General features: G+C 39.5%; 5 protein-coding genes and 2 long non-coding RNA genes across 14 annotated transcripts; 4 read left to right on the top strand and 3 right to left on the bottom strand.

Annotated features, from left to right (window-relative positions):
- The first annotated feature begins 2773 nt into the window (after nucleotides 1-2773).
- LOC105055525 (uncharacterized) lies at nucleotides 2774-3768 on the top strand. Its single transcript, XM_010937391.4, has 2 exons — nucleotides 2774-3017; nucleotides 3113-3768. The coding sequence occupies exons 1-2, from the start codon at nucleotides 2832-2834 to the stop codon at nucleotides 3554-3556; spliced, it is 630 nt and encodes a 209-aa protein (XP_010935693.3). The 5' UTR covers nucleotides 2774-2831; the 3' UTR covers nucleotides 3557-3768.
- Nucleotides 3769-7598: 3830 nt separating this feature from the next.
- LOC105055602 (uncharacterized) lies at nucleotides 7599-10610 on the top strand. 2 transcript variants are annotated; one of them, XM_073250947.1, is made up of 2 exons: nucleotides 7599-9475; nucleotides 9912-10610. In XM_073250947.1, the coding sequence occupies exons 1-2, from the start codon at nucleotides 9130-9132 to the stop codon at nucleotides 9968-9970; spliced, it is 405 nt and encodes a 134-aa protein (XP_073107048.1). In that variant the 5' UTR covers nucleotides 7599-9129; the 3' UTR covers nucleotides 9971-10610. The 2 variants fall into 2 exon arrangements, 1 of the variants encoding a protein (XP_073107048.1); XR_012138208.1 differs by having other exon boundaries at nucleotides 7631-9772.
- Nucleotides 10611-27741: 17131 nt separating this feature from the next.
- LOC140855180 (uncharacterized) lies at nucleotides 27742-92882 on the top strand. Of its 5 annotated transcripts, none has more exons than XR_012138206.1 (4): nucleotides 27742-28024; nucleotides 28113-28217; nucleotides 46920-47031; nucleotides 92686-92882. It is a non-coding gene; the product is annotated as an uncharacterized lncRNA (long non-coding RNA). The 5 variants fall into 5 exon arrangements; XR_012138205.1 differs by lacking the exon at nucleotides 92686-92882 and adding an exon at nucleotides 86385-86514; XR_012138203.1 differs by lacking the exon at nucleotides 92686-92882 and adding an exon at nucleotides 83768-84696.
- On the bottom strand, nucleotides 64102-65284 carry LOC140855181 (uncharacterized). The gene is made up of 3 exons (XR_012138207.1): nucleotides 65148-65284; nucleotides 64559-65057; nucleotides 64102-64453 (listed from the first exon to the last, which is right to left on the bottom strand). It is a non-coding gene; the product is annotated as an uncharacterized lncRNA (long non-coding RNA).
- A 4758-nt stretch (nucleotides 92883-97640) lies between the features above and the next one.
- On the top strand, nucleotides 97641-127412 carry LOC105055935 (polynucleotide 5'-hydroxyl-kinase NOL9). Of its 3 annotated transcripts, none has more exons than XM_010938149.4 (10): nucleotides 97641-98289; nucleotides 98457-98554; nucleotides 98671-98704; nucleotides 101168-101337; nucleotides 101527-101710; nucleotides 113268-113448; nucleotides 123905-124016; nucleotides 125926-126053; nucleotides 126850-126993; nucleotides 127084-127412. In XM_010938149.4, the coding sequence occupies exons 1-9, from the start codon at nucleotides 98093-98095 to the stop codon at nucleotides 126967-126969; spliced, it is 1224 nt and encodes a 407-aa protein (XP_010936451.1). In that variant the 5' UTR covers nucleotides 97641-98092; the 3' UTR covers nucleotides 126970-126993; nucleotides 127084-127412. The 3 variants fall into 3 exon arrangements, with proteins under 3 accessions (XP_010936451.1, XP_010936380.1, XP_010936308.1); XM_010938078.4 differs by having other exon boundaries at nucleotides 97642-98289; nucleotides 127095-127412; XM_010938006.4 differs by having other exon boundaries at nucleotides 97643-98289; nucleotides 126850-127412.
- A 945-nt stretch (nucleotides 127413-128357) lies between these two features.
- Nucleotides 128358-131762, bottom strand: LOC105055795 (uncharacterized). Its single transcript, XM_029263236.2, has 2 exons — nucleotides 131250-131762; nucleotides 128358-129237 (listed from the first exon to the last, which is right to left on the bottom strand). Exons 1-2 carry the CDS (start codon nucleotides 131425-131427, stop codon nucleotides 128516-128518), a joined length of 900 nt encoding a protein of 299 aa, XP_029119069.1. The 5' UTR covers nucleotides 131428-131762; the 3' UTR covers nucleotides 128358-128515.
- Nucleotides 131763-132722: 960 nt separating this feature from the next.
- LOC105056133 (serine/threonine-protein phosphatase PP2A-1 catalytic subunit) lies at nucleotides 132723-141467 on the bottom strand. Its single transcript, XM_010938252.4, has 6 exons — nucleotides 140963-141467; nucleotides 138065-138179; nucleotides 136321-136429; nucleotides 136149-136226; nucleotides 133598-133789; nucleotides 132723-133502 (listed from the first exon to the last, which is right to left on the bottom strand). Exons 1-6 carry the CDS (start codon nucleotides 141213-141215, stop codon nucleotides 133329-133331), a joined length of 921 nt encoding a protein of 306 aa, XP_010936554.1. The 5' UTR covers nucleotides 141216-141467; the 3' UTR covers nucleotides 132723-133328.
- Between the last annotated feature and the right edge of the window lie 2712 nt (nucleotides 141468-144179).

Here is a 144179-nt window from a genome sequence, read left to right as displayed (position 1 = left end):
AACCACTATAGAAATAAAAGTTCCATGCTTTTGGAATTTGATTGGGAAAAAAAAAAAAAATCCTTCCTCTTCTCCAATAGTTGGTTCTCGTTCCTGTTATTACTCTGAATAAGATTTCAGCATGTGCATATGCTTTTCACTTGTTGTGGTAGTAATTTGCTCCTTGTCTTCCCGAATGAAACTTATTTCTTGCGTCAGTTTGTTTGCACCCTTTGCAAAGATTTATAAAATTTACTGCACCTTCTTTTTACATAATTATGTGAATCAGAAATTTTCATTCTTGCAAATTCTAGTGTGATTTGTTGATCTTACAGCCAGAATTTTACACGTATGTAGACTTAACAGATATGACGCAACAATTTTTTACATAATTTTTTCTCTATTTATAAATTGATAAATTTTTTTTCTCTATTTATAAATTGAAAACTATATCAATTTTTATGATTGTTCCACCAATTTCTGGATTGGAGAGATGAACAATCTAAAATTCTAGTTTAGCTAAAAGCATTTGAACTCTAAATGGTACTTAGCTGTCCTACCAACGTGGATTCTTGCTTTCTCTGAAATGGCAACATTGGTCCCTTGGATGATGCCTTCGAAGCTGAATAGTGATAATGAATTTGACATCTTGCTGTTATTTATGTACGAAACTAACTCATATATATAATTACGTTAGCATACAATTTTTCAAAAAAAAAAAAAAAACATTAGCATCCAAAGAAAGGAGATATCACACATACATATATATAAATTAATATTCTGTGAAGGAGTATTGGAATATTGCTAACGCAGCTTTTCAAATAAATTTTATTGTACCATCTGAAAAGATATCTTTTCACATTAAATAATATTATTAATATTTGATATTATTATATTTTTATAATTAAAGCCTAACATCTCTTCACATTAAATTATATTGTTAATATATGATATTATTATATTTTTATAATTAAAAACTATTTATATAGATAGTTGAGAATATGAAGTGATCTTAAAAATTTGAATGAGTATTATTTTATTATTTATATTTAATTTTTTTTGCAATCTAATCAGATCTAAAAAAAAATTATTTTTATATATCTGATAATTTAATATATATTAGAGTATTTAATATCCACTTTCTTGGCACTCCAGGAGAATTGTTTTTCTATTTTTTTTATAATATATATTCAAACAAAAGCCCTCCAAGAGATCTTAAGAATTGATTGATGGCTTCATGAAATAGCTCAATATGATTAACAACAATCATATTACATTGGAATAACCTGTGGATGCCACAATCTGGTCACCTAAGTTGATTAAGTTACGGTGTTTGGTAACCCAAATAACTAAATGAAGTCATAGAAAAGACTTGACAAGAAAAATCATACCATCACATCTACTTTCTATGCATTTAGCATTTTAGATGTTTACGTCATTCCTATGCTTTCCCTTTTGGTCAAGAAGACATGTTTTAATGCTTCATCCATTTGATAAAAAGAAATGCCCTAATGTCCCTGATGAGAAATTCTTTATAAACCGCAGGGATGCAGAACTATACGCATCATCCATGGTGATTGATTCATATATAAAATTTATTATTTTTTTTTTATACATCATATTCTGATTTCATATGTGAGTCAATTATCATAGACGGTATGTGCGTTCTGTACTATCGATGGTTTACAAAAAATTTTTCTTTTCTAAAAATATTGTTCGGTGCTCAATCAAATTAAGACAAAGCGGATGTCATCACGATAACTTTCCTATAGCAACTCAGTAAGGATTGAAAGCAGGGAGGCTTTTACAGTGAGGAATATCTTCAAAGAGACCATAGCCCCAGCCCCCATCAGATTATAAAATATCATTTAACATAATTTGTACCATCGAAATGCAAATTCAAAAGCTTTTTGCTTTGTTTTCCAACTAAACTTGACCATCTGAACACTTTTTTTAAAAAATAATAAATTAGCTTAACTTATTTTTTTTCTACAGAAAGAGACACAAGAAAATGATTATCAATTTAACTTAAAAAGATATAAAAGTTTTAACTACATCTAGTATTAGAAATACCCTTTATAGAAATCCTTTGTGCACCGCCAGCAGTGTAGAAAATGTAACGTGGAACGCATCGCTTCGTTCTATTAGACTATGTAGCTACCATTTTTCAATACGTATTTAATGTCTGCAGTTTTATTTTTTTTTGTTTGAAATTTTGAATGATGAAAATATTTTTCTTAAAAATTATGGCACTCCTTGAAAATTATGACATCTTTTCATAAAAATTATGATACTCTTTCTCTTTCGAAAAAATTATGACATCCTATACTAATATTATGACATCTTATGTTGAAATTATGATTTTCTGTATAAAATATTATAATTTTTATGAAGAGTTATCATAAATTTACGAAGGAGTATTATAATTTTGTGAAAAGATATTATAATTTTTTTGAAAGAGAAAGAATGTCATAATTTTTTTAAAGAGATGTATGTCATAATTTTAAAAAATATATTTTTATTATTTAAAATTTAAAATAAAAAATAAAATTATAAATATTAAATATATATTAAAAAATAATAATTACGTGATCTATTAAGATAACATGATGCGCTTCGTATCGGATTTTCTGTACGGCGGGCCGTGCGCAAAGAATTTTTCGTAGCCTCCATCAAGCACGACCATATATAATCTCTATCTCACGTGCCGAGCACTCCTCCAAATAAAAGAAGAGAAATGTGGACCCCATAGGATAAGCCATTTCGACTTCCATTGGCTCAAACCAGATTTGCCGTTTGGCGGTGGAAAAAATGACGAAGGGAATTAGAGGAGGAAGACAAACCAGAGTCCCATGGCTGTGCACCAGTACCACGGACCCTATCTTAACCTCGCTGAAAGCCCTAAGAAGATGGCGGCGTCAACGATATCCTCCGCCACCGCCGCAGCCGCCACCTACTCATCGTCCCTCTCGCCCTCCTCTTCTCGCTCCTCCAAGAGCAAGCCCCTCAAGATCCTCGCCATGGCCCCCAGAAATAAGGTATCTTTCATCCCCACCCATCAAGCTCCTCCAACGGGCCAACTTTTGATCTTTATGCCGTATATTACGAAACATAATCCCATTTTGGATTCCAGGTGAATAGGTACGACGAGAATTGGAAGAAGCAGTGGTACGGCGCCGGGCTCTTCGTGGAGGGCAGCGAGGAGGTGAGCGTGGACGTGGTCAAGAAGCTTGAGAAGCGCAAAGTTCTGAGTGGCGTCGAGAAGGCCGGCCTCCTCTCCAAGGCCGAGCAACTCGGCTTCACCCTCTCCTCCATCGAGAAGCTTGGGTTCTTCTCTAAGGCAGAGGAGCTCGGCCTCCTCAGCCTCCTCGAGCGGACCGCCGGCGCCTCCCCCTCCGCCCTCGCATCGGTGTCGCTGCCGCTCTTGCTCGCTGCCATCGCCGCCGTTGTCCTCATCCCCGACGACTCCGCCGCTCTCGTGGTCGCGCAGGCCGCCGTAGCCGCCGCCCTCGGGATCGGCGCCGCCGGGCTCTTCCTGGGGTCGGTCGTGTTGGGCGGGCTGCAAGAGTCTGACTGAACGGCGACGAAGCCGGGTCTGAGTCTAGTGCTCCGCGGTGCACGTCCGGAGTGGTATTCTTCGATGGACTTCCTTAGTTTTTGGTCTGGTTATTTTTCCAATATATACATATATTATAGCTGTACTGTTACGAAATTATTTGTAAACTAGGTACTTTTATACTATCTTCTTTTATGCTCATAATACTTATGAATGATGCTAATTTCTCAGAATTCATCTCATTCTAGTCTCAATTAAATATTAATTGCCAATACATAGATTATAACACGACATTTGGAAATGAATCCTAAGGTTATATATCTTCATTTGGCGATTTTAACTTTTAAGCAAGACTGTTTAAGATCATCTAGTAGGCAACTTCTATTGCTGTTTTTCTTTTGAACATATCAGCCTCAATGAGCGAGTGATTACATTCAACTCTCTACATCAGCCTGATGATGCCCCTTAGGAATGTGAGCGTCCCCTCCCAAGAGACCATTCGTTGACATTCTTTATTACCTTCAGTCGGGCATTGGTGATTAGTAGCTGCTGTTATAGTACTGAAAGAATAGTCATAATAGAGTCGGAGCACCTCTCTCAGATCGTATTATATAAATGTGACAGCCATTATATGTATGTTAGAACCGTTGTAGCATCATTGAGTAATGTTAGTATGTCTGTTATCTGATGTTTTTTCACTGTTAAGGTGCCTCAACCAATGTAAGGACTGCTTGGGAGTGACAATCTATGCTTCAGCTTGCTGAAAAAAAGTGAAACCAAATATCAGGGTTGGGACAGGGCTGCATCGTTAGAGGTTATGCTACTTGAACCGGCTGAGAAAATGATCTCGAATAAGAAACGGTCGAAATGGATGTAAGCCCACATAACTGACCGATATGATGCCATGGCAACATTCAATAGGCTACTCATTCAACACTATGAGCAAGCCCACTAAAATAAGATCTGAGCAGGCAATGGTTTTCTCAGATTTGAGCAGAGGGGTGACAAATGGGAGGGGGACACTTTTAAGTAAGCGGGCATGCAAAATATGAGAATTGTAGGAAACCAAGTGAGAAGGTAGCCTATATTACAAACTGGGGCTAGAGCGTTCCTTAGGATTATGGTTATGTAGACATTCAAATCTTGGAAAACCTTGCACTCGATTACATATCTCCGGGACGATTCTGATGTGGGACTGTTCTTCAAAGTGGATGGTTGATCATGTACAAGTCATAACAATGCATGTTTAGAGATCAAAATGGAGTTGGCTTCAGATTTTCTACATAGACCATTTATTGGTGTGGAACAGAGTAGAAACAGAAAAAAGAGGGCAGGCAGGGTGACAATGAAAAATCTTAAGCAATGCTTTTGTTTCCTCTACAGGATGAGATCATAGAAAGCAACATGGTGATAATATTTATTGGTGGCCGAAGTATCCTATGAAGATCAAAACTGACTTATGAATGCTGTAGCAAACAGTAATCTCCTCCCTTTCATCCTAAATGTAGCCTCATTTTCAAGCTCGGTCCTTAACCCTTATTGTAAAATATTCAACTGATTAAAGAATTGCAACCTGCGTGGGCAACCACTAATATTACGGAGTTCTTTTTTCCCGACGGTTTTACACAAATCCACCACTAGCTTATATGACTTAACAAAAGTATCTTGGATGTCAGGAGGATAGTACATGTACATTATAAGATGTGCTTGATGGTCTGATACTGGATCTTCTGCTATTAGAAGGCTTCATGCACATGATCTCACCCAATATGAACATTAAACACTGAGACACAGATGCTGTAAGAATAACCAGATCAGAACAAAATCTGACCCTGAGTTAAGCTTTTTGTACCAAAAACTCTTCATGGATTCAACTGTTTGTGGCGACAGCTGTGTACCACAATGCCCAAGAGAAACTCCTAACGTGCAACCTATCCCCAGAAAATACCATGTAGGTATATACTCGGATCACCCAGCTCAAGACTTTTTCAGCTAGAACTTCGGAATATCCATGACCAGCTAGGGTGGGTCTTCACTTGGAAGCTCTCATTTAGCCTACCTTCTGCTGCCAAAAGTTATCACATCTGCACCAAGATAAGATGTCAGACTCTAGATATTTGACAATACAACAAAACCTTGCTCTGTTAACTCTCAAGAACCAAGATGAAGTTACAAGTGCTCAGATCTGCACCAACCAAAATAAGGTGTCATTTTCTAGATATTTGATGATAAAACGAAATCCTGCTCTCCTAACCATTTAACCCCACAAAATTCCCCTCCTTTTATGTGGTTAGGAGGCTTGTCAGCAAATTTGGAGGGCTATACAAAACCCCCACCCTGTTGAAGCATTGGCTATTTGGCTTTATCCTCCATTCCCCCATCTAATACAATCATCAACGGGTATAACCATCAAGGTAGCTGGCACCTTTTGTGTTGTTACTTTCACCCTTTTTCGGGTTGGATTTGGAGCTGTTTCTTGTTTTTAAACTTCTTCTTCTTCTTTTTGTTGGCATCAAACCTATATTAATTGATAGCACAGAATCTGCTTATCTTGTTGGCATTGGCAAATAACTCTTTCACAAGCTTTCACATTGATTTCTTTTGTGTTAATAAAGAAGTATACAACGTTTACATCCTTAATATACCTTTTAGAGTACCAGTTTTCTCTGTCGATGCCCCCACTTCCTTAACCCTCATCCTCCTCTTCTTCTTTTTATTCTTCAATTTTTCCCTCCCGTTTAAGGTAGAAAAGTATGTTTCTCTGTGATGGCCATGCCACTATTATCTACTTGTGATGAACTTCTCAACAGAACTATGCAAAAACTCTCTCAGACAGCTAACTGCAGAACAACATCACATCCATAAAACCAACACCAGAAACTAAATTAACACACGGTAAACAAACCCAATATGTGTGGCTAAAGTAGTGAATTCTGCACATGAACTATATTTTTTGACCTGGTTTATTAAAAGTGCTTTCAAATTGAGCCTGTAAGCAGAACATGGAAAAACCAGTGAAAACCTTCAAGGCAGTTGCTTGTGGTATCGTATGATTTCCATAGTTACAAATTCTTTTTGCAGATGTGGGTGCGAGAGCTTTAATTAAGAGAGGGAAGCATTAGATTAATTTCTGATATGCTTGGTTGCCATAGAGTGAACATGGTAAAGAGGAGATGCTTTGCAGACCAAAATCAGTGAAGATGAAAACGTTGGATGGATGGGTGGTGATGCATGGAGGGAGATGTTGTCTTCCTTCCAAATAGTTCTGGTCTGGATCTGGGTCGAAGGCCTGTTTTGTTTGCTGTAAGTTGGGTGAGCAACAGCCCTTTTCTAGAGTGACCCTGGCTATCCCTAGACTGGTCATTTCGGGTCATCGCTCACGTTCATAGGCCATTTTGTGGAACGACAGGACTCCATTTTGGGCCGACCCAAAGTAAGTTCCTGTTCAGAGGCTCGATTTTGGGCAACCAAACTGGCCCCAATGTTGATGTTAATTGTTCGGGCTGGCTTAGTCTAAATAAGTTTGGACTGGGCCCTCATCAAGCGGCTCCAATGCGTCAACTGTTTCGGACCAAGTCCCAGGCGAGCATATTCATCGCCCGAGAAATGTTTGACCGGGTCTCAAATATCGAAGTTAGATGGTACCGATGGAATAATGCAGTCTAAGCAAATTAATAATTGACTCTACTACCATTCCCCAAAATATTTCTTGGAAGGGCAGAAATTTTTTGTTACAACAGTTTTATCACATATACCTTACATCCTCCAATAACAAATCAACACACCATTTAAAACAGTAGACATTTATCCAGTTAAAATAGTAAAAATTGTTAGTTGGTCGATCATAAAATTTTTTTTTCATTCAAAATTTTCAATCAAATTTGAATAACAATGAATCTTTTTTTAATAATAGATGATGTGCTAGTTTGATATTGGATGGTGTCAGATATATATGGTAGAATCATTCTAATCAATAATTTCTTTTGAAAAATGTGTCAATCCGGATTTTTAGCACGATACATGGATCGGTGTTTTTTCCTTAAATTAGGTGGTGAGATCCTGATACAACCGTTCGATAAGAAGCTCAGATGACCAAAATTCCTGGTGCTCCAAATGAACATATGTATCATAGTGTGCTGGTCATCGTATATGTGAGAGACCTCGAACTCTGTGGGCCTAGTGGCCATATGATGAATAGCTCATATATTGAAGATGTCTTTGAAGACAGCCATGACACGGCGGCTGTCGAGTCCGCAACCATAAACGTTTTTAGCGTGTCGAAGATGGATCGATCGACTTCCCTGGTCATTCCCTTGCTCGAGTGGGAATTTCATGTTACCTGAGGACCAGAAGTCCCCGAGCCCGGCCCATTGTTATCTCAACATGTCAGCCACCGTGAGATTATCCCATCCCCGCCGCTGCCTCATTACTCCAGCACGCAACTGGTGGTGCCGCAGCCCCACCATGTTCAAGTGTGGAAGGAAAAAATAGAAAAGAAAAAACAAGAAAGGAGATGATGACCGAGCATGGAGAAATTTTTAATGGAACTATTCCCTTCCTCGCACTTACATGGACGTGGCCTCCAAGAAGCTGTTGGTTCCCTTGGCGGGTTCCCCCGCAGCTTCGGCGAACATCCCCGTCCACTGGGGAAATTGTCTATTTCCCCTTGCACCCTTCTTCCAGATAGTCCACTTCTTCGCGCCTGCCTGGAAAGTTCCTCGATGTTCCGCACTCACATCGGCAGACAGGGATGGTCGTTGGCCCAAAAGAAGGATTCTCCTTCGCGCGATTCCACCGTTAGATCCTGCAATGATCGCTTTGAAAGCTGTGCAGGCAAGAGAATAAAAGAGTTCGGTTTGTTTAGAGATCTGTGTGGGGAGCGATCCAACCGCCATGTCGCGAGAGAAGATCAATTATTCTTTCTCGCGAAGGATACAAGAAGGAGCCGCGTTGTATCTTCCACATGGAAGATGTAGAATAAACTCCCTGCAACCCCACAGAGTTCCCTCGCAGCTTCGGCGAACATCCCCGTCCACTGGGGAAATTGTCTATTTCCCCTTGCACCCTTCTTCCAGATAGTCCACTTCTTCGCGCCTGCCTGGAAAGTTCCTCGATGTTCCGCACTCACATCAGCAGACAGGGATGGTCGTTGGCCCGAAAGAAGGATTCTCCTTCGAGCGATTCCACCGTTGGATCCTGCAATGATCGCTTTGTAAGCTGTGCAGGCAAGTGAATAAAAGAGTTCGGTTTGTTTAGAGATGTGTGTGGGGAGCGATCCAACAACCATGTCGCGAGAGAAGATCAATTATTCTTTCTCGCGAAGGATACAAGAAGGAGCCTCTTTGTATCTTCCACATGGAAGATGTAGAATAAGCTCTCTCCAACCCCACAGAAAAAGGGACACAATTCACCGTCCTTTTGATTCGAAACTTCCTCAAAAGGCTTCGGGTCGCACCGTCGCAGCTTCCACCAAGTTCCAGTCTCCGAAATTCGAAATGCTTGTGTACGTATAAATATATGTGGAGTAGCCGTGGACGATCATCGGAGCAGGTTTTAGTGAACGGATCACACTGCAGTGACCTCCGTTGGCAAAGATGGTTCAAAACACCGACGAGCGTCAAGCCTCACCACCATCCACCACCGGATCCTCTTGCCTCTCTTTGCTCAGCTTCGGTTTCCTCACCGCCAACACCGTCTTCTCTGCCTATCGTGCCCGGCATGACCCATGGACCGTGGCATTTGTGCTCTTCGCCTACCTGGACCTCGTGGCCCTTTTCGGCTGCCTCCGGGCCATTGAGAAACAGAGGGCTGAGCACGGCACGGTCGAGATGAACGGAAGTTTGAAGGTGGCGGTTTGGGTGCTCGCCAACGCACTTAATGTGGCATTTGCTTACCGTGTCGCTCAGATGATGCCTCTGGCTTTGTACATCGTCGTCTGGGGTATGTCTGGGTTCACTATTGTAATTACCTTTTATGGTCTATTCGTGTATCGAGAACCAGAGAATCTGAAGAGCAATGATGCCAAGGGGGTTCCTTTCCCGGAGCTCTCCCCTGAGGAGAAGGTGTAGGCCTTGTACCATTGTTCTCCAGCTCTACCACTGTCGTTAATATCTGCCGCGGTGATTCTTCTTATTAGCAATTAAAGATGGGCATCAATTATAGCAGATATCTTCCATTTGTGTGCAACCTGGTTTGTAGCATGCTCATTGCTGTCTCGGGATGCAATGGGAACGCATGGTATATTAGGCTCGTGCGTGATATAAGATTTGTGCATCTGTACCTTGGTTGAAGGACGTTAAAAACTCCTTCTGCCTCTTCATTTAAAGTCATATATGTTCATTTCAAAGTTCTAACTTGTAATGATACTCGTTACCAGCTAAGCTCGAGGCCCCCCGGGAAAAAGAGGTAAAAGAAAACAGAGAACTGAAGAAGTAGAGCGGTGATAAAGACCACCTATATAACTTCTCTTGACAAGGCTATCGTACTTCGGCATCTCCACCGCCCGTGCTCGATCAGTCCGGACTTTCTTGTAGGTCTGGAAAAATTATTAGATGGAGTAGGTCCAATTGAACAATCTAAATCCGAGCATTTATACGGTGGATAACAGCCAAATGAACTGTTGGACTGGATCTTGAGGTGTAATGTGGCAAGTGGCAATTGGCTTGGTCCACTGGACCTGATACATCTAATAATGACGCCTCAAACAGCACCAAGAGACCCAACCAGGCGAAGAGCACAAATACATGGTCCATGCCAGGCTCGATTGGCGGAGGCGACGGTGTTGGTGGTGAGGAAACCGAAGCCGAGCAAACAGAGGCAAAAGGATCTGGAAGTGGATGATGGTGAGGCTTGATGCCTGTCGGTGTTTTGAACCATCTGAAAAAATGGTCTCTGTAGTATGATCTGCCCACTGGAACTTGCCCCGACAATGTCTATATATATATATATATATATATGCCAGCTCCAAGTAATGGACGCTGGAAGCTTGGTGAAACAGAAGCAAGGGTTATTATTTTCGAGGATGAGTCAAATTAAATAAAATTAGCAGTATCCATGGGGAGCCCCCTTCATACTAGTTATTTGTTGATGATATGCTGTGAGTTTATGATACGTAGAAAAAAAAAAAAAAAAAAAAGGAAAAATAAACTTAAACTTATGGATGGAAAGAGTATGGATATACAAATTGCTCAAATCCCTCTCTGCTTCTACCTCAACTAGGCTTATGACCGTAAGCTGGTGTGCCCCTCAGCATGTATCTCATTCATGAGCGTCTGATTCAAGGGCATCTCATGAACCTAACAAGAGCAAGGAGGAGGCATCACCAGTAAGTCCCCAGGTGCCAAAATTAAGATCAAGTGCCCTCAGGAGAAAGAACCACAAGTCCCACTCCCTTTACACCATCTTCCTGCTCATCTTTGTTGCCAGCAAGCGACCTTTCCCATACAAAGGTCAAAATAACAGCTATTTCATCTCTAAAAAACCAACCTCATTATTTATCCATGATAGAGGTGGAGAGGTACCATCCGCACAGAGCCACAGACCGTCGCTAATCATCCAAATAACAGGAGATAACCTGCAAATCTTACTGAGCAACGCACCTTCCTTGTTGAAGGATTGCAAAACAAAGGAAGGGGTGAGCGATATGGCCCGGATTTGATCCTTACCAAAATCACGGTTGCCAGCTTGACCAACCAAGCACTAAGTGACATGGGGTGCGCGATCAACACGCCTAAGCGAACCTCCAGACTAATAGTATGGGCGATTACAGTTTAGCGCCATCTCAGAACAATAGATAAAGAAGGATGTAACAACTCATCCAAAGACCACACACAGTGGATTTTAATGGACTCTCATCCTCCTCTGTATATAAATTAGGCCAAGAAACTCCTAATGAGAGGACTTTCACTTCACTTACAGCTCGTTTTCAAATATCTTCTGTTCCAGCAAAGCTTTGTCTGATTTAGGCATTAGAGAGCCCCGATAGATCAGATCCGACAACCTTCAATAATTTCTTTTGCTTGCAGGTCGAACTTCCTCCTCGAGCATAGCAACATACAGGTTGACCAATTTTCGTCACCAATGCCAATTCCATCAAGTTGGACTTTGGATGGCAATAGATTGGCTAGATCAATGCCTTGAAACTTACAAGAGATCTGAGTGCATGAGCTACGAATCTCAACCTACTCAAAGAGACTGGGGAGCAAGCCTGAATTAAGATGGCGGTCTACCAGCAATGAGTAGCTTGATACTATAACTCCAAAATAGCCACTGTTATCCTCATCCCCGATGACTTCACTGTGTTTGTGGGTATGCAGGCTACTATCACCGTTGCCCTCAAGATCAGCACCATCAGGTTCATGCGGTCAGCTGTGTTGGCAAAAGTCTACAAGAGTTTGACCGAACAGCGACCGAGTCGGGTCTGAGTCTAGTGCTCCACGATGCACATACAAAGTGGTATTCTTTGATAGACTTCCTTGGTTTTTGATCTGCTTGTTTTTTCAATATATACATATATTATAGTTGTACTGTTATATTTTGCAAATTAGGTACTTCTATACCACCTTCTTTTATGCTCATAATACTTATAAATGATGCTGATTTCTAAGAATTCATATCATTCTACTCTCAACTAAATATTAATTTCTAGTACGTAGATAATAACACAACATTTGGAATTGAATCCTAAGATTGCATATCTTTATTAGGCGATTTTAACTTTTAAGCAAGACTGTTTAAGATCATCTAGTAGGCAGTTTTTATTGCAGTTTTTCTTTTGAATATATCAGCCCATATGAGCAGTGATTACATTTATCACGATACCTAAGCCCGATAACGCCCTTTACAAATGTGAATGTCTCCTCCCAAGAGACTATTCCTTGACATTTTTTATTACCTTCAATCAGGCATTGGTGATTAGTATAGTTGCTGTTATAGTATTGAAACAGTCATAATAGAGTTGGGGCACCTCGCTCAGGTTATAATATATAACTTGAACAGCAATTATATGTACATTAGAACCGCTTTAACATTATTGATAATGGTAGTTTGTCTGTTATCTGATATTTTTTTAACTGTTAATGTGAGAACCGGTCGGGGCGTGACAGTTAAACTGCCTCAAACCAATGTAAGGAGTGCTTGGGAATAACAACCTTTCCTTCACCTTGCTGAAAAAAGTGAAGCCAAATAATCAGGTTTGGGAAGGGCTGGATCGTTATGGTTATGCTACTTGACATTATGGAGAAAATGACTAGCACCTCCAACAAGAAACAATGGAATGGAGCTAAGCCCACATAAACCGCCAATATGATGCCATGGCAACATTTAATGGGCAACTCGTTCACCACATTGGGAGCAAGCCCACTAAAATAAGATCTGAGCAAGGAGTAGTTTTCCAAGATTTGAGCAGAAGGTTGTCTAATGGGAAGGAAGATTTTTTTAGTTAGTGGGCATACAAACAGTGAAAGAATTCTAGAAAACCAAGTGACAAGGCAGCTTATATTACAACACTGAGTTAGAGAGCTCTTCCTTGGGATTATAATTATGTAAGCATTTAAATTTTTGAAATGTTACACTTAACTATTTCTATGACACGATTTCTTATATGGGACTGCTCTTCAAAATAGTTGGATGATCATGTATAAGTCATAGCAATGCATGTTTAGAAATCAAAATGGATGTTGCTTCCGATTTTCTGTATGAGCCATTCATTGATATAAAACATATTACAAACAGAAAAAAAGGGCAGGCAGGGGGGCAACGAAACATCTTAAGCAATGCTTTTTTTTCCCCTGTAGGATGAGATCATAAAATATTTATTGATGGCTGAAGTATCCTATGAAGGCCAAAATTCAACCATGAATGCTGTAATAAGCAGTAAGCTCCTCCCTTCAATTCTAATGGGAGCAGTTATGTGAAGGTGCCTCATTTCTGATCCCAATCCTTAACCCTCCTTATAAAATCTTCAACTGAATAATGAAGTGCGACCTGGGCAATCATTGATGGTTCAGAGTTTACTTTCCCCTGACACTTTTGCCCAAATACACCACTAGCTTATACTACTCCACAAAAGTATCTTTGAGGTCAGTAGTACATGTACATTATAAGAAGTGCTTGATGGTCTGATACATGATCTTCCGCTCTTAGGAGGCTTCAGGCGCATGATTTCACCCCATATGATCGTTGCACACTGAGACGCAGGTGCTGTAAGAATAACCAGATCAGGACAAAATCTGACCACGAGCTAAAGAATTTTTGTAGCAAAAACTCTTCATCGGTTCAACTTTTTTTAGCAACAGCTATGTACCACAATGCCCAAGAGAAACTCCTTACGCACAACCTGCCCCTGGAAAATATCTTGTAGTTCTATACTCAGATCACCCAGCTCAAGGCTTTGCCAGGTAGAACTTCTGATCTTGATCAGAATGTTTATGGCCAGCTAGGGCAGGTCTTCACTTGCAAGCTCTCATTTAGCTGACCTTCTGCTTCCAAAAGTACTCACATCTCAACCAAGATAAGGTGTCAGTCTTTAGATATTTGATGGTACAACAAAAGCTTGCTCTGTTAACTCAAGAACTAAGAAAAAGTCACAAGTGCTCAAATCTGCTGTTAGCATGATTTTAGGTGATCACATGATTGTAGATAATGTTAGGATTTGACGCCTCGAGATTCAGCCCACATTGAGCCCACAACGAGGTTCGCGGCGAAAAACGGAGTCCAACGAGACCAAGATCACCTGAATCGGAGCTCGGATGGAGGAGATACGAGCTTTCGAAGTCGGCACGAAAATCGAGGCGGCGGAGGATTGCCGGCGACCGGCGGCGCGCGGGACGCGCGACCCAGGCCCGCGCACGGGGGGGGCCTGCGGCCCAGGCGCGCGCAGGCCCGCGCGCAGGCGCGGCCCAGGCCCTCGCGTGCGGGCCGGCCCAGGCCAGCGGGCCTGCTGGCCCTTGCCCCGGTCCACCGTGGACCGGGTGGTCCACGGCCCGGTCTGTGGACCGCGTGGGCGCTTCCCACGCGTTTCTCGCGGTCCACGGCCCTATTTCGTGGACCGGAGCGCGATCTAAGGGTCGAGGACGCTCCCGGTCTTGATCCGACGGTCAGGAGGGTTTTTGGCTTTGTTTAGGATTCCTAATCCTTCTCTAATCAAGGTTTAAACAGTGTTTATGCCTTAAAAAGGCCTGTGAGACAGAGAGGGAGCTCTTTTCCCAAATAATGCAAAAAAAAAACTTTTTTACCAAAATATACTAAAACGAAACTTATTTACTAAACTAATGCAAAAGGGGAAAACGCCATTTTGAATGGCGTTTTTTCCCCTTCCACGTCAGCCCCCATTTTCACGGTGGCATCGTCCCAAAAAAAAAAAAAAAAAAAACATGAAGAAATGCGATTTTGAATGGCGTCTTTAAAAACGCCATTATGAATGGCGTTTTTAAAAACGCCATTCAAAATGGCGTTTCTCAATTTTCCCACCCAAAAAAAAAAGAAAAAAATCGTAGAAAAATGGAAAATTTTGTTTTTTAAAATTTGAAATTAGTTAATAAATTCAAATTTAAATTTGGATTGAAATTTAAAATATAAAGATTTTAATTTATAATTCATTAAAAAAATTAATTTAGATTTTTTATTTCAATTTTTTTTTAAAAGATGTCAAAAAAAATCTTAAGAAAAAAAAAGAAATTATCATAGGAAATAAAAAAAGGAGAAAGAATTATGAAAGAAATAAAAATTTAAAATTTAATTGAAAAACATCATTCGAAATATTTGTCTTAAAAATTTTTTTTAAAAAAAATTTGAAGTAATCAAAGAAAAAAAATTTTAATTGAAAATTCAAAAGAAATAAAATTTTAAAGATTAATTGAAATAAAAATATTATTTCAAATTACTTTCGAAAATTAAAAATAATTTATTTTAAAAAAATTAAAAAAAATTTTAAAAAAAGGGTTAAAAAATTTTATAAAAATATAAAGAATTAAAAAAAATAGAAATTATAATTGTAATTGAAGAACAAAGTTTATAATTTTTAAATTTAAGAAATAAAAATTATAATTATAAATGAAATTAAAAATTATATTTTAAATAACTAAATTAATTTAAATATAAAACGCCATTTTGAATGGAAAATTGGAAAATTTTGTTTTTTAAAATTTGAAATTAGTAAATAAATTAAAATTTTAATTTTGATTGAAATTTAAAATATAAAGATTTGAAAAAATATATCATAAAAGAATAAAATAAAATTAAATTAATTATAATTTTTTTGTTAGGGTATTTTATCAATGTGACTTCAAAAAATTAAATTTGAATTAAATTTTGATAAAAAAAGAAATACATTAAAAAGTTAAAGAAATGAGGAAAAGTTAGAAAGTGAAAATTTTTAAGAAGTCACCAAAAATAAGAATTATAAATTAAAATGTTTAAAAAAAATTATAAAGTTTAATTGAAATAAAAAAAAATTTTAAATATATTTTGTAAAATTAAAATTAAATTAATTGAAATATTTTTCAAATAAAATTTAAAAATAGCCTAAAAAAATTTCATAAAAAGATAAAGAATTGAAAAAAAAATAGAAATTGTAATTGTAATTGAAGAACAAAGTTTATAATTTTTAATTTTAAGAAATAAGAATTAAAATTGTAATTGAAATTAAAAATAATATTTTAAATAATTAAATTAAATTAAACATTATTATTTAAAAAAATAATTTAAATGAAGAAAAAAAAATGGGAGGAAAATTAAAATTTTAATTTGAATTAAATTTTGATAAAAAAATATAGTGTAAAGTTAAAAAATGAGAAAAAATATGAAAAAAAAAAATTATAAACTGAACTTTAGAAAAAATAATATTTTTTTAATTAAAAGAAAAGAATACGTAATAGAATGCTAAAGAATAAAATTAAATTAAATTAAATATAATTTTATTTTTAGGGTATTTTATAAATGTGACTTAAAAAAATTAAATTTGAATTAAATTTTGATAAAAAAAATACATTAATAAGTTAAGAAATGATGAAAAGTTAAAAAGTTAAGAAGTTAAAATTTGTAAAAAGTCAGAAAAAATAAGAATTATAAATTTAAAATTTTAAAAAAATAAAATTTTAAAGATTAAGTGAAATAGAAATATTTTTTAAAATTAATTTCTTAAATTAAAATTAATTTAATTAAAAAATTTTCTAAATAAAATATAAAAATCGCCTAAAAAAATTTCATAAAAAGATAAAGAATTGAAAAAAAATAGAAATTCTAATTGTAATTGAAGAACAAAGTTTGTAATTTTTAATTTTAAGAAATAAGAATTAAAATTATAATAGAAATTAAAAATAATATTTTAAATAACTAAATTAATTTAAACATTAATATTTAAAAAATATTTTAAATAAAGAAAAAAAATACGTAATAGAATGTCAAAAAAATAAAAGTGGAAGAAAAATAAAAATAAAAATAAAAATTATAAAAGTTATAAAAAAAAATATTTCATAAAAGAATAAAATGTAATAATTAAATTAATTACAATTTATTTTTTCGGATATTTTATAAATGTGACTTAAAAAATTTTAATTTGAATTAAATTTTGATCAAAAAATAAATACATTAAAAAGTTAAAAAATGAAGAAAAAAAATCATAATTTTATCAGATATGATTCTGAAGTCTCAAAAGCAAGAACAAAAGATGTGTAATCTATTAGAGGCAATTTCAATATTTTTGGAAGCGTATTTTCTAAGAAAAATAGATTTATATTTTTCTGTCGACCCCATGAATCGACTCATGGCTAAAAAAGTTTAACGGCACGCAAAATTTTTGGCTGCCACACTCTGTGAGTCGATCCGTTGACTTTTTTTTTGGTAATTTTTATTTTTAAAATTTTTTAAAAAGAGGGAGAGAGAGGAAGAGAGAGAGAGGAGGCAGCTCACCGCGGTGCTGTAGGAGAGACGCCGGAGAAGGGAGAAGAGGGAGAAAGGAGAAGAGGGAGAAGGAGAGAAGAAGGGAGGAAAGGAGAAAACGCCGTTCCCTTCGACGTTTTTTTATTCTTTTTCTTTTCTTAAAATTTTTTTAAATTTTTTTCATAATTTGTTTAATTATTTTTTTTTAAATTTATTAAATTTTTTAATGAGGATAGTAATTTGAATGATAATTCTTAATTTAAATTAAAGTTAATTTTTTATTTTAAATTATAATTTCTATTTTATTACCATTTTTTCTCTTTTATTTACTATTTTTATGATATATTTATGTTGCTCCTAGATTGATTTTGATGATTACAAAGCAGATTGAAGGGATACAAATATTTTTTATTTGAAAAAGTCTTTATGCTCTTCAGGAGCAAAAACGTAATTTTACCAAAACCCTGATTTGATAGTATCATTTGGTAGAACAAATGATTTGTGATCTATTGGTGAAAATTTCATTATTTTTGGACTTATATTTTTGAAGTTATGAATGTTTTAAGTGCATGAGTCGACTCATGAGTCAACTCATGGCACAATGAGCTGCTTGGCACGCTGAAATTCCTATTGGCACGCTGGTTTTCTGGCTTGGCACGACCTGTGAGTTGACTCATGAGTCGACCCACAAGGCATGAGTCGACTCATGAGTCGACCTCTGCTGGTTTGGGCCAAAAAATTCAGAAACCCACATTTCTGGCTGTTGCAACAGAGGTCGACTCATGAGTCGACTCCTGAAGCATGAGTCGACTCATGAGTCGACCCCTGCGACGGGAATTGTCCGCAACGGCTAGTTTTTAGCCCGTTTTAGTTGCTTTTAATACTCACTTTAAGTGCTCTAACGGCTCTTTTTCTGCCTAGAATGTTTTCCTTTGTTTCTTAAAGCTATAAAAGGTTTGAAAAGGTGAAAAACAAGGGAGAAATAAGTGGACTAGCTTGGGATAGCTAGTGTCGGAGTTTCCGACATTTGTATTCGGGTTGCATACAAGTATAGTGGTTTGGAATTCCCAAGTAGGAGCTTGGGGAGTGGATGTAGGTGCAAGGTTGGCACCGAACCACTATAAATCCTTGTGTTTGTGGTGTGCTTTATTGTTTCTCTTTAATTCTTCATTATATCCTTGCATTCTTGCTTTAGGTAATTAATCTTGAACTAAAGTCCTTCTCCTCATTCATCAAGCTTTTGACAAATACTTTTCATAAGTAATTAGTTAAGCTTAAAATTTTTAAAACACAATTCACCCCCCCCTCTTGGGTTGCATAGCTGGGCAACAATTTATTTAATTTAATTTATAATTTTTATAATTTAAAAATAAAATTTTAGTTTTCTTCTATTTTTATGATATATTATGTATTCTTTTTCTTTACTTAAATTTGTAAAGGAAGAAGGAGAAGATCGAGAAGGGAGAAGGGAGAAGGAGAAGGGAGAAGGAGGAAAAAAAGGGGTTTGGGGAGGGGAGAGAATGGCGTTTTCTCTTTTTATTTATTTTTTTTTTAAATTTCTTTACTTATCTATTTGTAATCTTTAATAAATAAATTTAATTAAATAATAATTTAAATGATAATTTTTAATTTAAATTAAAATTAAATTTTTTTAAAATTTATAATTATAATTCTTATTTTATTATTATTTTATTATTTTTTTATGATATTTTTTTTAAATTGATTTTAAAAATTTTATCATTTAAAAATATAATTTCAGTTTTCTTCCATTTTTATCTTTTTAGCATTCTATTACGTATTCCTTTCCTTTACTTAAAAAAATATTTATTTTTTCTAAAATTCAATTCAAAAAGCAACATTTGATATATTATTATTTACGTTATAATTTTTATAGTCCTTTCAGCATAATATTTTCTCTCCTAATGTTCTGAGACACGTTCGAATATGTGTATCCATATGCACCGATCATAATATCCAATCATTTAAAATTAAATAATATAAAATGAAATCAATATTTAATATTATTCAATAGAATAAAAATGTCAAACGTACAAAAAAAAATAGTACAACAAAAATGTAAAAATACTAAATACAAATACAACAAAGACTAAGTCCCACAAGGACGTCGCGGCACCCGTGGTCGCTTGGACCTTCTCAGGAAGGTCCTCGCCGGCTGCTCCTGCTGTGATGGCTCCTCTCCTATATCAGTGGAGGAGATCTGCTGATCATGCTGCTCAGGAATAACTGATGCTGTCGGATCATGCTGCTCAGGAATAACTCTCTCATGATACACGGATGGACCTGAAAAAAAAGTATCATACTCATGTGGCCAACTGGTACCCGGTGATGGCATCTGGGGGATGTAGGACGAAGAAGACGCTGCCATCTGTGGATGAAAAGACGGTGGCATCTGTGTAGCATCGAATGATGACATATACGGAATATGCGGTGATGGCATATGTGAAGCATATGGTGACGGCGTATGACTCATATCTGGCGCCCGAACTGCTCCATACCAAGGCGCACAGGTATGTGGATCAACACCAATCGCCCCCAATGTTCCGGAACCTGTTCTCTCTATCTCCCGCAGTATCTGAATCCGCTCGTCCTCATCAGTCGTAGATAAAGCACGACGAGCGTCCAATACGAGTTCCGACACAGAATCAGTCTATAAAATAAAAATAGAACAGTTAGTATAAAACAATCAGTATAGTGTACAATATAAAATAAAAATATAACACAAATAACATGAAGTAATTTTCGTAATCTTACCAAAAGACGTACAGTAGAACTCTCGCCCTCGTATCCAGAAACTGCATACTGAGACTGTCCAATGACTCACACCGTAATGCTAAAAAATCAAGCCATGTAGTCATCAGTATATGAACGGCCTCTCAAAATAGGATCACCATGAACAATGTGATCTCGACGTGCATCCCAAATATCGATGTACTGTGCATGTCTGATACGCCAGTCGATACGAGCTCTCCCTCGTCGATCAATACGATGAAGTCCCTGGCTGGTATCAAACTGCTCTGGGATGCTCTGAATCTGACCAAACTGACGCAGGACACGATCGAGAAGATGCCACTCTACCACATCAAAATAAATAAGCGGCACCCTAGCAGTCCATATGTCGTGTCCAACTGTACACATCTGCGGCAGTATAGCCAATATCCCATCTGTATATGGCTCCCACAAAAACTGATACAATATAGTTAAAATAAAAAAAAATTAGTAAAAAATTATAATAGATTATGAATACTGTAAATTGATATTTGTAAAAAATTTAAAATTTACCCGTCTAGATGTATCAAGTAATGTATCCAACTGGCACCTATAAACCCGTGCCACTCTTGTCGATACGTGATGAACGTTGAATGCAACGTTCCATCTGTTTCGCAATGTACTAATATTAAATAAATTTAAAATAAAAAAATTTAAATAAAAAAAATAATATTTCGATACCTGTATCCCAATGGTCCGTCTAGTCTGAATGGAACATCAGGATCCTGCTGCTCTGATGGCATCTCGAGCAACTGTCGTCGTAATGGACTGATAGTCGGCATACGCTCCCATACCCAAATCTGCAAATTTCAAAAATTAAATAAATAATATATTCAATATAAAATATAATTAAATATTAAAAATAAAAAATTTTAATTCACATACCTGTAATAATACAAGATAACCGCCAATCTCGCTCTGATCAGCATAGGAACCCCGACACATAGCTCGGTATAGACAAGCTAGTACTGCACTGCCCCAACTGAGTCGACGAGCGAAGTCTAAATCCTCTAATAATGGCAAAAATTTTTTGAATATTTTTAAAATAAATTAATTTTAATTTGACAAAGTAATTTGAATGCTTATTTTTATTTCAATTAATCTCTAAAATTTTATTTCTTTTAAATTTTAAATTATAATTTTTTTATTATTTAAATTTTTTTTTAAAAAAATTTTAGGACAAGCATTTCGAACGATGTTTTTCAATTAAATTTCAAATTTTTATTTCTTTCATATTTCTTTCTCTTTTTTTTATTTTCTATGATATTTTTTTTTTATTTCTTAAGATTTTTTTTGACATCTTTTAAAAAATATTTTAAATAAAAAATCTAAATTAATTTTTTTAATGAATTACAAATTCAAATCTTTATATTTTAAATTTCAATCAAAATTACAATTTTAACTTATTAATTAATTTTAAATTTTAAAAAACCAATTTTCTCATTTTTTCAGGATTTTTTTTCTTTTTTTTGAAAAAATATGAAAACGCCATTTTGAATGGCATTTTTAAAAACGCCATTCGAAATGGCGTTTTTAAAGTCGCCATTTGCAATGGCGTTTCTTCTCTTTTTTTTTTTTTTTTTTTGGGAGGATGCCACCGTGGAAATGGGGGGTGACGTGGAAGGGAAAAAAACGCCATTCAAAATGGCGTTTTTCCCTTTTGCATTAGTTTGGTAAATAAGTTTGGTTTTAATATATTTTGATAAATAAATTTTTTTTTTGCATTATTCTGGAAAAGGACTCCACAGAGAGGTGTGGTTTTTCGGTTTTCTCGCCGTACGAAGGCCGTACGGCCCCGAGAAGAGAGAGGGAAGCGGACGTGCTGTGAAAGAAGGAGCAGGAGGCTCCTGGACAGCGGTCGCCAGGCTCTTCAAGGGTTCAGGGGGGTCTCCAAGAGAGAGAGAGCTTTTGTGAGGGGAACTTCATGTGAGAGAGAATTGGGTGTACAAGGGTTGAGGGTGAGGTCTCCTCTTGTAAAATTTTCTTTTCATAGTGAAGTTTGCATGCCCCGTGGAGGCGAGCCCTTTTGTGGCTGATCCACGTATTTTGATTGTTTTTCTTTTTGTTTTGTTTCTTCTTTCTTCCTGCTGCATCGCGTGGTACTGAAAGGATCTTGGGAGGTGGTGTTTTGGTCAGACATCCACCCAACAAGTGGTATCAGAGCAAGGCGGTATAAGGATGCAGATTGCAGTGGTGGTGAGCAAGACTGAAGATGGAGAAAACAGGAACAATCAGGATAGAGATCAACAAGTTTGATGGTAAGAGCAATTTCTCCTTGTGGCAGGCAAGGGTGAAGGACGTGCTCATCCAACAGGGGTTGATCGATGCTCTCTTGTGCGATGAGAAACCGACCACCATGGAGGTGCAGGATTGAAAACGGCTACAGATGCAGGTGGTGAGTACCATCCGCATGTACCTGGCGGATGAGGTGGTGATCCATGTGCTGAGCGAGACTTCCCCGATGGTGTTGTGGTCGAAGCTCGAGGAGTTGTACATGGCGAAGTCTCTCACCAACACTCTTTTCCTCTGGAGGCAGTTTTACCAACTGCGGATGACTGAGGGACAGAGCGTGCAGGAGCATCTGAGCCACTTCCAGAAGATCCTCACCGACCTTCTCAGCGTTGGCGAGAACGTTGAGGAGAAGACCAGGGCGCTGGTTTTGCTGGCGTCGCTTCCTTCTTCGTACGAGTCCTTGGTGACTGCTCTTCTAGTGGGGAAGAGCACTATCAAGATGGACGAGGTCACCGCGGCGATACTCCAAAACGAGGTTCTCAGGAGGGAGAATCCAGCTTCGAGCTCAGGTGGCGATAGCTCAGCTTTGATGACTTCTGGAGGAGCAGGAGGCGGTAGACGGAGCGACAGGAGATCGCATCGAGGGCGGTCTAAGTCCAGGAGGGACTTGAGCAAAATCAGATGTTACCGGTGTGAAGAGTTGGGGCATCTAGCCAGAGATTGCCCTCAACTGAAAAATCGGATGGTGGCTGCTGTAGCGACGGCCGGCAGCGATTCAGATGGAGATGTCCTGGAGATATCTGACGAGGTATCTACTTCTTCCCAGCAGTGGATATTAGATTCTGCATGCCCCTATCATGTGTGTTGCAGAGAGGAGCAGTTTGACTCTCTGGAGAACAGTGAGAGCACTGTATATCTGCCGAATGGATCGAGCTGTGCGATCAGAGGCATTGGGACGGTCAGCTGGAGGACACATGACGGTGCAGTGAGGAGATTGGGGGAGGTCCGATACATACCTGATTTCAGGCAAAATCTTATCTCACTTAGCAGACTGGATTCGAGAGGCTACAGGACGGTAGCTGGTGGAGGAATCCTGAGGGTGCTACGCGGCGATAGGATTGTGCTGGAGGGGAAGAAGGGGAGCAGAGGACATTATTACCTGGCAGGGAGCCCAGTGCGAGGTGGAGCATCGGGAGCCAGGTGGAGCCCAGAGCGAGGTGGAGCTCCAGGAGGCGGATCGGGCACGAGACAGGAGACTCGGGAGGACGAGAGGCGATGTCGCAAGGTAAGATTCCTATTGCCGCAGGATGATGCCCCGAGCAGGTCTCAGGTCAGGAGGAGCACAGCATACGACGGAGATGGGATCGAGCAGCCTGGCTCGACTCCCATGTTTGCCCATCCATGATCAGCAGGCGATTGTCCCAGGGCATGGGGGCGAGAAGATCCAGAAGCTCTCGGAGTTTGGAGGAGGCCGAATATCGAGTCGAGGTGGAGATTATTAGGATTTGACGCCTCGAGATTCAGCCCACATTGAGCCCACAGCGAGGTTCGCGGCGAAAAACGGAGTCCAACGAGACCAAGATCACCTGAATCGGAGCTCGGATGGAGAAGATACGAGTTTTCGAAGTCGGCACGAAAATCAAGGCGACGGAGGATTGCCGGCGACCGGCGGCGGACGGCAGCGGCGCGGTCGCAGGCGGCGGCGCGCGGGACGCGCGACCCAGGCCCGCGCGCGGGGGGGGCTTGCGGCCCAGGCGGGCGCGCGGCCCAGGCGCACGCGGGCGCGCGGCCCAGGCGCGCGCAGGCCCGCGCGCAGGCGCGGCCCAGGCCCGCGCGCGCGGGCCGGCCCAGGCCAGCGGGCCTGCTGGCCCTTGCCCCGGTCCACCGTGGACCGGGTGGTCCACGGCCCGGTCTGTGGACCGCGTGGGCGCTTCCCACGCGTTTCTCGCGGTCTACGGCCCTATTTCGTGGACCGGAGCGCGATCTAAGAGTCGAGGACGCTCCCGGTCTTGATCCGACGGTCAGGAGGGTTTTTGGCTTTGTTTAGGATTCCTAATCCTTCTCTAATCAAGGTTTAAACAGTGTTTATGCCTTTAAAAGGCCTGTGAGGCACAGAGAGGTGTGGTTTTTCGGTTTTCTCGCCGTACGAAGGCCGTACGGCCCCGAGAAGAGAGAGGGAAGCGGACGTGCTGTGAGAGAAGGAGCAGGAGGCTCCTGGACAGCGGTCGCCAGGCTCTTCAGGGGTTCAGGGGGGTCTCCAAGAGAGAGAGAGCTTTTGTGAGGGGAACTTCATGTGAGAGAGAATTGGGTGTACAAGGGTTGAGGGTGAGGTCTCCTCTTGTAAAATAGTCTTTTCATAGTGAAGTTTGCATGCCCCGTGGAGGCGAGCCCTTTTGTGGCTGATCCACGTATTTTGATTGTTTTTCTTTTTATTTTGTTTCTTCTTTCTTCCTGCTGCATCGCGTGGTACTGAAAGGATCTTGGGAGGTGGTGTTTTGGCCAGACATCCACCCAACAGATAATCATATGATTTTAGTAATTGCAGAACAACCCATTATGTTTTCCTTTATTGATGTAATCCCATAATATTTTCATTTATTAGCCTGATTCTATATTATTTTTCTTTATTACTATGATCCTGTATGAGCTTATATTATTTTTTTTTTATGGAGTCTATATACTAGAATATACATTTGTTATTGAAACAAAGATAATAAAATCTCTTTCCTCTTTCTATCCTTCTCTCTTGTTTTTTCTGTTTCTTCTGAAAATATTTTAACATCTGGACCAGCCAAACTCAGGTGTCAGCTTCTAGATGTTTGATAATAAAATGAAATCTTGCTCTCTTAACCATTTATCCCCGCAAAAACTCGCCTTTTATGTGGTTAGGAGGCTCATAAGCAAGTTTGGAGGGCTATACAAAACTACAACCCTGATGAAGCATGTGCTATTTGGCTCTATTCTCCTTTCCTCCATCTAATACAATCGTCAGGGGACATAAGCATCGAGATAGCTAGCACCTTTGGTGTTGTTACTTTCACTCTTTTTTTTTGGTAGGATTTGGTGCTGTTTCTTATTTTTAATGTTCTTCTTTTGGTTCGCATCGAACCTATACAAATTGAGAGCACAGAATCTGCTCATCTTGTTTGCATTGGCAAATTACTCGTTCACAATATCTCACAAATGAACTTCTGTTCCATGATTGACATTGATTTATTTTGTATCCATAAAGAAGTATACTATGTTTACATCCCCGGTATACCTTTTAAAGAAGTACACAAGGTCCCGCCCTTGTTTTAAGGTAGAAAAATATGCTTCAGTGTGATGGCCATGACACAATTATCTGCTTGCAACCTAATGGACATTTCATTGATTTCAATAGAACTACTCCACAAAAACTCTCTCTCTCAGACAGCTAACTGCAGAACAACATCCATAAAACCAACACCAAAGACTAAATTAACATATAATAACCAAACCCGATACATGTGGCTTGAGTTGTGAATTCTGCGCATTAACTATATTTTTTGACCTGGTTTATTAGAATTTCTTTCCAACTAAGCTTGTAAGCAGAAGAAGAACAACTCAAAACCCGCAATATAGGCTACTTGTGGTGTTGCATGATTTCAATAGTTGCAAATTCTTCTTGCAGATGTGGATCACGGGAGCTTTAATGAAGAGAAGGAAGCATTAGATGAATTTCTGAGATACCTGGTTGTCATAGAGTGAACACAGTAAACAGGGAGATGCTGTGGAAACCAAAATCAGGGAAGATGAAAGTGTTCGGTGGATGGGTGCTTTTCCTTCAAAACTATTCCGGCCTCTGGGATGATATGATCCTAAGTCAAGCTTCAAGAATTACTTATTTTGCACTTCTGTATCAACTGGATCTATTTTCCCTGGCTGCCAGATTATTTTCCTTTATCTTAAGACATTGCATGGTGTGATGTCACTTCATAGCTTTCTGGGTTTCATATAATTTGATAGCACTGCAATACCTCACCAGCTTACTTCAATATTGTTTCCAGATTATACATGATATTGCACTTTCATATCACAATGCTCTGTATTATGCTCTGTGTTTCTGTGGTTTATTATGCCAATGTATTTTATTCGGCTTCTTGAAACTGTCACAAAGGTGTAGCTTCAATCCCCTGTGCTACATGGAATTCTTTGGCCAAGAATTGGTTTATCTTTATTTTTTCTGTCCTGTCAGCTATACTCTCTTAGAAGATCAAAGGAATGTAATAATTGGCTATCACAGCATTGGCTCCTTATGTTGATTGATTATATGTTACCAACAATACAATTTTTCTCTTCTTTTTGGAAGGTTATCTGCACTGATTATATTATTACAAAGTCTTTTTTGGGTTACCTTCGGCCCATACTTTTGGTCATGTAAGGATGTGAACAGGAGGTAGCAGATACTTTTGGTCATGTAATGGTCACTGTAAATATTGTCTTACAATACTCCAGCTGCTTTCATGTTATGTAATCTTTTGTATCTGTCTTCGGCCTATTTGGCCTTGGATCTGGGTCTGTTTGGTTTGCTGTAAGTGGGGTGAGAGACAGCCCTTCGCTGAAGTGATCTTGGTGACCCATGTACCGATCATTTTGGGCCAATTACTCTGGTTCATGGGCTATTTCAGGAGTATTTTGGGCCAAAGCAAATGCCCTAGGTATATTTCTGTGCGGATGCTCATTGCGCACCACTACGTATGCTGTTTAACTGCATAAATAATAAAAAAATGTTTGATTGAGAGATGACAAGCATCCATGCTACATCTAACACATATGGCACATAACCTTTACCAAAAAAAAAAAAAAAAACACATATGGCGCATTCGGAATTCTAGTATTAGAAAAATGAAGCAATCGTGCATCTTTCTATCAATAAAGAAATGCGTATGGACTATTTTATGTTGATACATAAAAAGAAAAATGCCACATCATATCTTGTACAAGTGGAATTGGATGAATATTTTCAGTCATTAGGTCAGCTTTGAGTCAGTTGTACCTAAACCAATCATGAGTACGTCACACTAGTTTTTTTTTTTTTTTTTGGGCGGGGGGGGGGGGGGGGGGTAAGTTACGCCATACTTGGGTTCAATTCTTAGAGTTTGCACGTCACGGTTGGGACAAATCTTTAAACGTGGTCCTGGACTTTTGGATACGATGATTATATAGGGGCAGGTCAAACGTGGAAAACGGCGGCCGGCCATTCGCACGTGTGCAGCAGCACTAATGAGTCCCTTGCTTCCGCATTCCCAGCAGCACTGACCTTTCAGACCCTTTTTCTTATGTCCTTTTCTTTCTGAAAAATAGCAAAGCCCAGCGTGGGACCTGGCAAAAGGATGTGCTGCAGCGAAACGGCTTCCACTTTGCCGCTTTCTTCTACTTCACGCAAATCCAATTTAGGGCTGTGGTTCTTCTCCGGTCCACGAGAATTCGACGGGCTGGGGGCGGCCAGCGGCGACCCATTAAAGATCTCGATCTCTATTCCGGCAACCACCTGTTCCCTCGACGCCAATCAGGATCCAGAGATGTGGATATATGTGAAATTCGTAGTGATTTGTAGCCTCCCTGAGATCGGTAATCTTGGCCATCTTCTTTAGGTTTTCTATCTTTTTTACCTTTTCCTTTCTAATTGAGTTCAAGCAATATACCAAATCCTTGGCAGGTATAAAATTCGTGTGATTTTGTTCCGGTGGTGCTCGGATGGATGATAGGGTGGCTCCGGAGAGGCGTTTTCAAGATCTTGAGGGCTTCGATGGCGTCGAAACAGGTAGGCAACAAGAACTCGTCCTCTAGGATGTTAATTTGCCCTAGGGTTTTGTTTCTTTCTTGATTGTTCTGTCAAATCACTAAAACTCAGATCGTCGATGTTTCAGTGTAGAGATTGTCTTGGGGTTTTCTTTTTTTTTTTTTTTTAATTATGTATATTGATTATTGATCACAATGCTACAAAAACCAAACAGAAAATTAAATTAAATTAAGCTAGTACATGGAAGGAACAAAGAAATGGTTTGGGAAGATTTTACATAACGTACGTTCACGGATGCTTAGAAATAAGGGCTGTTGGCAGTTGTAAATTTCATCCCCTCGAACGATGCACTCTGGTGAGGAAGTCGATCCAGACGGTGTCCATAGCAGTCGTTCCTAGAAACAGATTGTTTATAGTATTTAGAAAGGTAGAAAAGAACTTTCCCGTTGGAATCCTTTTTCCCCCTTCTGAAACTCTCCCCTTCCCACTCCTTAACGGCTCTGGGTATTATACTAACGTTAAAAATATCTAACGGAATGTATACATAAAGAATAAAAATTTAATACATTTTATTAAAACGGGTAAAGCTTGTTTTAAAGTAAGAAGGTTTTAACAATATCACGATCCTAGGATCAAGATTCTCTTTGTGCAGTGCGTAATTCTGAGTTTGTTGAAGAAGATTTGCCTTTAATTTGTTCTGAGATGGATCGGACATTTTATCAATTAAAGGAGTTGATATGTTTTCGCTTATATAACGTAATTTAATGTCAGCTCTCCTCCCTAGCCATTTAGATTTTACTATGCACTGAATCCTTTTCTTTCATGGATGTTCAAAAAATTGAAGGACATTGTTTGGTTAAAAAACACATGATGTTTTACTCGGTCCGTGTTCCTGTTGCATTGTCTTCAGTTAGAATAGTCACAGGAAAGGCAGCAAAAAAACTGTCCCCTGCTTTATCAATTAAAGCAAGATACAGACGAGATGTTTAGTTTCATCCCTGCTGTTGTTTTATTCTCTGTTACTTTTGTGTGTGGTCATCAACAAGTTTGATCTGCCACCTTTTTGATTTAAAATAGAGAGCAAAGTATTTATAGATTTTCTTTTATTTGTGATCAAAATGATTTTCCATTCAAAATTTCTGATCTATATTGAATGGAATGAGCAAACAATTCCATTGCTAATAAGATTGGTGCTCTTTATTATCATAATCCAGCAATACACTCGGGATGTGTAATTAGACAAGTCTCTTGTAAACCCCCTTTCAAGAGTAATCCAAGGAATTAGGCTCTGCTTCTGCCTTTCCTCCTGGTTAGTGGCAAGAGGATTATGCATATGGCATTTAGGCTCATTGTGCTGCATCTGCCTATGGAGAAGACTTTATCCACGAAAACCGGTCTTGAATTTTTAAAGAAAACATGCCATCAAGAATGAGTGACTAAGGGCATGTTCTAGTTAGGTATTTTGTCATAGAAGACCTTCTGATGTGTGGAAAAAGGTTGTTGATGAACAAATGGTCAAGGGATTTTGCTGGCATCATTGGTCATGTATAAAGAATCTCCTTCTGCATCAATTTTCATATGTCTACATATGCTTGTTGTGCCTTTTCTATGATGGCTGTGATCTTCAAGTATAGCAAGAAATCTGAGGCGGCTTACTGCTTTCTATTTGTTTGGGGAATGTTCTCCTTTTAAGTTAAACTTGAGATATCCTACTGGATTTATTTGGGTTTAGGTGGAGAAAGGTCAAAAGCCCCCCAAGTACCAAGCTTTCTTTCATATAGAACTATTATGAGTAATATTGGAGAATGAACAAAAGTCCTAGCATTATATTCATGCTTTTCCTGAAAGCAAGGTTGGTAGGTACTAAATGGGCCCATAAAAGTCCAACTGTTGATCATGTTGCAGATTTTGATATTCATATCTGTCTGTTTAAGAAACTAATGGTGTTGATTAGCTTACTGCTGTTAGCAAGCAATATGTGTTAAAGAAGACTTATTGAAACAAGCTCATCAATTAGTCCAGTCAACAAGCATGAGAAAGGCTTGGGGATTATTGGAATGCTTAACAGTTGCATGATTTTTAGAAATTTGGACTGCAGATAACACTGTCAATTTTGACCTGGAAGTTGAGGCTAATGCAGATATAAATACGTTGATACAGTCAATTTCTGATTTTGTGTATAATTGGATAGATTGAGAGAAGGGGGTTTGGGAAGTGGAGGGGGGGAAGTGGGGGGAGAGAGAGAGAGAGGGATTGTACATGATCGTATATTAATTTGACTGCAAAGTCTAAGCTGGAGAAACCAAATTGAGTTTGAAGGCGGTGTTGGCATAGGTCTTGTGGTTCATGTAGCATGAGGAATGACCTTTTAATTCATTCTGAGAATGTATCAGCTGAAAATATTTTCTTCTAGAACTCACGTATGAATTATGGGTTCTTGAGTTGATTAATTAGAACTTGCATTTGAGTCTTTTTTTTTTTTTTTTTAATGTGAAGTGTAATATGAAGGTTGAGTTGGATTGGTTTCTTGATTTCATACTCATGGTTTATGGGTTGCTATGTGGTCGGGGTTGGCTAGCACTGGTGTTGATCTTAGAGGATCACCAGCCCTATTGTAGACGACTCTAGCCATGCTAGGTAGGTCTAGACAGGATTTTCGAGTAAGATCAGTTGCATCCAGCACTAGATTGTAAAGCACAACTCACAGAGGCCATAACTTTCTATGCAATGTCTGTGTCAAGCACCAAACTGAGCTCTTGAGTAGTACCATGAGGGTGAGACCACCTCAACGGGCTTGTTGCATGCAATTGATGTAGATCTATGTCTCTGTAACAATGTTTGGGCCTCAAAACCGATCAATCATGGTAAAAATTTTCTTTTCAGGGAAGAGTTTGATCAGACACATGTTCAATCTAGGAGGAATGAGGCGATGGATCAGGTAGTGAAATTTTGAAGATGGCATTGACATTTACAATGGGATAGGATTAAGTTTTGGTTATTACTTATGGTAGTAGTGTTTAGAGTCTAACCCCCACCCCTTCTCTTGTTGAAGATGTTAATTTGAGATGCTTTAGGTCCAAGAGGCAATAATAGGTAATAATGTTGAATGATCAAATCAATATTTTTAGACGTGAAATTATGCTACTGCAATAAACCAATTGTTGGTATCCATTGGTCTAAACATTATTGGATATATGATTCTATGCTACATTACATTAAGATATGCTGGTTGGTACAGACTAACATGTAGGATTGCAATCGAGCTGGGCTAAGTCGAGTAGCTAAAGGCTAGTGTTCTACTCGATTCCAAATATTCAAGTTTAAAATTTGACTCGATTCAAAATACTCAAGCTCAAAACTCGATATGAGATCAATCGAGTCTTAGTATCTCAAACTCAATATCGACTCGATGAGAAAAAAGGTAATATTCGAGATCGACTCAACTCGATTCAAATGCCAATTGAGCCATACTAGTTCAAGCTCGAATCGAGCCTTAATCTGCTCATATAATATATATATAATAAAAATATTATTATTAAGTATGTGTGTGTATTCGAATTGACTCGAGCATTCGAGCCGATTATCTTGTTACTCAAGCTTAACTCGAAAAACTATTCGAACTAGTCGACTCATTTGCATTTTTACTCATGTGGAACAACATGGTCCTTTTCTTCAGTATGAGCCCTAGTATGTAACCAGCATGGCATGGTATCATATCATATTGTGCCAGCCATATTACAAAAGGATCCACCATGTTAATTGAATCCATTTATGAATCTAAGCTTTAATCTTGATGTACATAATCAGCAACAGTTATTTGGAAGTTAGTAGAGAGTCTGAAACAATATTTTGGAGATTGTTAGCAGGGAGTTGTGATGGTACTCAAAGCACTTAAAGGCCAATGATCAGACCTAGTAGTGTTGATGTGTGCCAGTTGTTGTTATTTTGGATGAAAAGAGTGCATTATGTGAACCATTATGTGCATGTTTGATGAGTCTTTTTTGGACATGTAACCTTGTCAACCATTTTCACTGACGACAAATTGCACTTCAAGCAATCAATTCAGTATGAGGAGATGGCCATGTTTGAATGAAGAGATTTATGGTCTTCATGAAGTTGGAAGAATTCATGTGGCCACTGGACCACTGTGTCCATGTCTCTTTCCACTGAAGAGCATTTTAAGACACATACTTAGGCTTGGACCTTCTTTGAAATCATGATCACTAGGTCTCGTTCTAGTAAACTTCTCTAGTTGTAGTGTTTGGGGATTTAATATATTTTCTGGAATACAAGTTTTCCTCGGAATCTCAGTTCTCATGCTCTACAGTTGACATAAACTTAAAAAAAAAAAGGGTAGCAGGTCCTCTAAATTCTTTTGAAATTGCAAATGGATAAATCAAGAATCAAAAGTTACCGGAATTACTTGATGTTGTATTGAGTGTTACACAAAATCATAAAAGAAACATCAAAACAATCATACAAAGGACTAAGTATAGGTCTTGATAGGTGTATGGAACTCTATGCTTTGCATTGAGGTTTCACAAAATAAGCAATACTCATTGGTGACCCAACTTGAATCATCACGGTGATCTAAATCTCGAGGTGATCTAATCTCTAGTGATCTAAGATCACTATGTTTGGTTTACCATAGTGCAGTGATTAAAGATCTCCGAATATGTACAAGCTACTTATTTGGTATGCTACAGGAATTCAAGATCACGGATCATATAATATCAAAAATATACCTAACAACTTATTTGGGAGTTGGGATTGAGGATTGGAGTAGAAAAAATTTTAGAACAAAACCAAATAAATTTTTCCTCTTTCTAATCCGCACAATGAGAGAAGGATTTCTTTCTCTTCTGTGGAGATAACATCCAAGTACCTGCTCGCATTTTTTCTCCTCGCCTGAACTACCCATCCCACGCATATGGAAAAAATATTGCAGCAAAAAAAAAAAATTGGTTTCCTCTTTCTGAAAGTCTGATTAATATATTTTAATATAAGATCACTATAATAAAGTAATGTTGGATATCCGTCCTCAAAAACGGTTTTCTATCACCGCATTGGACAGTGATTTGAGGAACACGTAAGATCACAATGGTGCAATCAAATACTGTGATCTCATCACTTTCACCCATATCATCCTTGATTCTCGGTGGATCACCCCATACCAAATACCTCCTAAGATACATTTTTCTTTTGGTTTAATTTATGGTTTTAGTATATCAAGTGATTGAATTACCTAATTCAGTTATCCATATGTAAGCAGTGCATATAATAAGAGATAATGTGATAAGAATCATAACTACATAACTCTGTGAGATGAGATATATAATGTCTCACCTCTTTTTACTTCATAAAAAGAAAAACATCATTAAAAGGAAAGAGTCAAGTGAACTCACTTATCTCAAGAGATGTAACCTTCCCTCTTCCACCCCATGGGCAAATAATGTTGTTATTTGTTAACCTATTGTTGGGATATACCGACCGACGACCCCGACGGACGACCCCGACCCCGACCGACTCCGACGGACGACCCCGACGGACTCCGACGGACGACCCTGACCGACTCCGACGGACGATCCCGACGGACGACCCCGACCGACTCCGACGGACGACCCCGACGGACGACCCCGACCCCGACCGACCCCGACGGACGACCCCGACCGACTCCGACGGACGACCCCGACGGACGACCCCGACCCCGACCGACCCCGACGGACGACCCCGACGGACGACCCCAACCGACTCCGACGGACGACTCCGACGGCCGACCGACCGGTCGACCGACCGATCGATCGACTGGCTGATCGACCGACCGACCGACCGACCGGCCGACCGACCGACCGGCCGACCGACCGACCGACCGACCGGCCGACTGGCCGACCGACCGACCGGCCGACCGACCGACCGACTGGCCGACCGACCGACCGAACGCCATCACCGACCGATTAACGGCCCTTTACCGACGGAGGATATGTCGGTCGGACAGACCTTTTTCACTCTCCCGACCGACTGAACCAGGAAGTCTGATGGCCGACTCTCGCAACATGCCCGGCTGACCATCGGAGGGGCCCGAATCTCCACCCGGCGCCACACAGCTGGCCACCGACCTAGGGTCGGTCGATTTCTCCGATCGCCGTACAGCCGTCAGAGCCTGTCAGTCCTGACAACGGCATGCGGCACTGCCGCCTAGGGGCATTGTCAACCCTAGCGATTGGACAGCCCCACGGCGATGTGATACTTTTACGGCGACTCTGACAGTCTACAGTGAGTTGACAATTCCTCAATTGTCCGCGCCATTAATGACGGCGCCATACCACGCTCCACTATAAATATCGGGGAAGGCAACAGTGCAGGGGGACCCCCGGGAAAACCACAGGCTTGCTCCCCCCTCTCTCTCTCTCTCGATTGAGCTCTCTGTCTTCATTTCACTGTTGCCCAGTCACCTCTCTGACTTGACCGTCGGAGGGTCCCCGCCGGAGCCGCCTCCAGTCAGTGTGGACTTCTCATTTTTTGCAGGTGCATGTTCCCCGGCGATCGGACGACGAGGCGATTGGCCGCAACAGATTGGCGCGCCAGGTAGGGGAAACGATGACGAAGACAAGAGCCCAACGATCAAGGATCACAGGGTCGGCGAGGCGCTCTTTCCGTCGGGAAGAGGCCTCCCCGTCACCACCGACGGTGGAGCCCAGCTCTCCACACCCCGCGGTGACCACGGAGGCGCAGATCGCGGCCATCGTACGGCAGATGACCGCGCTGACGGACGCAGTCAAGAGCCTCCAGCAACAACCGGCGGCCCGTCCGATGCCCTCAAGGAGCAGCCGCCGACGCCCGCACCGATCCCCGTCGCCTCCGCACGAGCGCCCGCAACAGCGGTCCCGTGGAGAGGAGGAGGGGCGGCCACGGCGCGATGCCCGACGGTCCCAGCAGCTCTCTCCTTCCCTGCTGGAGCGGGCGAGGAAGGAGAAGCGACCGCGAACGCCGTCCGCCTCCCTGTCGGAGTCTTCCGGAGACTCCACTCCTGGGGTCTCCCAGCACCGACGGACGAACGACTATGAGCGCAGGTTTGAGGAAATCGACCATCGGCTTGCGCAGTTGCAAGTAGACGGCCAGAAGTCTTCAAACGACGTGGACTTCCAGACCGCCCAACCTCTCTCCCGACTCATCCTCGACGAACCGATCCCCAGTCGGTTCAAGATGCCGCACGTGGAGCCATACGACGGCTCCACCGACCCAATCGACCACCTTGAGAGCTACAAAGCTCTCATGACGATTCAAGGGGCAACCGACGCTCTCCTTTACATCGGCTTCCCCACCACGCTCCGCAAAGCTGCCAGGGCCTGGTACTCCGGTCTTCGATCGAGAAGTGTCCACTCCTTCGGGCAGCTCGAGCATTCCTTCGTGGTCCATTTCAGCACCAGCCGGAAGCCGCCACGAACGTCGGACAGCCTTTACTCCCTCAAACAGGAGGAAAATGAGACGCTCCGACACTTCGTGACGCGATTCAACGTGGCCACGCTTGAGGTCCGGGACCTCAATGGAGACATGGCCATCTCGGCCATGAAACGAGGGCTAAGGACATCCCGGTTCACCTACTCCCTGGATAAAACCCTCCCCCGAACATATGCCGAACTGCTGGAGCGCGCGTACAAGTACATGCGCGCGGACGAAGAAGCTTCCGACCGGCGCCTGACTTAAGGCACGGGCCGAAAAGAAAAATGGAAGAAAGGTCGGGCCCATGCTAAACCCAGCAGGCCCTCCACCGATAGATGGGTCTTGCCCCGACAATGGAGTCCGAGACCGACGCATCGCAGGTATGACTCCTACACTCCTCTCCCCGCTCCTCGTGCGCAGATCCTGATAGAGATCGAAGGAGCGGAGAATCTACGACGGCCTCGACCTCTGAAGGCAAAAGGCCCCGACCAACACGGCCGATCGCCGAATCAACGGCTCGATCATCGATCGCCGAACCGACGGCCTCGGCCTCTGAAGGCAAAAGGCCCCGACCAACACGGCCGATCGTCGATCGCCGAAACATGACTCGATCATCGATCGTCGAACCGACGGCCTCGGCCTCTGAAGGCAAAAGGCCCCGACCAACATGACTCGATCATCGATCGTCGAACCGACGGCCTCGGCCTCTGAAGGCAAAAGGTCCCGACCAACATGGCTCGATTGTCGATCGCTGAATCAACGGCTCGATCATCGATCGTCGAATCAATGACTCGATCATCGATCGTCGAACCGACGGCCTCGGCCTTTGAAGGCAAAAGGCCCCGACCAACATGGCTCGAATCAATGGCTCGATCGTCGATCGTCGAATCAACGGCTCGATCGTCGATCGCCGAATCAACGGCTCGATCACCGATCGTCGAAATCGACGGCCTCAGCCTTTGAAGGCAAAAGGCCCCGACCAACATGGCTCGATTGTCAATCACCGAATCAACGGCTCGATCGTCGATCGCCGAATCAACGGCCCGATCATCGATCATCGAAATCGACGGCCTCAGCCTTTGAAGGCAAAAGGCCCCAACCAACATGGCTCGATTGTCGATCGTCGAATTAACGGCTCGATCACCGATCGCCGAATCAACGGCTCGATCATCGATCGCCGAAATCGACGGCCTCAGCCTTTGAAGGCAAAAGGCCCCGACCAACATGGCTCGATTGCCGATCGCTGAATCAACGGCTCGATCATCGATCGCCGAAATCGACGGCCTAACCTTTGAAGGCAAAAGGCCCCGACCAACATGGCTCGATTGTCGATCGTCGAATCTATGACTTCGTCATCGGCCTGATCGACGAATCGCCGAACCAATTGCTCAATCTACGTCTCGATCGTCGAGGACATATCGGATTCTACGACGGAGATCGAAGGAGCGGAATATCTACGACGGCCCCCACCTCTGAAGGCAAAGGGCTTCGACTAATGCGGCTGGCTAACTTGCCGACTTAGCTTCGACTAAGAAAGGCAAAACGTCAAGACGACCGCAGTCGTATTCGCGACATACCGATCTGGTCACGACCGATCGAAGGATATTCGGCTTGCCACCGTTTATCATACATCCCGACGCATACGTCCGACCAAGGGCCGGACAATGGATATTCGACTTGCCATCGTTATCCTATCCGAACACGTCGGATGCTACTCGACTATCAAATTCTGCGGAATGATCGTGTCGACGAGCAACGTTCGGAGGTTGGCCGACCTCCGACCCGACGTGCATGCTCGACCTACAGTCGGGACGACCGATATTGGATCGTTCGTTGATGTGATCGCCAGAGTCGGGGCAAGAAAAGATGGAAAACCACTCCTTTCGTCCGAAGCCGTCGCCCACGTGTTCACGCGAGCCAACACGACATCGGGCTCAGGAGTGGGGGGGGCAACTGTTGGGATATACCGACCGACGACCCCGACGGACGACCCCGACCGACTCCGACGGACGACCCCGACGGACGACCCCGACGAACGACCCCGACGGACTCCGACGGACTCCGACGGACGACCCCGACCGACTCCGACGGACGACCCCGACGGACGATCCCGACGGACGACCCCGACCGACTCCAACGGACGACCCCGACCCCGACCGACCCCGACGGACGACCCCAACCAACTCCGACGGACGACTCCGACGGCCGACCGACCGACCGACCGACCGATCGACTGGCCGACCGACCGACCGGCCGACCGACCGGCCGACTGACCGACCGACCGACTGGCCGACCGACCGACCGACTGGCCGACCGACCGATCGACCGAACGCCATCACCGACCGATTAACGGCCCTTTACCGACGGAGGATATGTCGGTCGGACAGACCTTTTCCACTCTCCCGACCGACTGAACCAGGAAGTCTGATGGCCGACTTTCGCAACATGCCCGGCTGACCATCGGAAGGGCCCGAATCTCCACCCGGCGCCACACAGCTGGCCACCGACCTAGGGTCGGTCGACTTCTCCGATCGTCGTACAGCCGTCAGAGCCTGTCAGTCCTGACAACGGCATGCGGCACTGCCGCCTAGGGGCATTGTCAACCCTAGCGATTGGACAGCCCCACGGCGATGTGATACTTTTACGGCGACTCTGACAGTCTACAGTGAGTTGACAATTCCTCAATTGTCCGCGCCATTAATGACGGCGCCATACCACGCTCCACTATAAATATCGGGGAAGGCAACAGTGCAGGGGGACCCTCGGAAAAACCACAGGCTTGCTCCCCCCCTCTCTCTCTCTCTCGATTGAGCTCTCTGTCTTCATTTCACTGTTGCCCAGTCACCTCTCTGACTTGACCGTCGGAGGGTCCCCGCCGGAGCCGCCTCCGGTCAGTGTGGACTTCTCGTTTTTTGCAGGCGCACGTTCTCCAGCGATCGGACGACGAGGCGATTGGCCGCAACACCTATACTAACCCTATCTGTTGCAAACCCGTGGCATAACTTTACAAGTCGAAGTACATGGTGCTTATGTTGTGTAAAGAATCAAGAACAAAGACAACATCAAGGCCAAACAGGATCCTAATAATAAATCTTTCAGATTCTGTATGAATGCAAGGGACCTTATCTGATGCAATCATCCACATTTTCCTATACCCATCACTCCACATGTGCTTTTGATTAACTTGGGAATAGGTGTGCACTTCGGCTGGGCTCAATCACAAGTCGCTTATTTGATTGGGCTTGGGCTCTATATGACATGTGAGACTTCAGCCCAGCAGATCATAGCATGCCGCGCTTACCGTAATGAGCCAGCTGAGCACACACTTCTCCTCCCTCTATAGACAACTTTCTTTTTTCTAAATACAAGATTTAATTTATTATTTTTCAAATTAGACGAATAAAGAAGTACTGAATTAATTTATCAAGTCATATAAATAATATTAATTGATAATCTTGCAGCCATTTAAGCTCTCTCTCTCTCTCTCTCTCTCTCTCTCTCTCTCATGTACACATAAAATAGGTTGAGAATTGCTTGTTTAACGAATATTCTGCATTGGATCATTGGATTCTTTTCAACCATATAGTTGGTGTTTCTCCATTCATTGGGCTTGACACATTGAGCACGTTGACCTTTAGCTGGGAAAACTGGACTTCCAGAGAAGGGTCTAAGCATAGAATAAGAGGAATTCTTTGTACGCCATTTCCAATGGAGAAAAATTCACCGTTTTATCGGATTGAATCATGTAGCACAATTAATGAGTGGTTAGACATTTAATGCAGTTCAATTTTTTTTTAATATTTTTAATTAAAATATTTTTTTCCTCTTTTTTATTATATTTTGCTTGGCAGGATGTCATAGATAATAATAGAACATCATAATAATGGTGTGACATCCTCTTGCATCCTATAACATCATATTGCATTCTATATACAATTATCGAAATGTCATAAAAACTAATACAACATCATAATAGTATTATGATATTCTGTTATAATTTTATGACATCCTATTGCATCTTATAAATCATTATCAGAGTATCATAAAAAATAATAGAATATTATAATAATATATTATAATATCCTATTGCAATGCTATAGATAATTATTAGAATGTCATAAAAACTAATTGGACGTTGTATTAATATTACGATATCTGGTTGCAATCCTTTGACATCCTATTGTATCCTATAAACAATTATCGAAATATTATAAAAAATTTATAGGATGTCATAATAATATTAGGATATCTTGTTGCAATCATATGACATCCTGTTGCATCCTATAAATAATTATCGGGATATCATAAAAACTAATAAGATATCATAATAATATTATAATATTCTATTACAATCCTATGGCATCATATTGCATCTTATAAACAATTATCGAGAGTCATAAAAATTAATAGGACATCATAGTAATATTATAACATCCTATTATATTTTATAAATAATTATCGGGATGTCATAAAAATTAATATGACGTCATAATAATATTATGACATCCTATTGCAATCCTATAATATCTTATTGCATCTTATAAATAATTATTGAAATATCATAAAAATTAATAGTTTGCATCCTACGACATTATGTTGCATCCTAGAAACAATTATCGAGTTATGACATCTTATTTGCATCCTATGATATCTTGTTGCATCTTATAAATAATTATCGAAATATCATAAAAATTAATAAAATATTATAATAATATTATGACATCTTGTTTACATCTATGGCATTCTGTTGCATCCTATTAACATGACGTTATAACATTAGAAAATAATATTTTGATCAAAAAAATTAAAAAAAATTAAATTATATTAAATATCTGTCTCTTAATTAATTGTGCTACATGGTATAATCCGATGAAGTGGTCCATTTAGTTTTTTCTACTGGATATGGTGGTCAGAGAAGTGCAGAATGATATCACATATCGCAGCATGTATTAGCAGGTGCCTCTCGGTGCTGATGAGATGTGTATTTTTTTTAAGCAATATGAGACCAGTTAGATCCACTTAGAATAATATATTTTAATAGCTTTTGCGAACCCTACTTGTCTCTCTGGTAACGTTGAAGTTTTGGAGTCCAGCAGCTGATACCGGCCTTTTTTAAATTTTACTTCAATAATTCTAACAAAAACCAGTAACATGGACGAGATTTTTTTTTAAAAAAAATACAAAACAACAATTTGCAAGATAAACATGACGAAAACATGGCATTTAGAGGTGGAACCGTTTGTAATATGAGAATTTAAACATCTATTTGATGTATGCTAGTATAATTAAAATTTCATTCAAAACAAATATGCACTGTATACCACAGATCTTAATTTAACTAGGTAAAGAAAAGAAGTTTACGTTTCAAAACGATAAGTATATCGTTTATGAATGATAAAAATAGTTTGATTGAGAGATCACAAGCATCCATACTACATCTAACACGTATGGCATATTCCGAAAATGAAGAAATAATGCATCCTTCTATGAAGAAAGAAATGTATATCAACTATTTTATGCCGATAAACAACAAGAAAAAGGCCACATCATCTCTTCTATGAATGGAGTTGGATGAAAATTTTTCATAATTAGGTCAGCTTTGAGTCAGTTGCAACCAATCCAATCATAGATACGCCATACTTGGGTTCAATTCATAGAGTTTATATATCACAGTAGGGATGAATCTTTAAAACCTAGTCCTAGACTGTCGGATATGGGGATTATAGGGTGATAGGTCGATCTTTTGTCAAGGTTGCTTCAGGTAAATAAGAAAGCCATGCAATTGATAGTTAGAAAAGAAAACCAAATATATCAAAGACAACCAGACTGCATAATATGCTCAAGATCGAGTTATTAAGGAAGGCTCATGTTTTTCCCCATTAATTTTAATGTCTTCTACTTTCTTCTTGGCATCCAATTCTAGCAGTTTATTTTTACCCATAGTTTCTTTTTATCTTTTAGAACATAGATGAATCTATAATTAAGTCTATTACTCCAAAAATACTATATTTAAGTTGGCAAATTGGATATTAATCCACATTATTTGGAAAATATGATAGTTGAAAACATTAATCTATATTTTTTTCTGAGACCGATTGCAAATGAGTGGGATATGAATTGAGACCTTTCGGCATGATGCCAATTTGAGACGGGCCCAAGTAAAGCCATTGCCTGTTTGACTCACCTTGTGACGAAATTTGACTTATCCGAAACAGGCAGTCCAACAAGCATGGACCAATAACGGCGGCCGGCCAGCTGCGCATGTGCTGCAGCACTAAGACCCTTGCTTCCCTTTCCCGGCAGAAGTGAACTATCACATTTCTTGTTCTTCATTTAAAGGTTTTTTTATTTTTTTTTTTGTTTGGCATACAAATCCTCCTAAAAATTAAAATTTATATGAATATCTTATATATATATATATATATATATAGAGAGAGAGAGAGAGAGAGAGAGACTGGGCTCCAGTTGACTATATATATATATATATATATATATATATATATATATATATAAAGAGAGAGAAAGAAACTAGGCTCCAGTTGATTAGATCCTAGTCTATATCCGATCAGCTTTCAATCTCTTAGATTGGTGCGAATCCTAATGCAATACTAAAAAAAAATGGATGGGGTTTGGGAGACATTAGGCTGAGCTGGAATTGTTCTAAAAAAAAAAAGAAAGAAAACACATTGAATGAGAGATGCGATTCACACGTCTTTTGTTTGGATGAAGTAGAGAGTTTGAAAAAAAAAAAAATAAAACAGTGCCTAGATAGGGATGGAACATAAAAGAGAAGCTCCTTGATTTAGCCTATATGAGATGGCATTCGAAAATAATAAAAATAAACTCTTCCTTCTCTCTTCTCAGCAAACAACATTTCATCCTATCTCTCTTCTTCTGTTTCTCTTTGGCAGATCACCTCTAAAAGCCTCTCTCTCTTTTTTCGATGCAAACATCTATCATATCTTTGCTCTCCATCTCTCTCTCTCTTCGATGCAACACCTCTCATTCCTACTTTTTCTTCTCTCTTATCGGTAAAATATATTTCTTCCTCCATCTCTCCTTTTGTTTTTTTTCGGAAGGAACTTCTTTTTTGTCTTTCTTTGACGTAAACACCTTCTGACTCTATGTTGCCGTCACAAACACGTCGCCAGCTCACTTTTTTTGTCGCAAACACATTGTCGGCTCTCTATCTCCTATACAAACACATCGACGGCTCTCTCTCTCCATCCAAAAAGATTTCATTCAAGGGCCTTTCTAGGATAAACAATAAGAGAGGAGGATAAACATTAAGTTCTGTAGAAATAAACATAAACTATTAGAGGATAAATACAAACTTCAAATAATAAACATAAACATATCCAGAATAAATACAAACTGAAGAGGTTGCTCTCTATCATTAGATCAAGATGGAATAAACACAAACTGCCATAAGATAAATACAAACTTCATATAATAAATAAAAATTTCAAATAATATACACAAATTCTGCGGCGATAAATACAAACGGTTCAAAATAAATACAAACTCGGGGCCTAAGGTACCCACGTTTGTGTTTATTTTGGGCCATTTGTATTTATTCTTGACTGTTTGTATTTATCATCTCAAATTTTATATTTATTATATTGAGTTTTTATTTATTATATGATATTTATGTTTATCCTATGACTATTTATGTTCATTCCACCCTGGTCCCATAGAAGACAGAGAGCAATCTCTTCAATTTGCGTTTATTCTGGATATGTTTATATTTATTATTTAGAGTTTGTGTTTATCATACCATATTTTGTGTTTACTCCTCACAAAGTTTGTGTTTGTCCTGGGCACATTTGTATTTATTATATAGAATTTGTGTTTATCTATGTGAAGATATGACACTATCATAGTTTATGCTGAAATAAAGTGAAACTACCAGAAAATAAATACAAACTCTAAATAATAAACACAAACATGTCTAGGATAAACACAAACTTCTTGAGTAAATACAAAATAGGTAGGATAAACAAAAACTCCAATAATAAACACAAACATATCCAGAATAAGTACAAACTAAAGAGGTTACTCTCTTCCTTCTATAGGACTAGGGTGGAATAAACATAAACTGTCGTAGGATAAATACAAACGTCTCAAAATAAACAAAAATTTGATATAATAAACACAAAATCTGAGGTAATAAACACAAACGGCATAAAATAAACACAAACTCGGGGTCCAACACTTAAGTCATCCTAGGGCCCTCCCAAGATAAACAGCAAGAGCTCAGGATAAACACAAATTTTTTGAAGAGTAAACACAAAATATGGTAGGATAAACATAAATTTCAAATAATAAATATAAATATATCCAAAATAAATACAAACTGAAGAGTTGCACCTTCTATAGGATCAAGATGGAATAAATACAAATTGTCGCAGGATAAACACAAACATCCCAAAACAAATAGAAATCCAATATAATAAACATAAAGTTTGAGACGATAAACACAAACGGTCCAAAATAAATATAAAGTCGGGGCTCAATATTTAGGTCACCCTAGGGCCCTCCTAAGATAGACAGCAAGAGTCTAGGATAAACACAAACTTTTTGAGGAATAAACATAAAATATGATAGGATAAACAAAAACTCCAAATAATAAACACACATATACTCAGAATAAACACAAACTGAAGAAATTGCTCTTTACCTTCTATGGGATCACGGTGGAATAAATACAATCAGTCCTAGGATAAACACAAACACCATATAATAAATAAAAACTCAATATAATAAATATAAAATTTGAGGCAATAAACACAAACGGCCAAGAATAAAAACAAACAACACAGAATAATCACAAATGCAGGTATCTTGAGCCTCGAGTTTGTGTTTATTCTGAGCCGTTTGTGTTTATCGTCATAGAATTTGTATTTATTATTTAGAGTTTCTGTTTATTATATGTAGTTTGTATTTATCCTCCGATAGTTTGTATTTATTCCGTTCTGATCTCATTGAAGGTAGAGAGTAACCTATTCAGTTTGTATTTATTCTGGATATGTTTGTGTTTATTATTTAAAGTTTATGTTTATTTTTTAATAATTTTTATTTATTTTCACAAGACTTGGTGTTTATCATTTTCTCTTATTGTTTATTCTGGAAGGACCCTTGGATGAAGCCCTTTTGGATGGAGAGGGAGAGCCGTCGACGTGTTTGCATAGAAAATAAAGAGTCGGCAATGTGTTTGCAACAGAAAAAGTGAGCCTGCGATGTGTTTGTGACAGCAACAGAGAGCTGAGAGGTATTTACATCGAAAAGAGATGGGGAAGAAATTTCTTTCGGAAAGAAACAAAGGGAGAGATGGAGGAAAAAATATATTTTGCCGGCGAGAAAGAGGAAAGAGTAGGAATAAGAGGTGTTTGCATCGAAGAGAGAGGAGATAGAGCGCGAGAATATGACAGATGTTTGCACTGAAGAAAGAGAGAGGGACTTTTAGAGGTGTTTTGCCAGCGAGAAACAGAGGAAGAGAGATAAGATGAAATGTTATTTGCCGGCAAGAGAGAGGAAAGAGCTTTTTTTATTATTTTCAAATACCATCTTACGTAAGCTAAACATGGGAGCTTTTCTTTTATGTCCCATCCTCATTAAGACACTATTTTTTTTTTCCAAGCTCCCCACTTTATCCAAGCAAAAGACGCATAAGTTCCATCTCCCAATCTTTGCATTTTTTTTTTTAATAATTCTAGCTCAGTCTAACATCTCCCAAACCCCATCCATTACTTTTTAGTATTGCATTGGGATTGCCGATCCAAGGGATTGGGAGCTAACCTGATATAGGCTGGGATCTGATCAATCGGAGCTCAGTCTATCTCTCTCTATATATATTCTTATAAAATATTTGTACTTATTTGTTTCTATTTATCTTTTATTGTATATGTATCCATATCATCTAATACTATTAAAAAATTAATAATTTAAATTAAAATAACTAAAATATTAAAATAAAAAAAATTATAGAGGTATATATGTAAATAGTAATTTTATAGGTATTCATGTAATTTCATATGTTGAGAAGAAAATACATGCAAAAAAAATCTTTAAATTTTTATTTGAGTATTCTGCTAAATATTGAATTTATCAAAATATCGTTCAAAAATTGATATTTGCATATATATATATATATATCTTCACCAAATATTATTTTTATGTAAATATCTTGCGCATAATAGTTCAGCTGATATTATTAGTTAAAATCATATTTATTTAAATTAAAAATTAATAAAAATTATGAAATTAATTTTTTTTTACTTCAAGAAAAGGTAATTGATCAACCTCTCACTAAGAACTTATTGGACCTTTTGAATTACCTAAAAAATGGGTAATGGGTTAAGTCTCATTGAAAACTTATCCGGTCAATTGACCCTTCTCTCTTCTCAATAATAATTTTTTTATTATTTAATCATCAAATTGATATTTTTTTTGCGCAATATTTTTCATGAAAATATTGTGAGGAAGCATTAAACTAATCTAAGTGTTAAATAAATTGTAATAGATAAAAATTAAATTAAATTATTATATATATATATTTTCTTAAATACGTTAGATTATATGAATATTCTCATAAAATTATTATTTTTATATATTTTTTTATATATATTTATTTATACATATCTAGTGATTAAAAATATTTTAGTCATGTTAATTTTAAACTGTTATATTTGATGGTATCTATATATAGATAGAGTCAAAAAAAAAAAAAATCATATATGTAAAATAAATATTTTATAATATATATATATTAACTTTGTAAAAAATATTTATATAAATTATAATATTTAAGAGGATGTACATTTAAAAAAATATATTTAAAAAATACCAATGGCGGTGAGAAATATTTTATATCTATTCTAGCTCTGTCAAACTTGATCGCCGTCGTTGAGTTTTTGCATCCTGTCTTGCGGGCCCCACTAACCGTTACCTAATGCGTCGCGCAAAAGAGAACAGCCTCACGTCTCTCTTAAACCCTCCTCCGACCTCGAAGCTTTCGAGCTCCCTTTCTCCTACTCCACCCGAAAATCCAATTCGTGGCTGCGGCTCTTCTCCGACGGGAGGCCGGTGGTGACCAATCAATGATCTCTATCTCTGTTCGCAACCACCTGTACCCCCGACGCCAGTCAGGATTCAGAGATCCGGATAGATATAAAATTCGTAGTGTTTTAAACCCTGCCCGAGGGTACTCTTCGTCACCTTTTACGATTTTTTTCTTTTCCTCCTTTGCAATTGAGTTCAACCAATATATGAAATCCTTGTCAGGTATAACATTCTCGTGATTTTGTTCTGGTGTTGCTCGGACGTATGATTGGATGGCTCCGCAAGGCGATTCCAAGATCTGCGATACTTGAGGGCTTCGATGGCTTGGAAACAGGTAGGTAACAAGAACTCGTCCTCTAAGATGTTAATTTGCCCTAGGGTTTTGTTTCTTTCTTGATGATTCTGTCAAATCAGCAATTTTCAGATCGTCGATTTTTCTGTATAGAGATTGTCTTGGGGTTTTCTTTTTTATATTTATCTATATTGATTATTGATCACGATGTTACAAAAACTAAACAGAAAATTAAATTTAATAAAGCTGGTAGATGGAAGGAACAAAGAAATGGTTTGGGAAACGTTCATAGATGCTTAGAAATAAGGGGCTGCTGGCAGTTGTAATATCACCCAGTTGAACGATGCACTCTGGTGAGGAAGGCAATCCAGACGGTGCACATAGCAGTCGTCCCAAGAAACAGATTGTTGATGGTATTTAGAAAGTAGAAAAGAACTTTCTAGTTGGGATTTTTTCCCCCTTCCGATGCTCTCCCCTTCCTGCTCCCTAGGGGATCAGGACATTATACTAAGGTTAAAAATATCTAACGGGATGTGAAAATAAAGGATAAAAATTTAATACATTTTTAGAACCGGTAAAACTTGTTTTCAAGCGGGTTTAAACAATACCACAATCCTGTGATCAAGATTCTCTTTGGGCGGTGAGTAATTCTTAGTTTCTTGTTGGTACAGTGAGTAATTTTTAGTTTGTTGAGGAAGATTTGCCTTTAATTTCTTCCAAGACAGATTGGACATGTTATCAATTAAAGGAGTTGATACGTTTTTGCTTATATAATGTTATTTAATGTCAGCTCTCCTCCCCAGCTATTTAGATTTTACCATGCACTGAATCCTTTTCTTTCATGGATGTGCAAAAATTGAATGACATTGCTTGGTTGCAAAACACATGATGTTTTACACGTCAGTGTTCCTGTTTCATTGTCTTCACTTAGCATAGTCGCAGGAAAGACAGCAAAGAAACTGTCCCCTGCTTTATCAATTAAAGCAAGATAGAGATGAGATTTTTAGTTTCATCCCTGTTCTTTTTTTATTCTCTGTTACTTTTGTTTGTTTGATTCAACAAGTTTGATCTACCACCTTTTTGGTTTAAAATAGAGAGCAATTTATTTATAGATTTTCTTTTATTTGTGATCAAAATGATTTCTGTTCAAAATTTTTGATCTATATTGAAGGGAATGAACAAACAATTCCATTGCTAATTAGGTTGTTTCTCTTTATCATCATAATCCAGGAATACACTCAGAATGTGTAATTAGACAAGTCTTTGTAAACTTTCTTTCAAGAATAATTAAAGGAATTAGTCTCTGCTTCTGCCTTTCCTCCTGATTAGAGGGAAGAAGATTATGCATATGGTATTTAGGCTCCTTGTGCTGCATCTGCTTATGGAGAAGACTTTATCCATGAAAACCGGTTGAATTTTTAAGGGAAACATGCCATAGAGAATGAGTGACTAAGGGCATGTTCTAGTTAGGTATTTTGCAATTGAAGACCTTCTGATGTGCGGACAAAGGTTGTTGATGAACAAATGTTCAAGGGATTTTGCTGGCATCATTGGTCATGTATAAAGAGTCTCCATCTGCATCAATTTTCACATGTCTACGTATGCTTGTTGTGCCTTTTTGACGATGGCTGTCACCTTTGAGTATAGAAGGAAATCTGAGGAGGCTCACTACTTTCTATTCTTTTGGGGATGTTCTCCTTTTAAGTTATGTTTGAGATATATCCTATTGGGTTTGTTTGGGTTTAGGTGGAGAAAGGTATGCATCATAGACTCAGTGTTTCTCCTCTTTGGAACTATTGGGAAGCTAGTTGATAAGGTTGAAACAACTCCCCCAAAGTACAAAGCTTTTTTTCCTATAGAACTATTGTGAGTAATAATGGAGAATAAACTAAAGTCCTAACATTAAATTCATGCTTTTCCTGAAAGCAAGGTTGGTAGCTACTAAATGGGTCTATAAAGGTCCAACTGTTGATAATGTTGCAGACTTTGATATTCATAGCTGTCCGTTTAAGAAATTAACGGTGTTGATAAGGTCACTGCCGGTAGCAAGTAATTTATGTTAAAGAAGACTTACTGAAACAAGCTCATCTATTTGTCTAGTCAACAAGCATGAGAAAGGCTTAGGGATTTACTGGAATGCTTAACAGTCAAGGAATCATTTCAAATTCATCCATGTGGACAGTTAATACATCTTGGTTTGGAATGACATTTCATGGTTTGATATCTTGGTGAACATAGAAATCTGGATATGGTATTTGTGATAATTAAATGCAAGAAGAGCATCGATATCTATGGTCAATTATTGGATGAAATTCAAACACCGTGGGTCAGATCACCATTATATCTGTGGATTTAATACTTCTCTAGGCTCCCATTGGGTATGAGTACAGATATCAAACTTTGACATCGTATCTCTGGAGCTCATCCTTAAGGAAGCTCCTAAGATAAGCAAATATTGATGCTAGATATTTCTTTAGAATTCATTTTGGTTTAAAAATTTCTGGAGGCTCCTGATTATTGAAGGACAAGATCGAGGCTCTATGGTCATATTTTTCTTGCAATCTATGATTGCTTTATATAGTAGAAACTACATATTATGGAGTCATGCCACCTCAGCCGATGTCCTTGTGACTCATCTACTGAAATGTCGGGTTGGCAGAAACACCGACATGCACTATCGAACCTATCATGGGGCATCGAGGTGAAGCAATCTCATTGGCTTCCATCCGACCCTCAAATTGGAGAATCGCTGACCTCCGGGTTGGCATCTCATTGACCTCTGGGTCGGAATTCCATCGACCACCAAGCATCAGGTCCCACGACCCACCCTGATACGGATCCACTCGAGACAGCACCTCGGCTTATGGGCCGACCACAGTCAACCGACTTGTTGAGCCACGTGGGCAATCAATTGGAATCTTCCAACAAACTCCTAAAACATGGCCACGTCATGTAACAAACACCTATGATTAACAACTTAGTGAGTGCGTGGACTCATATCCTGACAATCTACGTGTCTAGGCATAACAAACTCCGACACCTCTTCATGTATAAAAGTAACAAGGGGACTTTCAGAAGGTACGGACAAAAACATCTCAACTGATCTTGCATACTCTTCCTCACTGTGCTCAAGCTCCGACTGATTGAAGCATCGGAGGGTCTCCTACCGGAGCAATCCTCTCCGGTGCGAGCGGACTTCTTTTATGGGTCTCCCATTGTGTCCCGACGTCTCAGTCGACATGCTTCCACCACCATATTAGCTCGCTCTGGAGTCTTGACGCAACAGTTTGGTGCTAGAGGAAGGGTCCCAGCAACCCAATCTGAGAGAGAATGCCGCACTGTAAAAATTCCACAGCTTTCCACCAACAATTAACTCAGAGAAGCCAAGGCGGAGCCACCCAACCATCCGTCTCCCACGAGCCTATAGAGTCGGTGCAGCTGTCAGTGATAGTGGACCCCCAATAATTCGGCAGCCAGGTCTGCTAGGTCCAGACACTGACGAACGTCATCCAGCACCCACAGTAGGCCACGGAGCAGTAGCGGCCACCTCCGCTCCATAGGCAGTGTGATCTCGACACAATCGTCAGGTCCAATTTTCTCGAGGAACGCATCGATCAACCTCTATTGATAAACAACCACGATCCCATCGTGGGTCCACCCATGATAGACAACACTAACGATCCCTTGCTTCTTCTAGTGGAGACTTGACGGTCAGCTATTCGTCCCAGCTTGGACGATCTTGTCAAGGGGAGGGTCTCGAGCAGAAGATCCACAAGATTGCGTGCCGATTGACCGAGGTTCAGGTGGGCAGCAGAGGGAACAATGAGGCCTTTGGCTTCAGTTCTCGACCACCCTTCGTCCGTTCCATCCTTTAGGAATCGATTTCGACTTGGTTTAGGATGCTAGCAGTGGAGCCATACGATGGTTTCACCAATCCACTGGATCATTTGAAGGGTTACAAAGTCCTTATGATGCTCTAAGATACTTCAGATGTCTTCTTCTACCTCGCCTTTCCTGCAACTCTGAAGAAAGTGGCATGAACCTAGTACTCCGTGCTTCAACTGAAGTCCATCACCTCCTTCGAACAACTCAAACATCGGTTCATTACACACTTTGGGAACAGTCGAGTTCAACTGAGAACTTCAAACAATCTTTTCTCCCTCCACCATAAAGAGAGAGAATCTTTGTGCGATTACGTGGTGTGATTTAATGCAATCACGTTGGAAGTATGCAAACTGGAAGAAGCCGTCGTCATGTCGGCTTTGAAGTGAGACCTCCACAATGAGTACCTTATATACTCCCTCGATAAGATGTATCGGAGGGACTATACGGACCTCCTACCTCAGGTTCGCAAGTACATGCAAGCCGAAGAGGATCGGATCGCGTATTTGGATGATTGTGTTAGGAAATGTGTCCTAAAGCCAATCATATGGATGATTGTGCTCATTTTGTAATAAGTGTATGAATTATTAATCAATGAATAAAAGTTATTTTGACATCATTCATCGCAAAGTTACATCTTCCTTACTAGAATTCTTGTGTTGTGATGAAGTCCTTAGAACTATGAAGTAATCCATAAAGAAGGATGTATCATATAGTTCTTAAATATGTTCGCGACTAAATGATACATCATTAAAGGATGATGATATTTAGAGTGAAGGTCATTGTGTGCCATATAGGTTGGTTGTCCTCTTAATCAAGGAGTATGGAGACACTAGTATGGCATACAAGTGAGATGTAGGAGTACATCATCACTGAACAAGTGACTCACCTGCTGAGTGTTCTGCTGTCAGGAGAAGCTCGCGAAGTATATGGGCATAAGTTTCCTCAAACATGAGATCACCATAGTGACTTGCAAGTAATTCACCATGCTTTGATTCTGGAGTATCTGCATTTTTAATACAGTGACAGAAGGCTATTAGAGACAGTCAAGTACTTGCAAAGTCTGTGTAGATGAAGATGGAATTGATTCCTTCGGATTATAAGAGCTGATGCGTCACTATATTTCAATTTAGTAAAATCTTGATCAGGATAATCCATGTGATGGATTTGAAAGATTAGAATGCAATGTGGATGATCTTTCAAGATTGACAATTTAATCCTAAACCGTTCTAGAGCATTCAGGATCAAAGGGATGAATTATGCGGTAACCATATGCATAGGTTATTGAATATTGTTTTGCGATAATTCGATCTATCCGGACGTCGGAAACCATTGCTAGATAGTAACTTCGATTAGTACAGAAAACGATTTCTGTGCTACCGGCTTAGTGTTCGAACCTGAGTCACGCACAAAGTCAAGCGACGTAGAAAAAAATTGACCTAAGTCTATATGTTCCAGCATTTGCCATACCGTGTCGAACTGGTCGGTACATCCCGTATCGTATCGGATTGGTGGGGAACTGGCACGATTCGATCGATAAATTCGGTACACCGGCGGTACGGAAGGAAAAAAATAAAAAGTGAGAAAGAGATAGAGAGAGGAGGAAAGGGAGGGAGGTGGGAGTCGCCGGAGGCCGGCGGTGGCCGGCTGCGACCGCTGGAGGGCTTTCGAGCCCCGTATCGCTCGATAGGACTTTCAAGAGAGTAAGAAAGAGAGAGAGAGCACTCGGGGGAGAGGGACCTATCGGACGGATGGTGCCTCCGTCGCGAGGCCCTTGGTGGCCGGCGGGCCGATGACGACGGCCTGAGGGCGGTGGCACGGGCGGAGCTCCTCTGCGGCTCTGCCCCTTCTTCTTTTTTGAAACAGACGGTCTGTTTTGATTTTTTTTTTTGTTTTTAAACTCATGAAGTCGGCAACTGTGTTGCCGACTTAATAGATTTTTTTTTAAAAAAATAAAAATCATGAAGCCGGCAAACTATTTGCCGGCTTCACTTAAAATTAACTTTTTTAAAAAATCGTGAAACAGGGGTGATGCCCCTGTTTCACGCCCGCAGCGCCGCGCATGCGAACTGCGCCCTCCGACGGTCCCGCCAGCTCCTCCCTCTTTTTCTTTCTTCCTCCTCTCTCTATTTCTCTCTCTCTCTCTTTTTCTTCTTTCGGTTCAGGTCGCCTTCGTTGGTTTGATACGATACAAAACCGTACCAAACCATACCGTCGATCGATACGGCCGACGGTACCGGTTCAGCATATCTTGATACGTTCAATTTTGAAGTACATGACTTGATTGAACAAATATATTAACTTGATTGAGAATTAAATTATGGGTTATATGGAATGAAACAGTTGACTATATCTAGCTAGCACTAGATATGATGTTCAGGTTCAATTTCGGGGATGAACAAGATTTTGGTCTTTGATCCAAAATATCTATGAGAGATTAGATTTAAGTGCTAATTAATTTCATATTAGATCTGATTTACTTAGACTTAATTGGGTTCATAAATCCAAGTTAGACTTGGTCCTATGTTCTAAACAATTTGGGATTGACAATCTATTCGAGATATATTCGAATTAGGTTCGAATTGGATTCGAATTGATCTATATTTGGATTAGATCTTCACTTTTATTGAGACTCTCTCTCCTCATGGCCGATCAAGAGGTGGAGTGCTGGTTGTTGCTGCCCCATATGGGTGTAGGCGTGGGTGCATGTAGGCGCCTAGTTAGGCGCCAATCCTTTCTCCCTTAGGATTCTTTTGATAAGTTATAGATTAATTCAAAGCCTGTTTGAATTAGGAATTCTAATTTTATGGATCATGAAAAATTATCTATAAATAGGGAGGACCTCTAATTATCATGGCATAACAAGTAGATTGTGTGCTAAGGTAAGAAAGAGAGAGAAGAGGTGTGAGGAGTGGGCGTCCCCTTGGTGTCACCTTTGCTTGGGCGTCCCAACTTCTCCAAGGCGTGGAGGATTCTTGGGCATCCCCTCTTGCTGGTGTGAGGCATCACACCAGAGCCTCTTTCCCTTCTCTTGTTGCCTTGCGAAGATTTTTCAATCCGAGGCTTCATCCTGCTTTCCTACGAAATTTGACATGCGCGCGAAGTAGAGGGTTTGTGGATTCAAACCTATGTGAGGCTTTGGATTCAGAATCTTTGGGATTTGATTTCAATTCCGCTGTGTATCAGGTAAAGTTCTAATGTTTATTAAGTTGTTATAAAAAATTTTTAGATGCACCCTAACTATCCGCTTCATTCTTCCAAAGAAACAGGCTTTCCTTTTCCTTCAAATTGAGCCTGCAACAAGAAGCGTGTACGGGAGAATGCGTCCGAACCAAGCTAGGCCAGAATTCTCTTGATCGGCGAAAGCCCGATGCCCAAGGAGTCCACCTCGATGCTACAAAAGCTATGCCCTGTTGACTATCCCTTGAGCTCAGATCCTCATGGAGATCGAGATCAACAGATACCCAGGTTGGAAAACGCTCGCACCAATGCTCTCCCATCTTGCTATCTCGGGGTTGACAGACCATAATAAGCAAGTCTTTGTCGAGCTTTTGCAAACCAAGAGTATTGAGGTGCCCATGGTACTTCAAGTCGAACATGAACCGAGCTAGATAGATCCGATCATCAACTACTTGGATGAGGAAGAATTACCCTTCGATCCTATTCAAGCTCGCATAATCAAACAACAAGCACCGTGGTATGTAATTCTCGATGAAAGACTCTACAAAAAGTCATTCTTTCTACCTCTACTCCAATGTTTATGCCCCTCTGAGGCCGACGATGCCCTTCGAGAGTGCACGACGGCATCTATGGCAATCACTTGAGGGGCAGATCGCTCACCTGCAAGCTAATCCGACAAGGATACAACTGGCCAACCTTGCAGCAGGAGATGATCGAGTTCGTCAAACAATGTGAGCGGTGCCAAAAGTATGCCAATATCCAAAGAAAGCTAGCCACCGAACCACATCGATTGTCGCCCCCTACCCATTCGCTTTGTAGGGAATCGACATCCTTGGACTGTTCCCACAGACGACTAGACAGAGGAAGTTTCTGATTGCAGTAGTCAACTACTGCACCAAGTCAATTGAAGCGGAGCCCTTGGCACAGATTATTGAGGCAACAGCTCGGGACTTTGTGTGAAAATTGATCATTTGCTGATTCGGACTTCCTCGGATCATCATCACTGATAATGGGCATCAATTCGACAATTAGAGGTTCAAAGATTTCTGCTCGGAGCTCCACATCAACCACAGGCTCACTTCACTCGGGCATCCACAATTTAATGGAGAAGCCCAAGTGACCAATCACACTATCCTGTAGGGCTAAAGACCATGCTCAATCAGACGAAGGGACTTTGGGTAGATAAACTCTATAGTATCCCGTGGGCAAACTGAATTACACCTCGAACGGCAATTGGAGAAACTTCCTTCAACCTCATCTTTAGAGCTGAAGTAGTCATTCCTATTGAGATCGAGACACCATCGACTAGACTCGAGCACAATGACGAGCAGGAGAGTTCCAACCAACTTTGAACAAATTTGGACCTGCTTAAAGAAATAAGAGAAAGAGTTTGGGTTAGGATGGCATCTGTTGTGGATCTGTACTTCGACTTTGGCGATAACATCCTCGACTTCAACTGATCTATGGGAGATGGATGCCTGTCGGATTACGGGTATACGATAGACATGAAGGTTGCTGGATTACCCATTGAGTCAGCAGCAATTCTTGATTCTTCGGCCTATACTCAGTTTACCTTGGCTTTGGACAACCTATTTTAGCCCGTCGATCTATTCTAGATCATTTGAGATCAACATGCACTCCACGATCCAGGACCTCGGCCTTGGACGATCTATCTCAGCTCATCCACAGCCGAGCTATGCTTTCCACCGATAGATCCATCTCTCCCTCTCTTTTAAATTGGAAAAATCCAAATAGAGTAAAATTCCTTCACAATCGAGTCTCCCATAAAAAGAAAATATCTTATCCAAATCAATCTACGTGATAAATCCGAAAAGTTATCAAGACTTTGAGACGAATACGACTCCAACTCCTCTTTTATAAATAAAGGAGCTCCAGGATCCTCAAAGTAAGTTCTCGACTCCTTACTCTCTTCCTCTCATTGTTCTCCATCTCCTAGAGCATTGGAGGGTCTTCATCGAAGAACACCCTGATGAGGATTTTTTGCAGGCATTCGGGTGGAGCCTTGCAGTAGTCTCTTCCTCGGCCATCACCACCTCGGGTAGGGATATCAGGAGCAATATTTAGCGCTAGAGGAAGGGGCCTTGACTTATTTCGATTTTCTATTTTGAGATGAGAGATCTCACCACCAACCACCATGAAGACATGAAGGGGTGCATCTAACGCGTCGCAATGCTCCAATGGCAGGCAGACCAACAATGCCCCACCAACAAATGCACCACCGCCACCGATCCAGGAGAATTCTCCACCAGCAGCACTGGCGGTCTCTCAAGACCATAACACCGTAATCCAACAAGTGCAGGCTCTGTCAGCCACGATAAGGGGGATGCAGCAGAACATAAAGCCTTATCCTACCGTGGAGAATCCACAACTAGCTAGAGGAAGGTCGGCAGACTGATCTCCCCGCAGCCCAAAGGGCGGGAGCCAACATTTTAGCCGCCCTGACAGCCCATCTCGGCACAGGCAAAGGTGATCGCCTACTCCGATCTCGAGGAGGGACTTGACACCGAGCCATCTCTCCCCTCATCACCACCCAACCTGGGAAGATTTGAAAAGGAGGCTCCAAGAGATGCAACAACGGATCGACACGCTCCAAGCCCCATAGCGATCGGATGACGATCTGGGTTTCAACACCAATCCATCATTCACCCAGAGGATCATGAACGAGTCCCTGCCACCTCGATTCAAGATGCCCAAGATGGAGTCGTATGATGGGATCGCCGATCCAGTGGACCATTTAGAGAATTTCAGATCCCTTATGCTCTTACAAGAGGCCAATGACGTGACTCTCTGTCGAGCTTTCTCTTTTATCTTGAGAAAGGCTATTCGTCACTGGTATTCGAACTTGCAACCAAACATCGTGGACTCCTTCCATCAGTTAAGTTGGCTATTCGTAGTGCACTTCATCAGCAGCCACCGACAGCGCTACAACTCGAATTTCTTGGTTAGCATAAAATAGCAGGAGAACGAGCCACTTCGAGATTACATTAACCGTTTTAATGCTGCAACCCTGAAAGTTCGGAATCTAGATCAGTCTGTGGCGATGACTGCACTGAAGGCCAAACTTATTCAAAATGACCTTCTCTTCTTGCTTAACTTAAATTATCCAAAGGACTTCGCCGAAATATTGGAGCAGACAGAGAGGTATGCTCAAGCCGAGGAGGCTTTCAACAAAGAGAAAATCTTGGTGGCAGATCACAATCGAATGCATGGCAAGAGAAGAAGAAAGAGTGTCGGCGAGTGCAGCATCAACATGCGAAGCCAAGGCCTCGTCGCTCTCGAACCCCACCTTGAGAAAACTGACCTAGATCCCCAGCAGCATCACGTCGATCTAGAACTCCATGGAGATTCCTCTACTTTACTCCGTTGAACACCTTCCGAGCTCAATATTAATGGAGATAGAATGCCAAGAAGAGCTCCTTCGATCAAGGAGGATGGTCGCTCCGACGCGAGCGAGGAATTCGAGGAAGTATTGCAGGTACCATCGGGACCATAGACATGATATGGAGGAATGTTGGCAGCTCAGGGAGGAAATAAAAACGCTCATCCGATATGGACATGATCGGTGCTACGTTGATGAACGACGGATCTTGACAAATCTGCGTGGTGAGCCAACTCGACAAGAAGATCCCCATAGAGATTAGCCAATAGCAGAGGAGATCCGTATGATCTTTGAGGGGTAGGTCGACCACAGGACCTCTAAACCGAGCCGAGTTGAATAAAAGGAGCCGAAAAAGAGGAAAATCGGTGATGAAATCACCTTCTCTGAAGCTGATCTAAAAGGAATAAAGTGTCCACATGATAATCTCATAGTTGTATCTTTAAACATTTTCAATTACGATGTACACCGAGTCCTAATTGATAATAGAAGTTCAGTTGATATTTTATTTTACGATGCATTTGTTCGTATGAACTTAAATCCTGAGTTGTTGGTGAAGAGGAACACACTTCTAATTGGGTTTTCGGATAGCACGATCCCCGTAGAAGGAACTATCTCCCTCACTACGATAGCTAGACGAGCTCCAAGACAGGCTGTCATGGAAATAAAGTACTTCGTAGTAAAGAGCCTTTTGGTGTACAATGTCATTTTAGGTCGGTCAGGACTGAATATTTTTCGAGCTATAGTGTCGACCCACCATTTGACAGTGACATTCCCTACTCACGTGGTTGGCGAGCTTCAGAGAAATCAGCAACTTGCGAGGGAATGTTACATGGGGACCTTATGTGGGACGTCACTTGTGGAACAACTGACAGACGAGTTTGATGTGCGGGATGAGCTAACTGAACAAAGAGGCCATCAGATGGAAGATCTTATCCCGATGTCGGTTGATGAGGCCTCAAACAAAGTGGTTAAGATCGGCTCAAACCTGTGTGAAGAGGATCGTCGGCACCTTACCTCCTTTTTGCAGGCCAACACAAATGTATTTGCTTAGTCAGCTTCTGATATGTCCGATATCGATCCCGAGGTCATAGTTCATCAGCTCAATATGGATTCGAAGCACCGTCCGGTCAGACAAAAGAAGCGTAGCTTTGTTTTTTAGCGACAAAAAACCATACAAGAAGAGATCAACGAGCTTCTGAAGGCAAGGTTCATTCGAGAAGTCTACTATCCATAATGGTTAGCTAATGTTATTCTGATCAAGAAGGCTAACGAGAAATGGCGCGCATGCATCGACTATACCGATCTCAACAAAGCGTATCCCAAGGATAGCTATCCTCTATCTCGTATCGATCAGCTGGTGGACGTGACTTTGGGGCATCAACTATTATCATTCATGGATGCATTCTTCGGATACAACCAGATTCGGATGGCCCCCGAAGATGAGGAGAGGACCTCTTTTGTTACTGATCAGAATTTTTTCTGCTACAGGGTCATGCCGTTCGGTCTAAAGAATGCAGGTATGACCTACCAACAGCTCGTCAATAAGGTCTTCAAGGAGCAGATTAACAAGAACATGGAAGTCTACGTGGATGATATGCTTGTTAAAAGCAGACCTATCGAGCACCATATTACCGATCTTAGGGAGACGTTGATCCAAGGTATGCTGAATCAGTACCGTCGGTCGTATCGGTCGGTCGACGGTATGGTTCGGTACGATTTAGTACCGTACCGAACCGACGAAGGCAAGCGGACCCGAATCGGAAGAAGAAAAAGAGAGAAAGAGAGATAGAGAGGAGGAAGAAAAAATTAGAGGGAGGGAAAGGAGCCGGCGGGACCGTCGGACGGCCTCCGGCTGGCCGTCGTGGCCGTCGGAGGGTGCAGTCCGCGCGCGCGGCACTGCGAGCGTGAAACAAGGGCATCGTCCCTATTTTGCTAGTTTTTTTAAAAAAGATAGTTTTAAGTGAAGCCGGTAAATAGTTTACCGGCTTTTATGATTTTTATTTTTTTTAAAAAAAATTTCTAAGTCGGCAATCCAGTTGCCGACTTCATGAGTTTAAAACCAAAAAGAAATGAAACAGACGACCGTCTGTTTCGAAAAAGGTGGAGCCGCGGAGGGGCTCCGCTCGCTCGACCGCCCTCAGACCATCGACGTCGGCTCGCCAGCCATCGGGGGTCTCGCGACGGAGGCGCCGTCCGTCTGGTAGGTTTCTTTTCCCTCCGAGCGCTCTCTCTTTCTCACTCTTTTGAAAGCCTTATCGGGCGATACGGGGCTCAAAAGCCCTCCGGCAGTCGTAGCCGACCACCGTCGGCCTCCGACGGCTCCCACCTCCCTCCCTCTTCTCTCTCTCTCTTTCTTATTTTTTTTTCCCTTTCGTACCGTCGGTGTATCGAATTTATCGATCGAATCACGTCGGTTCCCCGCCAATCCGGTACGATACGGGATGTACCGATCGGTTCGATACGGTATGGCAAATGCTGCGTTTACCACACTACGGCACTTTCAAATGAAGCTCAATTCCAGCAAATATGCATTCGGCATTACCTCCGGTAAATTTTTAGATTTCATGGTGTCGCAATGAAGGATCGAAGTGATCCAAAAAAGATTCAAGCTCTCCAAAAAATGAAACCTTCGAGGACAATCAAAGAAGTACAATGTCTAATTGAAAGAATTGTAGCTCTGAACAGATTTCTCTCAAGATCGATCGAAAAGAGTCTCTCCTTCAAAGCTCTCAAATAGTCAAAGAACTTTCAATAGTCGGATGAGTGTCAGACCGCATTTGATGAGCTAAAAAAGTATCGTGGCTCACCTCTCCTCTTAAGCAAACCAGAGCCTGGAGAAGTGCTGTACTTATACCTGGCAGTTTCATCCTTGGCTGTCAGTTCGGTCCTCGTCCAGCAGGAGGCTAAGGCGCAGAAGCTGGTTTATTATGTCAGTCGAGTTCTCCATAATGCTGAGATCAAATATACAAAGCTCGAGAAGATGGTCTCCGCTCTCATGATATCATCCTAGAAGCTATGCCTGTATTTTCAAGCACATACAATTGCTGTCCTTACCGACCAACCCATCAGATCCATACTTTATCGATCTGATACTTTGGGGCAGCTAGCTAAGTGGGTCGTCGAGCTGGGAGAATTCGACATTAAATATCTATCGAAGCCCTCCATCAAAGCTCAAGGATTAGCCGATTTTGTCTTGGAATGCACTATCTCGAACGAAGAACAGAATGATGGGGAGGCAGCTCCGTTAACCGACGAATGTTAGGTTCTTCACATAGATGGTTCTTCGAATACCACATGCTCGAAAGTCGGACTGATTTTCATCAGTTCAGATGGAGTGGTCATGGAGTATACGCTGCGATTCAAATTCTCCGCCTCCAATAATGAAGCTGAATACGAGGTATTGGTGACCGGTCTGAGAATGATGAAAGAATTAGGAGTTCGACATCTCAGAGTTCACGATAATTCTTAGCTTATCATCGGTCAGGTCTAGGGAGAATATGAAGCACAGGAGCCGAACATGGTAAAATATTTATAAAAGGTCAAGGATCTTACCTCTAACTTCACCACCATGAACATCCAACAAATATCGAGATCGAAAAATATGCGGACTGACCTTTTATCAAAGCTAACGACGCTCGATATGGTTGACCTAAAAAGAAGTTCGTACCTTGAGATCCTTGAGAAGCCGAGCATTGAAGAATCCACTATGATACAGATAGATCCTGAGCCGAGCTGGATAGATCCGATCTTTCAATACTTACAAGATAGAATACTACCAACCGATCGAGAGGAAGCCAAAAGGCTCAGGCACCTTGCTCCTCAATACCTCATCTACGATGGAAGATTATATAAAAGGTCCTTTCCTTGCCTTTGCTCTGATGTCTCCGCTCCTTGGAAGCAGAATATGCTCTACGAGAAGTTTACGAGGAAATTTGTAGCAATCACTTGGGGGGCAAGGCGTTTGCCCACAAGGTGCTATGACAGGGATGCTTCTGGGCGACCATGTAAAAGGACGTTGTTGACTTAGTAAATGTGACCAATGCCAGAGGACCTCAAACATTCAACGCCGACCTTCCACCCCTCTAGCTTCGATCACCACATCGTTGCCCTTCATCCAATGGGAGATGGACATCCTAAGATTTTTCCCCATTGCGGTCGTACAAAAGAAGTTTCTGCTCGTCGCGATCGATTATTTTATTAAATGGGTAGAGGTGGAGGCACTGGCGACCATCACCGAGATCAAGATCCGTGATTTCGTGTGGAAGTCAATTATCTGTCGATTCGGCTTGTCTCGGATGATCATCACCGACAACAGACATCAATTTGATAATCCAAAGTTCATAAGGTTTTGTAATGAGCTTGGCATCTCCTATAGGTTGACTTCAGTGGCTCATCCTCAAAGCAATGGTGAAGCTGAGGTGATGAATAGGACCTTACTGCAAGGGCTAAAGGCTCGGTTGGGTCAGGCTAAAGGATTATGGGTGGAAGAACTGTACCATGTGCTTTGGGCGTATCGTACGACTCAGCGAATTTCAATCAAAGAGATCCCCTTCAAGCTAGCCTTCAAAACTGAGGCCGTCATATCCCTGGAGATTGGCTTGCCCACGCTGCGAGTAGAAGACTTCGACAAGGATAGCAACTCCATTGGGCTGAGGGCGAACCTCGACTTACTGGAGGAAACCCAGGAGCGAGCATGGATTCGGATGGCTAACTATCAGCAAAGAATAGCTCGGTACTATAATTCGTGAGTCAAAGAAAAGTCTTTTCTAGCTGGACAGCTGGCTCTTCGTCGAACTGAAGTTTTTTGTCTGACCGAACGATCGAAGCTAGCGTCGAACTGGGAGGGGGCCATACCGCATTAATGAAGTAGTTCAGCTGGAAATCTATCGTCTTCGTTGGTTGGATGGAACTCCAATACCCAGGACTTGAAACAACAATTTACGTATTTATCATCCTTGAATTATAATTTTTTTATTGAATTAAATTATAAAGAATAATTTTTGCTAATCTACACATCTCCATTCGATCTCCAACGTATGCTTCTCGACCACAGTCGAGGAGTGGTACGCATTTCTATATGGTTTTCCATCGTGCGCTCTCTGACCACGGTCGAGCAGAATGCACCTCTGTTTGGTCTCCATCGCGCGCTCTTTGGCCACGATCGAGGAGTGGAATGCGTCTCCATGCGATCTCCAATGCGTGTTTCTCGACCACGGTCAAGGAGCGGTATGCGTCTTCATGCGGCTCTCCATCGTACGCTTTTCGACCATGGTCGAGGAGCGGAACGCACCTTAGTTCGGTCTCCATCGCATGCTTCTGGACCGCTTCTCGACCGTGGTCGAGGAGCGGAACGTGTTTCCATTCGATCTCCAACGTGCGCTCCTCGATCATGACTTAGGAGTGGTATGCTTCTTCATATGGTTCTCCATCGCATGCTCTCCGACCACGATCGAGGAGCGGATCGCACCTCCGTTCGATCTCCATCGCACGCTCCTCGACCACTATCGAGGAGCAATACACATCTCCATGCGGGTCTTCATCGTGCGCTCCCCGACCATGGTCGAGCGGAATGTGCCTTCATTTGATCTCCAACGCGTGCTCCTCGACCACGGTCGAGGAGCAGTATGTATCTCCATGCGGTTCTCCATCGTGCGCTCTTCGATCACGATCGAAAAATGGAACACACCGTTCGGTCTCTCCATCGTGCGCTTGTCGACCACAGTCAAGGAGTGGTACATGTCTCCATGTAGGTCTCTAATGCGCACTCTTTGGATACGATCGAGGAACGGAATGCATCTCCATGCGGATCTCCAATGCGCTCTCCTCGGCCGCAGTCAAGGAGTGGAATGCATCTCCATGAGGGTCTCCAATGCGCACTCCTCAGCTACAGTCAAAGAGCGAAACGTGCCTCCATAAAGTCTCAAACGTGCGCTTCTCGACCACAATCGAGGAGTAGAGTGCTTCTCCCTAGTCTCCGAGCGCTCCTCAGTCACAGTCGAGCTAAGCGAAGCGTGTCTTTATAATCTCCTACAAGTTGTCTTCCTGTGAGCTAAACGACCCATCTAGAATGACCCGATCTTCTTTCATCTACCGCAGTGTAACAAAAGGATCCGTTCGAGATTGTCAGCCTCTACTCTTCGCAGCCCAGAAGGCGACCTAAAGGTCGGATACCGATCTAACAACAACCTATGGCTGGCTACATCTAGCTAAGGTCGGATACCGAACTCCATTGTGTTTCATTAGCCGACCTCTCCAACTTGACATCATTATTTAGGAGGAAAGAAACTTCATTAAAGAAAAATTTTTTACAAAATATTGGTTGGCCCAGTACAAAATACCCCGGCAAATATCGAGGTTAACAAAAACAACCAACCAATGATCAAGCCTGGACATGCCCAGGTTGAGGTACAACTTTTTTAAGCTCCCCTAGGAGCTCGAGACTCACCGGTGACGCCATGGTCGGAGAGTACGATGATCGTTGGAGGTTGAACCGATGCTCCATCCTCGGCCGCTTGATCTTCACAGATCAAGCTGAAGAGGTCCTCAGCTTGCACTTCGTCATTCTCGACCTCTTTGACTTCTTTCTCGCCGTCCAATTCTAGGGACCCAAGGTTGAGGTCAGAAAAATGATTCCTGACCTTCTCCTTGAAGTCCCCGATCCCCTACAGATACGAGGCCGATCCGAACTCCACCTGGATGTCCAGGAACTTGTTCGAGGAACAAAAAGCTTCGACCGTGGCAACTTCAGTGGCCTCCAACTTCTCCTTCCACATTATTTTCCACGGACAGACGAGCTTCTGTGTTAGCTTAGGCCCTGGCGAGCTCAGACTCAAGCCATTTCATCTCGACTTTTAGCGACTTATTCTCGTCCTCGGCCTTGAGCTTTGAAAGTTGGGCATCATCCGCCCTTCTAGTGGCCTGAGTTGTCTTCTCCTCGATTTCTTTTGAGATCCACCGAGCTTCCCGGATCGCCTCCACGAAGTGGTCTACGTAGTGGACGAGCTATAAAAAAAAAAGAGAAGAGAAAAGAAGGAAAGAAGAAAGGTCAATAAGTATTAAATGGTAAGATCGGAGAAAGCTGGGGAATGGCGGAAGGTCGTCACTTACCCGAAGAAGGGATTTGTATGAGTTATGGATTCGGAAGGCACCGCCTTTAGTGGTGAAGGCTTCGACGTCGGCCGGTAATAAAGTCGATTGGAGCAAAGACTAGGCAACCCGATAATCGCCGATGGCCTTCCTATTGTCCTTAGCCTTGGCATTCGATGAGGCTTCCATCGGAGGGGCTATCTCAGTCGGTAGGTCGGCTGGGCGCAACGACATTTGCATCGAAATCTGGGGAGTGCCCGAACTTCGTTTCGACGAGGAGGCTGAATGCCGGGGAGCAGGATCCCCCAAGGCTGCGGAACGAAGGGGCTGCACGGCTTTCGCCGGAGCTGAGGATTCCTTCCTCGAATGAGTGCCACTTGGCCCCGAGGAACCCCCAGCTGCGGGTTGGGCGAGGACGGCCTCAGTTCGGCCGCACTTAGGAGCTAGAGAGCTAGAGCCGCACTCGCTTTCTTCCTTTTCACAGTCCGGCGAAGAGCTTCAATTTCTTCGGGCCTCATTGCTGCACAAAAGACGAGGTTAGTCGAAATAAAAGAACGCCGAACTAAACAAGATGTAAAATACTTGCAGGGTCGGCCGGGCTCAACCCGACCTTGAACAAGTTCTCGGCAAGGAGCTTGGACAATGGAGGGGGAATGGTACCGAAGATAAGCACTAAAGTCTCCTCCTTGGCATCCGACAATATTGGAGTTCTGACTGCCGACCTATGAGGTCAACCCCACGACGTATTAAAGTTTCAGGATTGCCCGGCCGAGATGAAGAAAAATCGCTCTTTCCAATTGCTTGAGATATTGACACTGGAGTTGGTAAAGTTAAATCAGTTAGGTATCTCTGGGGCTTTTCTAGCTTCTGCTTGATTATCACCATCAAGACTTCCAAGCCCTTTCAGACTGAAATGGAGTGTGCAGCTGATTTAAGAAATTAGCCTTGGATTCAGTGGAAATGATTTAAGAAATTTGTTGTGAGCAATGTTGATTTGATGAAAATGGAATGGTTTTGTGGATGGTTAAAGTTTCTCGATGGATCAAAATATGTTGAGAAATTAGATATTCCTCGTGCAAGATGAAAGCTTAATGCAAGAATTCTTTGGAGACGGATGAGGATAAGTGGAGGTATTCCCTCACAAAATATGGGTGCCTCCTGCAACCCTCTTATGATGAAGATTGGAAAGAGTAGGGTTGCTGTTAACAAATTATGGAGCTCATTCATCACATTGCTGTTACCATGATTGGACTTGAGCAACTGGAATCCTCCTTCAAGTGATTCGATGTTGTCAAAATGCCAAACCTTTGTGGGATTATTAAAAAATGTTGATTGCGAAGGAGAGTTCCAGCAAATGATGGTGCAGTTAGTTAGAAAGGTGATAATTTTGTTCCACTTAAAAGGAGTCTTGGTTCAAGGCTTTGGCCATTTTGGGTTGGTGGAAAGGACCGCTATGGATGATACCTCTGCATTGACATATATGAAGAGGGTTGATTCACAAGGTCAAGGTTTCCCAAGGACTTAGAGGAGTGTATAACAGGCTTTCTGGAATTCAATTGGATGTACAGAGTCGAACTTTTGGGGATGAGCCAGATATGCGCAGACCCATTTTATGTGACTGGATCTGGAACACAATTTTTAACTAGGATAGACCTTTTATTCTCTATGTGAATCATCAATTATGATCTGTTTGGATAGGGTAGTAGAGATCTAATTCTTTCACAGGGCGGACATCCTCATACAATCACCAGCAGCTTATAAGCCTATCTGTTGAACCGATCTACCCCAACCAATTGTACAATATGCTGATTTGCTAGGTCAGTTGCTCATTGAATGAGCAGCAGGATATCATAGAGTTTGGAGTTGGTTTATCAATTGGACAGGTATTGGAGAACTATTTTCTTGAAGAGCGGCTCACTCATTTAGCCATCCAACAATTGTTTCTCTACATTCTGTCCCAGTCATCCACCAGCAGACAACATCTGTGGATAGTCATAAAGAGAAACGATCTTTGAACTCAGAATTGTCATTCTACAAACAAGTCATTCAATCTTAGCACCAGTTGGTAGAGGATACTATAGTAATTGCTCCTGTAGGGAAACCAAACTGAGTTTTAAACTGGGAACATAAAGAATTGTGATACATTCCATCAGGCAAAAGTTCAGAGAAGCTTGAAAGAGGGGCATGTCACTTCCAAGTCCATCAAGTGACCCGTTGGTGGTCGTGCTGGAAATTTGTTGTCCACGGGTTTAGGCTGCTTCTGCTAGGTGTTCCAGGCTGGGCCTTGTACCTAAGCTACTAAAAATTCAATATCTAATCCTCGCCGGCTGTTTTCAATTTCTTTCTTTCAGCCCATGAGACTTCAATTAGGTTTATCAAAAATATAATATTTGATAGGCCTAATTTACTATGCCTGGCCAGTTAGCAACAGTAAAAATATTGCATTCTTTGTTGGCCCGTTGTGGCTATCATGGAATATAGTTCAGTGCTTACGAGGCAGCTGGGTGTAAAGGACCGTACCGTACATGGATTTTCGGTGGGAGTTTAAAGTATCTCCAGGTTAAATTGTGCAAAGCTTTCCTGACATTTGTCCTCAACCATAGCCATGGGGGGAGAGGGCATATTTAATATTGGCCGTCTCAGCAAATTGAATTCATAGGGTGGGTTCCAAAGTTCATAAAATAAGCATCAATTTCTGTTCACTATCTTCTGTCTTCAGAAAATGGCTGGACGGCAGATGCATTTCTGATTGTAATCAACAAAGGGATGGTGACATCCACATGCAAAATAGTTGTTTCATGCTCACGATTGTCATTATGTATATCTACGTCACAAAAGCAAAGAAAAATCAGAGTTTGGCCATGTAATATATGTGTAGATGTAATACAGTTGCAAAGTTGCAAGATTTCTAATAAAACAATTGATGCTTGGGCAAATGCTGATCGATCTTATAAGAAGTATTTGAGGATCAGATGAAATAGATGAGATCATGTTTCGGTCCAAGAGGTAATAAGCTCCAATTGGTTCTGCCTTTGTCTCTTGTCGGACCTCATCAAAGGTCTTGCCATTATGCTCCGTAGATTGTGGATGTATATGTTCTGAGTATTCATTTGGTTCATGAAAAAAAATAAAAATAAATTTTTTTAAAAAATTATTTTTTAAAAAATTATTTTTTTAAATATAAAATTTTAACATATTTGATTAACTATAAAAAAATGAATTATTGCAGGATGATTTATATTTGATTAATATTTATTTTTTAAAAAAATTATATAAAATATCTGTTATATCCTTGATAGATATAAGATCATATCTTTTTGCTCTTCAATTTTATATAAATAATAATATTATATTTATGTTAACTATAAATATTTATATTATATTTATATTAATATTAATATAATATTAATATATTATAACATAATATTAGATCATAATAAATTATTTTATTAGTATAATATTAATATATTAATATTTTATTAATATTTTATTTAATATATTAATAAAATAGTATATTAGTATAATTATTTAAAAATATTATAATATTAATATTATATTTTATAAATATTAAGATAATATTAATATTATATTTAGTATTTTATCCTAACCATTCATTGATATTTTGCAAAATTTTAGCCATGAATCTTAAAAAGATATTTTGAAAAGAAAAAAGCATCATCAATTTTCATCTCATGAAAAATTTTATAATCCACATCTTGGGTTTCCACTTCCCATAAAATATCTTTCTATGAGAAGAAATTTTTTTTTCTTTCTTCTTTTAAAACTCCAACCACTTAATCTCTACATTTTAGGAATTGCTTTTAAAACTTCAACCCAGGTTCCCTCTCTACTTTCTAGAAATTGCTTCTACCCCACCATTTTCTGTGAACCAAACGAGTCCTTGTAGTTGTTGGCACGGGAGGGTACATACTTGTTGGGGCAGTTGGGAGTTGATGGGGCATTTACGAGGAGAAATTCACGTTGGTTGATGCAACGCATTAGATCATTGGTTTGTGCAAAGTCTCAACTAGAAGTTATTGAACTTTCTCAGCAGATTCTTGGAAACGTTCAGGTCAGTCCTTCCATTGGAAATATTTAGATGCTTTGAGATCATGTTGAGTGCCCCAGTAGCTGCTCTGTTTCAGTTGTTGAACGGCCCTTCGGACCCCGTCTCGTGCTGTAGCCGAGTTGTTTTCAAAACTGGGAATGAAGAATTTGTAGGTCTAGGATGTGGTCTTATATACTGCATGCATGTTCTTCAGTATGGGAATCAGAAGCTCGTTTGAAGGAGCAGGGGATTAATTTTGACGGAACCGTCTTTGCGGAAGCTGATGAATCAAGCAGCAAATGTGATTTATAGAAAATTAGAGGGCTGACCTCGTGAGGAAATGGAAATTGTTGATCAGCTTACCCTACCATATATTGATGCTTTAGCAGCATGAAAATACTTAAAGCATATCTATGATTTGAATTTGATTTTGAAAGGGGATTCTTGGCAACCGTCCATAAATTATGTTCTCGGGAACGAAATTATTCCTTAAAATTTATAACTGCTGCCTTCTAATACCCGAGTCATATCTACCAAAAAGGCTCAATCATTAGATGTTAGAAGGATCTCCAGATTTTTCATTTGATTTGCTTCATGTTAGTGATATGGCAACGCAATTCTTGGAACTGAGAAATACGTGAAAGAGTGCCAACAGCGGGTCAAAAGCCTGAAAATTATCACTTACCACAAAGAAAGCCTGGGAATTATCATTTTCTTTATAACGGAAAGCAAAGAAATTAAAATACACATATATATATATTTCAATGGAAGGGCAAAGGGTGATTCCACCAGGGAGTTTATTACTAGTGGGGTACCCGCGTGGTATCAACGGTGGTGCGGAAGGCTGCGCTCTCTCCTGCTCACACCTTCGAGGCGTTTGGTGCGGATGTAGCACTTTCCTTCTCTTTGTAAATGAAGAAGGCGTAGAAGCCACCAGCAATCGTGAGCCCGGCCATGGTCCACACGACCACCGCAACGGGCAGCGGCATGATGGATGCCACGCGGTACGAGAACATGACGGTAAGGAGAGTCGATAGCGACCAGACGGCCATTTTGAGAGTCCCTGTATTGGGGGAGCCCTCGGGTGTGCTCTCGAAACGACGGAGGCACCAGAAGAGCAATAGAAGGTCAACGTAGGAGGTGATGACGAAAGCCATCCCCCAGGGATCGCTTCTCGATCTGTACAAGGCCACGACCGAGTTGAAGGTGAGGAAGGCCAGCCCCAGCGGCTGCAGCCACGAGAACCCGTCCGAGTCCGGTTTACCATGGCATGCCGACGGAGGTGGGGTGGGTCTTTTTTTTGGATTATCAGGTGGGGTGGCTCTTTGCCCAGTGCTTTCTTGGCTGGGCTTCAAATCCATCGGCCTCTTGGTTGAATAACAAGATGAGGGGTGTGCTCTTCCTTCCATTGGTTACCCTTTTTATAGAGAGACGCCCACCGAAAAAAAATAGAGACGCCAAGGGAGCGGGCCCACAGTGTGGGCGTCCACCACGCGGAAACTCATCTGAAATCAAGGAAAATTTATTTGTTGGAACGGGTCTACCAGCTCATTGGTAGATTGATCCCGTCATGAGATACCATGTCACATTAAAAAAATAAAAAAAAAAAAGAAGGGAAAAGTGAGATGGGCGAATTTGAATCTTCGTTTGCCTCCATCCCGAGCAAAATTCTAAGGTAGCTAGCTACCTTTTTGTACCATCGATAATGTGGGTTTTGAGAGATCCTTCGATGGTGGCAGTGAAGAGGAGGGGAAGGGATCGAAGGATCTGAGGGTGAAAGAGGATGATGATGGGGTGCGGCGATGGAGGTTGGAGAGGGTTTGCTAGGAGGCGCGGTGGACATCATCAGCACTGAGGAGCCTGACCTCCCACTTGATAATTCTTACCTCGTCTTTGTTGCGTCTGCTCTTAGCAATGGCCGCAAGGTGGTCAAAGTATGTATCGACGGTGCATAGAGGCAGAAAACTTAAACATTCCGTTGGGAATGGAGGCAAAGGTAAGCGGGGGTTCAATGTGCCCATCTCACTTTGCCTTTCTTTTTCCTTTTTTTTTGTTAATGTGACATGTGGTGCTTCTTGATAGGATCAATGTACTGCGGAGCTCATAAGCCTGGTCCAACTAATAATTTCTCAAACTCAAAAGCTTTTGAATGCAAAACTGCAGGATGTAGAGTTTTTACTGGTGGGATTTTTATCATTTTATTAACAAAATATTATAATATAATAATGTGATATTATTAGCATAATACAGTATTATCATTGTACTATTTTAGTTATTATTCTCATATAATAATATTATATTATTGTAACATGATTATAAAAATATAATAATCATAACAATGTTATATATTATTATAATATATGTATTATAATTTTATTTTACTTAGTGTATATATTATATTGTATATTAAGGTGTTATTGTTTGAAAATATTTTTATATTTTAATTTAAATAATATAATTATTTTTATAGATGATTATTATGTAATAAATAACTAGCTTATAATTCTATGCGATGCATAGAATATAATTTTTTTAAAAAAATCAATGATCTTAATTTCACAAATTTTTTTTATAAATTTATTGTTTTTTTATTATTTTTATTTTTAATTATTTTAAAAAATTTTTATTTTTTTTCTCTTTTTTTTTTGATCATCTTCCTGCACATATCCATCTCTCCCAATGATAGAGCCGATAATATTATCGATATTTTTTGATCATCTCTTCACATACTTCATAAATCTTCTATCAGTAGAACGGATAATATTGTCCGTCGATCATCATTACCACCAATACAGTAGCATCTTCAAACTCGCGATGGAGCAAAAATATACGTGTGCCTTCAACCGATGGCTCATAAGAAATTTAAATTTTAAAAATTAAAAAAAATAAATTTAAAAATTTAAATTTAAAAAAAATAAATTGACAATCTAAACTTTAAATTTTTTTTCTTTTTTCTCTTTTTCTTTTTTTTTCTTTTTTTTTCTTTTTTAATCCGATTGCTCGCTCGCCTCCCATCCCTCCTGCATTGATCCGACCACCTCTATCTCCTTCGCCGCCGCCTCGCCGTCCACCCATTCTCCCCGATGTCGACCGTCTCGTCGGACAGGCCTATAAGCCCGGCCACCACCCGGGTCAGCTGGATTGGGACCGCTGTCCACCCGTTCTCCTCATCGTACGCTACCCCGCCGATGTCCGCCGCGTCGCCCTCGACGCCGCCACCGGCGTCTTCCCGGGGCTTGTCCCCGGGCTCCGTCCTTGTCGACATGCCCACCAACGACCCAGCCCTCACCTCTGATATCGCCTCCGCATTCGCCGTCGATGCCTTTGTCTTGGGCGGCGTCCGTGGGGCTCGGACGAGCACACTTTCGATCTTTGCGGGCGGGGAGGAGGCGGTCGTCCAAACTCCGGTCAGCTGGATCGGGACCGCCGTCCACCCATTCTCCTCATCGTTGGCTACCCCTCGTCCTCGTCATCGCCTTCAGAACCTCCACTGAGATCGTCTCCAGCATCCAAACCCCTCTGTTCTTCCTCCTCCTCGCTGGAGTCTCCACTCGAGGCGGCATCCTCTTGATCCTGGAGGGCTCCGCTGGCGCCCGGATTCCTTAGGCCCGCAGTCGGCTGTCAGTCGTCATCTTCGTTGGAGTTGCACTCCCTGCTCTCTTCTTGAATAGCATGATCATCTTTCTTGCTGGGGTTCTTGAACTTGGAGGCAGCGACGGTCATGGCTGGGGGTGCCTTCTTTAACTTTTTGTTTGGATTCTTTCTCTTCTTGTGCTTTAGCTTCCTGTTCTTGGCGGCCATGGCGATGGTCCCTTTGGAGGATTCTCGTTCGGGGCCTTACCCATGACGTCAGGGAGAGATGCAGAGGTAAAGGGTGAGTGGGTTAGGGGTGATCCAGAGCAAGAAGCACGGTTGAGCCGAGAAGATAAACGGGTCTCAAAGAGAACCGGACCCGCGCGCACCTGTGCGACCGGTTCTATAACTGGTCTCAAAGTTGTCCAACGCTGTACGTCCTGCTGAGCCGTATCAGAGGAACAAAAAAAAAAACATAGAGTAATTTTTTTTTTTTTTTGTACACAGCATGCGGTGCACCATTGGGTCGTATAATCATTATTTTTTAATATATATTTAATATTTTATTTTTTATTTAAAATTTTGAATGAAAAAAATATTTTTTTTTAAAAAAAATTATGACATCACGTGATCATATTATAACACTCTACGGTTAAATTATGACTTCCTATTCATAATTTGATTATAGGATGTCATAAAGGAGAGAGATATTTTCATCATTTAAAAATTTTATAAATTTTTAATAATAAAAATATTTTTTTATAATTTTTAAAAAAAATTAATAATTTTTATGTATGAAATTATAATTTGATCGCAGGATGTCATAATATGGTTACGGGATATCATAATTTTTTTAAAATAGTAGGAGCATTTTTATCATTCAAAATTTTAACTGAAAAAATAGAACTGCGATATTAAATGTGCTATTAAATATACGTTAGAAAGCGATAGCTTCGTGCTCTAAGATGGTTGGGTGGTGTGTTCCACATCATTTTTATTGCACCACACGCGGTGCACAAAAACTTTCTCAAAGTGATATGGGGTGGGCAATATAAAAGAATATATGGGGCGGGCTTCATAGTGTGCCATGTGTCCCTTGATACTAATCTTAAACTAATCTTAAAATATGAGTTTAAAAGTCAAATTCTTTTTCTACTGACAGAATTATTAATCTCATGATTAAAGCATTTTCTTTCTTTCTTATTTTCAACATATAACGATGCATACTATATGACTATATGATACATATTAAATATATAATTAGTGATACATATTGTAAGCTTTTTTAATACATATCCAGTAACGATCTAATATATACCTACAATTAAATTGATACATAATTTACCGAATTTAGTTTCACCAGTATAGAATATACAATTAATTGATACACATCTAGCAAAATATTTATTTAGCATCTCAATACATACCTCTAAATAAAGAGATACATAGTTTTCAAAATATAGCATTTATCAGTACACAGTATATGAGTAAATAATACACATTAAATAGTTTATTGATACATACTATAAATTTTTTTATACACACCTAGTAATGACCCAATACACACCTCGAGGCTTTTTCTCCTCTTCTAAATTTCTCTTCTTTTTTAAGATCTCTACATCTAAAAGTTTACAGAAATTGTATATCGTTTCATCTAGAGGTGTGTATTGGGATGTCGGATGAGATTTTGTTAGGTGTGTATCAATTGACTATATACTGTGTATTAGTAAATACTAAATTCGATAAACTATGTATCAATTTAATTGTAGATGTGTATTGGATCGTTGTTGGGTGTATATCAACAAAGCTTTCAGTATGTATCAATAAGCCATCTAATGTATATCATTTGCTGATATGCTGTATATTAATAAATGCTATGTTTTAAAAATTATATATCACTTTATTTAGAGGTATATATTGGAATGTTGGATGAATATTTTGTTAGGTATGTATCAATTAGTTGTATGCTCTGTATTGGTGAAACTAAATTCAGTAAATTATGTATCAATTTAACTATAGGTATGTATTAGATCATTGCTACGTGGGTATCAAAAAAATTCAAAGTATGTATCATCTGGTTATATATTTAATGTGTATCATATTGTCACATAGTATGTATTGCTATGTACTGAAAATGAAGAAGAAAGTGAATGCTTTAATTACGGGACTAATAACTCTATCATTTTTTACTTTTAGACTCATATTTTAAGAATAGTGTTAAGAAATATGTGGCACATTGCGAAGCCGGCTCCATGAGATCTTTTATGATGCTCGCCTCATATGATTTTTATTCCTATTGGAGCGTCCCATTGTGTACACGTGTCAAATGAGGGATTGGGAAAAACTATGTGGCGGATGGAAGCAAGCTTCTGTTTTAATATATATATATATATATATATATTATAAAATTAAATATCAAAATTTTTAATTATATGATTATGATAATAAAAATATTTTAAATTAATTTTTTAAAAAATTATTACAAGGGCCTGAATATGGGTCTCTCTAGTAAGCTTTTGTAGGATAGCTTCCAGAAACATCTTAAATAGAGCTTTTGTCCAAAATCGCCGTATTGGAGTTTTTTCCTGATGCATTTTTTTTCAAGTTTTGAAGAAATTAGAAAGCTATTTTAAATATTTTACCAAATACTCAACCATGTAGCCTCCCATGGTTGAGTAGGTGCATGGAAGGATATTTCTGATTGTTTGGAGAACGAGTTCGGTGGAACCAGAGCCTCATGGGTCACCAGGATGGTCTGTGCGTTTAATAGCAGGACTAGCATGTAACCTGGGCAGGATTCTTTTTATTTAAAAAATATATCATTTCTAATTTTTTCATTAATTATATATTTATTTTAAAAATAATATGTTTTATTAATATTTAATAAAATATAATTTTATTTATATAATTTATTTTATTAATAAATATTTTTTAAATATTTTTAATAAAATATAATTTTGCTAATATATATTATTAAAAATAATCAATCTTCTAAAAATATTATTAATAAAAAAAATAATATTATTACTAAAAACATTATTTTTATTAAAATATTATTATTATCATCAATATTTAGATATTATTAATTTTACTATTTTTACTAAAATTTTGTTACTTTCAATTAATATATTAGATTATAATTCTCAAGACCCGCCGTCCATATATCCTCCTTTGAAGCTATCCAGTCTCTTAATGTAAATTGTTAAATCTCAAAAAGAAAATTATATTTTCATCTGGCGCTACTTATGAAGGGATCAAATCAGTTGAATGTCACTCTCAACGACAGATCTACATCTCAATATGATAGATTGATGAGAGAATAGGTTATATATGATCGGTGCAATATCGGATGGATAAAAACATCTGTATCTTATTCCTCATAGCTCTTCTTAGCTTTTCAACGCAGTCTGGTCACCTTTCTTGCTATTTCTATAGAAAAGACCGAAGAAAAGCAGCGCATGAGGAGCAGAAGAGCAAAGAAATGGGAGTTTGTTTTAAAAGAAACCATTTTCCTCTTCTCTCTCTTTATTAGAACTAGGATCTAGTATAGAAACAAAGAGTGCAGATATTCCCAAAAGTGGTGCATACATATAAATTTTAAATTAATGGAAAATGGCAATATAGTTCACACTAAATCAGGTAAAAAAGTTTGATCCATGGCCAATGTGGCACATCATTATTTCAGCTCACCAGAAAAAAAAAAAAAAAAATCTAGATCACGATAAATGGATGGTCTTAAATTCAATTAGCTCCAAACGGTCATCTTCATAAGCCTTCTTCGTTTGATCAGGAACAAAAATCATATGGGGCTGGTACTATGAAAAGCAATGTGTTACGAACTTTTGATTTTATCATCTCTTCCTAAGTACCAATCTTATAGAAGAAACATAAAAGTGAAAGATACTTTTTACTAAGAGTTGTTAGTCTTATAATTAAAAAAAAAGTATGATATTTTTTTTTATTTTCAAAATATATTTTTTACTGATATATATTACATAGCTAGATAATATACATCGAAAAAATTAATTAGCTAAAAATTTAATATATATCTTTAAATAAATAGATATATAGTTTTCAAAATATAAGAATCATTAATAAATAGTACACGATCAAGTAATACATATCAAATAAAATAATCATCAAGCAAGTTAGTACACACATTTAAGTAAATCAATATATAGTTTTCAGAATATATAATTCATCAATAGATAGTATACGGCTAGATGATATATAATTTTCGAAATATCAATAGATAGTTCATCAATGTATATCTTCAAGCAAATTGATATATAATTTTTGAAACATCATATTCGCTAATATATATTATATAGCTATATGATAAATACTCATCAACTTTCTGATACATATTGTATATTTCTTTGAAACACACTCAATACTAATCCAATATACCTCCAAATAAAAAATGTATTCTAGAAATAATATATCAATTTATTAGAAAGTATGATTAGATTACTATTGGATGTATATCAAAAAATCTTACAGTATGTATTAGGAAGTCGATCGGTATGTATCACTAAACGATATAGTATATCTTAATAAACATAATGTTCTGAACACTGTGTATGAATTTACTTGAAGAGGTATATTGGATTGTTATTGTTAGATAACTAATTTGCTAAATGTGTATCATCTAGTCATTAGCTGTATATCGATGAACTTCATGTTTTGGAAACTATATATTGATTTATCTAAAGGTATATATTAATTTGTTAGATGGTTAATTTGTTTGGTGTATATTATTTGGCTATGTAATATGTATTGATAAAAAATATGTTCTAAAAGTAAGGAAAGAAAATATTATATTTTTTTAATTGTAAGACTAATGGCTCCATTAGTAAAGAAAATACCTTTAACTTTTATGTTCCTTCTTTAAGATAGGCACTTGGGAAGATATGACAAATCAGAAGCCTGTATCATATTTCTTTTTGTGGTGCCCACCTCATGTGATTTTTATTCTTTGATCAGTGTACGCTATCCCTTGTAGGGATGCAAATAGATTGGATTGGATTAGACCATGAGTGACCTTAATCTGATCCAGTTCTTTGATTGGATCCTGATATTGGATACAGATCTATAAAAGATTAGATCTGATTAGATCTGATCCACGATCAAAATTTTTGACTCAACGGATCATTTATGTCGGGTCGAATCCATGTATAATTCAGTCCTAATCTGAAGAATTTATATCTGGATTAGGTCTGGGTCAAATATAGCCGCCTGCATTTTAATTACCATATAAACCAACTACTATTAACCACACAAAATATATAATATATAATATTTCTTTCAAAATAAATTAAAATATAAAAATAATTACGAATCTATCTTTATGTTAAAGATAATATTCATACAAGTCTTAAATTATAACTTAGAAGCTCTAACAAGTTCAGGTCCTAACGGTATCCTGAATTTGGGTTGGGTCCAAAATCAGTAAATTCATGTCTGATTCAAAAATAAAATGAATCTAATTTTAAAATTTGATTTGATTTTATAAGTTTATTAAAATAAATCAGATTGGATCTAAACCAGTCATGGATCCGAACTATTTGCAGTGTTATTCGCTCGCAACTCCAGAGAGAGAGAGAGACAAAAAAAAAAAAGGGGTGGGGGGGCGAGGGGGGAGAAATTGTCCTCTTCACCGTTGCTTCCACGCTCTCTTCCTTGCCAAGCTCCTCCGCAGGCTCCCTCTCATTAAGGTGGAACTTTAGCTAAACCTACATTTCTCTCTTGGGCCCGGACCATCCTGTCATTGACCAACTTTTTATTATGCCATAAAATCTCTTGACCTCCATGACATTGTCTCTCTTGCCCTCCACTCCCGCCGCTAACTCAGCTGTGGATGAAAATAGCATGGATAATATCCATCCAATCTAATTATGGAGAGAAATTTAAGGATACAAAAATATTCATATATATATATATATCAAATTCGTAATCAAATATATAAATTTATCTATAATTTTATATAATATTTATTATTTTTTTAAAAAATATACAATCATATAAATATTTTATTAAATTAATTTAGCATCTATTTAGCAATATGTTTAATTCTATTATCATAAAATTTAATTATCCATTCTATATTCATAATTACATATATACTTATGATATCCAAATTATATCCGTATCTATTTAAAATAAATATAAATTTTTGCATTTGAATAATATCCGATCCATATTTGTATTCGTTAGGCAAAACAAATATGGATATGAATATACTGATATATGATTCGTATCTGATCCACTTTCAGCCCTAAACTCAATCATGCCTTCCTTGTTGCCTTTGTCGTCTTCTCTTTTCGTCTTCTCTTGCCAATGCATTATGATCTAGGTCTTATCCACTTGAGATAACTTATGTATAGAGATGTAAAAAGCTTGACTACAAGGTATTATTTTCTTTTTCAAAAAACAAAAGCAATGTAAAATTGAAGAAACAATTGGTGTTAAAACAGACTTTGTGATGGTAAAAGCATTTAGAATAATGTCAAAATAATGTTAAAATAGACTTTGTGATGTTGAAAACTTTTGTAATGGTGTTTAAAGTAGACTTTTGTGATGGTGCTAAGATAAACTTTGCGATGGTGTTAAAATAGAGTTTTGTGACGGTGAAAAGTTTCAGAATAATGTTAAAACAGACTTTGTGATCGTGTTAAAATAGACTTTGTGATGCTGAAAACTTTCAGAACAATATCAGACATGGTTAAAATAAATTTTGTGATGGTGAAAACTTTTGTGAGGTGTTAAAATAGACTTTTGTGCTGGTGTTAAAATAGACTTTGTGATAGTGAAAACTTTCAGAATAATATCAGTTATCGTTAAAATAAACTTTGTGATGGTGAAAATTTCATGATGATGTCAAAATACACTTTTGTGGTAGTGTTAAAATAGATTTTGTGACAATGAAAACTTTCAGAATAATGTTACAATAGACTTTATGATGGTGTTAAGATGGACTTTATGATGATGAAAACTTTCAAAATAATGTCAGATACCGTTTTTCTGGATAGCACTACCTCTGCTGCGGGGTCTTAACTTGTGGAGGGATAATTTCAACGTTAGGTGAGGACATTGACATTATCACACTATCATTATAAACAAATGTAATGGTTTGTAATTAACAAAGTCTTTCCAATATAGGTATAGTATCAAAATTGGGCGAGGACAGTTTGGCAATTTAATGTTGTTCATACTGAAATATATTAAATATTTAATCATAGTATTTCTACATCTATCCACGAGCCCATAAAAAATCAATCTATTTAAAGAAAAGATTTTATAATTCCTCCATTTCGTTGCTATATGCTATAAGGTTGCAAAAAATTATTGGCTTGTATCCTATTGGGGATATAAATTGAACTCTAGGGTTTTGAAAATTCATTTTTGCTCAGGGAGAGTTTGTATCCTAGATCTTTCATTTCACATACATATTTTTTTTAAGAAACTCCCATTACTCATAAATACTCTTCACTTTCTCCTTTCTTTTAAATTTGCTACCTCTAATAGAAGCATACTTGCCAAAAAATATAAGAAAAGGAACTTTAAAGAAAAAAAAAAAAAAAAAAAACTTCATCGATAATAAAACATAAGTTTGATCAAACAGGGTATCGGAGTTAACCATGCTTCTCTTTCACTGCATAGGCTAAATGCTACTTCATGATAATCATAAGGATCATATCAATCGTCTTGGAACAGTTCCTATAAGACTACATGTGTTTGTGTTGGGGAATGTGGATGATGAATCAGGGTGTGCCTATGTAACTGAATATAAAATTATAGGCTGTTTCTTGAAGTTATTAGGGTTCCTGAAATTGGAAATCACTGGCATTCTCGCATTGCTTACATTGTAGGCATATGCAGGCATCATGGCTGTCATATTATTGTTATACAGTAGTTGTAACAAAGTTTATTCAACAACAATGCCTTTACCCGAAGTAATAGCTTTCATCTATATCAGTTTTTTGAAAAAATAACGGATAATTATATGAGTACCGATATTTATGGTCTCATGATATAAGCTTGTAGAGTCATATACCATTATATGACGAGTAATTTTTGGTACACCGTGTGCGGTGTAATAGGAGTTATTTTGGCCGATTGATCTTCTAATATACTAGTTTCAACAATTCTCATTTCTTACATTTCTTCTTGGCTGTTTGGCCTGTAGTAAGTATCTGGTTCACTGCTTTAAGTATTAGTACTATGACTTTTAACCTAAATGATTTCAATTCAACCAATCTGTAGTTGACCGTCAGAGTTGTGTTATCAATACTTGGACTGATATCATCAATTGCGCTAATCTTGGTATGGAAGTAATGCATGAACGTAATGCTCACAACTTCTCTCTAGACCTAGCTGCTGTCGAAGTTTCATCTACAAATGGAGTGCACTATCCAATAATATTGGAGCACATAGCGTCTTAAATGGGATAAACATTTAATATCATTCAGTTTTTTTTTCTTCAATTTTTAGTGACAAAAATATCCTTTTCTCCATAGAGTAAAGAAAAAAAATAGTATTATTACTTCTTGATATCTTATATGACTTTTTATAAATATATATGACATCCTGAATAATATATATAATTTTTTATATCTTTATGACATCCTAAATAATATATATAACTTCCTCATGTCTTGTATGACTTTTTGTGAATATATATGATATCTTGAACAATATATATAACTTTCTGTGAATATATATGATATTCTGAATAATATATATGGCTTCTTAATATCTTACATAATTTTCTGTGAATATATATAACATCCTGAATAATATATATAACTTCCTGTAAATATATATGACATCCTGAACAATATGTATGGCTTTCTGTAAATATACATGACATCCTGAACAATATATATAGCTTCTTAATACATTATATAATTTTCTGTGAATATATATGATATCCTGAATAATATATATGACTTTCTAACACCTTATATGATTTCTTGTAAATATATATGACTTTTTGAATAATATATATAACTTTAAATCATATATATTATTCAAGATATCATATATGTATTTACAGAAAATTATATATATTATTTAGGATGTCATATATATTGATAAGAAGTCATATAAAATATTAAAAAATTATATATATTATTTAGGATATCATATATATTCACAGAAAGTCATATATATTATTCAGGATGTCATATATATTCACAAGAAGTCATATAAAGCATCAGGAAGCCATATATATTATTCAGGATATCAAAAATACATAGGAAGTCATATATATGATTCAGGACGTCATATATATTCATAAAAATTCATACAAGATATCAGGAAGTAATAATATTATTCTTTTTTTTATTCTATGGAGGAAATGATATTTTTATTATTGAAAATTAGAGAAAAAAATTGAGCAGCATTAAATGTCTGTTCCATCATTAAGTACATTATGTGCTCCAATATGATTGGACGGTACACTTCATGTTAATTTTATTTAACACATGCGGTGCACAAAGACTTTCTCTGACTCTTCACAACGACGATTTTCATTTTCATTTTTTGTTTTCAAATTTAAATGGCTTGTGGTTATACCACTCTCCAAATAAGACTAAAAGTAGATCAAATACGAACCAGATATCAGTATATCCATATCCATATTTATTTTATTTGATAAATATAAATACGGATATGGATATTATTCGAATACAAAAATTTATCCATATTTGTTTTAGATGGATATGGATATAATTTGGATACGAAAAATATGGATATAATTATAAATATAAGTTAGATAATTAAATTTTATTACAATATAATTAAAGATATTAGTATATAGATGATAAATCAAGTTAATAGCATGTTTATATAGTAGTCATGTTTTTTTTAAAAATTAGTAAGTATTATATAAAATTATATAAAATTACAGATAGATTTGGATATTTGGATGCGGATTGGATAGTTGTCTATTCATATTGATATTTATTTTTCTTTGATGGATATGGATACGGATATGAATATTAGTCGGATCCTCAAATTTTTATTCATATTTGAATTGACTAGAATATGAAAATGAATCCGGATGGATATTGTCCATGCCACTTCCACTCATTTCTTGGTGATCTTGGTACGGAGGTTCTGGGCAAGAATTTTGAGTTGCATCCTTAAGATATTATCATCCGAATAGTTTATCTTGACAAGATCTTCATCACCTTTTTCTCCTTTATAAATACTAATATTAGTCATCGAACTTTAGTTCAAATGATACGCCCCTTGCCATTTTGGAAAGGAGGGCTGGGGGTCGGATTCTGAAGGCCGGTGCCTCTCAATTTGGCTCCCATGACGCTGAGCTGATTCGTGAGCGCTAGGTTCAGACTGCCTGGTGGCTCGGGCTTCAATCCAGCTAGAGTGGGGTTGGGTGGAAGGTGGGTTCGTGAGAGAGCTGACGGTAGAGGAGATGCCATGAGGGAGCGGATGCTTTGAAGCTTTGTTTTTTTTTAAAAAAAAAAAAAATGGAAGAATCTCTACCAACCTATATTTGGTTAGGATTATGATATGAACGATGGATGGAGCTGGTAAGATGAATAGTTTCTATCTATAATTTAATTAAAAAAATTTTATGAATGATAAATAAAAAAGAAAAATTATTTATCCATCATAATCTATTAATTTATATTTTTTTTAAATATTAAAGATGGGTGGTGCATGTAAGTTGAATTTTTAAGTTGATAAAATTATTTTTTATTAATTTTTTTTATTTTTTATATTTATATTAAAAATAATTTAATAAAAATACCACACGAGGAATGAAATTGTTTCTGCCAATCCTTCCGTAGGACGTGGCTCGCATGTGGATGTGATTTAGGTCTGAAAAGACCTGCCCTCCGCTGTCGATCGCTCTCTCCACACCCGAGGAGACGAGCTCCGCTGCTTCGTGCTCCGCTATTCTCCGCTTGGATCAGTGGCAGGCCACCAACGCAGAAGCAGCTTTACATGTCAAAATATCCATTTTACTCCACTAATAATTGAAATGAGTGAGTTAAATTGAAATAGTGGAATGGAAAAGCTTTTTTTCATTTTTTTCCCTCCTCTAATATGCAGGTAAATGCAGCATAAAAGTTTTTATTATAAAATTTTAATAATTTATTTTTTTAAAAAATGAGTTTTTTTCCTTGTCTATGGCATTATCATTATTATTTTTTCCCTTATTCATCTCCCATACACGTCGCTGCTCCAGCTGCGGTTCTCGAATCCAGTTTATATAGTGAGTTTATATAGTGAGAGACCCAACTCGCAACATGTCTTTGCACAATCCTCGTCTAAAATCACGGAAAAAAACCATCGACAGGAAGTCTAGTATTCGATCGACAGTCCAACTTCTATCATGGTCATCCAGGGGAATCTACAATGCCTGGCTCAAACATTAAAACAGTTCTTTGTTTTCGGTTTCTGATCATATTCGCATATACTTGGGATTGTCTGTTAGTTTTGCCTCAAATCTTACCAAGCTACCTTCGTCATCTCCACTACTCTGAAGCTGGAGTCTTGTCTTCGTAGTCTGTTTTTGGCTGTTATTCTAGTAATTCCTTATTTAGCTGTCGTTTTTGTTGTGACTTGTGATCCAGAGTGCTGTGAAAACTTCGTGCGCAATATGCTGTGTCTTTCGTTATTCCCATAGTTCTTCTGCTCCCACTGTTTTACCAAAAAAGACAAAAGAAGAAAAAAAGCCAAAAAAAAAAAAAAAAAAAAAGGGAAAAGAAGAAGAAAGGGGCAGCGTTGACAGCGTGAAGGTAGAGGCAGAATTGTCCTGTGCTTGCGTCCCAAGAGGGACATTATTGCTTGGATCCTTATCGATGTCTCTGTCTGCGAAGAAATGAGCTGGCCTGACAATGACTAGGGAAGTTTCGCGGAAGTTCCCTGGATGATGCATTTTTCTTTTTTTTTACTTTTCTTTTAAAACCTCTGTTATTGCGACCGAGGCGCAGACCTTCACCTAGACTACCCTCTACTTGTCGGATATCAACGAAATCCAACCGCGGTCCCGGTGGCTTCTTTGTGGGGCACGTTTTTTAGGTCGCAATACCATTTTGGTCATTTTCGGAAGACGTAGTGGAAACACGTCGGTCTTCCTTTTTGTTTTTTTGGTAGAAGTCTGTCCGACTTGAATGTCACGGCAAGAATCACGATCCGGCAGCCTCGACAATGACGACGAAAAGGAGAAGATACCACGAAGAAAGCCTTGTTCGAAGTGGACGTTGGTGATCACTCCACGGGTGCTCACCTTCCAGGAGCTTTCGGTGACGCGCATGGAGGGGTACACGTGATGGCAGCTCATCGTCCGTTGAATTGTCGGCAATTTTGGTTGGTGAGATAAGACTAGTTGCTCAGAGGCCCAAGTCATTCGAGAAAATTATTAAATGGACCCGGTCCCAAGGACCTACTCAAAACGCGAGGCACATGTATTTTGATCTTGAATAGTTCAAACGCAATAGGATTAAACGTGGTGGATGATTGATTATTGGATGATCTATTTGATCTGATCAAACTAATAATTTTTTCCTGGCCATACCTTCTTCCCGGTCCCAGACTCATCTACTCGTTTTTGTCAACGAAAATTTCATCGCATTGGATGAGCGGGCCCAGCTTAGATTTTTTTTTAAGAAAAAAAAAACCGAAAATCAAGGCGATGAGAAAGCATAAAGCGACATCTTAACATAATAATTTTTTAAATATTTTATTATATAATTATTCATAACTTTTAATTTATAAATTATGATGACTATTCAAGATGTGCTAAAGCGCCAGTTGATTTTAAATATAATAATAATAATTTATCCAAAAGGAGCGGTTTGTTCCAGTGTGGTGATATTCTTATTGTTTATCATTAAATAATTTATGAAACACCGCTACCACGACCACGAGTTTTTTTTTTTTTTTTTTTGTTATTTTTTAAGTTTTAGGTGTTCGAAGTGTTTGAGCGGGTTCCCGTTACTTACCAGCCGAATTCGCATAAAGCCCCAACGGTTTCAAACAATTGGAAATTTCTATTATATATGTTTTCTCTTTTTTGGATCTAATGTCAAAACGAGTTAGTCAATCTTCATCCAACTATATTATCAAAAAAAAAAAAAAAATCTGCATCCAACTAGCTCAGACCTCTCAAAACCATTAATTATGTATCATTACTTATATAATCTTAATCTCTTAATATAAATTCCGTCTATCTACAACTCCCATCTTCCGTCACGGATCTCCATATTCCCTTCATATCCTTTTGAGTAACTTATTTGAAAATTGGTTCTGATTCTAGCACGGAAGAGCATAGGATTCTCTTGCTGACTTTTTTTTTTTTTTTTTTTAAATGGAAAACAGCATAGGATTCTGATTACCTTCCCACTTACCTTTTGCTCAAGAATTTCTTTGCCGCTGTGAAAAGACAAAAAAAAAGAAAGAACATCCCGTCTCGCATATTACTTTCGGTGGTTCAGTGTTTGAGCGCCCCAACCTAAAGGTAGCCAACGGACCGGGCCGGGCCGGGCATAGGAAGGCACAGAACTAAACAGGCCGGGTCTGGCCTAGCCCGTTTGTAAAACACCCTTCCAGGCCCGGCCCAAGGTTCAAATTTATACGGGCCGGGCCTAGCCCGATCCAGACCTATCTAGGCCCGTGCGGGCCTGGGCCACGCTGAATCCATCAAGGCCGTTTTTATTTTTATTTAATATTCAATTTTTTAAAAATAATTTTTTTTAACTTTTAAGGTTAATATTTAATTTTTTAGCTTTTGGATTTGAAAAAAAAATTAAAAAAAAGGTTTATTATTGAAATATACATATAGAAAAGATTGTGAAAAAATATCTCAAATTTTTTATATATAATTGAATTGTTTGTTGTTCAAATTACAGAGAATGCAAAGATTAAAAAATAAATAATTAAAAAAATATATCATAATTTTTATTCATATTGAAAAATAAAACTTGATATGTTTACAAATTACAATTGTTGAAATCCTATCTCAATAACAGAGGTTGTGGATTCGTTGATGGTGGTTGTGTTCGTATCGTCTTCGGAACTTGTTAAATGTTCGCTAATGTCTTGGAATCGGCTCTTTGCATCTAGCCAATTCTTGAAGCAAACACATATCTCTACAGATTTTTTATTCATTCTACTTCTCTTCTCATCCAAGACTCGTCTATCGATACTGAATGCAGACTCTTAAGTGACAGTAAATATTGTCATGATCAGGATGTCTCGTACCATAGTAGCAAGCACATGAAAGATATTTTGCTATGATTTTCATCATTGCAGTACATCAAAATTATCCAGCTGATTGGGATTGAGGGCAGCAGTGATGTCATTGGTAAGGTAGAAATTTAATTCCGACGACAAAGACGATAAAGACAAACTACTGTCCGATTACCGTTGCCGTTGGACGATCCACTGCAACATGTTGTGCTTTCCGCTGCTATTTGTACTTGCTTGTCTAGATGTGATTACACCAGCTCCACTGCCTTCAAACTTAACATCATACAAACTATACATGGCATACAAATAATGTTCAATTTTTTCTTTATCATCAATTGAATCGGTCAGCATATACTCATGATACTCATCAAGTAAATAAAGAACACTATTCAATTTAATTTTAGGATCAACAAAAATAGCAACAATAGAGTGTATAATACTTAACATAGGTCAACATTCTCTCCATTTGACCTCCATTGTATGAACTAGAGGGGCTAAAGTTTCATCATTTCTATATAAAAAAAAATTCAATAATTTGAATAATATATGTCAAAAATTCATAAGAAGTAGAATAATATACATCAGAGAAAAAATTTATTGCATCAAAAAATATTTAAAATTTTTTTAAAAAAAATTTGAAATGACGTCGGTCCTCAGAAGTCAAAGATTCCTCAAAAGATAATCGAAAATTTACAAAAATATTTATCAACTCAGAATATTCAAATACACTACTTAACATAAGATATGTGGAATTCCACCTATATACAACATCAAGTTTAAATTTTTTGTATGCCTTATCGTAGAAGTTATACAGTTGCTTGAAATCTTATTTTCTCGAAGAGAAATGCTCGATAAATCGGATGGCATTCTTAATTCGAGTGATCAAGTGATTTAAAATACTTAATCCATCTTGCACACACAAGTTAAGTATATCGTATACACATCTCATATGTAAACACTCACAATCCAAAATTGGATTTAATGATTGTTTCAGTAAACAAATAGCAGTAGTATTATTAGATGCATTATCAAAAGTCATAGATAATATTTTATTTTGAATGTCATAATATATTGTAGCTGCCATTATAGCATTTGAAATTACAGATGCAGTGTGTAAAAATTCAAGTAGTTTAAAACTCAGAATTTTTTTATTTATGTTCTATTCATTATCTATAAAATGAATAGTGCAATAAATATAACTAGTATATTTATAATTAGCGGTCCAAATATCACAAGTCATTGACACTCTACAATTTAAGGATTCTAATAATTTTTGAAGCACAATTCTCATTTCAATATATTGTTTTATTGCTTCTCTACGAATTATTTTCTTACTAATTCATCTATATTGGGATTATAGACTAGGACTGGCAAAATATGATCCGACCCATCAATCCGATCTGTATTCGATCCGTCATAAACATGTTTGGATTTAGGCTAAACGGATTTGGATCATAAATGGATCAACCCATTTAATCCGTTTAATAAGTGGGTCAGATTTTGGTTTTAGATATCTGACCCATTTAACCCATTTGATATTCAGATCGGATTGAGTCAAATAACCTATTTAACCTGTTTAATCTATTTCTAATCCATTTAACTCGATCTGCTTAATCTATTTAACCCATTTAAGAACCGTTTAATCTGTTTCAAATCTGTTTAACCTATTTCTGACCCGTTTAATTGGATCTGTTTAACCTGTTTAACATAATTTGACATATTTAATAAATGGGTTAAATGGGTTGGGTTGGGTTATCTGTTTAATAAACAGGTCGGATTCAAGTTTGAATTTTTAACCCATTTAATAAATAGGTTGGGTTTGGGTTGATGATTTTCTGATCTGATCCGCATTAACCTGACCCATTTATGATCCAACCCGATCCGATTGCCACCCCTATTGTAGATCCCGTTGGATCTATCGCTCTAATTTTTATGACTCATCTCTTATAAACGATTTTTTCTCATGAATTGTCCACCTAGCAAGCTCTCTACGTTGCATTTTTTGACTATATTGCCAAGAACTAAGACTACCCCCAATTAAATTCAATTGGGCTTAGATTTTTGCGTCATGTGTCTTATGTTGTTCTATGTGGCATTTCAAATAGCCAATGCCACTAGATGATTTAGGGATCAAAACGGCTTTGCATTTCTTGCAAACTGCCCTAGGTTCACCCTGGACATTTATAGATTCATCAAATCTCTCCATACCTCACTAGTTCTATTCCTAATCCTACATACTTGAGTGCTAGTGGTTTCTTCAAGAGTGTTCGTCTCCCCTATTATAATAAGAATCCATTTATGCTAATAAAAAAAATAAAAATAAAAAGATTCTGTTAAGAACAATGTACTCTTCACCGAAGATAGAGGATGAGAGAGCTTGGTAGTCAATGCTAGTAGCTTGATCCTTCAACTTCGAGAGAATTCAAGCACACTTGAGCAAAATTGATTGTAAGCAAGTAAATAAGAAAAGCTTGTAGAGAGAAAAAGATTGAGAGTAAAAAAGGATTGAGAGAATGAATTGGATTTAGTATGGTAAAAATGGTGAGAATGAACCTCTCTATTTATAGTTGTTAGAAATTTTCATGCTTCCCAAAATATCTTCACAAATTAGTCATTTATGACCGTTAATAGGGGGTATATTGGTCTTTTGAAAAAAAATTTTATCAAAAAGTTATGTAAATTGCCAAATAACCTTCCTATCCTCAAATATAGCCGTTATATGACTGATGGAGAGGGTAAAAATAATATTTTTCTAAAATTTTACTATTTAAAATCCTCAAAAAAAAAATTTGCTCGTTATGTTACTATTACGGGCTTGGATAACGGCCCTAATCGTGTCGAGCCTGGCCCGCCATGGGTGGCCCATCGTGCCAGGCTGGCCACGGGCTGTGGGCCGGGCCTGGCCTAGTCTTTATGGGGCTCGTGGCGTGCTCGACCTGGGCTCGTGAACCCCAAACCCAGCCCAGCCTGCTTTAGGTCGACGTCGAGCCGCCGACAGAAACAACTTTTCCAGAAAAATTATTCAAACCTGCAGCTTAAATATCCAGAGACAATAACTATAATGACTAAGAATCTTATCTAAAAAAATTAGCCAAAAAATATTATTAAATTTTTTAATCTTATATAAATATTTAAGATCTTCATAGCAAATAATTAATATAAAACTAAATTCACCGATCTTCACATATGCTTTTCATTTTAAACTCCGACATCCTCACCAGACTAAATATTCAAATCTAACGTCCATTCATAAATACCATAATTTATCTGTGGTCAGTCCTAATAAATTCATGCTGCAGTATCTTTTAGAACCATATAGGCAATGGGATATATCAACTCTGATATCATTCGTAGCGACTCAGGATCTCATCCAAAAAGATTAGTTGAAAAATGTTATTGGGTTTCTTGTCCCTATATAAGTATCCAAGATCTTTTCAATAAATAAATAATATGAGATTAAATACATGTCCGTATGAATTCTCATACTAATTTATAATTTATACTTAATTATTTTTTAAAAAAATTTATAAGTTTTGTTTTGCACTATTTCTTTGATATAAGTCACAAAAATACTGTAATTATCAGATCAGGAGCTTGGATTAGCACACCAAGTTGGCCAGGACCAAGAGCATTTTCTTCCCCTTCCAATAGCAAAGGAATGACATATTCTTGCACAAAGATAAATGGATCGATATTGCAAATTGCAAAACTAAACTATATTATTTGTTGAGTTCAGTTAGGGATGCACTTCGGGCCAAGCTAACTCATAGTTTATAGTTACCTCATCCCAACGTACAATTTAAGCATTGGGCCATAGGCTGGGCTTGGGCTCGTGGTTTATGAGCCTGAGCTGTCCTTTCTTTGATAGAGCATTTGAAGGTAGTCCGATAATTGTAACATTTGGAGAAAGTATAATAAGAAGGTGCATACATCCCTTTCCATATAGCATCATCATTATTTATTCTTACTCCTCTTTAATACGCAAACTAGTACCAGCAATACCATTGCCAGTTACTGAATCCACTTAATCGATTGAGCTGCCTCACCTCCGCTTGGAATCATATGACATCCACACGACAAGAAGAAGTTGACTGATTACCGTTGTTAGCGGTGCAACAACTTTGGATAATGCGAACACAGCAATGTCCTACTGGTTACAACCCTCCACCGTCTGAGAGGAAGCCTGTATTCAAATATCGGATGGTGCATCCCATCATGCTTTCGTGGTAGAAAGCATCAGATAATATCCGCGTGCACCATCCCACGTATCATAAGATAAAACCCCCCGGAATAGTGGCTTCCAAGGTAATATTGATATGTTTTATGTATCATATTCTTACATATAAATAATATTCTATTCAAGAAAGTCCAATAGTTAGTGGTTTGTTGGTCAAATTTAACAAAAATAAATAAACAAATTCATCGTTATCAAGGGTAACCTTATCAGGTTATTTGCAGGGCTACCGCATCTTTCTCGATCTTATATAACAAAAAATATAAACACATTTATATTTTATCAATTACAAGCAACAAAACAATCTTTCTGAATTGTAAATCTAAATACAAAAATTCGACTTGTATCTGTAAATTTATTGCAGGCAATTAGAATCGTAGGCAACCAAACACCCTGTTAGTTGTTCAATACCGCATGAGATATGGACTGCAACAAATCGTGCAAGCCCCTTGCTTGGGTTGCGGTATTGGCCGAATGGCCGGATCACCTTAGCTCGATCTCTGGCAGAGAGCAAGCTCAGGGTTATAGCGAGCACCTTCACCTCCTCTCGCGCACCATAAAGTTTTTCAGCACCAAGCTTTTCCATAGAACTAAAAGTCCTGGCACTCTCCGCTCGAGGGGGATGATCTAAAATCATTAGTGATTCAAATCCTAAGATGATCTAATCTTCAGTGATCTAAGATCATTATATTTGATTTACCATAATGCAGTGATTAAAGATCTCCAAATATGTACAAGCTATTTGTTTGGTATGCCATAAAAATTTATAATCATGGATCATATAATACCAAAAATATCTCTGACAATTTGTTTCGGAGTTGGGATTGAGGATTAGGGTAGAGAAAATTTTAGAAAAAAATCAAATAGATTTTTTCTTTTTCTAATCAACACGAAGAGAAAAGAATTTCTTTCTCTTCCGTAGATATGACGCCTCAAGTACTCGTACGTGTTTCTTTTCTTCCATGGAGAAGATGCCTCAACTATCCATCCCACACATGTGAAAAAAATATCACGGCAAAAAAAATGATTTTCTCTTCTCGAAAGTCTCTCAATCGTGAGGGTGTTTTGGTTAGAATGTATTTTCTATTATCATATTAGACGGTGATTTGAGAAATGGAATTGATTTGAAATCACCGCCACTTAGGATTACTAAGTACAATCAAATACGGCGATCTCATCACCTCTATCCACATCACCCTTGATCCTGGATGGATCACTCCATACCAAATGCCCCCTAAAATGTATCCATAGATTTGTGTTTCTGTCAACCAAGGGTAGAAAACTCAAGATCAAGTGTGGTCCTACTTAAACAATGCTTGAAGGTGAAAATCCAGAGCTTGACCTAAATAGATTTATTTTCTAAAGCTAGCCTAGGTTGTGTTCATTTTTCAGCAGGTTCATGTCAAGTTTGTGTTGTATCTTTCGTGCGAAAGAATGATTTACTTTCTGGCACAACGCCATCCATTGGATCGTGCAATGGCCATTTTAAGATCTATAAAGACAGATAAAATAAAAAAGTTAGAATGCTATGAGATCCATATAATATTAACCCAATGATTGTAAAAGAAGAACAATCATTCTTTCATACAAAAGGTGCAATCTGAACCTGTTCATGCCTGATACAGCTTGGGCTAGTTTGGGCTGCGGAGTGTCAATTTCTTGGTACAGCTCCTCTAAGCCACAGATGCTGGACCATCTCATTGACAACCATACTTGCAAGAATTTAATACAGGATCCATATAAGATCAAAATTTTTGTGGCTCATGATACCGTAACTATAGTCTATATAGCACCCATTGCTTATTTTTGTAACTTTGTTTCTGTTTTGATTTTTATTCTTTGATTTTTGTTTTTTTAGTGATACATAGCCCCAACTAAGCTTTAGTCTATGTAGCTCTAACTAAGCCCTAAAAAATACTGACAACTTGGGGCGCTTGAGTATTCAAATTAGAAGGAAAGTCATTGTACATTAACCAAAGAGAATCAAATTGTAGCAGCAGAAAAAACTAACTCATTGGCCACTCGATTGGATTCGAGAAAAATATATGATGTCAAAAAGCTTTGCAGGGAGGAGACCAAAGCCCAAATGTCAGCTGCGGAGAAGGAAAATGGTCGAGGTCGCTGTTTCCAGTTTATTACCATATTTAAGTCCCCCTCAAGCCAACCTGAACTAGCCCGCGGGCCACTCTTCCTGGTGTGACTTTTATGTTTCTCATAGGAGCACGTACTCGATTATCCTTTAAAAATTGCAATCGTTTCCAAAGAAAGATTACTATAGCTTACCCATTTCTCTTAAACCATGGATTATTAATTATCTATAGTATTCCTAAAAGTAAATAATTTTGGTTTTGGTTGCATCTAAATTTTGGTCCAGAGGAATACTTAATTTTACCTCTGATGAGTCCTTTTTTTTTTTTTTTTGATTGACCGGATGGTTCGTACTTGCCCAATGTGAATACATCTCACAAAATTAAAAAAAAAAATATTTTTAAACCGAACATGAATATAAATATTATATCGAGATATATACAAAACTTCATTGAAGTGCTCATAGATAAAAGCGATCATCCAATCTATTGTTCTATTCGCCTATTTATAGATGAGTCACCACAAATGGTATGTAATCCTTATCTAGCCTTCATATGTCGAAATGTTTGGTAGTAGTTCTAGGGTATTTCAAAATCCATCCAGCCAATGTGTTGAGTCACCTTCAAATAAAATGTGATTGGCCTTCAAGGAAAAAATAGCATACTGAATCACCTCCCATTAGAGCCGTCAAAACAGGCCGGTCCGGCCCGTGGAGGGCCGGCCCTTCACAAACCGGGCTCATTAGGGCGGACCAAAAAAGCCCTTTTAATAAACGGACCATCAAATAGGCGGCCCAGCCCTAGCCCTTATAAGTGAAGGGTCTAAACAGGCCGGCCCTTATAACTCATCAAAAAAATTAAAATAATTATAAAAATTATAAAAATTAAAAAATTATAATAAATTAAAAAATACTCAAACATAATACTTCATCAAATAAATAAATAAAATCAATCCCTACATTAAATTTTAAAACACCAAAAGTAAACATGAAAAAACTTCAAAATTTTTGTAATAATATCATAATCTCCATTCTCCATAAGAAAAAACACCACAGACTAATTAAACTCCACAAAATCAAACAAACCAAGAAGTAATAAATATTGTTCAAATAACATTGAGTCCAACTATTGAAATTCAGTCCATGTTCTTAAGATTTTTGCCAACATTTCATTAATCAATAATCATTCTCATCTTCGTCAATTATAACATTAGAAACTTGACAATCTTGTTTTGACAAATTTGCATCAACTTTTGTAGTTGAATCATCATCTTCATCTGCAATCTACAGGTAATAAATAATGAGGCATAGAAATGAGAAAAATGATATTTTAGAAATAATTGATTATTTACTGATTACTTTAAGTGGTTAAGTTATTTTAAAATAAATTTTTTTTAAAAAACGGACTGGCTCGCGGGCCAGACGGGACAGTCCTTCACGGGCCGGGCCATAAACGGGTCGGGTTAAAAAATCCTTTTGTTAAACGGACTGCTAAACTACTGGCCCGACCTTACTATTTTAAGGACCTAAACGGACCGGCCTACAGGCCAAGATCCGTTTTGACGGTTCTACCTCCCATGTAGCCTTCAACTTTGTCTTTGGAACGGATGAGCCAAAAACTCCCATCCGTCATTATAGACTGGGAATTCGAGCCTCTAATTACAAAATTCGCCCCTCTATCGGTTCTATTGTTATTGTTAGCACTATCATTAAAGTTAATCTTTATAAAGCTTGGGAGTGAGGTCTCCCAGCTCACAAACATCGTCTTAGCAAGGGATGAGATTGTGGAGTCCCTCGTGTCCTTAGCCGCCGTCAGCTTTTCACTCAGAATAATTTCTGAAGCTTGCATGATCACTTTCTCCGAGATAAATTTAGATGAAAAAGATATATTTTCAAAAATTCTTATATTCCTTGTATGCTAAATATGATAGGCAATACCCACAAAATAGATGCACTTTTTTTTTTTCTGCTTTTTAATTCGTGTCCGTATGATTCCAGATATTGTAGAGAAGCCTCAAGTGGGGATGGTGCCTCAAATAGAGTGGCCTGAGTATTGGATAATCGCCATACCCCAACACCTTAATTTAGACATTAAATAGAGCATGAATCACTCTATAGCACGGAAAGTGATCCCAACCCAACTTCTGAATAACGACATTCAAGGGTGCACCCCCAGCTTGCATACGCAAGCACCATCCTTCGAACCTTCTTAAACAATTTATAAGGCTCCACAGCCTTGACTTAGATGTGCAAGATGTCCTCCAAACCAATCATAAATATCACCATTAATTAGGCGCTGAAATGGGTAAAGTTCTATCCCTCAAACCATCCCAAACGTCTATCTAATGTGAACATCATTCCGACATTTCCTATCAGCACTGAGAAGATATCTGACCTTCGAATTCTTCGTAACTTCTTGATTAATCATGGTTAGCCAAATAGCGAGAGAGGTTAAGAAAATCCAAGCATCATGAATCATATCAATCAAACAGCCATCCTCAATCACCCACTAATTGTTAGATGATATCATTGAGGCATGATAGCACACCTCTTTCCAGGTAGAGAAACTACCGCATAGTGCGATGAGCTTGGCAAGCATGGTCCATGGCTCATATTTAGCTCTCTTATCAAACTGCTCCGCACATTATCAGGTTCAAGTACAATCTTCACCATATGTCTCACCATCAAAACATCCCACATGATGAACAAAGAGTGAATCCCCAAACCACCTTCCTATCTAGATATGCACACTTTTTCCCACACTATAAGATGAATTCTATGGGCTTCCAATATTTATTTTAATCATGCTAGATTTGGCAAAGTTGTAGCGGACATGAGGTAGATCGGCATAAAGGATGGCACAAATTTGATCAACATGATCAAACCCATCATTGAAAGGGACCTTCACCCCCACCTCTAAAGGTAACCAGCTCTCCTAAACATTTTCCCAATGATAACAATGCTAAGATAGTTCCATGAGCCAGTGTGTTTCGAAACTTCCAACTATTTTTATTACATTTTTCAGTTGGTGGTTGATCTTTGGACTAAACTGGACTATAGATTTGAGTAAATTCATCCTCCATCTCATTGCTGTAACAATAATTCTCTACAATACCCTTAAGTATCATTGCATTTGATACAAATACTCAAGTCAAGAGGAGATAATCGACGACAAAATATAGGTGAGAGATTGTTGGACTTGTTGGCATCGTTTGATAAACCACACCAACCAATGATTTCGGGAAGCTTGCTTGTGAGCTATAAAGTACAACACATCGCAAAAAAAAAAAAAAGAAAAAAATGCTGAGAGGGCAACCTTGTCAAAGGTTGATTAAGGATTGCAAAAAATTCATAGGTATGTCATTGATAAAAATAGCGAAGATAGATCTTTACATCCAACCAAGTAACTATCTAATCTAAATATCATAAAAGCCCAATTATGCTATGATACAAGTAAGGTACTGCCAACTCATGCAGTCATAAATTTTGTATATATCAAGCTTAATTTCATAAGGATCCATCTACAGAATACCCTAAGAAAATCATGCATGATTCTTGTGCCACAAGAATATTATCAAAAATATCCCATCATCCAACAAAAAAAAACCCCTAGTCCGAACTAATCAACTTAAGAATAGCAACTTCAACCAATTTATCCATATTTTAGCTATAATTTTATAGAAAATAGTGCAGAGACTGATAAACCTAAAGTGACTAAGTGCAAGAGCTTCCAGCTCCTTAAAAATCAACATAATGAAAGCCTCTTTCCACTCTTTAGACATATTTATAACGCTAAAAAATTGCCAATAGCAATGACCACGTACTGCCGAATAAACATCCAATATTTTTGAAAGAACGGAGGAGGAAAGCTATATGGTCCTAGGAATTTATTACCTAATTGAATTCTCTTATTAACTCATTTTCTTTACACTGATTAGCATGAATAATGAGTTCTTTTTATCATTATTTTCCACTATACTAAAACTGATCATTATGATTTTTCTTAGTTTCTATTCATCAAGTCAGTTGCATATTTCTTTAATACTTCCTCATAATTTAAAACTTTTATTTCATTGATACACTAATCTTATATTAAATTATTGATAAATATAATAATTACTCCATTAATTTTTGATTGTGTTTACTTATTTACAATAATAAAGTCGAAGGGATAAGTGATGACTTTTTTAATTAGCTGGGTTGTAGGGATTGGGTAAGAGGAACATGGAGGGCAGGAGAAGAGAAACTATATATATATATATTTGTGATTATTATTTTACATTAATTAATATAAAATTAATATTTTGGGTGAAATTTGAATTTTTGAATGACCTTTCACATGCCAAGCATGTGTTGAACACTAGTTTTCATAAATTTCAATAAACACATTACGATGATGGATGTGAATATATGTTTAGGTTTCAATAATCTTCTCTACACCGCTCTAAATATGTTGTTTATGGTGCCAAATACATAGGAAAGTTGTTTATTGGGGGCCAAAACGCCAATTTTTATCCCCGATGGTTTAAAAAAAAAAAAAATCACAAGTTGAATAAATATTGGAAAGATATTGAGAGAAAGAAAGCATTTTGTTATTACTTAATGACAATCAAAATATCCTACCATTGTTTAACTGGGCCTCGCTGGTCCAGCCCAGTTCATGCAGGACGAACTCGTTAGTCTTTGCGAGGGTCGAGTTGTATCTTTCACTCGAAAGAATGATTAATCTTCTTTCGATATATCAACCGTTGGATATCTCTCTTCGCACAAATCTCAAAGGATCCCAATCTTGCTTTGCAGATCTCGAAGCGGACATTGAGCGATCCAACGGCAAAGGTGAGAGAAGGAAGGATTATCGTTCGTTCGAACGAAAGACACAACTTCTGTCCAACTTTATGAAGTACCAAATAAACCCCCCAATAAAAACCCACAGGTATGCTCCCATCACCGTCTGATATCAGGGGACCTTCTCCTGCTGATGTTTCCTTTTCTTCTCTTTCGATGCGGCCCCCATGGATTCCCCGGTACAGTGCATCGCCGCCGCCGCCGCCGCCGCCGACGACGAATCCTCTTCCCCGGTGGAGATGGGTCCCCTCGCTCTTCCACCCAATTTTATTACATAAACCTCCCTAGGCGATGTACCTGAAATCGATGCGACAAGAGAGTAGGAGAGAGGAATCGAATCTTCTTCGTCGTCTTTCGCTTCCGCAAACGACCGAACGCCTAGAGAGCGTGATTACCTTCACAAGAAACACGCAATTGTCCTCCTGCAATTAATTCCTTCCACGCCACACACCCCCTCTTCCTTCCCCCAAGCCCCTTTTCACAAAGAAACCCTTTTAAGTAACAAAGCCAAAGCGTGCGGGAGAGAGAGAGAGAGACTGAAGCATGGCTGGAGTGGAGAAGAGAGCTGGCAAGGCTTCTTCGGATCCCGGATGGGTGATTCCTCAGTGGTGGGAGGAGACGGCGGAGGCCATAGCTTATGACTCCTGTACTTGGCCTCCTCCCATCACGTTGGTCTGCGGTCCTGGCAACAGCGGCAAATCCACCTTCTCTCGCCTTCTCCTCAATACCCTCTTGCCAAGGTCTGATCGTTTCTCCCCCCTTTCTTTTGCTCTCGCTCTTCTTGGTTTTGTCTGTATTATCTTTCCCTCTGGAGCGATATAGAGTGTGTGTTTCATTATCTCTTTTGGCTGCCCTGTTCTTGATCCGGGGTTTTCGTAAAAATTTATGTTGAAATGGATGCTTGCAGGTACAAGAGAGTAAGTTATTTGGATACGGATGTGGGCCAGCCGGAATTCACCACTCCTGGTTGCGTCTCCCTTCACATCATCGATAAGCAAACTCCAGGCATGTTCCGATCCATATATTCTCTGTTTTCTTTCTTTATCGCCCTATTTCGTTTAACCTGACGATTAGTGAAGTACGGGACCTAAACTTCTGCTTTGCTTTTCATCTGTTTGCAGATTTGACGATTCTGTATCTGAAGACACCAGAGAGGTAGAGAATCTCTACCTGATTTGCAACTTTTAATTTCTCAATTTTTATGCCCTCGGGTCCATCAATTGTGCTCAGCATTGTAAATTATCAATTATTTGGTAAAATATTTCTTCTTTTTTATCAAATAAATCATGCAACATGTTTGGTAAGCTGGAACTGAGAGGTTATGATGAAGGTATATGAATGACATTTAGATGCCCTTTTTGAACACCAGATGTTGTTGCACTTCTTGCACTAATGACATATTCATCAACTTTAATCCATATCTAGACAATAATCATAGGATATGCCAGGTCCTGAAGATTTTACATTGTAAAGGACCAATACTTATTGCAATATAGGTACGTAATGCTTGTCATGGAGATGTGCGTTTAGATACATTTACATATTATGTATACATGCATGTATGTATGTAAGTGCTTGTTGTGGAGATGCGTTTATATACATTTACATATTGTATATGTTATAATGTTGATGTTGATCTTACTAAACAACATAGTTGCCAGGAAACAGTCCGTCCACTCATATAGGAGCTTCTTGGTAGAAAGGTAGGAAGCAAAATGTAGGAATGTAGGAAGCTAGATAGGGTTCCCAAGTCCCAACAGATGAGCAGTCAGGAGAAGGGAAGAGAGAAGAAAGGGACTCCACTGTGTTGTTTTCCCACTATCTGCATTATGCTCCAGCAAGTGAAACCTATATAATCAAAAGGGGAAAGAGAATTCATTTAAAGATTCTCTTTACTTAGCCCTGCAAAACCACCCCGCCTTTGTAGGCAGATTGTCCCTTTTTTTTGCTTGTAGAAAGATGAGTAACACTTACAAAAAAGACTTTCCCACTTTATAAATCTCCATAATATAATTAATTCTTATTTACGAATTATCCCTAGAGAAACTGGTAACAGAAACCAGCAAAAAGTATGTTTTTCAGGTTCCACATAGATTTTCATGCAATTTTCACATTATTGTTCCAAACATTTTTGCTTGTTCTTTTTCACATTTCCCGTTTCTCAAATTAGTCTTTTGTTTACCATCATTTCCTGTTTCACACTCCTGTCGTGTTCTCAAAATTGGTTTCTCTTTGTGGTAACTATGCTAAAGAAGGCCACAATGAAAACATTATTTAATGTGGAAATTCTTCAATTAACCACTTTACATTGACCAAGATTAAAGCATAGTTTTCTGATAGCAAAAAATTCAGATTTGGCTTTGTATTATTCTTGGATTTTCAAAATTCTTTAAATACAAATTATTCTTCTCATCACTTTATGTGGAAGAATGTTTATTTTAGTTTATGTTTTTATGCAATACCTATTGTTGCCCTAAGTACTCTTAATAATTTTTTCTGTAATAGGTAAAGCAAATTTTTATAACTGTTTTTTACCAAGGTCCACAGTACCAAGACTGATACTTGTGCCGGCAAGCCAATGGTACAATACGGTGCGGTATGCCCTCGTGCCATGTTGCTCCAACATGAACCAACAAGGAAATCGGCAGGACAGGGGATGAGGAAAAAGGAGAGAGAGGAAGAGAGAGGGAGGGAGGGAGCAGGAGAGTGTGGCGAAGAGAAAGAGACAGGCAGAGGGAGGAGGAAAAGCGCTCTCTCCCCCCTCCCTCAGCCCTATTCCGGTGCCCACAGCTTATTGCCGCCCCCTCTCTCTCTCTCTCTCTCTCTCTCTCCATTCCTCTCTTTCTTTCTCCCTCTCCCCCTCCCTCGCCGGATGGTTTTGCCTTCATTGGTTTTACTCTAAATGGACTTAATAGCCCATGTTTCCGTTAAAGGCTTCTGAGATCTTGAATGCAGCAGCAACCCAAGATAGACACGCATGTGATATGTAATTAAGCTATAACTTTTATGTGGTAAAAGATAATAATTAAACAGCTTGAATGAATTCTGAAGATCCAAGTTTTTTTTCATCCCTAGGAAACATATCATTTAATGACTCTGAAGTTTGTGACATGACCTAAATTTGGTGTCATCTAGGACAGTGGGTGATGTTGTTAACTAACACTGAGTTCTAATGTCATTGCGGATGATATTAGGTGGTCTTAGTTTCTATTAACTGTTTAGTGAAATAATGTCTTTTCCTGTCATAAAATTATTCTTTTCATTTTCCTCCTCTTGTCTCCCTTTCTGTTTTGGAGACTGTAAGCATTAAAAATTCAAAATTTAATAGAAGGATGTTAGTGGACCTTAAAGGTGGAGATTTTATGATGCTATATCACTTGGTAGTTATTGAGAAAATGTGTTTGTTGAAAGTAGCGTTATATTGCTGGTAGTTATCTATGGTTGTGGAGCAAAGTATCATAAACCACCAATCGGCCAATGTTCATTGTATCGTATGTATAAAACGGTTCTATTACAATTTTTACTTGCATATGATACCATCATGTTCTAGTACATTAATTATAGAATGTTGTCTTGTGTTTGATCTCTGAGGAACTTACTACAGTCTGTCTCCTTCAGGTGCCTCTTTTTTGGTGATATTTGTGCAAAAAAGGATCCCAAAGTTTATTTAAATTGTATTTTCAGCCTCTATGATCACTTTCTTAGCGAGTGCTATCAATCTACTGAGCTTGATAACCCTGCGAAACCAATGTTGCCTCTTGTTATTAACACATCAGGATGGGTGAAAGGTATATTTTTAGTCCTTGCACTTTTAATTTTGCTTCTGCTGTAGCATTTGGCTTCGTTGGAGCAAAAGAGCGTTAAGTCAACTGCTTGAGATCTGACTGGGGCTTGTTGACCATGGAAGTTCATGGGGTTTTGTTAATTTGATATAAATTCAAATGCAGTAACAATTTGCTTAATTTTCTTTATCTTAGGAATTGGATATGATATGTTGGTGAAGATGCTGCGGTATATGTCACCCTCTCATGTGGTTCAGATACGCATCTCTGCAGAAAGTAAGAATCTGCCGACTGGAACGTTCTGGTTAAATGGAAGCCAGAAGCATTCAGCTAAATTGTTTGAAATTTGTGCAGCTCCCAAGGAATCTTTGAATCGACAGTAAGTTATTTATACATTTTTCTTTTATCATTACTAGCACCAGGCAAGGCAATGCATGCTTGAGAAATATAACATTTATATTTTATTATATATAAATCATTAATAGTGTTGTGGGATCTCTCTCATATGTGTATATTGTCAACATTAAAAAAAAGGATTGGAATCTAATTATTTATTTTTCCTTTCTTATGAGTTAGGGCATTGATTATTATTGTTTATTAAAACAAGTCGGACTTATTTGAATAGGAGCTATGATTGTAAATGGTGTGGAAGGATACTTTTGGAGGAAAAATATCAGATGGACTTGGAATGGAAAATTCCTCGAATTGAAAAATATTGTTATTGCATAGTGTAGAAAAATCTTTGGGTCTTAAATTAATGCTATGCAAGCCCTCTAGTTTTTTTCCCTCCATATGCATCCGAGGGAGGATTCTCTCTTTGTATTTACTTTAAAGTGGCAAAGTCTCCAATGTAAGTATGGCAATGGCCATTCTATCAAGGTTTTGTATCCTGTAAGCACAAGCATCCTGATTTCCCCATGAACATCATGTTCCCATGTCCCGTCCCATCTTGGTGGCCATCCTGGTCAAGCATCCCGGTACTTGCTTAGAATGTCTTTTTTTTTTTTGGTTTTTTTCTTAATTTATTTGTGAAGTTTTACTGTTTTATTTGTTTCATAAATATATTTGAACTTCCAAAGTAATTTATTTATAACAAATTGGCCCTATTTAGTGTACTTCAAGTTGAAGGTGAGAAGATATGCAAATGGAAATATAATTATGTGACTATTGCCTATTAGTGTTTTTGTGTTGATGAAACAATGCCAACTAATATTACTATGCCATATTAGGTCAATGCTGATTATGTTGTATTAAGAGCTCCTGCTGTTAGATTTCATGAGGATAAATGTTTGTGTAAGCTAAGGAGATTTGTTTATCTTGGTCTATTATGCATTGAAACCTTTTGGTGGGATGTTCTAACATTTTCTAGATTACACTATCTTGTTCATATTTCTTAGAATTGTTACTATATTTTTTTCTGGCCTTCTAGGTTATTGGAGATCTGTTCTTTATTACGAAGCAACAATCTTTTATAATTAATAGTGCATGAGCCCTTGACAAGACAAAAATGATGCAGTTTGATGAAAAAGGGCAATTTTTACTGCACAAAGTTTGGTTGCATAGCCAGCCACTTTTTAAACTTTTAGTACTTTAGCATTGAAGCTTACAGTATGATGCTTAGATGCCAAATAAGTGGCAGTGAAGCAAGCAAGATTGTCATATCATATAACAAAATAAGCACAACTAAAATTTATGAAATATATGTATGCAATTGTTTTCTTGCTGTTTAGTTTTCTTACATTATTGCTCGGGTAATTAATATAGTGTTCCATTCTTCTGAGTTTGAAAATATTTCTGTTAGAGAGGATTAGAATGAGCAATAAACATTGTTTTAATTTCATGTTTATTAGGAATAAAAGGTGGACCTGATACATGGAATGCCTTTTTTTAATTTTATATAATTTTATTTTTATGTATATAACATAATATATATTGCATTTTTGTATTTTTATATAATATTATTTTTTAAAGATATGTAATAATTTTTATTTTTTAATTTTTTAATTTTTTAAGTTTTATATAATGTTTTATGGAAAAGTTGACTAACATATTATTTAACAAAATGAGCATAATTAAAATTTATTAAATATACGTACACATTGTTTTCTCGTTGTTTAATTTTCTTAAATTGTTGATTAAGCAATTAACATCGTGATCCATTCTTCTGGGTTTGAAAATATTGCTATTAGAGAGGATTAACATCTTTTTTATATAATATTATTTTTTGTATAATATAGTATGTGTTGGGTATAAATTACCCGCAGCCGAAATCGACAGCAGAACGGCTCCGCCCGGACTCCTACGGGAGCCGGGCTCCTCCATCAACAGCAGAACGGCTCCGTCCGGACTCCTACGGGAGCCGGGCTCCTCCATCAACAGCAGAACGGCTCCGCCCGGACTCCTACGGGAGCCGGGCTCTGCCATCGACAGCAGAATGGCTCCGCCCGGACTCCTACGGGAGCCGGGCTCTGCCATCGACAGCAGGGTGGCTCCGTCCGGATCCCTACTCCACCCGCGACCTCGTCCGAAAGGGGGACTCCTCCCGGACTCCTACAAAGGCCGAACTCCGACTACTGCCGAGCCTTGATCAACAGATCCGTGTCCCTTGGCAGATAACAATAACTGCCATGATCCTGTTTCACTTCATGTAGCGGATTCCACGCGGCTCCACCTCCCCCTGCGACAGGTGCTGCACGATCCCACTACCCTCTGACAGGCTGTGTCAACAGCTATGATGTTGCTCCGCTCCCTGCGGCAGGTGCTGCACGATCCCACTACTCGCTGACAACCAGCAGTAACGGACGCCGCTCCACTACCTACAACAGGCCTTATGTGGCGGGCCATGATGATGGCCACGTGTCTGCTCCTTGATCTTTCGCAATCAATTCCCCTGATCATGGGCGGCCCACTACCAGGCGGTTACAAACGTCGCCATCAGTCCGGTGCCTCCCCCGCCTATAAAAGGGGGACTCAGATACGTTATTCTTTAAGCTCTTTTGCCTTATCTCAAAACTCTGCTAAATTCTCCGTTCGAGCACTCCATTCTTGTTGAGGCAGAGAACTGACTTGAGCGTCGGAGGGTCTTGCCGGAGCAACCCCACCTCCGGTTTAGACTTCCCTTGCAGGTCCCGGCGGCGACCACGGCTTCCTCAGCTCCAGCTTCTCCGGCGCAGGCGGATTTTTGCACCAACAGGATTGGCGCTAGAGGAAGGGCTGTGTCTTCGCAGCACCCTTGTTCTTGAAGGAGCGCTCAACGGACCCGCTTCCGACCATCTTTTCCGGCACCCAATCCTCTTTTTCCCATCCGATGCCCTCCCGCGAGGTTTCCGCACAACTACCTCCGGCTATGATTGATGATAAAGGGTGGCCGGATGACCAGCCTTCGCCGGATTCCGTCAACGTCATCTCGGGAGAATCCCGGCCGGAGGCAACCAGCACATCAGCTGCACCCCTCAAGCGGCAAAAAGTTGAAGAGCCCATAGCCTTCACTGAAGAGGATGCCCAGGGAGTCCAATTCCCTCATAACAACGCGGTCGTAGTTTCCTTGAATATAGCAGATTATGACGTCCGCCGCATTCTCGTCGACAACGGAAGTTCGGCCGACATCTTATTCTACAGTGCCTTTTCGAGAATGGCCGCTCTTGGCGGTCATCTAAGGCCGATGTGCTCCCCCTTGATAGGGTTTACTGGTGATGCCGTTCCAACGGAAGGAACGATAGCTCTAACTGTGACCGCGGGTCAGCATCCAAAGCAGTCCAGAGCCCTGGTGAATTTCCTGGTGGTAAAGGCGTCTTCTGCCTACAATGCAATTCTTGGCCGACCCGGCCTCAATGCCCTCAGAGCCGTTGTTTCAACCTATCATTTGAAGTTGAAGTTCCCCACTGACAAAGGGATTGGAGAAGTTCGGAGAGACCAGGCGCTCGCCAGGCACTGCTACAATATTGCCCTGCAAAGAAGCGATCAAGCGGACCTTTGTCCAGTCGACGGGTTGGATGCGCGCGACGACCTCACTGAAGAGAGGGGCGGCCCGATTGAGGACCTAATACCAATTCCTTTGAATGATGGGAATGCGGAGCATGTGGTGTTGATTGGCTCCAACCTGGAGGAGGAGGTGCGGACGCATCTCGTGGACTTTCTCCGAAGGAATGCGGACGTTTTCGCATGGGTCCCGACGGATATGCCGGGGATTGAGACAGAAGTCATGGAACATCATCTGGCGGTCGACCCTAAACATCGGCCAACAAAAGAAAAAATCCGGAGTCATGCCCCAGAGAGGCAGAAGGCGATAGCCGAGGAAGTGGATAAACTTCTCAATGCCGGATTCATCAAGGAGGTCAATTATCCAGAGTGGATCTCCAATGTTGTCTTGGTCAAGAAAGCAAACGGCAAGTGGAGGATGTGTATCGACTTCAAAAAGCTGAATAAAGCTTGCCCAAAGGACAGCTACCCCCTTTCCAGGATCGACCAACTGGTGGACGCTACCTCGGGCCACGAGCTTCTCACTTTCATGGACGCATTCTCCGGCTATAACCAGATTAGGATGGCATCGGAATATGAAGAAAAGACTGCTTTTATCACTAATCGCGGCCTTTACTGCTACAGGGTTATGCCATTCGGCCTCAAGAACGCGGATGCAACCTATCAACGACTGGTGAACAAAATCTTCAAGGAGCAGATCGGCCGAAATATGGAAGTTTATGTGGACGATATGCTCGTGAAAAGCAGGTCTTCCGGGAATCATGTCACCGACCTCGAAGAAACCTTTGGCGCTCTTCGAAAGTATAGAATGAAGCTGAACCCAACCAAATGCGCCTTTGGGGTAACCTCGGGGAAGTTCCTGGGCTTCATGGTATCAGGGCGCGGGATCGAGGCCAATCCGGAGAAAATCCGCGCCATCCAAGATATGATTGCCCCAAGGTCGATCAAAGAGGTTCAGTGCCTCACAGGAAGAATTGCGGCTCTCAATCGCTTTGTCGCAAGGTCGGCCGAGCGATGTCTGCCCTTCTTTCAAACTCTCAAGCAGCCGAAAAACTTCTGTTGGACCCCTGAATGCCAACAGGCGTTCGAAGAATTGAAAAGCTATCTTGGCTCACCCCCACTGCTGGCAAAGCCCGAGCCCAAAGAGGAATTATTTTTGTACCTGGCAGTCTCTCCCACAGCCCTTGCAGCCGTCCTTGTTAAGGAGGAAATGAAAGTCCAGCGACCGGTCTACTACATCAGTCGCGTGTTGAGGGACGTCGAGACCAGGTATACTAAATTAGAAAAACTGACCTACGCCTTGTTGATTGCAGCTCGGAGACTCCGACCTTACTTTCAAGGGCACACGGTGACGTTACTCACCGACCAACCGATCAAGGCGGTTTTACACCGAGCCGATACCTCCGGAAGAATGGCGAAATGGGCCATCGAGCTTACAGAATTCGACATCAACTACAAGCCTAGACCGGCGATAAAAGCCCAAGTGTTGGCGGATTTCATAGTGGAATGCACCATCCCCGAGGAGGCTGAACCTGAGCAAAACAAAATTGATGACCTGAGTACTCAGCCGAACTCCCCCGACGAAGAAGCCAGTTCGTCCGATAACTGTTGGACCCTCCATGTGGACGGATCGTCCAACATGGCAGGCGCGGGTGCTGGCCTGATCTTGACCAGCCCGGAGGGAGTCGTTGCGGAGTACGCTCTGCGTTTCGAATTCCCCGCAACGAACAATGGAGCGGAGTATGAAGCTCTGATCGCAGGATTGAGGATCGCTAAGGAGCTTGGAATAGGTCAACTCCGGGTACACAGCGACTCCCAGCGGGCAGGTCAGCGGGAGCTTTGAAGCACGGGAGGACAGTATGGCCAAATATCTCGAAAAGGTGAAGGAGTTCATCCCTGCCTTTAACAATTTCGACATCAGGCAAATTCCGAGGTCGGAGAACATTAGAGCCGATCTTCTCTCCAAACTGGCGACATCGGTTCCGGTCGAATTGCCAAAGGGCGTTCTCTTTGAAGTTTTAAAACAACCGAGTACGGAAGAACCGCGACTCGTAATGGAGATCGACCACGAGCCCAGCTGGGTCGACCCGCTAATAACCTATCTTAGAGATGGGATTCTCCCCCAGGATGCGAAAGAAGCCCGGAAACTCCGAAATCAAGCCTCCCGGTACATCCTTTATGAGGGCAAATTATATAAAAGATCGCACTCCCTGCCTCTCTTGAGATGCCTCCGATCCTCCGAAGCTGACTACGCTCTATGGGAAATGCACGAGGGAGCTTGCGGAAGCCATTTAGGCGCCAGGTCTCTATCCCACAAGCTACTCCGCCAAGGGTATTACTGGCCGACCATGCACCAAGATTCAATTGAATATGTCAAAAAGTGTGATCGATGCCAGAGGTACGCCAACGTCCAGAGACAGCCTGCTACTGAGCTTACACCCTTGAGCGCCCCATGGCCTTTTGCGCAATGGGGAATGGATATTCTTTGCCCCTTTCCCATGGCGTCTGGTCAAAGAAAATTCCTCCTTGTAGCGATCGACTACTTCACCAAATGGGTCGAGGCCGAGCCACTAGCCAAAATCACAAAAGCGAAAGTGCAGGATTTCGTCTGGAAATCGATCGTGTGCAGGTTCGGTTTGCCTAGAACCCTCATCACTGATAATGGGCGGCAATTCGCGGGAGCCAGATTTGCTGAATTCTGTGAAGACCTAAACATCTTCCACAAATTCACGTCAGTGGCCCATCCCCAGGCGAACGGCGAAGCCGAGGTAACAAACAGAACCCTTTTGCAGGGGATTAAGACCAGGCTCGAAAGAGCAAAAGGGACTTGGGCGGACGAACTTTATCATGTGCTATGGGCTTATCGGACCACCCAGAGGTTGCCTACAGGAGAGACTCCCTTTGCTCTAGTCTTTGGTACGGAAGCCGTCATCCCGATCGAGCTTAAACTCCCGTCGGCACGAGTCGTGACATTCGACGAACCTCAAAACGCGCAAAGTCTCAGAGCCAACCTCGACCTACTGGAAGAAAGGCGGGAGATTGCTCAGGTTCGAATGGCAGCCTACAGACAGAAAGTTGCCCGATATTACAACGTCCGAGTGAAGAACAAAGCATTCAAAGCAGGGGATCTAGTGCTCCGACGAGCTGCTGTCTCACAACCTCAGGGCCAGGGGAAGCTCGCCCCAAACTGGGAAGGACCTTATGAGGTCAAGGAAGTAGTCCGACCTGGAACTTATTATCTCAGGGAACTCGGGGGAGCTGACCTCTCGCGACCGTGGAGCTCAGAAAACTTACGGATGTACTACCAGTGATTTCGTCCTGACCAAAAAAAAAAAAAAAAATGCATGCCCATTTGTCTTAGGATAATTCAAGCAGACGGTATCAAAAACGAGAGGGCAACCTTATAAAAGTCGAAGGCCCGGTTCTTTTAGACCGGATGGGGGGAGAGGCCTTGCAACGCCCATATATACCCCCACAGCCCTGTTAGGGACAGGAGGAGAACCTCGCCCTAACTTGAGCAAAGTCGAAGGCCCGGTTCTTTTAGACCGGATGGGGGGAGAGGCCTTGCAACGCCCATATGTGCCCCCACAGCCCTGTTAGGGACAGGAGGAGAACCTCGCCCTAACTTGAGCAAAGTCGAAGGCCCGGTTCTTTTAGACCGGATGGGGGGAGAGGCCTTGCAACGCCCATATGTGCCCCCACAGCCCTGTTAGGGACAGGAGGAGAACCTCGCCCTAACTTGAGCAAAGTCGAAGGCCCGGTTCTTTTAGACCGGATGGGGGGAGAGGCCTTGCAACGCCCATATGTGCCCCCACAGCCCTGTTAGGGACAGGAGGAGAACCTCGCCCTAACTTGAGCAAAGTCGAAGGCCCGGTTCTTTTAGACCGGATGGGGGGAGAGGCCTTGCAACGCCCATATGTGCCCCCGCAGCCCTGTCAGGAACAGGAGGAGAACCTCGTCCTGACATGAGCAAAGTGAAAGACCCGGACTCCTACGGGAGCCGGGTCCCTACGCCAAGAAGACTTCACCCGGACTCCTACGGGAGCCGGGTTCCGCCGCAAAAAAAAAAAAAAAAAAGACTTCACCCGGACTCCTACGGGAGTCGGGTTCCGCCGCTAAGACGGCTTCGCCCGGATTCCTACGGGAGCCGGGCTCCACCGCCAACGACAGCTACAGGACAACTCCGTCCGGACTTCTACGGAAGCCGGACTTTACTTATAACTTTAATTGCAGAAAAACTTTGCCCTGGCTCTTACGAGAATCGAGTTACTCCAACTCCCGGAGGGCTTCTCCGTTCGGACTATCAAGGGAGCCGAACTTAGCCCCGACTTCAGCGGAGAAGAATCCGGGCGAACCCGACAAGTGGGTATCCCCGAACGGCACAAAAGCCGAAAAGGAGCTCGGCAAATGACGACCCCACGTGAACTGAAAAAGTCGTCGACGACCTTGGAACAACGTAACACAGACAAAGAGAACGAAAGGAAAACGAAGAAGTCCGGCAGACAACTATTTAACACAAGATGCAAACAAGGTACTGAAATTACTTTTTCATTTAACAGAAATACACATTACAGGACCCGGTGGGTCAGGAAAAAAGAAGATACACGTCATCGCACGTATCGCGGGCACGGTTCGGGCAGGACGAACCGGAGACCGCTCCGAGCTACGAACTCCGTCTCTATCCTTCTCAATCGCATTCTCCAGTGCGTGTAACAGCTCTCGCCCATCTCGCCTCATTCTGTTCCCGAGGTCCCAACCTTGGCAGAAAAGGGGTGGGGTAAATCCCCGGAGGCGGAGGGGGCAACGACGGCCGCCACCCGAGACACTCCGGCAAGGTCAGCATGCGTTACTTCCACCGCCCCCGCAACAAGTTCTACTGCCCCACTGTCAACGTCGACCGCCTCTGGTCTCTCGGCCCCGACGGCGTCAAGGATCCCGTCATGGCTTGTGACGTCTATTCTGCCCTCTTGACCGGTATCACCCCGCCTTGCTGCCCCGAGACTCGCGGGCAGAATAGCTTCCCCGACAGCCCCCGTTATTAAACCCCTGTTGTTGAAGGAATTCTTCCTTGGGCTCCCTTTAGAGCGATGGAGATTCTCACCGGCCGCCATTCTCCTTCTCTCTTTCCTCCAAACCCTAAGAATTCCCTCGAGGACAGCCTCCCAAGTAGATAACATGGTTTAAGGGAAGGAGACAGGGACTGGGGCGAGGGAAGCAGGGCTCTCAGATGAAAGAACAACGCCAGAATGAAGCTACGAAGGGGCCGAGGGGTTTAAATAGCCGATGGATCCTGGCGCAGTTATGGCGGCGGGTATTCCTCGGCCAACTAAGGTGTGCCGCGTGGCGCGCTTATCCCCTTCACCGCCATCGAGGGTTGACCGCTCACGAATTCCCGCAAAGCGACGCTTAGGATCGCGTTTCAGCGGGGGTTCCGAAAAGACTTTTCAAGTCACCTTCACCGAAAAGCGGACTCTGACGTGCGCGCATTTAATAGGGGCGGCAATGCGCAGGATTCGAAGGGACGATTCCGGCTGCGCACATCTCTCTCTGCATACTTCCTTCGCTTGAAATTCAAACTCGGAAGTAGGGGGACTGGTGTTGGGTATAAATTACCCGCAGCCGAAATCGACAGCAGAACGGCTCCGCCCGGACTCCTACGGGAGCCGGGCTCCTCCATCAACAGCAGAACGGCTCCGCCCGGACTCCTACGGGAGCCGGGCTCCTCCATCAACAGCAGAACGGCTCCGTCCGGACTCCTACGGGAGCCGGGCTCCTCCATCAACAGCAGAACGGCTCCGCCCGGACTCCTACGGGAGCCGGGCTCCTCCATCAACAGCAGAACGGCTCCGCCCGGACTCCTACGGGAGCCGGGCTCTGCCATCGACAGCAGGGTGGCTCCGTCCGGATCCCTACTCCACCCGCGACCTCGTCCGAAAGGGAGACTCCTCCCGGACTCCTACAAAGGCCGAACTCCGACTACTGCCGAGCCTTGATCAACAGATCCGTGTCCCTTGGCAGATAACAATAACTGCCATGATCCTGTTCCACTTCCTGTAGCGGATTCCACGCGGCTCCACCTCCCCCTGCGACAGGTGCTGCACGATCCCACTACCCTCTGACAGGCTGTGTCAACAGCTATGATGTTGCTCCGCTCCCTGCGGCAGGTGCTGCACGATCCCACTACTCGCTGACAACCAGCAGTAACGGACGCCGCTCCACTACCTACAACAGGCCTTATGTGGCGGGCCATGATGATGGCCACGTGTCTGCTCCTTGATCTTTCGCAATCAATTCCCCTGATCATGGGCGGCCCACTACCAGGCGGTTACAAACGTCGCCATCAGTCCGGTGCCTCCTCCGCCTATAAAAGGGGGACTCAGATACGTTATTCTTTAAGCTCTTTTGCCTTATCTCAAAACTTTGCTAAATTCTCCGTTCGAGCACTCCATTCTTGTTGAGGCAGAGAACTGACTTGAACGTCGGAGGGTCTTGCCGGAGCAACCCCACCTCCGGTTTAGACTTCCCTTGCAGGTCCCGGCGGCGACCGCGGCTTCCTCAGCTCCAGCTTCTCCGGCGCAGGCGGATTTTTGCACCAACAGTATGTATAGATAATATGATATTTATCCTAAAACATATAATATATATAATAGTATATTCTTTATATTTTTAATTTTTATTTTTATGTGTATTATATTTTAGGAAAAAATAATGCGGTGAGGTTTGGATTCATGTACTTTTGTGCACAAGGTTTTAAACTTCTCCATCTCGCCACTCAACCAATTGCTTGGTTTGTCAAAAAGTAATAACTAAACTTTACCAAAACTTTGAAAGGTAAGTATGACACAAAAAAAAAAAAAAAAGAAACTTGCTCAATTCCTCCCATCTCAAACCTTCTATTCTCTAGCTCTATATTTTCTAATTGCTTCTCTTCCTCCCACCCATCCCTTTCCCTCTTCCTCCCCCTCCCCCTTCTCCATCCAGTTGATTCTTTCCTCCCCTGTGATCGCTTTCTCCATTCTGCAGAGCAATGATTATGACTCAGGAGAGCTTGATAGGATGTGAATTCAGAGTCTTCGGCTTGGGATCTGTGGGGAGGGGTAGTGGAGGAGGTGTGGAAGATTGATAACTACTAGTGTTGCGGAGGCCTATAATTGCCACTGGTGTCATCGCTGACAAGACAAAAGTGGGACGATTGTATCGATGTGTGGCTCAGCTGAGATGAAGGCAAGATGGCCTACGGATGTGGATTTTGGTGTCCTGCATCGTCTCGGGTCCTATTATCTTACCGGAACAGGACAAGATGGCTAGGATGCCCTTTGTCCCACAGGGACTTCAAACCTTGATTTTTAACATGAGCACCAACAAGAGTTTACTTGCATCACTTGATGTTAAAATATTCTTGAAATTTTATTGATCTTTATGTGTTATCATTTGTTATTTGGAACCTTTGTCAGTTCACTATTTGTAGGAATGGAGGGCATCTTATAACACTGACTTTTTATGGTACCATTTCACATGTGGCATCCCCCCCTTAAGTTTGTCTGCTTGATCTCTTTCCAATCTAGATAGTCATATTTTATGTCAATTAAAAATGGTTGCATGTATTATTTAAATAAAAAACAGCAAAACTATGATGGAGTCAACCATGGGAGATAGAGTCTAGTATTTACTACTAATGTTTTAAAGTAGCCAAATATAAAATGGAATATGCCAGTTGTAAAGCTCCAAAAGATGCAAATAACTTTATATAAAGGGTCGTAGTACAGATTGCATGCCATGAGCATAGGATGCAGCATGTTTATTATTGATCAAATTATCATGTGTGTGTGGGTGTGTGTGTGTGTGTGATTGATAAATTTAGATAACTTAAAATTTTCTATGATGGTTGGAGTCTGTGGAATCACCATTTGTAGATTCTCTCAGAAGCCATCATGTGCTAATTAGCTGGATTTTTTCAGGGTCTTGATAAAGAAGGATGCATGCATGATCCGGGATCTTCGATTGATCGCTTACTTTAGGCAGTGCTTGCCAAGAGACTTGGACATCTCAACGTACCAGGAACTTGTTCATAGCTTGGCTTTGATTCCTCCTTGCGAAGTTCTTCTCCCGAGGATTAAAGTTCAGCATCTTCATTGCCAGGTTAGAAGAACATTTCATTGTATCCATTGATGCAGCTTTAGAAATTTTATTATTGTTCTCTACACTGTCTTAGCCAAATTTTTGTATCTCTACTTGTTCAGATTGTCCTCTATATCACTGTGATATTATTAGCTTCTTACTCACCAGTTTTTGGTTGAGCTTTAGCCTAAGCTGAGGGAATTTAATGTTATTCTGCCATCAGTATTTTAATCAAACTTAGCTAATGTTCAAAAAGGGATGATAATTGCATACTAATTATGACTAAAGGTCTATATACTTCTTTGCTTCTAATTAAGTGATTATAATCCTTGATCTGGTTTTAGAGCTTGACATGCAAATTGCCATCTAATTTGTCCTTTATTGCAAATAGGGACAGAAATCCAATATTAACCCCATGCATCTTGTGACATGGCTTCTCGTTTATAATAGCAATACTGAGATTGCTGAATGTTTTTTCCAAGCTAGGTCAATCTGGGCATGCATTAGCCCCTGATTCCTATATACATGATTCCAATCCACTTGATTGTTTGACTCTTCCACTCACTTTACATGACTTTGTCTTCACCAATCCAATTTATGTAGTAAACTGTCAAATGGTATATTTGTCTTCTTAGAGGGCCTCATGGTGGAAACCCTAGTATGTATTTGCCTCCATTCTGTTAGAAGACTTTCGGGTGTAACTAGAAGCCAAAAGCATATGGAACAAGATAATCCTTGACTTGGCTAATTGATGGCCAAACACTAGTTTTTTTTCATTGCCTTTTGGAATAAAACTCTATTTTTCAATTGCAAAGCTATACATTCTGATAGACTATTATGTTGTCCATAAGGTTTTTCAACTCTTGTGATAGCAATGTTGAGTCACCGGTTCACTCTGGGTAGGTAACTAAGCATGCTTCGCTGCACTAGTTCCTTCGATAGGCTTTTTATGACTTCAACCCCTCCATGTGTAGTTGTTAACTCAACAATTGCACAATGTGGTGCAAAAAGGGATTATTGCCTCCAGATTGACCTCCAGCGATCAGCTGAAATGTAGCCGCTGCTTTGGACAAAGCAAACACTAAAGGGGTGCTTCCTCAAGCAAACTTCAGAATGAGGTGATTACATGGTTGCAACTATGGGTTTGGGTTCAGAACCGCTATTTCAAGCGAAAGAGTACAGTGAATATCAAGCAGTCACCTTTCTCGGCCTTCGGAAGAAAAAAGAAAAAGAGCCGAAGCAAAAAGATGCTTTGGTTCATGAGTTCGAATGCTATCTCATGTTAACCACCATAGAGGCCCTACTCTCACTTAGGCCTTTATTCCACCTGCAAACACCTGGGGTAATCATGCTTTTTTCTTTTGTGTGGGCCTCATGAGATTAAAATTCTTATGGAATATTGCTACCCTTCCAACCATGGACTTAACTAGTCCCATACGGATGCTTCTAGCAATTTCTCACGAGGCACAAATAGGCCTAGACTAAAGAAACATAGATTCCAAACCATAATTTTTCATATATAATCAAATAAATAATGATTTCAAAATGGAAAATAAGGAAAAGGTGATGGAACGAGGTCGAGTAAATGAAGAAGAATGGTTAAAAAAATAGCTTTTAATGCATATTTAGCAGGCTTTTAATACTAGATGGCAACAGAAAAGCCACAAGTATTCATCCTTTAAAAAATGACAAAGTTGTGCATGCAAAAAAAAGAGCAGGCATGCCCTGCTTTTGCGAAATTTCAATTAGAAAATCCCAAAACTATGAACAGAGTTGAATGTCAAACCAGATTTATAGCATAGTATATTCCATTGTTCCTCCATGCTGGAAATTAATCACTATCTGAGCCACAAAAGATGCTCTTTGACCAATAGCTATATAAACAAATATCACATTTTGCATCATTGCATATAGGAATGTAAAAGTAAATAGGATAATGCATGACTAGAAGAATTGTGTAAAGTATGTGAATTTATCCAATTGAGGCATTATTTTTTGAGTCCAATAAATTAGATAAGGACACCAGGTCAGATGGATTCCTTGCTGTCTTCTTCCCTACGATTCAGTAATGGATTCCTTAGAGATTCTATCTAGAGATTTTGCTAGATTTGAGATCGGTTGAAGTTGCACTCTTGTTTTGCCTCAATCTAGCCGTGCTTAGAAAATTGTGATATTTTTTAGTAAAAGATAAGCTTTTCCTCTTTTGGTCGAGTGTTGGGAGGGGCTCCCATCCTAGAGTATAACGTTCTATTTTCCACTGAAGGGTTATTTGGATCAAGATAGTCAAAGGCGAAAGGTACTTTTAAGGCGCTTGGGGGGTCTAGCGCCTTGAGGCGAGAGGCGCGAGAAAAGTACTCACCCAAGTAAAGTAAAGCACTAAAATTGAAAAAAAAAAAGCAGAAAATATGATATATAAATAAATAATAACTAGAGATAACTATTATGACATAAATTATCATACAATTAATAATTTAAGCATAAAACTTATATAAAACAATAAAATGCTCAACTAATTCAAGATAAAGTATATGATAACAAGCCATAGGCAACTCTAAATTCATGAATGAAACAGAAAATATAACAAGTTCTAATGTTCATCAACGAGTCTCATAAATAAAATAAAAAACATAAACAGCCCTAAAGTGAAATCATATAAATGAAACAAAAAAGATAAACAGTCCTAAAGTCTAAAGTTCATCAATGGAATCATCAGATTCAATTTCACTTGCATAGTTGTCATCACTTTCATCTTCTCTTTCATTAGATTTATATCCTTCAACATCTTCTTCTGTCTCATCTGAATCAGCCTCTATCTCTTCAAAACTAACTTTTCCATATTAATTGACCACTTTATCCCCTGTTAGTAATATAGCTGAGAAGTTAAATAGATGTCGTTTTAGGTTTTTTACACTTTTCAACCATTAAACAAAATAATTATAGAGTTCACTGAGGTGCCAAAGACAAGCGCCTCGCCTCGCCTTATTGAGAAAGGCCCTAAAAGGTGCCAAAGGCATGCGCCTGAGTGAAAGGGCATCGCCTGAAGCATCAAGGGGCGATGACCCCTTCTGGTGCCTCGCTTGAGAGCTTGAGGCATGCCTTTTGGTGTCTTTAACATCATTGATTTGGATTTTGTAACTACTAAATGAACCTTTAGGTGAAAAGGTAGAGTCATTTGTCTTGAAGCTTCCTATAATATGGTTAAACTATTTTTTAGAATCAACACTACAACCTCTACATCCCATGAAAGGGTGAAACTTGTTTGGTTACATAAATCAGTAAAATACACTCTATATCCTATGGAGAGGTTGGTACCTCTTCAAGTTGGCAAATGGGTGGAAGTACCCTCTACATCCCATTAAAGGTAAAAGCCAAAATTGCCATATTGGTCCTCATCAAGGTTCGCTGTACCGGTACCGGACGGCGTGCCGGTGCCGGACGGCGTGCCGGTGCCGGACCGATATGGTATCGATACCGTACCGTACCGACACACAATATACCTAGGCGTACCGGTTCGGTACCGATACACTATTTTTTTCGATTTTCAAATTTTTTTTGGGATTTTTGAAGTTAATAATTGATAAATACAACCTCAGTATGGTATTATATTGCATATTATTGACATATTTGGGTTCAATTTGGAGTTAGATTGCGGTACAAAGACTCTTGATCCAAAATTTCAAACATATATTTATTTACATTATATTTCAACTGTGTCATCTTAAAACTAAAGAAAAAATATATAAAATATGCATTAAAATGTATCTAAATATTTAAGTACAAAGCGCAATAACTGATATACGAGCCTTAAGATGTACTCTGCATTTAATTTCTTGTCGAGTGTCTGTGACACTCGTAGATGTCTGGATCATCAACATAGTCTGAAGAGATATCAGTCCAATCCTCTAGTCAAGCTGCACCGTACTCTCGAATATTCATCATCCTATAAGGCATCCTCTCTGGATTGTAAGACATCTCAGATCTCTCGCTAAAATTCTGAGAAGTATCCTCGAGATGATGGTACGTTTGTGGAGGAGTCCATCCAAATATGCTAATAGCAAAATCTGATCCGTAAGATACTCCAGACTGCATAGGGTAGTAACCACTAGAAGATGATGCCTCGGATGCACCATATGCATATGGATCATAAGGTGACTGTGGATAATAGGATCCATAATGCGAGGATGATTCAGATACATCCATGGATCCTACTCCACGTGCAAGATCGTCCGCAGCTGCATCATGTGTTGGACGACCTCTAGGAGCCCATCGTCTATATAAAATTGGCTCCCCACAATCTCTACCGACTCGTCCACCATGATCCCTATCCTGTGTGACATGCGTAAACTGAGACTCACCGGTGAATCGAATATCACCCTGTGGTTGTGTTTCATAAACGGTGGTCTCCTGTCCTCCAATTTCTCCCTGATCATCAGATCCATGGCTACTACTACCAGTAGCATCATCACTCTTTCTGGTGTCCGTATCTGAACCAGATAGCTCCTGTACTCTCGAGAGTGGTGCACGTACAACTATCTTTTTCTTTCCCCTCTTGTGCCCCTCTGTGACTGAGTTTTCTGTGATTGGGAGGATGGATGCCTTCTTGCTGGCTGTCGGAAGGATCGTCTATATATCTCTCGCTCGAATATCTGGGAAGATGTATCGGATAGCGAGTCATGTGATGAATGAGTCTCTTGTGTCTCCTCAGACTGTGGCTAATCAGCTAGAACCCTATGTGAAATATTTTTTTCTGTCCATTATCCTGGATCCACCCTGATCTCCCTCGCCACCACACTGGCTGGTCGTGGAGGAGATCCTGACTCATCAAGCTCTGGCTTCTGCTGCTGACCTGCAAGTCATCCGATAATCGGATCGTTATCCTCGTCGGCATAATCATCCAGCGTCGGATCAGTGTACTTCAACTGAACTTTCTCCTGAATACATTTTAGCCTCAACCTCAGATTGTAGTGAACATATACAAGATCGTCGAGGCATTTTTATGTCAGACGATTTCTCTGTTTGCTGTAGATAAGAGCGAAAGTGGACCAATTACGCTCACAGTCACTAGCAGAGACCGTCTGAGAAAGAATACGGACAGCCATATGTCTCAAATTTTCTGCTGACATTCCAAAATGAATCCACCATTCAGCTACAAAAGCAAAATTACATATCAAATTTGATGATATTATTAAGCAAAATTACATATCAATTTATATTGCTTATTATTGATATGTAATTTACCTGGATTCATCTGCTTTTTGCTTACGACAGCTGATGGGACTCCAAAACTGTTTGATCTCTCTCTAAACTATTTTGTTTGAAATAAAATATATTTATTATTTATAAATATATCAGATCGAATTCAGTTGAATAATTACATCTGTTTTAAACTAACATACCTCTTGCAGACACAACGACGCGATTTCTGGATCGGACACCATCTTATATATGACATTGCGAAGAGCAGCAAGAAGCTCGCTATCCATATCTATCCTCGGAATAGTATATTGAAATCTCGGATTCAAGTAATAAGCTGCAGATAAATTTCAAGACTAATTAAGCATAATTTTATTTTCATGCTTCGAAAAAATATTTTAAAACATTCTTGAATCTAAACTTACCAGCTAGATGCAAATCTCTGCTTATCTGATAGTCCCAATGGTGCTCAATAATGTTAATGAATTCTTGAGCATGCTTGGGATCATTCTCACTGATCTGTTTCTTTGCCCTCTCCATCATGTAATATAGGAAGTCCATCTGGGGGTATCTCTCGCTGTCCACGGTGCGAAGCACCTCATATAAAGACTTGATAGCCTTCACTACCTTCTCAGCCCGTTGTCAAAATGACTGACTCATCACCAAGTTCTCCACATGACTTCCATCAGTGTCGGTCCTCGCATATCTGCTCTCCTGTCACTCGGCACTGACAAACATCTGACGTAGGGCTGTTTTCTTCTGAAGAAGACTATCAAGTGCTATGTAGTTGGTAGCAAACCGTGTGATATCCGATTGTAAGATATTTCCTCCAGTATACGTCCGCATCAATGAAAGAACCCATGTGTGGTTGTAGATGAATCTAGTAATGGTCTGGGCAATCTCCACTACCTGCTGCACCCTGCGAATCTTTCCGATATCCATCAATATAAGATCAATGTAATGTGCAGCACATGGGGTCCAGTATATCTGCGGTCGCTGCTCCATCAGCAACTCTCCGGCAGTCTTATATTGTGGTCCGTTATCTGTGATGACCTGCACGACATGCTGCTCACCCACTGAATCACCTCCTCCATCAGACCAAAGATATATGTGGCATCGTGCATCTTATCTGAAGCATCAATTGATTTGTGAAAAAATATTTTTTCATCATAGTATGTCAAAAAATTAATGATGCTCTACCTAGTAGGACCTGTCCAACCATCACACATCATTGTCAGACCGTATGTAGGCCATTTATTTTTGTAAAAAGCAATTCATCTCTGCAGATCCTCTTTGTTGCTGTCGAGAAGCTGACCATAGATGTCCTTAGGTTCTGGAGGATCTACACCCTGGCCGGCAGCCTCTATGGCTGAAATAGCAGATCGGTAGTAAGGATTGGCTGCTGCATTTGCTGGAATATGGCTTAAATAAAATCATGATCCAATAGCTCGCCACATATCCTTCTTATCTTTTTTCAGCATACTGTCAATTCTTTGCTGCTTTGAATCCTTGCTGGGCAAAACATGTAGATCCAAATTCTGAATGCTGGCTCCTGCTAGAATATCTCTGGAGGACCTCCTCCTATTGCCAAAAGCTCCCAACAAAGAAGACATACTGCGTCTGCTCCCTCTACCACCAGGCTCTTTGACTGAGGTAGTCCTCCTTAACTCAAATTCTTTCCTACCAGTCGCTGATCCAGATCCTGATTCGTAGCATGATGGTCCGAATCGCTCTCTGTACCAGGCCATCTCCTCCTGCTGGTACTGATCTGCCAAGCTCGCCTGAATGGCAGCCTCAATCTGTGCCTCCTTATCATCTAGAGTAGAAGGCTTCTCTGACTCTCTAGAGTGATAAGAAGGTGGCTCTGCAGCTCGACGGTCTACTTCGGTCTTTTTCTACTTTATCCTTTCCTTCGCTGCTTTCGAATCAGCAAAGTACTTTTTCATCAATTGTCGGACCTCTTGCGGATATTTCCGACACATGGACACATCAGGATAACCACCAGCCAGATGCTGCTTCAACCTAGTCACCCCTCCTCTCTTGAACTCTGTGTTGCACCATTTGTATCTCTAATGATGTCGAGCTGAGAGCATCTCATCATGATCCCAACCGATGTCATGCTCTGGATCTTTCTTCTTACTCATTTCTGCAGGTATAACAAAATACTAATTATTTCGAATTAACTGTAATATAATACTAATTACATATATTTTTTATTTGATAATATTTTTTACTATTTAAATATTTATAAAAAGAATTTCAAAAAAATCTCAAGTTAGATTCAAATATTTCAATTATTTTGAATCATTCTAAACATTATTCTCAATTTCAAAACTACCACTGATTTTTTATTTTTTTAATAATTTTTATATAAATAAATATATACTATAAAATAACTGATTAATTAAAGTGAACGAACGTCATGCTCTAAATTTTTTTCTTATAAATATATGCAAGTATAACAAAACACAATAGTTTAATGATAATTAAAATAATTATATATAATTTTAAAATAATTTTAATAATTATTTTAAAATTTATAAATTCAAAATAAATATGTTATATGTTTCAAATAATATTTTTAAATTAACTAAAATATAACATTATTTTTATATATTTTTTATTTTATAATTAATTTTTTTAATTTAAATAATTAAAAAAATAAATTTTAATTTTAAATATTTGAAAAAAAATTTGAAATTAGATTTAAGTAGCTTGAATCATTCTAAACATGATTCCCAAACTCTAATTTTTTTTCCTAAAATTTATTTTTTTTATTTTTAAATAAATAAATATTTAAAAATATTTAAAAAATATATAATTAACGAAAATTAATAATTTTGGTGTCATCGTCTAGATCTTCCAAAGATCTATCATATATAATTAAATCATACCAAAATCACAAGATTTTAGCATGATTTTCTCTTATTTTCATTCTTTCTCATTCTTATCCTATTTTTAACAATAAAAATAAAAAAAATATTTACTAAAAAAATAATATATTATCTTACCTCCAGCCAAAGATCAGCCTTTCCTCGAACCACTCCTATATTTTGACGGAGTTTTTTTCTTTTTTTCTAATTTTTCGGAGGTCTCAACGGTTTCATTGAGACCATATGCTTCGGGAGTTCTCTAAGACTTCTCAGATAACTCTAACACCTCTCAATCATTTAAAAGCTCTCCGACTCCACCCCTCCTCCCCTCCCCCCTCCCCATTTTTTGCATGTGGGGATGTCGGCACGGTTCGGTTCACGCCGAACCAGTACCGAACCGATCCATACCGTCCGGTTTTGGGCGGTATGGACACGAACCGGACCGAACCGAGCGGTTCGGTGCGGTTCGGGGAGTTTTTCAAAAAAATGTCCGAACCGGACCGGTAATGTACCGGTCCGGCTCGGTACACCTCGTACCGGGCGGTTCGGCCCGGTACAGTGAACCCTGGTCCTCATGATCTGCACATGCTTCTCTTCAACAATGAACCGACCTCTTTAGCTTGCTAATTTTGGATTTTTCCTTGTTATCAATATTTTAAAGTGCGGTGCATACAATTGCTGCATGTACACTCAAATATATGTATGCAGTCTCTTAACTGCATCACATTGCATATATCCAGTTACTGTATGTGGTCATGCAACATATGAACCAAAAAGGCAGTCGAGTTAGCTTTGTTTGGCCATATATGCAACATGCTTAGTATTATGGGTTGCATATGTGAGCCTGCTTAGCATCGTGGAGCCACATATTCAACCTACTCATATCCATGCAGGATAAGTGGGTTTAAGCTGATGATTAGGTTTGATGTGGGTTTCAGATGGGCCTCATGTGGGTATCGATAAATTAAAATATTTGGTATTTTATCATTATTGCTAGTAGGTAAGTAATTAGCACTAATTAGTTATTTTTAATTTTTTGTTAATGTTGTTATCATCCATCCAAAAAATACTATTATCATTATTATTGTCATTAATATGTTATATTTATTTTTCAAAGTTAAAATTGGTAACTGCATATACACCTGCATCTGTGGTCCGCATACTATATATGCACTATACAGTGGCTTGATTATTCGCATATTGCAATCACCTTTTAAAACACTAAGGAGGTTATCACCCTTCCTGCAATTTGGAGGTAAAAGCCAAAATTGCCATACTACCCCTCCTGGTCTGCACTTCCTCAAGATTGAATTAACCTCTTCAATTTGCTAATTTTGGCTCTTGTCTTACTATAATAGCATTTCCATTTTTATCAAGAATGTTCACACCCTTCCGTGGGATTTGAAGGATGTTTGGTAATAGAAGACCAAAGATTTTTCATAGTTCCTCTAAGAAATAATTCAAGATCCGCATTACCAGAACTGACACATGTTGGTAAGCTGGCAGTACACTATAATACGGTACTGTGTCGTGCCCTTCTGACTTGAACCGGCAAGGGGGGAGGGGGAGGGGGAGAAGGAATGAGAGGAAAGGGAGGGAGAGAGGGCGGCAGGGAGAGAGAGGTGTAGGGAGGAGAGAGAGAGAAGGAAAGAGAGGAAGAGAGAGAGAGAGAGAGAGAGAGAGAGAGAGAGAGCAAGAGAGGTGGAAGGAGGGGGTAGAGAGGGCTTTCAAAGCCCTCTCTCCTCTGTGGTGCGTAATAGGGGTGGAGCCCCGTTTCGAAATGACATAAGGGCTTTGGCCCCTTTATATATATATATATGTATGTATGTATGTATGTATGTACGTATAAGGGCTTTGGCCCCTTTATATATATATATATGTGTGTGTGTGTGTGTGTGTGTGTGTGTGTGTACTTAAAAAATTTCAAAAATTTTGATATGCCCCGAATTGGGCGGTTTGAGATGGTATCACCAATCTTGTAATAATTTAAAATTTTGGTGGGTGTGGTTATGTATGAAACCTAATCATCGAAACCTTGTAAACAATGACTAAACCACGATGTCTAAACAATGACTGCCAACTTCACTTAAAAAATTTCAAAAAATTTGATACGCCCCGAATTGGGCGGTTTGAGATGGTATCACCAACCATATAATAATTTAAAATTTTGGTGGGTGTGGTTATGGTCTTTTGAACTAAGAAAATTAATTTAGCCTCTCTTCCTCCCTTCACATTCCAAATTTTCTCTCCACTTAATGTCACATTTTCACATGTTGAAACTTGTTTAGTAACAGTTAGCTATATCATTTGTTTGTTGAAACTTGAAACTTTTCATGCTAATATTGAGTCCTGTTTTGGGTATTTCTCATTTTTTTTGTCGCTTTTGTGCCTTTTTTGTTGTTTAATGTTAGCCTTCAAGCAGCGATCTGTATCATGGTTTGGATGCTACAGTTGTTGGCCTTGCAATTAGTTCATGGATGCCAACCTCATCTGAACATTGCACACCTTGGTGTGTTGGACTTGGTAAATTTTACCATCACTTGATGCATTATGGTCAGCCAGCATTTCTAGAATTTTTTGCATTATTATGATTGGTATCTTTCTGACATTCCCTCATGAAAGCCATGATCACTGTGAACGTGAACATATAAGGCTGTCAACATCTTGCCATATTTCCTTTTTGCTTACAATTTGCTGCTTTTGATTTCAAATGATTGAAATATTTAATGCTACTCATAATCAAAATATATATTGTTATTCTCCAAATTTGAAAGACAAATGGTCATAAGTAAAGGGATATGGAACAGAACTTGACATTGATTGGCTTATTTGGGAATTTCTTCATGCATGAGTGACTTGATATTCTTTACATCTCAGCTTCCATGAAGGCAGGAATGTCCTTGATCAGTAGCCATTTATTATGTCTATGCACATCTTTTTGCTTATCTTGTTGCACTGTGATGTTTTCCCACTCATCTTTGATCGTTGGGTCATTTTGCTCATTATTCATCATTACATGTTTGATTGATGAATTAATTGCATCTGTAGGCAGAGTAGTTTGAATTTTTGAACGTGTATCTATTTTGTGGAGCAGATACCAGGCCATTGATATTTGATAGCAACATAGAGAATGCCTCTTCAATTAAATATACTATATGTGATATCTAATAAACAAAGGATGAGGATTAGATGCCCCAAGTGAAAGAAAATGGTACATTGTTGGGTTAGTCACTCCCAGGGAAATCTCCTGCCAACTGTCATTAAGAAAGTTGCTCATTTTGAACTTTAGGTAGAAGAAGACTGTTTATAGGCTTTTGATATTTAAGTCACCTGGTTTAGGCCTAAATGGTGTTTTTATATTCCTAAAAAATATGTTTTTTTAAGGCAGTCTATGATTTAATCAAATACATGTTAAAAATTCCAAAGTGGATTTTCTAGTTGTCATGTCAGCTGCTAGCCAAGACTGTGGAGTTATTAGTATTATTATAGAGGCCGGAAGATTCATCACTGAAAGTTATGAAAATAGGCATAATTTATACTGTCATGAATAGTTCTCAATTTAATCTTATCAAGTAATTCCTAAACTTGTTAGGACCTTAGTTACCAGAAGTGGGTTCAAGCATACATACAGGGAAGTGGGTCTTCTAAAAAGTTGGAGGAAATGTGTAGGATGCTGGTTTGGGTCTGGAAACAATCCAAAGTGGGTTTGCCACCCTAAGTGAAAGTTTCCTGCTACTAAGGTTAGGTCTCTGTATTACGATCATAAAGAAATCCTAACTAACCTTAGATCTAAGGAATCCTGGTGGCTAAAACAAATAATGAAAAGAATTTGGAATAACCATGATAAATGCCCTAGTGTCATTGTTTCTCTTACCCTTGCACACATGGATGGTGATATGTATGGCATTAGCAACTCCCTCTGTATTATCAATGTCATTTTACATCCTTTCTGGGCGCACATAACCTATCTGCTAGAACTCCATGGTTCTTATATTCGCTTTGTGGAAGAAAAAAAAAACCTTCTTGTAGTTTATAACATCTGTCATAGATTTTGTTTGTTACCGAACCATGCACATATGGTCTTTGATTCTGCTATCTTTGATTTAGATTCTCCCTCCTACACACACCCCTCCAATTAAAACGGGGAACCCCACCCCCCTCCTTTTGGTTAGTAATTCTTCCTCTGGTAACCTTTTAGGTCTAGCTACTTTTGCATGTTGGTGGAATTTGTGGTGAACCTGAACTCTTGAATAAGTCTGCATATGGTAACTGTCGGTTTTTTTTTATGCAATTACATGAACTTATATTGGCAATGGCTGTTGGTTTTCTAGATGTTTCTTTCTTTATATCAACAAGGAAAATAAAAGAATAGGACGCACTGTTGCAAGATCATACTTGATTGTTCCACTGACTTGGTGCCTGTTTCTATCAGGGCTTGTGCGAGCTGTAGACATTTCAAAAGATATCCTCTATTTAATTACACCTGTTGCTCGCAGCACTCTGGAAAAAGTTGATCTCCTTTTGCGAGGTTCTATTGAAATTCCTGTTTGTCTGTTGCAGGTAACTACTTGTGATGCTTTCTTTTGGCTTTGATGATTGCATCTCCTAACAAAAGCCCCTTGCATGCTTTTAATTAATTATTTATTTTTTAAAATACAAGTTCAGTCCTTATGGAGTGCCACCACGAAGGAGAGCCCTTAAGTGCTTTATCACTTCCATTTTTAACTGAGATACACTTGATTTCTCTCATATGTCTACTTGTCCTTCATAAATGTATTTGAGAATCTAAATTACCTAGTTTTTCTATCATTGTTCATATCAGATTATAAGTAGACAAGGTCTTGTAAAAATGGTCATGGTTAATATGGTGTTTAGGTTCCAGCATTGCGGGATTGCTCTCTTTGAATGGTAGAAACAATAAATATGCACATTTCTAAAGCCAAGCATCATGGGTTCACCAAGAACCATTTAAGAACAGAGTTGAGGACCATTTAAAAAACAGAAATTGGCTACCCTCTTTCTGACGTTTTGCCCAACTGCTAAAACTATGACATATCTGCTTGCCATTGACACCTGGCTTCCTGCTATCATTTGTTTAATGTAAACAACATCATCAGCCTTTAGGATGAACACCTTTACATGTTTCTTTTTGTCTTGAATGCTCAATTGCTACAATATCTGATGCTCTTGTAGTGTAGTAGTATAGGTTGTATAGATTTGCTGGATCCACCATAGGTGCAACTTCATCTGTAAGGTTTAATACATGATCAGAACATTGCAACAAGATTGATAGCCTATCACTTGCTTCCCATGGTACATGTTGATATGCTTTATTACTGACCTCAGCATTTCTTAGGGATGTAGAAACTCATCCCCTTTCATGTCAAGAAATGTGCCGCAGAATTTTGAGCAACCAGAGCTGGATGAACATGTTGCCAGGGCAGAAAAACAGTTATCTGAACTCCGGTTTCGTTAGCTGATGCAGTTTCACAAGCTTCAGGTATCTTTTATGGGCAGATGGGAGGAACAAGCAATTGCTACCTTCTCTCCACCATGCTTCATATTGAAAGCATAATTTATCTAGATTCAGTTTTCATGCAGATCTGACTAGGCTCCAGAAATATCTGTCATGAAGCTTATTCTGGAAAACAAGTATTTACAGAAATTCAAAAATGTGTTTCATTGAAGCGTAATGATTTTTAACATTCATCTGTATAGTTTAAGTACTGGTTGAAGAACAACAAATGTCATCCATGGCTGGACTTGTCTAGTTTGAGCTTTGATGCCTCTGTCATCGCTCTCATTTCTAGTTTGCTGTAGTAATTTTGTGATTGGAAGTACATATTTTCTGCTGACATGACAGGCATGCTTCAAATATGCATTTTCTATTCTCATTTTCAATAGATGACTTAAATATGATGAGTTTGGAAGATGATCTTGATGAATTCATCACACGAAAAGAAAGGTCCCATCATGTAATGTATAAAGAAGTTTCAGGTTGGAAAGTTGCGCAGAAAGCAGAGAGATAGTCAATCTACTTTCGGGACAGAGTGGAAGAAAGGAGGAGATTTTGGAACGAAGAAAAAGATTCAATTACTTCGAAAGAATTGAACGAAGAGTCATATAAGGTGAAAATCTCATGTACGATTCTGTAGAGTGACAGTAAAGATGATTTATCTCTCGCGAAAATCAGAGTAGACACGAATTCTCCCAATTTGTGACCTATCATACGATCTGTTATATAAATAGATAAATTTTTCTTTCCATTATGAATAGCGATTGTATGACCAATTATTATGAATATGGATATAATGATAAATGTCTGAGATCAAATTATTATTATTTTTTTCTCCTTCCTCATATTGAGTTTTTCAATTTTTCTCGTATTGGCCTTGGAATTAGTCAAAATCCAAATTTTTGATGTCAATGGAAACTGCAAAACAGCCATCTGAAATTTATTCAGAGATAGAAATTTACAGAAACAATGAGAAACAGAGAATATATAAAGGGATACAAGGATGAGAAACGGAAAAGCTACAAGATCCAAAGAAAACATGGGAGAATGAAGCTCCTTGCCGAGCCAACGAGAGTCCTTCCAGAACCAACAGGCGACAGGAAACCACTCAAAAAACAAAGAAACCCATTGCCTATGTGAATGCAAACCAACATCCAAATCCAAGTGCCTCACCATAATTTTATTGAAAAAAAAAAAAAAGAAAAGCTGGCGGCTGGTCAGTGATAGGCTATATTAGTTGTACCCAAGAGTTAAAATCCTCCCTATTAACATTCTCATTGTTGAGTCATTGGAACCATTCGGTATAGGATAGCCCGGCAACGTTGCTAGCTCAACAAAATAGGCCAGTATGAAATCTGAAACATAAACGGCTATGTTCGTTGGTCTCAACTGTTAGTCATACACAACCTTCCTGCCTGTAAGCAAAATAACAAAAATAGCAACATCTATGTTCAATTTTATGACAATGCATCAGACCGCATTTTGCCTATAGTTCCATAGGAAAGTCTCAAACAAAAAGGCCAGAGATCATGATAACTGCACAAATGCTGCAATCCATGAAGGCAGCATTCAAGGCTTTCTGGAAAACCAGGCCAACGTCCAGTGCATTACCTATGTTATTAGCAAAACCAATTTCCTCTTGCCTTGTCCTCCCTGCTTCTTCCCCTTCTTTAATGTGACTTTTTTGGCTTAATAATAGCTGCCCAATGATGACCATTGCATCGGTTAGCAACGCTAGAAGAAGTGGCCTAATATTCAGTATGCTTCCCAAGATTTTGCCACCCAGGGAATGGCCATGGCTCGACATAACTACCAAAATGGCTATACTGACAGCACATAGTAAACGGATATTCTCAGAAGCTGAGATGGCATGACTGATTTGCTTGGATGTCAAGACTTGGTGACTCATTGGCAAGTTCACACATGCAGCTTGATCAGCCACTTGATCTGACAATCCGTGAGCTACTGGACTGGTTGAGAATTCTGCAATCTTATCATCTTGCTCTGCATTAGCTACAGCTTCCTTTCTCATCTCAACTTTTTGAAATCTTTTGCCCATCTTGCATTTTGCAAATTCACTGCTTGTCTGATGTCTGCCGAGTTCTCTGTTTGCCTCGTGTTCAGGAAGCAGTTCTGTTCTATCATCCTCCACTGCAGTACTGAAAGTTTGATCAATTGGTTGATGTTCGTGCACCTCCATGCCGGTTGCATCACCGTGATGGAGAACAACTGCAAAACATCACAATGTTCATGCACATGCTAGGCATACTTGTAACTTGGGAGGATTTCTCGGTAGACCTTGAAAGTGGTCGCCAGATCTAATTTGCAGCAGTGATACACAAGTCTACTAGGGATAACCAGGCTGGTTCTCGCCTCAACAAAAATTAAATAAATAGATAGTTCCTTCCGACCATATAGTTTTATCCCCCCAAAAAGGATCATTCTCTGAAAATGAAAGAGGGGCACAATCCTGCATGCCCTTTGCATGACTAGAATGCATAAAGAGATGGAAGGCGGTTCTGTTTGGGTTGACCAAGTTGTACATAGAGCACTGCAGGTGCCAACTAGTGCAGTTGATAAAGCCTTTGAGGGGTTGGTATGAAGGACGTGGGTCCAAATCCTGCCCCTCATCCTGATTTCGGCCAAGATTTTCCCATCCTAGTTCTCAAAATGAAGTGGTAAAGAGGGCACATTTAGCATGGAAATAAGGACTGAGGTTCAAGTCCAGCCCCCACCCTGATATTGGCCAGGATTTTCCCCATCCTAGTTCTCAAAAAGAAATGGTAAAGAGGGCACACTTAGCATTGAGATGAATACTACAGCTTCTTAAATATCTTTCCTAAAACAGATGGAAATACTGAAAAAGAAGTGGTAAAGAGGGCACATTTAGCATTGAGATAAATATTACAGCTTCTTAAATATCTTTCCCAAAACAGATAGAAATAAATACTAGAACTTCTGGTGGCTGGAAAAGATGGATTCTAAATCATAGTGATAATGCACTCATAAAACATCATAACCAATTCTTTTTGTTTCAAGAATTACATAAGCACAGATATGAAGTAATGACAGGAAGCAAATGGCATTCCAATGGAGGATCTAGTTATTTCCATTTTCCCGCATCGACAAGATTCTGGTCACATTCTCCCACCACTGAAAAACCATGTAGGGTTTCTAGTGGGATGCGGACATGCAAACCATGAGATAGTTCTACGATTAAGAAATAGAATATATCCCAATTGTTGCTCCAATTCTTTGTTTTAAAAGCTATCTCTTTAATTTGGGTATTCAACCCAATAAATAATACCGATCTAATTGTTGCTCCAATTTTTTTGTTTGAGAGGAAGTTTGTTTAATTTTTGTATTTAACCCAATGAATAATATTCTTCAAAGCATGACCAAGAAAAACAATGTATACCAATGATTGCTCCAATTCTTTGTTATCAGAGGATGTTTAATTTTTGTATTCAATCCAATAAATAAAGAAGAAGAAGGAAAAGACTTGTTATATACAAAAAATTGAACAGATTGCCTCTAAAATAATGAATTGAAGCAACCAATGAGATATATGCTTTTGGTCATAGAATTATCTCATGGTTTAAAAGTTCACATCCCCCCGGAATTTCTAGTTGATTTTTCAATTCAATTTCTTCAATTCCATCTTTTTCAGTCACTAAGAAAGAAAATTGCATCATGCCCTGTCCATCTCAATTGTCCCTTCTATAACATTGTACACAAGAAGCTACTACCAAATATTCAATTTGAAGGCATCAACAAAGGTGATGGAAATAAAAAACTCATTTGGTTTTGTGCATCTCATGACATAAGCATGCTTTCTGTCACCGAATCATCATATCTATTGCACCTTCAGAGAGCTTCATTGTAGCAACTCAGGACCTCATCCAAAAAACTAACCGGTGTTATGTGGATTCTTTGATCCTCTATAAATATCCAAGATCTACCAGGTGTTATATAACCAAATTGGGTCCCATCTAATGCCAATTATAACGGAAAAAAAAAAAAAAAAAACCCTAAGATCCTGCGCAAATCTTACAAACATCCCTCTCTCTCTCCATGCATATATATATATATATATGGCTAAGGTAGGCTTCAAGAGAAGCTTAAGTAGATAGATTTAATTATTATTATTAAATAAGCAAGAACGGGTGTGGCAATAATTTAGAGAATAAAAAGGAGAAATCAGATATATATGATCGGAGATAGGAGGAAGGAAGAAGTACCGGCGGTGGTGGATCGTGGATTCTCCTCCTCTCCTTGTTGTTGTTGGAGCGTGGGAGGACGAGAAGTGCTGAAGGAGGAAGACGGGGTAAGGGATTGGGATTGGCCGGTGATGAAGGCGAGGCGTTCGGATCCCCGCTCCATTACCTTCCTTCGACGAGCCTCCCTCGCGCTCTCCATCAGCCCCCCGCCAATCCTCTCCCCCACTCTTTGTTGTTGTTGGTTTTTTCTTTCCCTCTTCCTCCGATTCCGCACCTTCCTCTCCCCTCGTTTCCTTCCTTGCTTCGCGGCGGCCGAGCTTGGAGTGCGCTGCCAGATCAGAATTGGATCATGGATGCGGCCTATGAAGAGGGCGGTTCATATACATCACCGCTACACGCAAGAAATGTTGATGTTAATACATATTACTGATTCATCATCGGACGTTACAATGGGTTAACCTGCGTTTTCTTAGATATAGAGAAGATTTCACTCTCTGGACCTTGGCCAAGAGTCCAAGAAAGCATCGGCGAAATGGAGGGAGGAGAAAAAAAAAAGAAAAAAGGTATGATTAACTATGAGACAGCGCTGATGGTTGCAATCCTCATCTTACAAATACGCCTACTTCCGACCGCATGACTTCGGTTATCCTAACCAGAAAATAAACAAATCGGAGTGCGCTCTTTTTAATTGAATAGTGCACTTTAATTTTAAAATAACACTTTTCTATAGAGTGCCCTCCAAAACAACCGCCAACGAGTCCAAGTCTCCAAGAACTAGAACCGAAGGTTTAAAAATAATAATGACGACAATATTAAGACCAAATACAAAGGTATCAAAATTTAGTCTCATTTCACTAAAAAAATATTTCCATTCAGAATTTTCTCTTTCTTCAATCCTCATATTCCCCGCAATTGCGAGGAACGACAAAAATAAAATAAAGAAGAATATCACAATACCAAGAAGCTCTAAAATAAAGTAGGACTCGAGGCAAAACCATCCTCCAGGAACTTTGAACCCCTCCAACGCTGGCAGCTTGCACGATATAATTTCGTTGGATTCTCCAGACAAAAGACAAGGAGAAGGAGAACACGCAAATCCCTATGCCAGACAAGCTTTATTATGTTTAGGTGGATAAACAGAAGGATCTCATCCCTCCTCGGTAGCATTAAACGTTACTCTGAAACCTAGCCAACACACTGCCAGCTAGAATCAACAGGCATGCTCAGATTAGTGCTAACCAAGGGTCCATATCAACAAATATGGTGAGAAACCATTCGAGTATTCACAAATAATAATCCAATCAACTGTCACCATGTGATCTCAAGGTATCATCACAGGTGTCCATTACAAATTTTCTTTATGGATCACAAAAACAAACAGGGTAAACCATCAAACACAAGCAAAGGTTGGCTTATTCAAATGGATGAAAGCAAGCTACATCCGGTTCTCACCTGGCATATAAACTAAGTGCTGAGAACCCGCTCAGCTGAAAATAGTAAAGAATAAGCCTGGTAAATAAAAAGTCCTTCAAGTCAGACACATGGAACATCCTTGGGACGATCAAGTCGTCAAGCTACTTACAGTAATATTTCAGAGAATGAAAAAAAATACTTCCAACAGATGTATAACTTAACATCCACACCTGAGCTATGTGAATTGAAAATTAATTTCAAGGACCAACTCAGAAAGCCCCGGTAAGCATAAGGAAAATTGATAGACCTGCTACTGGTTTCAACCTTCCAGATTAGCTTTCGCTGCAATAAAATATAATAAAGATACAATAAACACAGTGTCTACTAAAAATCTTGGGCATACAGTTGCAAGAGGTGAGGGCAGCCATAACGCTTGTGCTTTCTCCTTTGAATGGACCATGTGCGTATAAAACGAGATATCGCTTCTTCCTCATTCTTGGTATACAACAATAATGCATGATAAAAGCCTCTGTGAGGTCTCTTTAAACTAGCAGCAGCAGCAAAAACTCCACGAGAAAGAATCATATGATATCCCTCCATCTACCAAAACTCTTTTACAGGACACTTCTACAGACAAAAACTGCAGCAGACAAGCATCGCTCCCAGCTGATGTAATGGTTATTAAGATCACAAAAAATAGTCAGGAGTCCTGCGAGTAGTATCTGGCTCAATCTGCCTGGGTGCAGGATCAAACTGAAGGAAATTCTGATCCATGTTCTCTCCGATCTCCAATATTGCTGCCATATTACCACATCGGTAACAGTAGTTTGGTGCACTAAATACTGTAACAACATTTCTATCCTGCAGCCAGACCAGAAAAGACTCAGATAAAAAATATCCGGTTGACAACAGTTGATGCTAAAAAGATGTTTTCCTTTCAGAGACTAATATATAACCTGACACCAATTGTAACCTTCCATGACAAGTTGATGGGCTCTGGCAACAAGGCTAAGACCATTTGTGCGATTAAATTGTTGAGCAATGTCCTGTCCAAATGTGTACCCTGCTCCCCTTGGTGATATTCCCCACCCACACCGATCATCCGGATCAGACCACAGAAGATCACACATGGGACCCTCGTGTGGGACCTAAAGCCCATTCAAACATTTAGACATATTGAAGGAAAATGACAAATATATTAAATCCACTCATAAGCTAGTGACATGCAAGGCATGCTTGAATAAAAGGAAACAATACAAATACTAGCACGGTAACAAAAGTCCTGCAGCTTTTATTTTTCCTCGTGGGGTATGGAGCCAACAAGTTTCTGTATACACAAATTCAAAAACCATATCCAGAAATTAAACAATTGGTATGGTTCATGAATTCCCTCAGTTAATTACTGATTACAAAGAAATAAAATCAAACCTAGTACTTGAAGCTATACAATTAATTGTAACATGCTAGATAGACCATGATTGAACAGTAAAGGGCAGAATGTAATCTTGAAAATCCAAAACCTTCACCTAAAGCTCTCTGCCAAGACAACCATTGAAGAATTAAATCATCATGAGCATTCTGTCAATCTAGGATAAAGACATCACTAACAATGCATTTCACACTAATGATCCACAAAAAAGTTCTCCCCTCATTTTCTACACAAAATAGAACAAAGCCACAAGAAATGTAGCAACTTGTTAACAAGACCAGTACTCAATTTCTCTGAGAAAAGCACACCACTCTACATAAAATCAGACAGTGTCTGTCCAAATCTCATTAAGTTTTCTATCAGATTGTTGCAGATGGATTAACTTGCGGTACTTAACGGTGAAGCAGGTTATGGTACTCCAATTGGACAACAGGCCAAGGAATTTGGCCAAGAACCAGTCTGCCTACTGATTATGGCCAAGTGGATTTGGTATAATGTGTTTTTAGGCTATCAGCTGGTTGGTTCATTCACATCCGTCTATTTTGCCATAAGACAACCCAATTTCTTTAACAAGAATTTAGACACAATCCCACACGACTAGTCCAGGCCTGCACCATAAATGAATAATGAGTTGGGTAATCAGCTGATAGTCCATCAAGTTAGCATCCATGGAGAATTTTTATTTCTACAGGTAGAACCTGAAGGAAAGGGCAGAGACAGATCTTCTGCCTCCTTACGTCCAAACCAGTTTGCCCACCTGTGCAATCATGCACAGGATCATAAAATAAATGGGCTTGATCTGTCACCTATGCTTGCCTGTGAAGAGAGATAATTCCTAGTATCCTTGACAGAATTTGACTACCTACAAACTAACTTTTTTGCACCCTAATCTAGGAAGAAGTGTAAAGAATGCAAGACTGTTGGACTTTAAAACAGAGAATTTTTCCGCCTTTTTTCTTTTTTTTTTGAGGAAAAACAGAGTTTATCTCTCCTTTGATACAAATAAAAAGGAGAAAGAAAAAAAAAAGACAAAGTTGCTTAATAATCTGTGTGTATGTATGAACATATATATGTCTACATATGAAATATTATGATTCAAATTACACAAACAAAAAAAAAATTCTTGTCTAAACCCCAAATTATTACCATAGATTACTTGAAAAAGAAAGTGAAATCTCCAGGAGACTCCATCATCCTCTCCCAACAAGAACCTTGGATGGGTACCCCAATGTATGGTGGACTTTCACACTAAAAGAGAGGACTAGAAAAACCATAAACTTTATCTCTGAATATAATAAATGATCATGTGAACTTGCGCATGTCAATTATGTAACTCTAAATGTAAAGCAAAAAGGATCAGAGTAAAGCAATTATATCTTTCTTTTTTTAAAAAAACTTGTTGTTAAAAACATTATATAACAGCTTAACAAGTATGGTTACACAAAGTATAAGTTTGAGACTGTTATGTATGGCATAGAAGAACATGAATGAGAAGTTGTGCAGAAGTTTAATTATGATATTGTCCATTCCCATTTTTAAGTTACAAAAATAAACAAGAAAACATTGAAGCAAGTCACCAGGGAAAAATATTTAATTCTTCACATATGTATCTCAACATGGAAGAAGCATACTCAAAGAATTAGATCTACACTATGAATAACAGCCAACCAAGGACAACGCATAGCAACAACTAAATAGGATGCTGAGAAACATTATAGAAATGGGCATAGGACCAATATGATTACGTAATAGAGAAAGAGTGAGCAGTTCTATATGGAAACTCAATTACGCTATTGTTCATTTTTCACAACAACAGTAAAGGAAGGGGGGAAAGGCAGTCAAAAACAGTTTTTTTCTTTTTGCATGCATACTTTTTCATGGAGAAAGCATAACAAAAGCATAATATCTTCATGTTACCTTATGAAAGCAATTATTGTGGTACTGATACAAAAGCAGGGCAATTACTCAATAATTGCTGTAACTCCAGCTGTTATTGCATTGGACACAGATTATAAAAGTTCATTGTTTTGACACCACTAAGAGAACTGATAAAGCAGGAGAACAAAGTAGATGCATACCTCCTGTATACGGTCAAGAGCACGAATATTATCTAATGTATCCAAGGATGGGGAGAGACCACCATGCAAACAAAAAATCTACAGCAATAAATGCTTATATAAGATATCAAAGATAATTAAATTTAAATATTAAGTAAACTGGGAGAAATAGAAAAGACCAAGCAGCTGAAACCTGATTTTCAATAAGAGCTGTAAGAGGTAGATAATCAAATAGATCGGTAAAATACTTCCAGACATTTGCATTCCCATATTTTCTCAAGCATTCATCATAAAAGCCATACCTGAAACAAGAACCATAAAGTTCATGAAGAAGAGTCATATTTATAGAAAGATGTTGAGATATAACAGCACATCAAGGCATCTTCATCTGGCAATCAGAATTTAATGACTGCCACCTTCATAAGCATCGGTTTTCTTTTTCAAATTGCAATAGATACTGATACTCAGTAACATAAAACAAGAGGAAATCTTACAGCTGATTACCAGCTCTGTCAGAGCTCTAGGATTAGTTAGAAAAATAGCCCATTTGAAAGTCATATGCATCTCTGGACAGGCTTTCTAATTGCCATCACATAACAATTGCTATTGTTTCCTTGCTGAAAATACTTATTCTAAATATGCATATACCCGTTAGTCATGCATGATTATACGAAACTGGCTTGATATTTAATCCTTACAATGTGGAGGTAATGGCTGCACTAACAAGAAAGTTTTGTATAATATTTATTCAGTCCTCAACATGCCAAGTGACTGCTAAAAATCTATCAGAACTTCCAGCAAGAAATATTGATACAGGCATCAGCTGCATGATGAACCACCATTGTGACTGAAAATGCATCCTGAATCTTAATAGGTGGCGGCTCTAGCACTCAGAGTTCTTATTGATAACCCATGAATTCCTTAACATGATGTTTGTGTCAGAATAATCAGGCTCCACGACAAGTTGAATATAAGATTTTAAGAATCTAGATGATGTTCCAGATGATCATCCTTTCGTTACAAACCTAGTCCGGTATAAAGTGAGCCAAGCTATGATATTTACATTTTGCTGAAGTCTCTTTAAAAAATGCCACATTCACATCTAATGTCACCAGCAACGGAAGCAAATAAGCATTTTGTGTGGTTTTAAAGACCTTATTGCCTTTGGGGAAAAAAGATCAAAAAAAAATTAAGAGTGCATTTAACAAAAGAAAATCTTTAAAGAGTGATCTACATTCTAGAGAAGGGTCTTCATCATGAAATGAAAATATCATTGTTATTCTGCACAGCCAGTGATAGGATCAGGACTCATTGGATAGATTTATAAGGTTGTGACCAGGATGCGGAGCAAATAAGCGGATAAAACTACAAAAGCCCATCATGGTCAAAAAATTTCATTAGTCATTATTTCAAAGATCATTTTGATAATTTCTCACTCCAGCATGCGCCACCTAAATAGAAAAGACATTCCTGAAATGTTTTTAAATTTTTTAAAGCTAATGGAATGATCACTTTGGATAGCATTAATTGGGAGTTTTGAGTCAAAAATGATTCTGCGCAACAAATGGTAGGACAGAACCTACTGGATAAATTGGTTCTGAATAAATTTTATAAGATAATGACCAGAGGTACCACAGCAAATAAGCATATACCATCAGAATCTTCTCATGGTTCAAAATATTTATGTAAATCTTTTATGGCAGGCTCCCACTCCATACAAGGTTCTCTCAAAAACTTTTTAAGCCAACGATTGCTTGAATAGTAGTCAGGACTAGGGATCAATACACACAAGGGTCATCAATCACAAAAATAACTCAACATTTATAATCTTTTGGTACTTACTGATTTTCTATTGCTAGCTTTTCTAGAAATTTATTGAAAGCAACAAATGCACAGCTATGTAAGCATGAGGGACTCTTAGAATACAAAGCACTTACACTTGAGTTATTTGTCTGCTCTCATGGTTTCCTCTAAGTATTGTAATTCTGTCTCTATAACGAACTTTCAGGGCCACCAACAGTGTGACTGTCTCAACAGAATAATAACCACGATCTGCATTACCAAGTAAAACAATCAGTGTTCGGAAAAGGGTAAAAATTACAATTGAAATAGTTCCAAAAGGACTCACCAAGCCTAAATCTGATAATGCAATTTAAATAAAGTAGATACATGGAGAACAAAATTATCTGCAGATCACATTGCATCGAAAAGAAACATCAGGAATGCGTGCAACACAGTCTTTCATAAGGAGAAAAAGAGTAGATCCAATGATTCAAAATATGATATTCCTACCCACAGTATCACCGAGCTGATATTTCTTTCTACCATTTTTAGTTATAGAAGTTAATACATAATTATCATTTTTAGTTATAACTAGAACTAGAACCAAAAAGTCATTGTAACTGTTTGGATTAGACAATCAAATACTTCACTCAATATTCCAGTTGAAGTGGACACATGATAATGAAACACGATGACTTTTTCTACATTCTTTCTCCCAACTTCCATCCATATGAGATCTTTCACTCCTTGGCCTACTGATACAAATCCAAGCCCCTTGCTTAACCATGTTTGATGTATTTACACTGCACGTGTATACCATCTTATTCTGCTAATGAGCCCTTCACTCTCCACTGGTGCAATTTAGTCACTTCCCTCCCTTGATATACTTGCAAGTAGCCTTACCTTTATTAGTTTTACAATATCTTCACCTTCATATCTCACATAAACCATACTTGTGCCAGCTTACATCTCCTTTATTACCTGGTACTTTGAATCAAACAACACTGGAAGCCTTACCAGTAAACCCGGTACTTTGAATCAAACAACACTGGAAGCCTTACCAGTAAACTTGTGTTACAAAAGGCAAGAGTCATTCAAATAAGACTTAATGATAATGTAGCCTTATTGTTACACATCTCAATTTCATGCATCTTATCCTATAGAACTCTGATGTGCTTCTCCATGAAGGTAACACGAAACATCCCCCTAGGTGATCTCTTGGCTATCAATTTTTAGTACCCTCTCAAAATCATTTCAATTTCTAACATTTGGCACTTCTTAGATGAATCCCTTTCCTTTAAATCAGTAGGATATTGTTGATTTGTTGTTGTGACCCTCAAGAAAGTTAGTGGGGGGAAAGGTAGTATCCTTAAACTTCTGCTCTATTTCCATATTTCTTTGAAGCATCGCTGCCATTTAGCTGAAGGCACAAAGCCTATTCCAATACAAACCCTATTTGATCTTTGACTCATGATCCAAAGCAATAATGAAAATTATCCAAGTCTTTCTACCTACCACATAATGCTCATCTGCAGTTTAGGAGTGTATGTTGCCGATCCCAACAGAAAATCCACATCTGAGGAGGTAAAATTCCAATTCCCATATGATGAAACCCACAAGAGAACTACTAGGGAGCCTTACATAAAAGATTCTCCAGAAGAACTACTAGAAGGTCTTACATAAAAGATTCTCCAGATGATTCTGAGCATTAATGAATCAGCGTTCAGCCAAGTTCATCATGTCTTCTTAAAAAAAAAATCAAGATAATTACTCCTTGTCATGCACCTGACATTGGAGAAACATGGCCAAGCCATGGTACCAGACAAGTTCGTACCAAGTAGAGAAATTTATGCACTAAGCAGTCTTAGCAGGATTTGATATACAATTATCCACTCCATTATCCATCAGGATAAACACAAAACTATAAAAGTGCTCGGAATATAAGTCTTGTCTAAATCAAAAGAGGTTACTGAAATCAGGCTTCAATATGTTATTACCCAAAATCAACAGCTCTGCAAAATTTCCTTCCAGATAATATTGTCAGCAACCTAATGAACTGAAAGCAAGGTTCGAGTGTTGGACCACACAATATCAATAGCTTTGTATTTCAACAGACTCCCAATAATATAGAGCTTGAAATTTCAGTTGTCAGTGAATATGCTAAATATGAAGACCATAAAGCACTTGAATAGTTGGTGATCAATGATGAACGAGTAAAGAAATTCTGCAGCAAGACAAAGTTCTTTAACACAGCATTTACTCATTGTGAGCCTTTTGGGCGACTAAGTTGGGAAAAGAGATATAAGATTAAATACAAATGCGAAATGGACGTGCTAGTGAGAACATAAATTTTTTTTCAGAGACGGATTTTGAACAGTACCATAATATGCAATTCTCAGCTTGATAACCAAGTGTATGAGGTGCAACTTTTTGCTTTAAACTCCAAGAAATTTTGACCTTTACTCACCGCCTTATTGGAAAACTATATTATCAGTTTTCTTGTGAGACTCAGAAGCCATATTAAATGTCACCATGCCAAAAGATTAGCAGAAAAGGGGGTAGCTGGGATCTTTTGTCAAGAGAAATATTTGCATCAGGAAAATGCTATCAAGAAACATTCTTTTGTTGATCTAATATTCTTAATCATCAATAGCCTGAAGAATCCACTGAGAGCTTAAAAGCAATCAAATACACCAAAAGCAGTCCTAATACTTATGACTTCCAGATATTCCCCCGAAAATAACCTTTGTGCAGGATTTGATTTCTCCCCTAAGTGATAACAATGAAAATAAATGGCCTGGATAAAGAATCAAACCTATACAGAGAAAAATCGTGATTACGAAAGAAATCAAAAACGAATCGAACAGAAAAGGTAGATCAGCGCCAATCTCAGACTCTCTCAGACAGAGTAGAGCCAACCGATTCAGTAAAACTAGGGTGCATCAAAATCACACAAAAAGGCGATGAAATCTTAAAAGAGTACAATTTGAAGCCAAGAAACCCTAAAGAAGCAAAGACCGGTTCTTTCTCAAATCGTTGTCCAAGAAACTGACCTACGTAGTCCCCCATGAAGAGGTAATTGGTGTCGGGCGCGTCCCCTCCGATCCGGAACAGCTCGATGAGATCGTAGAACTGGCCGTGGATATCACCGCATACTGTGACGGGGCACTTCACCGGCTGGACGTTCCATTCCTCCATGAGGATCGCTCTCGCCTGTTCACAGAGGACCTTCACCTCCGCCTCCGGCAAGAATTTGCATTCCCTCAGCTGCTCGATCTGGCGGTCCAGATCCGCGTGCGACGGCATCTTGCCCACCCCACCTTCCTTTATTCACGCACGCAAGATCCACGGCGGAGGCCGATCGCTAGGACGGAATCGGCCGGAGATGGGTCGGAGTAGCGCGCCTACTCGGATCGAAACATCTCGGCGGGGGATCGGCGGGCAATTAGGGGTTAGGGTTACGGTTGGGAGAGAGAAGGGGGGAAGGGGAGGGGAAGAAGAAGGGAGGAGGAACCAAGAGCTGGTCCCGGGTTTCGCTTGCTCATTCCTCGCGGTGTCCGTTTTCCTTTTCTTAAATTTGGACGGAGTCGGCTTCACTTCTCGGAATTTTCTAATAAAATAATTTGGAAAAAAAAAAAAGTCCGTTACGCTAACGCGCGGAGTAGAGTACCGCAGCACATTTCTGACGAAATCCGACGGAAAATGGACGGTCCTGATTTTCAGAAGTTTAAGATTATGATCCTCCGCGGGTAAGCGTAGTGTTTCTCGGTCAATGGCTAGACGGAACGCGAAAGTGACACCGAACGGGAATCCAGCGTTTGAACGGTGAGGGAGCCGGTGCGATACCATCCTGGAAAATTGATGTGCTCCCCCATATTCATCCCCAGCTCGTTATTAACCGGACCACGGCCAGTTATGTTGAGGGTTGGAATCTCATCCACAGAGAATGCAATGTTACGGGTTCATGACGAAGGGACTCGAATTTGGGGAGTGTATCAGGGCTCCACTCAAAAGAAGGGCTCGGGCGGTAGCACTTTTGCACCAATCCAGTTTACCGGTCAGCGGCAAGAAGGTCCGAATGAACCTTCCAAAACGGGTCCAGTTGGTCCAGAACCGGTCCGCTAGAACCTCCAAAACTTGTCTGGTTATAGCCCGATCCATTTAGACAGCAACACGTATAAGTGATCCATAGAGACATGATACTAGAAATACTATTAAAAGAAAAAATCCCGAACATATGTTGACAAGATATTTGATCATAGCAATCAGTGAATTTTTTTTGACGTGACCTGTACAGCTAACTGCGCCCGTGGTGCGACATGTGAATCATGTTCCTTTCATTTTAGTGCGCGTTTCGCTTAATCACGTCCAAGATGTGCACGGATTGGACCGTGTGCATGAAGTTAGCTGAAACTGCGGGTACATGTAAGGATGAAAAAAAGCAACTGATTGGTCAATTAAGCAAAAAAAAAAAAAAAACAACAGATTAATCTCCATAGTGCAAGAACCAATTTCATCATTCTCTGTATTTTAGCTCTATATATCAGTTGATAGAAAAATTTTAGTTCTTTTGGGATGACCTTTGAAGAGTCAGAAGAGCCGTAATCTTAAATTACAGAAATAAAGGAGTACAACATGGTTGAAGTCTTCTAGGAGTTGCTATAAATCCAAATCAGAAATCTCAACACCAAATATAACAGCCTGAACATTAGTAAATACAAACAGAAAAGATTTAAAGCAACAATACATTAGGCTGCTGTAGCTTAGCGACAGAAGCTAAGAACTTAGATTGACAGCCTGAAATAAGCAAAAGCAGCAGAAGAGAGCCATAATCACACAGCCATACATTAAGTTATGACAAAAGGTACTGCAAACCCATCAGCCTGAAGTATATTGGTAAAGGCTAGATGAATTGAAACATAGGCAGACCGAGTCATATCCCCTCGCAGAGCCTGGTTTGATATAAAATCCGCTGCTTGATTAGCCCTCTAATAAATATGAGGCGCCATAGATATCAGCCAGGTTGCCTTCCATGAAAAAATATCTTTCAACCGGGGTATGTCTTTCTGTCTGGTTTGAGGAGTTGAAAGTTAAAAATACGGTGATAGTGAACTAAGAAACTTTCTGGTATGGTCTTGTCCTGGCTGGAACGTGTGAAGATTTGGGGCTTGATAAGTGTTGCAGTCAATTTTCTGTTGCGTCCGTCATCGGTAAAAACTATCTATAAAATAAAATTTTTACAGATCAAAATTATATTCGATGGAGATCTTCCGATACTTAAGTGAGATAGAGAATTGGTGAACAGTAGATAAAAGAGAAATTAAAATGGCAGAGTCTTCGCCTAAAGTGCTTACCCGTGCTGTTCTTTTATCTTCCTTTTTATAGATGATTCTGATATAACCGTCGAGCAAGTGGTCCCGCATTTTATGATGCTAAATTATCGAACCATAATCATAGAGTTAATGAGTTGTTTATTCCCACTAATGACCGTGACACGTAGTCGATAACCATTCATAACGGTTATGGTATGTTGAGAAGATAGACCGACTATATGTCGGTAATAGTGATAAGTCGGTAGTCTTGGATATCCGAATGAGCATCGATCGGTAACTCTGATATACCGATGATTTTCGGTCGGAGGTTAACTAAATTGTCCGTTGCTGGTTGATAGTAGCCGACTGTCGGTCAATCAACTGATTATGAGTTGGCGTAATATGTTCATTCGGTCGATGTAGAGTCAGAGTCGGGGGTCAATTATATTGTCCCAATAGTTGCCCCCCACTCTCAAGTTCAAGATGGTCCAACGTGTATATCATCACATGGTTTGTCACATTAGACGAAGGGAGTCGTCATGTGTTGCCTCGAGTCCTGACTCAGCTGCTGTTCTTTATAAATTTTTTGGAATACGAGAGATCTTTGGCTGTTTTGCTGTTTTGATAACTATGAAATCATTATTGGACTGTCATTTCGACAGGACAATTCAGTATCGGATGTTGTTTTAAGAAGATAATTCGGCGTCGGATGATATGATTCTGACTAGTAAATCTTAGCCACATATTCAAACATCACTGGGTCAGAGTTGTTTATGCAGATAACGGTGAGGTGGCACGATCAGGAGCAGGTGCGTCGATCTGCCTAACCAATGATCGATCCGAATATTGCCATGTGTCATCATCTGATGAGATTCAGATTTGATCGATTTCATCTGGACCTTTGAAGGATCCTATATATAGGATCACTTTCAGCCAAATTTTTACTTTATATTTTGTC

The sequence above is a fragment of the Elaeis guineensis genome, chromosome 2 (genome assembly GCF_000442705.2).
Source record: "Elaeis guineensis isolate ETL-2024a chromosome 2, EG11, whole genome shotgun sequence".
Classification (NCBI taxonomy): domain Eukaryota; kingdom Viridiplantae; phylum Streptophyta; class Magnoliopsida; order Arecales; family Arecaceae; genus Elaeis; species Elaeis guineensis.
This window is presented reverse-complemented; position numbering and strand designations above follow the sequence as displayed.

Bases quoted from the DNA above. Each gene is read 5' to 3' on its own strand.
- LOC105055525 (XM_010937391.4), top strand. From the start codon at position 2,832: ATGGCTGTGCACCAGTACCACGGACCCTATCTTAACCTCGCTGAAAGC. The intron at 3,018-3,112 runs GTATCTTTCATC...TTTGGATTCCAG, and splicing joins CCATGGCCCCCAGAAATAAG to GTGAATAGGTACGACGAGAA.
- LOC105055602 (XM_073250947.1), top strand. From the start codon at position 9,130: ATGGTTCAAAACACCGACGAGCGTCAAGCCTCACCACCATCCACCACC. The intron at 9,476-9,911 runs GTATGTCTGGGT...ACTCGTTACCAG, and splicing joins TTTGTACATCGTCGTCTGGG to CTAAGCTCGAGGCCCCCCGG.
- LOC105055935 (XM_010938149.4), top strand. From the start codon at position 98,093: ATGGCTGGAGTGGAGAAGAGAGCTGGCAAGGCTTCTTCGGATCCCGGA. The intron at 101,711-113,267 runs GTAAGTTATTTA...GGATTTTTTCAG, and splicing joins AAGGAATCTTTGAATCGACA to GGTCTTGATAAAGAAGGATG. The intron at 124,017-125,925 runs GTAAATTTTACC...TGTTTCTATCAG, and splicing joins ACCTTGGTGTGTTGGACTTG to GGCTTGTGCGAGCTGTAGAC.
- LOC105055795 (XM_029263236.2), bottom strand. From the start codon at position 131,427: ATGGAGAGCGCGAGGGAGGCTCGTCGAAGGAAGGTAATGGAGCGGGGA. The intron at 129,238-131,249 runs GTACTTCTTCCT...GATGTTTTGCAG, and splicing joins TCCACGATCCACCACCGCCG to TTGTTCTCCATCACGGTGAT.
- LOC105056133 (XM_010938252.4), bottom strand. From the start codon at position 141,215: ATGCCGTCGCACGCGGATCTGGACCGCCAGATCGAGCAGCTGAGGGAA. The intron at 136,430-138,064 runs GTAAGTGCTTTG...TTCTTGTTTCAG, and splicing joins AGCAGACAAATAACTCAAGT to GTATGGCTTTTATGATGAAT. The intron at 133,503-133,597 runs GTTATATATTAG...GTCTGGCTGCAG, and splicing joins AAGGTTACAATTGGTGTCAG to GATAGAAATGTTGTTACAGT.